The 121,446-nt window shown below is 42.4% G+C and overlaps 7 protein-coding genes and 1 long non-coding RNA gene across 14 annotated transcripts; 1 reads left to right on the top strand and 7 right to left on the bottom strand.

The window, feature by feature from the left end:
* Positions 1-17,712: 17,712 nt before the first annotated feature.
* LOC148214502 (zinc finger protein 202-like) lies at positions 17,713-31,161 on the bottom strand. Of its 3 annotated transcripts, none has more exons than XM_088151425.1 (6): positions 29,846-31,161; positions 27,691-27,802; positions 27,434-27,516; positions 26,805-26,931; positions 26,366-26,552; positions 17,713-19,923 (listed from the first exon to the last, which is right to left on the bottom strand). In XM_088151425.1, the coding sequence occupies exons 1-6, from the start codon at positions 30,263-30,265 to the stop codon at positions 19,413-19,415; spliced, it is 1,440 nt and encodes a 479-aa protein (XP_088007551.1). In that variant the 5' UTR covers positions 30,266-31,161; the 3' UTR covers positions 17,713-19,412. The 3 variants fall into 3 exon arrangements, with proteins under 3 accessions (XP_088007551.1, XP_088007552.1, XP_088007553.1); XM_088151426.1 differs by lacking the exon at positions 17,713-19,923 and adding an exon at positions 20,560-23,043 and having other exon boundaries at positions 29,846-31,156; XM_088151427.1 differs by lacking the exon at positions 17,713-19,923 and adding an exon at positions 20,560-22,584 and having other exon boundaries at positions 29,846-31,154.
* A 2,218-nt stretch (positions 31,162-33,379) lies between these two features.
* On the bottom strand, positions 33,380-40,160 carry LOC103055335 (uncharacterized). 2 transcript variants are annotated; one of them, XM_088151380.1, is made up of 6 exons: positions 39,886-40,160; positions 38,506-39,097; positions 38,142-38,253; positions 37,885-37,967; positions 37,256-37,382; positions 33,380-37,003 (listed from the first exon to the last, which is right to left on the bottom strand). In XM_088151380.1, the coding sequence occupies exons 2-6, from the start codon at positions 39,019-39,021 to the stop codon at positions 35,793-35,795; spliced, it is 2,049 nt and encodes a 682-aa protein (XP_088007506.1). In that variant the 5' UTR covers positions 39,022-39,097; positions 39,886-40,160; the 3' UTR covers positions 33,380-35,792. The 2 variants fall into 2 exon arrangements, with proteins under 2 accessions (XP_088007506.1, XP_088007507.1); XM_088151381.1 differs by lacking the exon at positions 39,886-40,160 and having other exon boundaries at positions 38,506-39,784.
* A 4,718-nt stretch (positions 40,161-44,878) lies between these two features.
* LOC148214501 (uncharacterized) lies at positions 44,879-52,190 on the bottom strand. Its single transcript, XM_088151364.1, is given in 6 exon segments — positions 44,879-45,041; positions 45,044-46,816; positions 48,162-48,288; positions 48,869-48,951; positions 49,133-49,267; positions 51,974-52,190. Coding segments are annotated over 5 exon segments (2,121 nt in total). The 5' UTR covers positions 49,245-49,267; positions 51,974-52,190; the 3' UTR covers positions 44,879-45,015.
* Positions 52,191-62,476: 10,286 nt separating this feature from the next.
* On the bottom strand, positions 62,477-69,162 carry LOC103054846 (uncharacterized). Of its 3 annotated transcripts, none has more exons than XM_088151385.1 (6): positions 68,535-69,162; positions 67,872-68,371; positions 67,511-67,637; positions 67,273-67,352; positions 66,500-66,626; positions 62,477-65,531 (listed from the first exon to the last, which is right to left on the bottom strand). In XM_088151385.1, exons 2-6 carry the CDS (start codon positions 68,268-68,270, stop codon positions 64,279-64,281), a joined length of 1,986 nt encoding a protein of 661 aa, XP_088007511.1. In that variant the 5' UTR covers positions 68,271-68,371; positions 68,535-69,162; the 3' UTR covers positions 62,477-64,278. The 3 variants fall into 3 exon arrangements, with proteins under 3 accessions (XP_088007511.1, XP_088007510.1, XP_025030899.2); XM_088151384.1 differs by having other exon boundaries at positions 68,936-69,162; XM_025175131.2 differs by having other exon boundaries at positions 67,872-69,162.
* A 1,364-nt stretch (positions 69,163-70,526) lies between these two features.
* Positions 70,527-79,755, bottom strand: LOC112542396 (uncharacterized). The gene is made up of 6 exons (XM_025175130.2): positions 79,034-79,755; positions 77,568-78,125; positions 77,202-77,322; positions 76,957-77,045; positions 76,095-76,221; positions 70,527-75,134 (listed from the first exon to the last, which is right to left on the bottom strand). The coding sequence occupies exons 2-6, from the start codon at positions 78,084-78,086 to the stop codon at positions 73,573-73,575; spliced, it is 2,418 nt and encodes an 805-aa protein (XP_025030898.1). The 5' UTR covers positions 78,087-78,125; positions 79,034-79,755; the 3' UTR covers positions 70,527-73,572.
* Positions 79,756-85,506: 5,751 nt separating this feature from the next.
* Positions 85,507-91,833, bottom strand: LOC148214500 (uncharacterized). Of its 2 annotated transcripts, none has more exons than XR_015798059.1 (2): positions 91,618-91,833; positions 85,507-87,258 (listed from the first exon to the last, which is right to left on the bottom strand). It is a non-coding gene; the product is annotated as an uncharacterized LOC148214500 (long non-coding RNA). The 2 variants fall into 2 exon arrangements; XR_015798058.1 differs by having other exon boundaries at positions 91,672-91,833.
* A 1,125-nt stretch (positions 91,834-92,958) lies between these two features.
* On the bottom strand, positions 92,959-100,024 carry LOC103068129 (uncharacterized). Its single transcript, XM_015891150.3, has 6 exons — positions 99,840-100,024; positions 98,726-99,332; positions 98,216-98,348; positions 97,966-98,021; positions 97,415-97,541; positions 92,959-96,483 (listed from the first exon to the last, which is right to left on the bottom strand). Exons 2-6 carry the CDS (start codon positions 99,197-99,199, stop codon positions 95,450-95,452), a joined length of 1,824 nt encoding a protein of 607 aa, XP_015746636.1. The 5' UTR covers positions 99,200-99,332; positions 99,840-100,024; the 3' UTR covers positions 92,959-95,449.
* A 6,922-nt stretch (positions 100,025-106,946) lies between these two features.
* Positions 106,947-115,488, top strand: LOC103067667 (uncharacterized). Its single transcript, XM_088151387.1, has 6 exons — positions 106,947-107,426; positions 108,111-108,240; positions 108,633-108,741; positions 110,960-111,042; positions 111,516-111,642; positions 112,879-115,488. Exons 1-6 carry the CDS (start codon positions 107,173-107,175, stop codon positions 114,123-114,125), a joined length of 1,950 nt encoding a protein of 649 aa, XP_088007513.1. The 5' UTR covers positions 106,947-107,172; the 3' UTR covers positions 114,126-115,488.
* The last annotated feature ends 5,958 nt before the right edge of the window (positions 115,489-121,446 follow it).

Here is a 121,446-nt window from a genome sequence, read left to right as displayed (position 1 = left end):
AGACATACATAGGCCAAAAGGAGCCCAGGATTTCAGCTGAGCTTATCTCTTTGATAAAGGTGAGTCCTTGACAAAGACTATGCATACTTTACTACTAGTAGCTTATTAATGCAAGTTTTTTTTTTTTTAAACATCAATATTCCTATTGGAAATCACAACCTTTCCAGTTCCTCGCTAGAATTTGTTCTTGATCAGGATGCCACTGGATGGTCCAAGTGGCTTAACCAGGTGGAAACAGATAGAAAAGTAAGAGGAAAAAGTATGTATAGTTTTATTCCAGATTCTTGTTTGTTGAATATTGTTTCATTCCAGATTCTCATTTGTTGTCTTACATAAACCAAGATGTGAATTAACAGGTCTTAGCTTTTAGCATTTTTAGGGCACGTGAATTCCACCCTGACCTGTCCCATATCGGTTCTGTGGCCCAATCCTAGGGCACAGAAGATGCCTGCTGAAAGTCCCAACCTCCTGAAGGTGAAACAGGAGAGGACCCAAGGGCAGGCATTCTGTGTACAGCCTCTTCTGGAACAGCCTGAGGTGAGGGTAGGTCCTACTCTCATGTCTTCTGGAAGCTTGATTTCTGGGTCCAATTTAAGGTGCTGGTTTGATGTATAAAGCCCTTTATGGCTTGGCACCCAGATATCTACAGGACCACTTTCTCCAGTCAGTTTCAGCCTGACCAGTTACATCTTATCAGGGATAAACTGCTGCAAATCCCACAGTTTGGGGAGGTTGGGTGGGGTGGGGTTTCAGGTGGGATGCTTTTCTATCATAGCATCGATACTCTGGAACAGCAGGCATTCTTGCAGAGATCAGACTAGCTTCTTCTTTGCTGATCTTTCAAAAGCTCTTGAAAACAGCTCTTTTGGAGAGCCTTCCCCTGATTTGATTTGATTTGCCATTTCTTGTATTAATTTTATTATTACATTGGTTTTGGCTGTTGCTCATGTGTATTGCTGAGAGTTAATGAAGACCTGGTTTCTTATTAGAACATTAACAGAGTCAATTTTATATTTGAATTCAATGAACATTGAATTAACATTTCATTAAAAACTAATTAGATATTTTTAGCAACCTTTGCAAGAAACTAGAGTGAAGAGATTACACAGATTGGATTTATGCAGAATTACTGCATCTGGAAGGGACTTACCAATGAGGTACCTTTGAATTAGCCAATGTAGCTATAGGTTTGATTCAGACTGCATACTAAACAGACATTGAAGAATAGGTTTCAAGAATTAAATTCCCAGAGAAGATTAGTATTTCTCAACAGATTAAGCTGTTACAGTTATCTATGTTAACAGTAAGAGAAATGGAAATAAGAATGCAAAGCAAAAAAAATTTGAGTTTGCAAATAAACCAGGGAAGTGGCCGGCATATAAACTATGAAAAAGAAAAGAAAATGATACTGAAATTACAAGAGGGAGACGCTGTATCAATGGAAAATGTGGCCATACAGAAAGCATTTTATCAATATGATTCTAATTTCTATAAAGGAAGTGATATCTCTTTAATGAAAATAGATGAATACCTAAAGAAAAGAATTTACTGAGGATTACAGAGAAAGAGAGACAAATTATGAATGGACCTATAACCATAAGGGAAGTTTCTGAAGTTATAAAAGAGATTAAGTCAGGAAAAGTGCCTGGACCAGACAGATTATCAGGTGTTTATTATAAATGCTTCAAGGATGAGCTTTTAGAACCTCTACAAAACATGAATTCTATCTTACAGGGAGGAAAGATGCCAGAGACTTAGAAAGAGGCTAATATAGCACTAATACCTAAAGAGGGGCAAGATTTGACTTTAACAAGAAACTATAGACCAATATTAATATTGAATAATAACTATAAGTTGTTCACAACAATCCTAGCTGACAGATTGAAAATAATTTTGCAAGAATTTATACATGAGGATAAATGTGGGTTTTTTTATCTAAAAGACAGTTAAAGGACAATGTTAGAAATGTGTTGGACATTTTGGAATATTTGAAGCAACATAATGAAAAACAAGCCACATTGATTTTCCTAGATGCAGAGAAGGCCTTTGACAATTTGAACTGGGCTTTCCTCTTCAAGGTACTGGAAAATTATGAATTTTGGAGGGAATTTTATGGAATGGGTAAGATTGATTTACACTTCACAGAAAGCACAAATAATTGTTAATGGAAATCTAACTAAACCATGTGAGATACAAAAAGGAACAAGACAAGGCTGCCCATTGTCCCTCTCTTGTTTATTTTGGTTCTTGAAATACTGAATGGAGACATAAGACAAGATGAGAGGATTATGGGAGTAAAGATTAAAAAAGAAACTTGTAAGAGCGTTTGTATATGACTTGGTGTTAGTTTCAGAAGATCCTTTAAAGGGAATCAAAATATTGATGGATAAATTAAAAGAATTTGGTGCATTAGCAGGATTTAAGATTAGTAAACAGAAGATGATGTTAACAAAAATATGAAAATACAAAATTAAACAGAATTGATGAATAAAACAGTTTTTAAAATTGAGAAGAAGGTAAAATACTTTGGTATCACTGACAAATGTTAATTGTATGTTATTTCAAAATTATGTTAAGACATGGAATGAAGTTTAAAAAGATGTGTTAAGATGGGAGAAACTACAATTGTCTTAGCTGGGGAGAATTTCTGTGATTAAGATGAATGTTTTGCTTAGAATGTTGTTTTTGCTTCAGACAATGCCTGTTTTGATGACTGATGCACCATTTAAACAATGGCAAAAAGATATATCTAAATTTGTGTGGCAGGGGGAAAAAACACAAGTTAAATATAAGGTGTTACAAGATGCAAAGGAAAGAGGAAGATTGGGTTTACCTGACTTGAAATTGCATTTTGCATCTTGTTGCTTGGTTTGGATGAAAGAGGAGGTGTTGCTGAGAAATAGAAGACCGTTGGAGTTAGAAGCACACAACCTGAGATCTGAGTGGCATGGATACCTGTGGTACGATAAAGTTAAGGTTAATGTAGATTTTAAAACTCTTTATGTTAGACGTGCCATATTGAGAATATGGAATAAATACAAACTGAGGTATTCTGTTCTATTGGTGTCAGATTACTTCATAGGACAAAGTCCCAGTGTTCTCCATTGGCAATGCCTAGCTAGAGTCTAACTCTGTTCAAATCCAAGAGGTTTTTATTTGTCAAATGTTGCAAGAATTCTTCACAGATGAAGATTGCATCTGATGAAGTGAGCAGTATTTTAGAAAAGTTACCGCCTTTTAACAGCATGTGTTAGTCCGCAAAGGTGCTTTTCTTGGTCCTTCACATCTCTAAAGTTCAGCTCAAGTTTATATTCACCACAGGGAACTTCTTAGAGACTTTTTCATCCTTCCTGCACCTGCTTGCAGAAATGTGGAGAGAGAAAATGCTTCCCAACTTTATAATTATCAAAATAATAGTGATTTGGCCAAAACCCAAGGGTAATCTTTGATCAATACTGAGCTCAGCCTGATGTAACACTTTGCCCTATCTTGCCTGGACAGGCTAATGCCAAAATAAAATCATTATGTACCATGGAGAGTTTAGGCTGAGATTAAAGGCAGATACAGAGACAATGCCAATGTAAAATTTAATATAGTCCCATCTGTTAGTGTTGAAACCATGGCTGGATTCAGTTCCTGATATGACATTGAGTACAGCAAGAAGGGAAGGGACTTTCAAAGGTAGAGCTGGAACATTATGGCTTTTACTCTTGCTTCTGCTGCTTCTGCCCAGTGCAGCCGGGGGGAAGCCAAAGACAAAATGCCCATTGAATTTCATCACAAATCAGGATGGGTTTCAGAGTTATTACCGGTTGGGAGACTTCCACATTGGTGGGATTCTCCCTGCAACTCCTGTCCTGTTTCAGCCATTTGTGTTCCACCAGTCTCCCTTCACCAGACTTGCAAAGTAAGTCATTTGACAGAATTTAATATGATACTGTTAAATGTGATTTAGCTTTCATGGGTTTCATGTTTCATGAAGGACAGCATTCTCTGTCTTACTCATGGGGAGAAATTGCTCTCACCAGTGGCTACTTTTTATTGTCTTTAGGGAGAAGGAAATATGAAAGATATCTCCCAGCTCTGCTGCCACTCATTTGGGAGCTGCTGCTGTTCATTTTAGATATTTCTAGCATTACTGTAATCCAAAAGAACCAACGTAGTGTATGAGAGTTTTGGGGCCTATCAGTGAATCAAATCTTTATTATTGTCACTGAACAATCCAAAATAAGATGATAACAAAGCAAAGACCTTTTTTTTAATGATTCATCTTAACTCTGATTTTCCCTTTGGCGTCTCAAAACTCCTTGCTTCTTCCTATCAGCATTCCCCAATATTATTTGATCACGATGGACATTGAGTATAATGAACTATAGATGAATACTCAGTCTGATGAAGTACATATTGTCCATCTGTACAGATGTATGGAAAAGCAACATGCTAGAATGAAGTCAAACAGTGATGTGCCAAAGACCAGGAGAAAATCAAGCATAACTGATGGATAAAAGCACCAAGAGTCAGCACATGAACTTCTGTGATCAAGAACTGCTCAAGAAAAGCTAGATTGATTATGTGCCAACAAGTCATTGTCAATTCTTAGCAACCACATAGATAGATTTTTCTCCATGACAATCCCTAACCTGGTCTTTCCTTCTCTTTCTTCCATCTTTCCCAGCATTAGAACCATTTCCAGAGAGCTAGGTCTTTGTGTAACATGTCCAAAATAGTATAATTTGAGCCTCGTCATTTGTGCCTCAAGTGAGAACTCTGGGTTGATTTGTTTGATTATCCATTTGTTTGTTTTCTTGGCTGTCCACAGTATTCTCAGGAGTCTTCTAGGACAAGATGAATGAAAACTAGTTGATCAGAATCCAGTACTTTTAGGTTATAAAATAGGAGATGAAAAGGAGCTCTGCAAGAAATATGTGGTGTGAAGTACATAAGGGCGTCCATACACTGTAATATGTAGGAGTTTCTTCATTCTATTGTTTGCTAGTGTACTTGCTGCTTTTTACCTTCTGCTTCTCTCACTGTCATTTTCACATTGGGAAATCTTTTTGGAATCATGGAGTTATGTGACAACTTTTGATAACTATATGATTAATAATTTAGATAATCTTTCTGCTTATACTGGTTGAGAAATTAGTGTTGATCAATGATGTGCACCTCTAATTAGTTGTCCTAGAATTGAGAAATGTATTAAAGGACAACTGTATCCAAGCTGATTCAATAAACCTATACAATAGTTGTACTGTGTACTGTTGTTTCCTGTAGTGATTGTGCCCACTGGGGATAAAGATCCTAAGAAGGGACAAAGTAAGTTATCTATGTTTTCCCTCTCCCAACAGACCTCTACAGTTAGAGATTGAACATGCCAGAATCTGTACGTTTTGTGTCTTTGTTCATTTACTAATGCAGTAAGTGGAAAGTTCCTTGTCAATACAGAAGTATTTATTTACTCCACTTTTTAATAAAATTCCCATCCCTTACTGCAGTGCTTCAGCGTGGTGCTTCTGAGGTGGAACTTGCCTCTGAGATCCAAGAAAAAATCCAAGCACATCAGGAAAGGATTTTGGAGTTCGGTAATGAAAAATGTGATAGGTAGTGTATCACTGAATAGAGAATTAGAAAAAGGCTGATCTGATGCAAATATTTTATTGCAGCAAAGGGCAAACATTGTACTGGAACATCCTGTCCTTCCTTTTTACCATCTATGAGATCAACCACAATCCTAGACTCTTGGCCAACATCACCTTGGGCTACAATGTGTTTGACAATTATTTTGATGCGAGGAGCACTTCTGATGCCATGGCAGACCTGCTCGCAACCGGGCAGACCAATATTCCAAACTACCACTGTGGGAGGCAGAATGGTTTGCTGGCAATCGTTGAAGGGACTCATTCTGACACTTCTAAGCAGATTTCAACCATGTCAGACATCTACAAAATCCCACAGGTATGATAATGTGGGCAAGTCTGGCTGGAAAAAGCAAGTTTACTTCTACTTTGCATCTCTTCACCAAAGTCAAGAAAAGGGCAGTGTGTGCAGCCATTAATTCAGTGAATTTTGAGGGGAAGGCCCATACAGTACCCTGTTTTTGTCCATGCTTCCATGTTTTCCCATGCTCCTATCTTTTCTTATTTCTGCAGAAACCAAACAGAATAGACGGAACCATTCCATTATTACGTCTTTTGATTAGCGGTACTACAACTCCTCTACTTAGTGTAAGCAGGACTGCTTTCAAAGTTGGCAATAGACTAGGAATGGACGATTCACAGGAATTGATGGAACAGATTGGGGAAAGTTCTTGTAAGCGGTCAAGCCACTTCCCAGCCCAGATGCCTTCCTTGTAAGTGCAGTCCATAGCATAGGTCTGAATTGCCCTAACGCAGGCAGCCACTTTGCTGGCATGAAACTCCCTTTGTTGCCACTTGGATTCTTGCAGCCTTATCACAACCAGATGCAAAAATGTTAAAGGGGGGAGCTAGTTCAGGTACCAAACATGAAAGCTGATTGGTTTTCTTTGGAAGGGTCCATCTGTATCTGTCTAAATGTCCAGTTATACCATAATGCGACCCCCAAATTCCCAAGTTAAAGACAATGTATAATTCTCTACATTTGTGGCAAGCATTAGTGGTTAAATCTGACTCAGTGGCCAGGTAAAATATTAAGGTAACATGTACAAAAATATCCATTCAGGTTTAAAATATTCACAAACAAGAAATTTCAGCTCTGTTTTATAAGCTGTTGTTCGGAGTGAAAAGTTTTTTTTTTTGTAACTCATACGGAATGTAAGAGGACTTTTAGCCTGTTTGTGTTGAATATAACTATTAGCCCCCTGGGCTGAAGCCTAGAAAATAATTTACAACCATCTTCCAGTCTCTATATTATAGTCGAGGCTGAGGCAAAATTATCACATTTTGCTTTACCTCAATTCCAGCTTGCAGGTCTCTGCTAAAACAGCTCGGTAGTATAATCCAAATTAACACTGTATGTTTGGGTTTGAAGTAGGTGGGGCTGAAGCTGGTTTGGATTTTGTCTCGAACGTTATCCAGAAGGGAAGGGAATAAAATCGTAACTAAAACTTTAATCCCATCTCATTAAAGACACGATAGACTACTGAGTTCTTGATACTAAAAAGCAACATTTGCAACAGTATAGGTCAGGTTGGATTGTTTTTTTTTTTCATGGTGCCTTACGTTCTGCAATCATGATTAAAATTTGGATATTGCAATCCTGCTTGCAGCTAAGAAGAAAAAGGGGGAAATCAGCCTTGCTAGGAATTGTCAGTCTATAGTTGCTTGTATACAACATACAAACCAGCACCCAAGAATTCTGCAAGATCCCTCCCTCTTTCTGTCATGAGGTCAACAAACCTTTTGTTTAGGACCTGTCTTATCCCTTCCTCTGTAGGTCAGTTACGGTTTTGTTTCTCAGACTCTGAATGAGAAAAATCAGTTCCCGTTCATCTACCGGATGGTCCCCAAAGAAGAAAATTTCTACCAAGGGATTGCCAAGCTGCTCCTGCATTTTGGATGGAATTGGATTGGCCTCATTGCTCCAGACTCTGACAATGGAGAGAGGTTCATCAGGACCTTGGTCCCGGTGCTTGTTCAGAACGCAATTTGTGCGGCTTTCAAGTACCGCACACCGGTTCTAACCACAGAAAGAATGAGCTTTGCATATGAAACATTCCGTCTCTGGAATAAAGTCAGTGTGCTGATTTATTATGGAGAATATCGTTTTTTCTATGGCACAATAAGACTTTTGCAAGCTATAATTGAAACATACATCAGGCCCATTGTGGGGAAAGTCTGGATCACCACAGCTTCATGGGACCTCACCTTGAACTTAGATCATGCCATTCTGTCTTCCCAGCAAACCCATAGCTTCTTTTCCTTCTTAATCCACAGAAACAAACAGGCCAACTATGATGGGTCTCGGGAAATTTTAAGGGATTTGGGTCATTTTTGGAAGAAGGCATTTAATTGCTTATATTCAAAACATGGGCAATCAGGGAGAGGAAGGATACGGTGCCAAGAGAAGGAAAACCTGGAGTCTATGCCTAAAGAGATGGTTGAAAAAAACCTGGCTCTAGACAGCTACAACATTTACAGCATCCTCCAGGCTCTTGCATATGCTTTAAATGCTGCATATTTATCTAAATCTACACAGAAGACAATGGTCCACGATGGCAGGCAAGGTCTATTGAGGATTCAGCCATGGCAGGTATCAGTTTTTCCTTCACATCTGTTGCTGAAGAACATGATCAATATTCTGGTTTATGATATGCTTGGTGGACTCAGAAAGCATTTCTCCCATGATTCATTCCATATTCTCTACTGATGGAAAAGACTGCCCTCCCCAACCCCACACTGTTCTTCTCTACTCTGCACTGGTGAGACCACACATGGAGTTCTGTGTGGAGTTCTGGGCACATATCTCCAAAAGGAGATGGATAGGTGACAACAGATTCAGAGGAGATGACAAAGATGATAGAGGGACTTGAGATGATAGGAGGACAGGGTGAAGGAACCTGGGATCTTCATTCTGGAGAAAAGATAACTGAAGAGAGACATGATCTCAGTGTTCATATACATAAAAAGGTGCCATAAGGAAGATGGTTTGGAACTATTCTCCATGGCCATAGAAACTAGGATTTAAGTTGCAATTACCTAGATGTTGTTAAAGTACAAGGAAAAACCATGTCCATCTCAGGAGGTTTTTGAGAAGAGGCTGGACAGCCACTTCTTGATGATTGATTTAATTGGTTATCCTGCACATTCAGAAGTGTGGACGAGGGTTTCCAACTCCACAGTGTTATGATCCTATACAGGAGAGATCTTACCTAGGTCACGCCTTCCCTGGTTGCAGTTGAAGAAACTGGCTTCCTATCACTCCATTGTAGTAGGGTTCAGTTCCAGTTGGGCAGATAGTGACAAAAAGTTACTGATTCATTGACTGAGCTAGCTGCATGATTTATTAGGAGAGTCCTCAAAGGAATAATTGAGAACAAGAAGGAAGTCTATCCTTCTCTACCATATCCCATTCTACTAATGCTTATCTACCAGAGATTATATTTATTGTAAACCTCATCTGCTTACTAGGCAGAAGTGTAAATGCTCCCAATATTCTGTAGATTCTTTCAACAGGAAATCCAAAATGTGTTAATGTTAACATATTTAAAATGATTAAACTCCTGCCTAAAAATTAAAACTGGGACCATTCTACTAGGTAAGTTATACCTAGCAGAGGGAACCTTAATGCTCACATTCATTTCAGCTTCTCCAAAGAGGTGGAGCAGGAAAAGCTAGCCAGTCATTTGTTTGCCCAGATATGCAAGTCTGCTATCTTTGAAGATTAACAGTCCAAGGGACAGGGCCGAATGGTCTGAATTGATTTCCTGTTTCTGAACACTGACATATTTTTCCTACCATTCCAGCTTCACTCTTTCCTAAGAAATGTTCACTTTTACAATACTTCCATAGATGGAGTGTATTTGGATGAAAAAGGGGAGCTGGTTGCTGCATATGACATCATGAAATGGATAGCATTTTCCAACCAGTCTCTTGGAGCAATGAAGTTTGGGAGAACAGACAGACAGAGGGGATTTGATGAGCTGAAATTCACTCTTTACCAGAATACCACAGTCTGGACCAAGTGGTTTAACCAGGTGGGGACTAACAGAACCATTTTAATGCTTTAATATGCAGACTAAAACTGAAGGCATCAATAAGATCTTTCTTAGGGCCCAGAGATTTTCCATATGATGCTTGCTCTCTGTGGTGGCCACCAAGTCCATTCTTTGAGCTTGTTTTTTCAGCCAGCTATATACTGTATCCATGTACTTTTTATGCCAGCCAGCTCACACATGTCATGTAGTAATGTGTCAAAAGCTTTGTTGAATCCTAGATATACTACATCTATAGCATTCCCACAATCTATTAAGGAAGCTATCCAATCAAAAAATAAAGCTGCCAAGGTTTGGTCTGGGCATATTGATGCTAGTAACTGCCATATTATTTTCAAGGTACTCTTATGATCTCCTGTAGAATCTTGATGCCAGAATTACTGGTCCATTGTCCCCTAGAACTCCTTTTTCCACCTAGATGAAAGGTAGGGACACTCACATTTCTTCAGTTGTTTGACATGTCACCAGTTCTCCAGATTTCTCAGAGATAATATATAAAGTTCCAGGATATCCATCAGCTAGTTCCTTCAGTACCATAGGATGCAATTTATCTGTTACTGGAGATTAAAATTTATTCACACTAAAGAGTTACTTCCTAATTATATTTCTGTCAATCTTAAACTTCACTCCTACCCCTTCATCCTTCTTTTCACAATTTCCTTCATCCTTCTTTTCACATACTTTTCCTTTTGTTGTTAAAGAAGACAAAATAACCAAAATAGGAATTGAGTAGCCTTTTTTGGTTCTTATTTATTTATTTATTTGTGCAATTTCTATAGCCCCCCATCTCAATCCAAGTGCCTATGGATTTGTTACCAATTAACCATTTATTTATTTGTGTGTTTGCAATATTTCTATCCTGCCTTGGTCCAAAGAATTCCAGGTGGCTTTCAGGGTACAAGTAACAATAAAAGTAACATGCAGTAAGATAATACAATAAAATTAATAACAGTACATAGTGATCAAACTAACACAAAGATACCCCCCCACACACTACAGATAGTCCTCGGTTAATGGCCACTCGTTCAGTGACTGTTCGAAGTTGCAACGGGGCTGAACAAGTTCCAGCCATCACACTACCCCTGCAGTCATGTGATTGTGATCTGGACGCTTATCAACTGGCTCACACTTATGACTTGCAGTGTCCCGCAGTCATGTGATCACCATTTGCAACCTTCCCTGCCAGCTTCCCACAAGCAAAGTCAATGAGTAAACCAGCAGGGAAGGTTGCAAGTCACTCCCACCTCTTTTTCTCCCGAGGAGCCCCTTATGGAGTATGAGATTCCAGGGACTCATTCTCCATAGCACACTTGTGCTACAGAACCCCCTCCCCAGCCCCACTCATGCAGCACCACAGCAACCCCTCCTCAGCCCACATGGACTCATTGCAGCACTCCTCTGCCTTGCTCCATAGTACTCAGCTGCCCTTCGGCCTGTTTGCGAGCCTCCTGGGACTTGCAACTTCCAGCCAGCTTCCCCACTGACCTTGCTTGTGGAAAGTCAGCAGGAAGTCACAAGTTGCAGTCACATGAGGTCCTTGCTTAATGACCCACGATTTTCACTTAATGACAGCAATGGGAACTGCCAGGATTGCAGCTGCTGAGCAATGTGGTCAGGTGACATTGTGTTTTATGACCACATTGCTTAGTGATGGAAATTCCAGTCCCAATTACCATTGTTAAGTGAGTACTACCTATAATCAATTTCCAAAGAGTATAGTCAAATTTCTACAAACCTCCAGAAGGCCATAAGAATGAGGGGACATTCTAGAGGACAGCCCCTATAGAAAATGTCCACTTTCTAGCCCCTTCCCATCACTCTGCTTGAAGGACCCCCAACAGGCACATTCTGCTCACTTGGGCAAAGTAATTTTGGGAAAGGCAGTCTCATAGATCCTCAGGTCCCTCGCCATATAGGGATTTGTTGGAGATAACCAGCAGCTTGGACTCAGAAATATATCAGTAAGTGGTCAAGGCAATTTCCATAGCAATAGTGTTACTGTATATGAGAGTACCAAGACTTTGCTTTGCGTTTTTCACCAGCTGACATTTCTGGGTGCCCTTCAGGGGCAGCCTCATGTAAAAAGAATTGCAGTAATCCAGATGAGAAATAACAAGGGCATGAAGGAACATCTTGTAGTAGCAAATCATCCACTACTGCAATTCTTCTCTGTCTCTTCTCACGGGGCACAATCACAACCTCCCCTCTCTTTAGGGGTCCACCATCATGTCTGCCAATCTGCAGCATCTATTTTTGTTCTCCTGGCAGAGTCCGTCTCCATCTGTAAGGACCTCAGAACAGTTTTGGAATTCCAGCAGTGCAGAATATCTTGGTGTCTCTTCCTTCTGGTTGCTTCTCTCATCTCCTGGGCTTCTTTTTAGTTCTTCTTTTTAGAGAGCTATTTCCACTGTCAGTTTCCACTGTAGAAATCCTCTTTTCTGATCAATTCTCATCCTTTCTCATCAGACGAAATATGGACATGCATCTCTCCAGTCTTTGACTCTTCTTTCAAGGACTGCTATGAGTTGTGATTTAATGCCAGGTTGTTTTCAGGCAAGAACATGAACACACCACAAACACTGCAGGTCAAAATTGAAGATTCCCATTCGTTCATCTTCACTTTGCTCCTTAAAGCAACTCCAGGTTTATTTCTTCTTGTTTCCTTCTCAAGCTCTAACACTAGCCAAGAACAGCTCTTAATTTGGAGGGAAAATTTATTGGGACTCTAACTTAAAACTTCCCCAGTGGACTTTTGCTGGTCACTCTCCTCTCTTCTACTCCTGTGGCAAACTCCTGTTGGCTCTCCCTGTGGGCTTGATCATAATGGATGCAGAAGCTCCCTAACCTTGGGTGGACAGCCACTCTGAGTCTTTTCCTTCTCTGAGTAATTTCCATGATCAGCACCTAACACTCTTTGTTTGATGTTCCTTCTTTGTTTTAGATACTTCCTCAGTCCAGATGTACTAAAAGCTGTCTCCCTGGACAGGCCAAGGTGGTTTTGGAGGGGAAGGCCCTTTGCTGCTATGCTTGTTCCTTGTGTGCAGAAGGAACCATCTCTACACTGGAAGGTGGGTAACCCCAGGGGGAATTTCTCCATCCACAGCCATAGATGCTCACTAGTGACTGTGGGCCTGTCATTCATTCTGAAACCTGTTATTGAAAAAGGAAACTCTCTCGCCTTATGGTCCTAGATAAAAGTTGGGATGAATTTATTTATTTATTTGTTTGCTTCATTTATACGCTGCCTAACTCTATTACAGCTCTGGGCATCTCCCAATATAATTTCAAGGCAATATAACTAAACAATATAAAAACAGCATCAAAGCAAAATAAAAAAGCAGACTTCCTGAAAAATAACACAACTTCCAATAAACCAGTCCTCCCCATAGGGACTCCTCTACCCACTTTAGCCCAGATTATGGAAGCAGAACCAGGTTTTAAGGGCTTGCTTAAATAAGGGCAGGTTGGGGTCCATATGAATCTGGGGAGGAGAAGTGGATATCATTCCAGAGGGCAAGCACTACAGCAGAGAAGGTGCACTTCTTGGGTTCTGTCAGGTGGCACTTTTTAATCAATGAGGACTGGAGCATGCCAACTCTGCTAGATCGGATAGGATGGGCAGCAACCATACGAGACAGATGGTCCCTCGGATAACCAGGCCCTACATTGTGAAGGATTTTACATGAAATGATAGGTAGGTAGGTAGGTAGGTAGGTAGGTAGGTAGGTAGATAGATAGATAGATAGATAGATAGATAGATAGATAGATAGATAGATAGATAGATAGATAGATATAAAAAATCCCCTCTCACCCCAGTGGGTGGTCTGTTTCTTCCTCAATCTTGGGTCCTCTACCAGAGGCCGGAGAGTTTGAGGGTTCTGCACAGTATCTTAGCTGTTCCTAGCCCTGCACTCTTCTGGACAGAGAGCTCCGATGTGGTTCCTGGGATCTGTTGGAACCACACTCTCAGTTTAGGAGTCACAGCCCTGAGCGCTCCTACCACCACTGGGACCACTTTGGCCTTTACTTTCCACATCCTCTCTAATTCCTCCTTCAGGCCCTGGTACTTCTCCAGCTTCTCATACTCCTTCTTCTTGATGTTGCTGTCACTTGGCACTGCTACATCTATCACCACCCCTCTCTTCTAGTCCTTGTCAACTACCATGATGTCTGGTTGATTGGCCAGTACCTGCCTGTCCATCTGGGTCTGGAAGTCCCACAGGATCTTAGTCCTGTTATTCTCCATGATCTTCTGTGGAATCTCCCATATGGACTTGGGAGGATCTAGCCCATACACTGTGTACATGTTCCTGTACACAATGCCAGCTACTTGGTTGTGCTGTTCAGTGTATGCTGTTCCTATCTGCATCTTACACCCTGCTACTATGTGCTGAACTGTCTCTGAGGCCTCTCTGCACAATCTGTACCTTGGGTCCTGTCTAGTGTGGTAGACCCCTGCTTCTATGGATCTGGTGCTTAGTGCCTGTTCTTTTGCTGCTATTGTGCTGTCTTTTAGTCCAGCCCTTTCCAGCCACTGATAGGATTTCTCAATGTCAGCCACCACAGCTGTCTGTCGATGGTACATCTAATGCAGGGTCTCCTTTGCCATAGCACTTCCTCTGCTTGGACTTCCTCCCAGGTCTGCTCCTGCCTCAGGCATTCTCTCAGCAGTTCATCTTTGGGTGCCATCTTACTGATGTACTCCTGGATGCTCTGGGTTTTGTCCAGGACAGCGACTTTGACACTCACCAAACCCTGCCTGCCCTCTTTCCAGTTGGTATACAGTCTTTGGGTATTGGACTCGGGGTGGAAACTTCCATACATTGTGAGGAGCTTCCAGGTCTTCACATCAGCAGCCTCCATGTCCTCCTTTGGCCAGCTCACTATACCAGCAGGGTATCTGATGACTGGCAGGACGTACATGTTGATGGTGTGGAACTTGTTTTTCCCACTGAAGTGGCTCTTCAGGATCTGTCTTATCCTTTGGTGGTACTTGGATGTTGCTGTCTTCTTTGCCTCCTCATTGTGGTTCCCAAGTGACTGTGGGATACCAAGGTACTTGTAGCTGGTCTGTATGTCTGCTATGTGGCCTGCTGGTAGCTCCACCTCATCAGTCTTAACTACCTTCCCTCTCTTTACTACCATCAGCTACACTTCTCCAGTCTGAATGACATCCCAGTGTCCTCACTGTAGATCCGTGTCAGGTGGATCAGCGAGTCAATGACTTGTTCACTCTTATCATACAGCTTGATGTCATCCATGTAGAGGAAGTGGATGATGGTAGTTCCACTCTTGAACTTGTATCCCTATCCAGTCCTTGTGATTATCTGGCTGAGGGGGTTTAAGCCTATGCAGAACAGCAGCGGGGACAGTGCATCACCTTGGTATATGCTGCACTTGATGGCCACTTGTGCGAGCTGTCTTGAGTTGACTTCCAGTGTTGTCTTCCACAGTCCCACTGAGTTCTTGAGGAAGGTCCTTAGTGTCCTGTTGACTTTGTATAGCGCCAGGCATTCACAGACCTGTGTGTGGCATTGATTAATAGGCTTTCCTGTAGTCAATTGAGGCTGTGCTCAGATTGGTCTGTCTGGACCTTGAGTCTTGGGTGACTGCTCTATCTATGAGCAACTAGTGTTTTGAGCCTCTGGTATAGGTATATGGTTTGCGGCTATGATGCTTGATAGGACTTTCCATGTGGTGGGGAGGCAGGTTATTGGCTGGTGTTCTGGCGGTCTTTCACGATCAGCACTGTCTTTCCTTGTGTTAGCCAGTCTGAGTGGGAGCCTGCTCCTAGCAGCTGGTTCATCTGTGCTGCTAGGCATTCTTTAGCCAGTAGGTGTGAATCATGCCCAGGCCAGGTGCTTCCTGTTCTTGACCTGCTGTTGGATGTTTACTGTGATGGTGATTGGTTCCTGTTCTGCGAGATTGCTGTGATCTGTTCTCAGGTCCTACAGCCACTTTGCACTTGTGTTATATGTCTTCTCTTTCTCCTGGTTGTTTTTTCAGTACTGCTGAGTTTCTGCTGCTGGTGGCTCTGCTGTTACTGTGTTGTTGCACTGCAGTTGGGAGTACACCTTGGATGGTTCTTTGGAGAACAGGGCATTTATCTTCTTGGCCTCTGCTTCTCTAGTGTATCTCCTTAACCTGTGGCCAGTGCTGTGATCCTTTGTTTAGCAGTCTCTAGGGCTTCAGATAGAATCAGGCCCTTGTATTTTTTCAGTAGCCGAGTCTTATCCTTAATCTCCACAACCTTCTATAGTTCCACCAACTGACTAACTTCTCTCTGAATTGCCTTGATCTTAGCCTCTAACCTCATTTTCCAGGGGGAGTACATACTACTGTTCTTCTTGATCATGTAGCCAAGCATCTTCAGGATTACAGTGGCTATAGCGTATACCAGTTAATTGGTTTGAGTTATGGTGGTAATAGGGATTGTTTTGAGGGCTCTATTGGCATCTTCTAGAGTACTACGATGGTACTTCTCCATTGGGCCTTGGTAATCAGTCTCGAGGGTTGACTGTAGCTAGTTTATCCATGATTTTATGCCTGTCAGCAACTATGCTCTGTGGTCTTCAAGTTGTGAGAGCAGCTTCCTCTTCACTATCTTGAAGCATTGTGTAAGTAGCTGTTTCTCAGTGTGGATGTAGGTCTTCTCTCCATCCATAGTTCCCTCATAAGTTTCATATATCCCCTCTCATTAGTAGTAGCATTCCATCAATTCCAAGTTCTCTTGTCTCGTCCATGTATGGCTTGTTCCAGTAGCCCACTTAACATCAGATTGTCCTGGTTCCCCAACATCTGACGCAGACCTTGTTAATCCGGGTGACGTCTGAACCAGCATGACTCTCTTAATTCATGTCACTCTCGTATTTGAGGTAGACAGGTGAAGCATTAAGGGGTCTTTGCGCAAGGAACCCTACTGGTAAGGTAGGTACCAGCTGGGATTCAAACCCCAGTCTCCTGCGTCAAAGGGCAACAGTCTAACCATTACACTGTCCAGCTGCTATATATATCCACATACACAAAGAAAGAGAGAGAGAGAGAGAGTAGCCAGCATGTAATAATTAGCCAACTGCCTGAAGGAAGAAGTTTTCCCTATGGATGGAAAGTAGTTCCTCATCACCATGGAATGAGTGTGTGTGTGTGTGTGTGTACATATATTCTTCTATATATAATTTTCTATTGCATATTACTTGAGTGTGATATATTTTTAACACAAATTTTAGAATCAAAGGAAGTTTTAAATGGCATCTGTGTGGCACACAGGATGCAAATGTTGAAGCTATTTGATACATGCAGTTTTATATCTGATTTTAAGAAAGATGAACAACTAATTAAAGTATCACTTAGCAAAGTTTTCTAGGAGACAATGGGAAGAAGACCTCTCAAATGAGCCAGTATAGTGAAGTAACTCCTAGAGATTAGACTCTCACATTTTAAACCATAAACCACAATTTACAAATTACAAAGGCTCAATTCCAACAGCACACTAAAAATTGAGACTATAGGGCCTAGCTGAGGACAGATAATCCTGGAGACATTCTGTATATGTGGTTGCCAAGACTCAACACCAACTGGATGATACTTAATCATCAATCACAATCATGCTTACTGTTAACTAGGCCAGGATTCACTTACAGGTAGTCCTCGACTTATGACCATTCGTTCAGTGACCATTCGAACTTACGGTGGTGCTAAACAAAGGGACTTATGACTGGTCCACAAAGTTACAGCCGTTGCAGCGCCCCACCCACACTTATGACCATAGGGGTGCTTCAACTACCCCACCTGCCTATCTCCCCCCAACTTATGCACTTTTGGTCCCCTGCCGCCCTGCACTCTGCCACCCCAGCTGACTTTTGCCATCTTCTTGCTCCCACTGCTGATGAGGCATGCCTGGTCTGGCCCTTCGTGAGGCAGTTGCTGGCCATGTGATGCTTTCTTCCCAAGGTTCCGCACAGTGGTTTCCTTGCAAGACCTGGGGAAGAAGGCCTTATGTGGTCAGCAGTTGCCTTGCGAAGAGCCAGGCCAGGCATGCCTCATCAGCAGAGGGGGGACAAGAAGACAGAGAAGGTCAGCTGGGGTGGAGGAGCATAGGGTGGCAGGGGCCTCAGAGTGCAGAATGGCGAGGGTGACTGTGCCTGGGACTAGGCTGAGGTGGCTGTGGCTTCCCAGGGTGTAGCAGCTTTGTGCCACACTGCTGGGGCTTCCTGGGCGCTGCACCTTGCTGGGGCTTGCTGGGGCTTCCTAGGCACTGCAGCTTGGTGCATCCCTTGCTGGCACATGCTAGGGCATCTAAGCACAAAGCCCAGCCTCAGCCCAGCCCAGGAGCACAGCGCAAAGGGACTTTTTGGTGCAGCACAGCTCTGGGGCTTCAAAAAGCAACCCCAGAGCCACAGTGCAGCACAAAGCCCAGCCCCAACCTGGCCCAGCAGCCAGGCCAGGCACACCTCATCAGGAGCAGGAGCAAGAAGACAATGAAGATCAGCTGAGGCAGTGGAGTGCAGGGTGGCAGGGGTCTTGGAGTGCAGGGTGGTGAGGGCGACTGCAGCTAGGACTGTGCCGGAACTGCTGTGACTTCCCGAGGCACAGCAAACACCACCAGAGCTGCGCAGTTGTGGGGCTGCTTGCTGCCCTGCAAGGCAGGGAGCAGGGCAGCCAAAAGGGCAGAGATGGGGGAGGGAGATACGCAGATGCGGGGAGTTGTAGGCAGTCCCTTACCTAACTGAGGCTTGGGGCTGGGAGGGACCAAGCCCGGAATGGCTTGAATTGGGGTGGGTCCTCAGCTAACAACCGATGGAATTTGCTTAACGACTGCAACAGGGACTTCCAGGATTGCTGTCGCTAAGCAATGTGGTTATGCAATGTCTTGCTCTATGACCACATCACTTAGCAATGGAAATTCCAGTCCCAGTTGTGGTTGTAAGCCGAGGACTACCTGTATTAAGTTTGTATGCTGCTAAATCTTTCCTGACTCATAGTGGCTTATAAACAAAGGATGTTGGGATTGTGTGGGAAGATGAAATTTAATTTCTTGCTTAGTCCTCCATGTCTCATCAGAAGTTTCCTCAAAGGTTTATTCTGAGCCTAGGATGTGAGTTCTACACCATCCTTACCCCAAAGACATCGTAGAGAAGGAATACCATTCAGATGAAATTCAATCAATATTCTCAAACTAAGTAGTTCTTTTGCTTTAACTTATACTTAAAAAAACAGAAGACATTATGCACTGTATTGATCACACCATTTATCCCACAGCATTTTATTCTGAATGACATTAGGGCTTTTTATGGCTTCTATCCTGATTATTTTAATTTAAAGAGATATAGAATTGATGCCAATGATTCTAAAACCATTCATCAACTTCTCCTTAGATGCTAGCCATTGCCACAAATGTCCAGAAGATCAGCATCCGAACAAAGATCAAGATCAATGTGTCCCTAAGATTATAACGTTCCTGTCTTATGAAGAATATTTGGGCATCATCCTGGCTTCCTTGGCCCTATTCTTATCATTAATCACTGGCTTTGTGTTAGGAATCTTCATGAAATTTCTACAAACTCCAATAGTTAAGGCAAATAACCGGGACCTTTCCTACATCCTCCTCATCTCCCTCCTGCTTTCCTTCTTGACTTCCTTCCTGTTCATTGGCCAACCAAAGAAAGTTACCTGTCTTCTTCAACAAACAATGTTCAGCATTGTCTTCTCAGTTGCTGTTTCTTCAGTTTTGGCCAAAACAATAATGGTGGTGCTGGCCTTCCTGGCCACAAAACCAGGAAACAAGGTCAAGAGATGGTTGGGGAAGGGATTGGCCAACTCCATTGTCCTTTCTTGCTCTGGTCTCCAAGCTATCATCTGCATCATCTGGTTGGGAGTTTCTCCTCCATTTCCTGAGTCTGACATGTGCTCTCAGCCTGAAGAGATTGTCCTGAAGTGCAATGAAGGCTCTGTCATCATGTTTTATGGTGCACTCGCTTACATGGGCTTCCTGGCTGCCATCTGCTTCATGGTGGCTTTCCTGGTCAGGAACCTGCCTGGAGCCTTCAATGAAGCTAAACTGATCACCTTCAGCATGCTGGTCTTCTGTAGCGTCTGGGTCTCCTTTGTGCCCACCTACCTGAGCACCAAAAGGAAGTACATGGTAGCCGTGCAGGTCTTCTCCATCTTGGCCTCTAGTGCTGGTCTCTTGGGCTGCATCTTCATCCCCAAGTGCTACATTATTATCCTGAGGCCTGATTTGAATACAAAAGAACAAATTACAAGAAAAAAGTATGTCAACAATTTTTAAAAGCTCCTTAATGTTTTGTTATCTGATTTGTTCCCCTGCTCTAAACTGTACCCCCCGTTTGGCTCACACTTAAATCTACTGTCAAGCTAAGAGTTCCAACATTGTTTGTAGGGAACAGTTCCCTTTTTCAGTCAAACTGATAGCTATACATATTACAAAGAGTCTGGAAGTCATGTCTTGTTGGGGAAAGGACCCCAGTTTGAAGAAAAGTGGGTGGTCTTCAACTGTCCCTTCCATGACCCCCGTGTGCAACAATTCTAGTAGCAACAGGGAATAAAAATGTCTAAAATTTTCAGACAATCCCCCTCAATTGTCACGATTTGTGGAGTCCTTGGTATTCTCTGAGCTTGGTTGTTTTCTTGCATACGTTTCATTACCCGACTAGGTAACATCTTTAATGCTAGAAGGGTTTGCTCTCTGTTTATATACAGTAACTTGCCCTGTCAGTTTTGGAGGCGGTGTTGTTTTCTCCTTAGTAGTTCCTTGATTAGGCTGTTGTTTACTGCATGATTGTTTGCCACCCTGCTTATCTGGGTGTTGGCTGCTGGAGAGGATGTGTTCTGGTCTTTTTCCTTCTTAGCTTTTTTATTTTCTCTTTTGAATGGTGTGTAAATGTGGTTTATCCTTATGTATCTACTGATGGATGAGTGAGAACACTCACAACACATGGACAGACTCAACCATAGTTTCAACTGGGAAACTGTGAGCATCCTCGACCAAACTAAATCCAAAAATGCTTGGGAATTTCTGGAAGCTTGACATTCAGACAAATCAGCTATCAATAGACACACAGAGATATTTACACACCATTCCAAAGAGACAATAAAAAAGCTAAGAAGGAAACAAAAAGACCAGAACACATTCTCTCCAGCAGCCAACACTCAGATAAGTAGTGATTAACACCAGGCAGACAATCAAGCAGAAAACAATACCCTAATCAAGGAACTACCGAGGAGAAAACCACATCCTAACCAACACTGGCAGGGCAAGCTACTGTATATAAACAGGGAGCAAAGCCCACACTTACTAGTGCTGATAATGTTACCTAGTTGGGTAACGAAACGTCTGCAAGCAAACAACCAAGCTCAGAGAACACCAAGGACTCCACAGTTCAACCCTGAGCTATATATATTATCTTCTATTGAAACCTCTTTGAGGCCTTCAAAGCCATACCCCACTGCCCAGGACTAGACCTGAGCCCCACCTATGTAATCTTCAAGAGGCAGGGGCCTGTCAAGATTCTCCAGAGTTGGACTTTCAAGGAGATTGCTGGGCGTTCCAGGAGTTGAACCAAACCCATCCAATAGGTGGCCTTCTTACACTTCCTAAGTCCCTGAAGCAGCCCAGCTGAATATGGTTTATTGCCCAGAAGAGCCAGTTGGCGTCATCTGACCATCTGGATCCAGAATCACACAAAGGAGCATACCAATACTCACCTTTTCAAATGGACTAAGTCTCCAGCTCCAGGAGAACCAGGTTTTGCAGAGGTAGAAAAGGACACTAATCAAACTCATCCAAAGAACCCTGGCAAAGCAGGTATTGATCGGGTTCCCTTGTTTTTCTTCCCTTCCAACTGGGTAAGGATTCATCAAACACTACCTTCAAAAACCAGAACTCTATGCACAACCCCCAAATGACAGATGATCCCCCCACCTCTATTTTATTTTCCAAAAGTGGTGCCTGTGCAAAAGGCAGGATTCAGTGTCTGCAAGTGTGTGGTGGTGGAGGTGGTATGAGGAAAGCAATCTTGCAATGTGGCAATGCAAGCTTCACCCATTTTGTGTGAATATGTAATGGTATGTAGGAAAGACCTTGGGAGACAGGGCAAAGAGATGCTGCCTAGAAAACAGTCAGATAAGAGTGATCATAGCCCACAGCTGGATAGCGGGCAGGGCAAGAGGCTCAGAAGGGACCCTCCCTAGTTTCTTGGGCTGTAAAGTAGATGCAGGAAAGTTGTATTTTCAGACTTACAAGATTCTGTTAATGTAGCTTTACAATAAAGTAGAATTATTGGTCGTGTTTCCTGTCTAATCTACCTGGTAAGGCCATGTTTTGATATTATACATATATACAAAAGAGTCAGAGTTTGTGTCACAAAGCACAACACTGCCTTTGTCATTTTAATAAAAGCATTAGATCCTGGAGACAAAAGATGCTCTGGCAAAAGGTATTCCCCTTTAGCACATCTGTATGTATGTGGATGAATGCTACACCTCTGGGGAGGAGATTCCATAAATTCCTTGCAGAGACTCATGTCACCTTTTTTGGTGGGGCACCTGGGGGAGAGCCTCATTGGACAATGTTAGGTCTGCATAGGTATACAGTATATGGGAGAAAGCACTCCTTCAGGTAACCTGGTCCTAAGTTGTGGTCAAAACCAGCATTTTCAATTCGGTTTGGAAAAGGACTATCAGCCAGTGTAGGTGGTGAAGGTGGCATATTTATTTTGGCTAGTCCCAGCAAGCATCTATTTCTGGACCTTTTCAATTGCATTGGTCAGCTTTCAAATCTATTCATAGGCCAGACAAATGGCTGAGAATTGGACAGTCAGATAGGTACGTATGCATATCATCAGTTTCATAGAAATAACTTAGTTCTGTCAAATCTGCAAAGGAAGTATATAAAAGAAAAGCAGTTCAGACATACTGCATAAATGTTCAAAATGTGATCAACGTTTCAAGAGACAAGCAATTATACTAGATCTCAAAGAATGCACCAAGAAGCAGCAAACTGTATAAAAGCTTCAAATATAGAAAGAGGGGGAGCTGAAAACAAGGCTGTAGATCATGTACAATGTAAGAAACACTACGAATGCTGAAAACGTAGCTAAAGTTTTCACTGGGAATACACACCATGATGCTTTCCTTTATTAAAAACAGGATAAAATTGTTTTGCAACATAAAAATGTCCATATGTAACTTCATAAAGATCAAAGTCTTATAAATATTTCCAGTCCAAGTAATTGCCTATCAACTCTAAAACTTCTATCCATATCTTTCTATTATATCTTCCCATAACAGGAGTACTTTGCCATAGTGTCTTTGGCTGATTAAATGTCGTCCTACTGCAAAAAAAAAAAAAAAAGGATTTATGATTTAGATTATCTTGTTCAAAAGTATAACAAATGGGTTAACAGAAACTGAAAAATAACATGGGAATGGCTTAGGCATGGAAAAAACGTGTGTGACAAGAGTCTTAACGTAGATCAAATTATACAGATGTAAAGCCATATAAACACTCAAAAGGTGGAAAGAGCTTCCGATAGAAAAGCTTGCCTTATCAGACAGCATGATTTTATAGAAGTGTCCTGTTTTATGCCAGTAATGACTACAAATTACTCTTAAGCATTAGCGTAGCTTAAAAGACCCAGACTTTCTTGGTTCATGGCATCCTTAATGTCTCTGTAATTTTTTCACCGCATCCCTAGGCTAGCAGTTTGGTGGTGCCCAATAAATGTCAAGTATCACAAAGCTTCCCTCGGAAATTTAAACTATCTCACGGTGCCCCTGTGAGTTCACTTTGGCATAGCCAATCTAATACAAGAGAAGTGGGCTAGAAAATCTATGGGTAGTAGCCTCTTACAGGTAGCATAGTGCATTGTACATAATTAGGTCTTTCTTAGTTTAGTGGCTGAACCTGAAACTTAGAATGCAAGAGATCACAATCAATCCTAGGGGCCTGATAGAAGGATCTGGATTCATCAGGGAAGAATCTCCGTTGCAACACACACTGGAGGAGGTCTCCAAGCTAAACTCACTGACAATCTCAGGAGCACCCAAACCAAGCCAGCTACTCCAAAACTATTCCCCTCACCCTCCAAACCCCAAAAGCAACCTATCCAACAAATCCCTAAATTCCCCAGCTCAGAGAGCTCTGTTTTTATCAAGCTGCACTCAAGTTGAGTTTGACTTTGGGTAACTACATGGATGCATACATGTAGTTTTCTTGGTAGCAAAACAGAACTGTACCATCCTCTATGCCTTCTAGGCTTTCTTCCACATTGTAATTACTGAATCATGTTCATATTCATTGGCCTCAGTTAGACTTCTCAGCTGCTAAGTTGCCTTGTTTCCAGTAAAGCCCCTGTATATACTGCTATCCAACCAGTAGTATTTCTTATAATAAAAAAAAACTAGGTTCTCAGAGTCTTAGTAACCAGATCTATTGAAAGGAGGGCCAGGGTACAGCAACTTTGGCAACTCGATACTTTTACTTTAGCATCCCATTTATTTCTAGGTTCATTAGGGTGGGGATTCCCCGATTCTCTTGCTGTATTGACGTAATGGGGAGGTATTATCCCCTAATAAAGCAATGTGCAGGTATTCTGATTTTGAAATGTTTTGTAAACTACTTTCTTTCGCAAACTCTTAGTCCATTGCAGTTGCCCTTGAGGCCGTGTCTTGCTTTGATTCCTGACAGCGTCATGGAATGACAGAATGTATGAGTTGGAATGGACCTTAGAGGTCATCTTGTCCAACACCAAACCCAATACCACAACATCCCTGGCAGATGGCCATCTAGCCCATCTACAAATGGAAGATGTGTCTCTTCCATCACTGAACAGCTCTCATCATTAAGAAATGCTTTCTGTCTTCTGGAAAAACTGAACAAGTCACCCCATTTTCTATGACAGCCCTTGTGATACTTGGAAGACAAGAGGTTGCTCTCCTCTTATAGACATCTTCCAGTTTGTCACTGTTCTTCCTAGAACATGTGGATTATTTTATGGGGGAAAAATGGACAGTATTGACTAAAGCTCTCCTCACGCTCCATGTATTGATATTTCTCCTCTGAGCAAATCTTTTTTGAGCAAACTTATGAGAAGTTTGCTACTGAAGCAGTTTCCACATTACATGCTTATTAATTATTCATATTTCTAAGGCACCCCACTTCATCAACAACATTCATATGGCTTTCCCCTTCTGTGGATCTTTTTATGAGAAGTAAGGTTACTGCTCATACTGAAGCTCTTTCCACACTCGATGCATTGATAGGGTTTTTCTCCCGTGTGGGTCCTTCTATGGCAAGTTAGAGAATAGCTAATACTGAAACTTTTTCCACACTCCATGCATTTATAGGGTTTTTCCCCTGTGTGGATCCTTCTATGGCACGTAAGGGAAGAGCTAATAGTGAAGCTCTTTCCACATTCCATGCATTTATAGGGTTTCTCTCCTGAGTGTATCCTTTTATGGGAAGTAAGATCACTGCTAGTACTACAGCTCTTTCCACACTCCATACATTTATATGGTTTCTCTCCTGTGTGGATCCTTTTATGGGAAGTAAGAGAACTGTTCATACTGAAGTTCTTTCCACATTCTGTACATTTATAGGGTTTCTCCCCACTGTGAATTCTTTTGTGGGATGTAAGATTACTATTCTGAGTAAAGCTCTTTCCACATTCTACACATTTATATGGTTTCTCTCCAGTGTGAATTGTTTTATGGGAGGAAAGGGAACTACTCTTACTGAAGCATTTTCCACATTCCATGCACTGATATGTTTTCTGCCCTGTGTGGATCTTTTTATGGGAAAAACTCTTACTGAAGTTTTTTTCACACTCTGCGTGTTTTGATGTTTTTGGTCCACTGTGAATCCTTTTATGGGAAGTAAGGTTACTGCTCATACAGAAGCTTTTCCCACATTCCATGCATTTATATGGTTTTTCCCCTGTGTGGATCCTTTTATGAGAGGTGAGGGAACTGTTCATACTGAAATTCTTCCCACATTCCATGCATTTATAGGGTTTCTCTCCTGTGTGGATTGTTTTATGAAAAGTAAGGGAATAGTTCCTACTGAAGCACTTTCCGCACTCCATACACTTATATGGTTTCTCCCCTGAATGAATCCTTTTATGGGAAGTAAATGAACTCAACCCCCTGAAGCATTTTCCACATTCCATGCATTTATATGGCTTTTCACCCGAATGGAGTCTTTTATGAGTGGTAAAGGAACTCAATCCACTGAAGCTCTTTCCACACTCCATGCACTTATATGGCTTTTCCCCAGTGTGAATCCTTTTATGGGAAGAAAGGTAACTGTTCATACTGAAGCTCTTTCCACACTCCGTGCACTTATATGGCTTCAATCCAGTGTGGATTGTTTTATGAGAAGTAAGATGACTGTTCTTGCGGAAGCTCTTTCCACACTCCATGCATTTATATGGTTTTTCTCCAGAATGGATCCTTTTATGGGAAGTAAGATTATCATTCCTGCGGAAGCTCTTTCCACATTCCATGCATTTATATGGTTTTTCCACCATGTGGATCCTTTTATGAGCATTAAGATTACTGTTCTTGCTGAAGCTTTTCCCACACTCCATGCATTTATATGGTTTATCTCCAATGTCAAAGTCTTGGTGCAAAGTAAGAGGAAGATTCCAATTATACCTTTTTTCATGTTCCCTGCATGCATACGGACAGGTAAGGGATTTTTCCACCTCCCTGTTTAACTGGTTTCCCTTGGGCCCTTGTGGTTCCCACTGATTTCCAAATATCTCTCCTCTCATTTCAGTTTTGACTGTTTTTGAAGGTTCCACAGCTTGCTTTTTATCATTCTCGGTCTCCCGCCCATCACCTGCTTGGAACAAAAAGAAAGAAGAAAAGAAATTTCATGAGATAGTTGAGGTACAAACATACGGTATTTCTATAGAAACAGCATGAAGATTTTAGCCCTTCCTACAAGCAGTACAGATAAGAATACTCTCCTTTTCCATAGTGGGAAAAAAACCAGATCAGAACTTCTTCTAATAAATAGATCAGCTGGTTCCTTTTGACTAGAAAATATTTTCCAGCACTATCTGAGCTCAGAGGAAAGAGAATCTCTTACCTAAGGAGATCACATTCCTTGCATTTTCCAGCATCACCTCCTTGTATAGAGATTTTTGGTCGAAATTCAACAAAGCCCACTCCCCCTCAGAGAAAAGCACAGCTACATCCTCAAAGGTTATGGGATCCTAAAAAAGAAAGACAACATTCCAAATAAATTAATAGTTTCAGGACATTTACAAGCTCTTTATCTGAATGGGAAAAAAAGTGAATGATTCTGCAGAATCTTCCAACTCATTTTGGGGCTGCAATGTTTATGAAACAACTGATGGCAGGGCCTTGCCCGCATCATCGATCAGGCTCCTGCCCATCATGGAAGGTAGCTTCCTCGATGAATTCTTCAGAGAGCCCCGTATGACATGTTAACTAGTCAACAAATTCCTTACTCTGCACCTACACAGTTGCTGGGAGACATCCTCAAGGAATTAGCAAGAGTGCCATAACTCTGCAGATGACTTGCAACCCTAATGGGTTTTCCCATCAGAACACTGGGAAGCTGCGCATGACTGAAAAACTGGCTAGAGGGAGATAATAAAGGGGATGGCACTGGAAAGGAGATTTGGACCATTATGGACAGAATAAGATTCTCTTTGCAGAAACCCCATTTGTATTGGGGAACCTTCCTCTTACCTGAGTTGGAAATACTACCACTGTTTCTGTTCCACCACAAAGAAGAGATGTTTCCACAGGTAGCATTACTGCTGTTTCATTTTCTGAGAATGAGGTAAAAGAGAAGTAATTACATGTTTTGGAAACATCTAGCACAAAGCTAAATACAACGGCCTTCTTACATATAGAGCTAAGTACTTTTGCAAAACAAGCTCGTGAATAGCTCAGGCAGTACACACTCCTCAGGACTCTGTTGCATCAGAAGGACCTTCCTTTACCTGAAGATGGGTCCTGAGATGGTTTCTCCTGGGAGAGCTCCCCAAAGACCAGCTCCTGAGGAGGATATGGATTAGAGTGTTCAATGGCCACCTTCATGAAGGGCTGCTGAGCCTAAAACAATTGTCAAGAAAAAAGGGAGAAGAGTACATCACTGCCCACTGCTTTCAACCCCACAGCCCCCCTTCAGAAAAGGGATTGGACTCTTCACATGTTCTCAGAAATGTTCAGGAACAGGCAACTGAATAATCTATCTGAAGGACTTCCGGGGAAGCAATGGTGGACTGGAGCCAGCTCCATGAGAACAGAGTTGATGGCCGCGGCAAAAAGAGGAGCCGCTGAATGGATTGGCTCCTCAGACCTCCTCTCTGGATCAAGAAGTGGACTAGGATCACCCACATGTCTGCTCTATACAGAGGCTTCCCTGTGAAGAGAGTGCAAAACAGCAATCTCCAGAGGTTTTGAGATCTCTGGGAGCTGGGGGAAAAATCATCATCATCTAAACTGTGGTTTGGCGCCTTCAAACAGACACTGGGTTTGCCCACTTCCTTTCTTAAGTATCTCAGGAAATTGCTCATTATTGATTTTTTAGATGTTAAGAACCTTCTGAAGAGCAACTTTTACTACGCTGGGACAGCTTCCTTCTATCCTGGATGAAAGGGGTTTCATGTAAGTTTAAGGATTAAAAAGATAAATTTTAATTTTGGAAATCAGCAAAAGAGGGACTAGAATGTTGATTTTGGAAAGTTAAGGGGCCAGATGGACTTGAAAAATATTTCCTGTCAGTTGTTTAAAATTTTATAAAAGTATATATCAAGACTTTGAAATTAACTATAAGAAATCTTGCCATGGGAAAGTTTTGCTGATTGGAAAGTACCCATATGATACAAGGGGACTTTGAAGTGGACTAGAGGGAGCCAGAGAGAACTAAGGATTACAATTAAAGGAGAAGAGTCCTATTAATACAATGGAGCAATATTATCTGACTATAGAAGAAATTAAAGCTGTCTATGAATAATGTAGTCAGAAATTATTTTTAAGATTGTCTGCTACTATAAGAATGGATCTAACAGAGGCTACAGAAGAGGAACAGATTCTACTGGACAAAATAGAGACAGGATGACTTGAATGTGGATTTGAAAATGGATGCTAAAAAAATGCCAGACTACAAGAGTGATATGGAAAAAGACAATGTGGATTTGGAAACTGATTTAAAAATGACAGATTATAGGAGCGATATGGAAAAAGTTATCACAATGGATTTACAAATTAAACTGACTGATGTTTTAATAACTAAAGGGGACGTACAAGTAATAAATCAGAAGAATGATTTGGATAGCCTTGTAAATCTTGGATTTACAAAAGGGATGTGTTACACTAATGAAGTGGTTTATGAGAGGAGACAAAATGGTAAGAAATCAACTTGTGGGATATTATTTGATGGGATTAAAGACCAAGTTTTTAAAAAATAAACGGAAGGACTATGAAGTGAATTTATTTGATCAGGGTTAAAATATATATGTTGTGGTTCCTGGTAGCTATTAATGGAATATTTTTTGACCAGGACTGAATGATAAGGCTTTAAAGATTTGTTTATAGATGGGGAGAGATTTCTTTTGCTTTATTCCTCAGAGAAAATGATAAGCTAGAATAAAATAGATTTATTTGATTAAGGTTAAAATATATATGTTATTATTTCTGGTAACTCTTAATGGACTTTTGCTGAATAGGATTGAATGATGAGTTTTTACAATTTGTTTATTGATAAGAGATGAGATATGGGAAGAAGAGATCTTTTTTTAATATTGAAATACTAGAGAAGGTGTTAAGTTACTGAAGTTGTTTATACTTGTCTGGAGGGAGGGGGCAGCCATTTTTTATATTTCTCCTTTTCTTATTGTTTTCCATTTTCCTTTTCTTTTTTCTCTCTTTTTGTACTTTTCCTTTTCTTTCCCTCAATTTTTGTATTTCTCTTAGTTTGTATTAGTCTTTTATCTTTGTAAACTTTAATAAATGTAGTAAAATTATTTTAAAAAAAATCTATCTAAAAAGGAAATTAAATCTCCTCCTAATGATATTAGTTGTAGAAGGGAAGTATTTAAAAATTCAATAACATTGTAACCCATGATTTCATCCTTTTGAATGATATCGTCTCACCTGCATTTCTCCCTGCTCCTTGTGCTCCTCTGCCTGGCTCAGGAGGAAACCTTCCGCCAGGGCCATCGCCTGGGAGCTGGTCTCTGCCCCACACTCCCGGACCCAGCTCTCCATTTCTGGGGGCAGGACAGCCAGGAACTGCTCCAGGACCACGAGGTCCAGCATCTGGGCCTTTGTGTGCTTCTCTGGGTTCAACCACTGATGGCAAAAGTAGTGCAGTTGAGTACAAACCCATCGAGGTCCCTCAGCCTGCTGGTAGTGGAAATCCCTGAAGGATTGTCTTTGTACATTGAAGCTCACTGTCCCTTCAAGATTCAGAATCTTCTGCCTGGCATATTCCCTCACTTTTGAACTGCTCTCCCTATGAAGAGGAAGAAGACAAATGGCTGCTCCCTCACATCCTGGTCTTTCTCCATCCATGTTCACTCTCTGCTCTTCAGCAACTCCCAAAGGATAAAAGATCTCAAAACCAGAACCTCAGGAAGAGGTTATGCTTGAAAAATCTGTAAGGGCCACTGAGTCATCTTTGGAGACATGTTATCTTGGTCTCTCCCCAAGTAGGAACTTTACTGGCAAAAGTAGATACTGTACTTACAGCTCTCAACCTGAAGTGGAAACAAAAGAAAAGAGCATTTGTTTATCAGAGAATTACAGGCTAAGGTGTTGAGAGAACAATATTGTTCAGAAACATTCCCAAAGTTTGAGTTTTCTAAGAAAAATCCTCCAGAGTTAATGTTTGCAGAGAAAACCCACGAAAAGGGCCTTTTCCGGCGACAGCTCCCTCTCTTTCTCCGTAAGGGAATGTTCCCATTCCAAGTGGACGGATGGAACTGGAGGCTCCTGCATTGCTTTGGCATCCAAGTCTGAATAGAGAGGAAGCCAGCCAACTCTGGGAGCCAAGATCCGCTGAGCTGCAGATGCCCCAGATGTTCTTGGCAGGGGCTCTGCACTCCATTCTGGCCCTCTGCAGCAGAGCTTGCCCAGGAGGGATGCTTCGGCCCAGGGACAGCCTTTCCTCTGGGGTCCTTAGGGATACACAACCCCCGAAAACTGGACACTTTGCATGGGAAGAGGAAAGGCTGGACCTGGGTGCGGGGTGGTCTTTCTGCCTACAGGGCAGGCCCTCCAGCACCGAGCCAAGATTAGGCACCAGGCCACGGAGGAGCAGTCCCAGGCTGGCTCAGAGCCAAGAGAACCAGCCTGAAGCTCCTTCCCAAGGAGCGGAGCAGGGAGGCTTTCACGAGCCTCGCCGGGGCTTTGCAGGGAGACAGCTGGGCGGAGCTGGACCAGGCCGGGCTCTGCCGTTGCCCACCTCCCCCGGGCCTCCTCGCCCCCCTCCACCCCCTACCCCCGCCTCTGCTGCTGGGTGGGGTCTTCCAGGACAAAAGCGCCCCCCTCCCCACCCCCTCGCCGCTCCAAGGCTGCAGGCGAACGGCTCCAACCCTTGAAAGCAACGCCAAAGACGGGTCTACAAAGGGGAGGCTTCCGCGCCGGGCACCGAGAGGGAAAAGGGCGTGCAAGCTCCAGGCCTCCCCCGCAACCCAGGACTGGCGCGCAGGGTCAGCTCCCCTCAGTCTCTGGTAAGGATTAAAGGGAGAGAGTGCTCCTTCCTAGAAGGGCCACGCTCGGGGTGGGGCCTGTCACTTCCTGCCCTCCCCTGACGGTCCTGGCGCGGGGTCCCGCCGGCCCGAAGCTCTTTGGTGCGCGCTGTCCTCGATTGGACCTGGGAGCCGCGTTGCAAGACAGCGCCCCCTAGCAGACCCTGCACGCAATGCCGGGAGGAAAACGGGGGCGGGGTGGACGCCTTGGGATGAGGGGAGGCGATGGGGGGCAGGGGGGCGGCAGTGGGGGGGCCTGTTGCTTTTCTTCATCCCCACCTGCACCGAGCGAGGGCATCCTCCCCCTTCTCAGCTCCTGGTTAGGAAAAGCAAGGCTTGAGGGACGGTGTAACAACTGATGGCAGTGGCGGTCTTGCGGAGAAAAGCCATCCTGTGTCAGGAGCAGAAACCGGCCGTTCACATCTCTCTTTGTTGAACTAGCAGGTTAGCGTAGGGCCTGCGCAGCCCTCCTCTCCTTAACCTAGGTTAGCATCTGTTTTATTTAATTACCAGTAGGGTGGATACATGCTCACTGGTAGTGCAGCAGGTTGGTTTAAACCTCCATGGCTGTGGCGTTGGGTTTGCAGGTCGGGCTGTTACGTTGGGAGCTAATATGATTGGGTGGGGTTTTGTCTTTGCAGGAGAGGATGGAAAAGAGCGGAAACCCTGGTTTGGCTTCCGAGAAAAGAGAAGAGACCGATCTTTCCCTCGAGAATAAAACTGAAATGTACTCTCTCAAGTCCCATCTTTCAGAGGGATCTTTTCCAAAGCAAAGAATCTAGTAGCACCTTTTCTGGCTAGCAAATGTTGTTAAAAGGAAGAGGTTTTTGTGAAAAGGCACTACCGACCTCTTTTTGGTAGCGTAACCCAAGATGGCCCTCTTCCTACAAGGAGGGCAGCGTAGACCTTCCCTGCAACAACACTCCCCCCCCCACACACACACACTCCCCCTTCTAGTGTAGACAGAATAAGGCATTACCTGACCTCCAAAAGAGCAAAGAGGCCTTTTGATTCCTGCTGAAGGCGAGGAAATTATGTATTCTCCTTTCAATCACCTGGAAGAGAACCTGCATTGTTGGCTGTTTCAAATGAAGAGTTTCTTCAGAATATTCGTTTCCATCTTGAGAAAAAGAATACTGGAAGACCATCCTGGTGTTCTGGGCACATGTTGCACATCCGTGCCCAGAACTCCTCTTTACGTGCACAGAGGATGGTCAAGGGAGGCAGGTTAGACAACAGCATCACAACTGAGCAAGGGTCAACCTGGTTATCCCCACAGTTGGAAGTCAACATTTGGATTTCTGTTACAAACTGTGTCAGAAGCAACTATGGCAAATTGTTACAACTGCATTCATTACATATGCAGAGTATATTGTATCCAATCTTCCAGCAATCTCCACAATAACCACCCCACAATGTAGGTGTGGCTGAGTGGCCAGAAGTACCCCTAGGAATTTCTGGGGCTGAAGACAGACTTGAAATGGGGTTTGCTCAGTCCCACTCAAGCACTCAAACTGCCTCTCAAATAATTCCAAGTTTCACTGCTAATGAGGACTAGTATCGCTCAAAATAAAAATGCTGCATAATCAAGCATCACTGCCTCACTGTAACAATTTCTGTTTCGTGTCTGTATGTATCTTTGTGTGTTTGTATTGACCTGAGTGATTTTCTTTCTGAGAGCAGAAGTTTAAAAATACATTTTTTACGTACCAAGAGTATTGTTGTGTAAAAGCCAGTTATAGAATAGCTAAATAGCAGAACACCTTGAGTGAAATTTAAGAAAGCAGGGGGAGTCTGACTGAATTCACACAATGCGGTAACCCATGGTTTGCTTTATCATAAGCTGAATTTGAGAGAACACATAATTCATGTTATAAAGAGCTCAGTAATATACAGATATTTGGCTTAGCATGTGTGAACTCAGAAAAAGCCTGGCTCTAATATCAATTTTTATTTCATATCTACTTATAGCTATGCACAATCCAGACAAAGCAATAAAATATAAAAGACACTGAACCAATTTCAGCAGTAAAGCAACTTTATTATCAATATAATACATTTCCTAATACCGGTGCAACCATAATGTAAATCTATACTGAACAGTGACAAAGTTCTTCCACCTTTGTAAAAGTCCTGCAACAAGAAGCATTTTAAGAAACTTTTTAAACTCCAGGTGTAATTACTCCAGGTGTAACCCAAGCCACTTGCTAATGTGCCATGGCACATTGTGTGGACCTTGCCAACGATGGTTTACCCAGGAAACTAGGGCTGAGCAAGCATCCATCATAACGAGTGGGTGACTACGATGTGAGGTCTGCAGGGGTTCCCGGGGAATGAAGAAAGCTCAGCATTAAAGTTGAGAAAAAGATGCCAGGAATCCTGTGCTAGAAGCCAACCTGACTCTCTTCTATAAAGTGGAACCCTGAAGTCACATGACCCTCTTAACATCCAATCAGAAACTCCCCACTTCAGCCACTATTGTGACCTTTTGAACCTTCAGGAAAAGAACACTGGAACGGGTGGAGCTAATATTTACTCCCTGCCTGTGAGGAAACATCCAAAGTACAAAAGAAATGATGTTCTCCTTCTAGTAACATAATAGTAGTGCTGAGGAATTCTGCTCCAAAGTCTCTGTCAATGGGAGGACTTTCTAGCTACTTTACTGAAGAAATGAAGAACAATTTTTTGAGGAACAGACACTGATCTGATGTGATAAAAGATGGTCTCTATGGCACCTGGTGATAAGCTATGGGAGGGCAAAATGGAGAACCTGAAGGAAAGAAAAATCAAGAATATGGAAGGAAAACCGGATTCGAAATGGAAAAAGATGAAGTTCTCGAAAAGTTTACCTCAGAAAATGTAAAATGGTGGAGAAAGGAAGAGTGGATTAAGTAAATCCTCTGTGAGCATAGCGGATCCTTTTAGATTAACACCAAGATTACCACCAGACATACAGTCAAGCAGTAAACAATACCTTAATCAAGGAACTACCAGAGGGGAAAAATTAAAACAAAACAGAACCCACCCACCCACCCCCACTGGCAAGGCATGCCACAGTATATAAACAGAGAGCAAACCCCATTTCATTCTAGGACTGAAGATGTTACCTAGCCAGGAAATGAAATGTTTGCAAGAAAAGAACCAAGCTCAGAGAACCCCAAGGACTCCACAGTTCAACCTTGAGCTACATATATTCGCTTCTATTGGTATGTAGAAATTAACAGCTGTTGCCTTTTCTTCCAGTGGCTTCTAAGTATTATGTGCTTGATAAAAGCAACATCTCTTATATATCCAATTGTAATTATTGTATTTACCAGAAAAGAATATGACTGTACATGAGAAAACCCTACAAAATGGAGGATTTGGAAGGAAGATCCCTCATCCTTTTATTTATAATTACTGTGTTTAATAAAAATGTCAGTGTTCCTGTTGGATCCCACTGCACATGTAAGCATTGGTTATATAGTTAATTACATATGGTACGGCAGCTGGAATCAGTACAGCAAAAAGTGTGTGTGTAGAGAGAAACAATAAAATCAGGAAAGCTGAAGAACTCTGGAGACTGGTGCTTGAGTGGTGCCAATGTCTCCAGCTTAAAACTAACATGTTTTCTCTCTTATGAAGAGCAAGCAAGCAAGAAAATGAACAAGATGGAATCAGGAACTGGAAATAACAGCCCTCAGAATAGCAGTCTAACCACTGGGTGGACAGTCTAAGCACACTAGCTAGATAGGAACATCAAAATTCAGTGTTCTTATGCAAGGAAAGGATGTTAAAAAAAGAGCCTTTTGCTAAATGATGCTTGTACAATTATTCCCCCTTGTGGCCAATCGGTTTACAAGGGCCAAAAACCAATAACTGCAAGAATCAATCTTTCAACTAGGGATAGACTCTGGATCTACTGGCTTCTCACCATCTCTCTACTAATTTTGCAGGTCTTCCAACCCCTTCCCTATCAACTCCTTGATCCTATCCCTCTGCCTTAACTGTCAACTTTCCCTTCTTGTATTTCCTTCAACGTTCCCAGGCATAATTGGTTTTTTTTTCAAAACAATCATCCACTCATATCTCATCCCTGTATGTGATCAACTCAGACCTGGAGTCTCTGAATCTCTTTCACACATATTTGTGTGCTTCTCTCTAAGAAGATCTTTTTATCAGAAGTAAAGTCATTATTGAAAGTAAAGCTCTTTCCATGCGTAATAAAGTTCTATGGGGGCTCCTCCATATGGACCTTTCATGAGAAGGGAAAGTGAGTCAATATACTGTTTCCCATACACTATGCATCTCATCTGTATGATTCTTTTACTGGATGTAAAGGAACTGGAGTCACTGAAGATCTTTCACTACTAAATGTTTGAGTATGCTTTTTCCCCTGTGTGGATCTTCTTATGAGAAGTAAGGTGACCATTCTGACTGAAACTCTTTCCACACTCTAAACATTTGTATGGTTTCTCCCCTGTGTGGGTCCTTCTATGGCAAGTAAGGGAAGAACTCATTATGAAGCATTTACCGCATTCCGGGCACTGATATGGTTTCTCGCCTGTGTGGATCCTTCTATGGCAAGTAAGGGAAGAGCTAATACGGAAGGTTTTTCCACACTCCATGCATTTATATGGTTTCTCCCCTGAATGGATCCTTTTATGGTAAGTAAGATCACTGCTGGTATTGCAACTCTTTCCACATTCCATACATTTATATGGTTTTTCACCCGAATGGAGTCTTTTATGAGTGGTAAAGGATGTCAAGCCATTGAAGCTCTTTCCACACTCCGTGCATTTATACGGCTTTTCCCCAGTGTGGATCCTTTTATGGGAAGAAAGGTAACTGTTCATACTGAAGCTCTTTCCACACTCCATACATTTATATGGCTTCAATCCAGTGTGGATTGTTTTATGAGAAGTAAGATGGCTGTTCTTGCGGAAGCTCTTTCCACATTCCATGCATTTATAGGGTTTTTCTCCAGAATGTATCCTTTTATGGGAAGTAAGATTATTATTCCTGCGGAAGCTCTTTCCACACTCCATGCATTTATATGGTTTTTCCAATGTGTGGGTCTTTTTGTGGGCAGTAAGATTACTGTTCTTGCTGAAGCTTTTCCCACACTCCATGCATTTATATTTTTTATCTCCAGTGTCAAAATCTTGGTGTACAATAGGAGGAAAGTTCCCATTATACCTTTTTTCATGTTCCCTGCATTCATACTGTCTCTCCTTAATGTGCATTCCACAACATTCACATAGGTCTGTTCCATTTCTGAATATATTTCCACACCCTAGACACCCTCCTTTTTCTTGGTGATCTTTCTGGGTTGGGAACACATCTCCAATGTCAAAGTCTTGGTGCAAAGTAAGAGGAAGATTCCAATTATACCTTTTTTCATGTTCCCTGCATGCATAAGGAAAGGTAAGGGATTTTTCCACCTCCCTGTTTAACTGGTTTCCCTTGGGCCCTTGTGGTTCCCACTGATTTCCAAATATCTCTCCTCTCATTTCAGTTTTGACTGTTTTTGAAGGTTCCACAGCTTGCTTTTTATCATTCTCGGTCTCCCGCCCATCACCTGCTTGGAACAAAAAGAAAGAAGAAAAGAAATTTCATGAGATAGTTGAGGTACAAATATACAGTATTTCCATAGAAACAGCATGAAGATTTTAGCCCTTCCTACAAGCAGTACAGATAAGAATACTCTCCTTTTCCATAGTGGGAAAAAAACCAGATCAGAATTTCTTCTAATAAATAGATCAGCTGGTTCCTTTTGACTAGAAAATATTTTCCAGCACTATCTGAGCTCAGAGGAAAGAGAATCTCTTACCTAAGGAGATCACATTCCTTGCATTTTCCAGCATCACCTCCTTGTATAGAGATTTTTGGTCGAAATTCAACAAAGCCCACTCCCCCTCAGAGAAAAGCACAGCTACATCCTCAAAGGTTATGGGATCCTAAAAAAGAAAGATAACATTCCAAATAAATTAATAGTTTCAGGACATTTACAAGCTCTTTATCTGAATGGGAAAAAAAGTGAATGATTCTGCAGAATCTTCCAACTCATTTTGGGGCTGCAATGTTTATGAAACAACTGATGGCAGGGCCTTGCCCGCATCATCGATCAGGCTCCTGCCCATCATGGAAGGTAGCTTCCTCGATGAATTCTTCAGAGAGCCCCGTATGACATGTTAACTAGTCAACAAATTCCTTACTCTGCACCTACACAGTTGCTGGGAGACATCCTCAAGGAATTAGCAAGAGTGCCATAACTCTGCAGATGACTTGCAACCCTAATGGGTTTTCCCATCAGAACACTGGGAAGCTGCGCATGACTGAAAAACTGGCTAGAGGGAGATAATAAAGGGGATGGCACTGGAAAGGAGATTTGGACCATTATGGACAGAATAAGATTCTCTTTGCAGAAACCCCATTTGTATTGGGGAACCTTCCTCTTACCTGAGTTGGAAATACTACCACTGTTTCTGTTCCACCACAAAGAAGAGATGTTTCCACAGGTAGCATTACTGCTGTTTCATTTTCTGAGAATGAGGTAAAAGAGAAGTAATTACATGTTTTGGAAACATCTAGCACAAAGCTAAATACAATGGCCTTCTTACATATAGAGCTAAGTACTTTTGCAAAACAAGCTCGTGAATAGCTCAGGCAGTACACACTCCTCAGGACTCTGTTGCATCAGAAGGACCTTCCTTTACCTGAAGATGGGTCCTGAGATGGTTTCTCCTGGGAGAGCTCCCCAAAGACCAGCTCCTGAGGAGGATATGGATTAGAGTGTTCAATGGCCACCTCCATGAAGGGCTGCTGAGCCTAAAACAATTGTCAAGAAAAAAGGGAGAAGAGTACATCACTGCCCACTGCTTTCAACCCCACAGCCCCCCTTCAGAAAAGGGACTGGACTCTCTACATGTCCTCAGAAATGTTCAGGAACGGACAACAGAATAATCTATCCAAGGAAAAAATAAATCTCCTCCTAATGATATTAGTTGTAGAAGGGAAATATTTAAAAATTCAATAACATTGTTTCCCATCATTTCACCCCTTTGAATGATACTGTCTCACCTGCAGTTTCTTCTCCTCTGCCTGGCTCAGGAGGAAGCCTTCAGCCAGGGCCACCGCCTGGGAACTGGTCTCTGCTCCACACTCCCGGACCCAGCTCTCTATCTCTGGAGGCAGGATAGCCAGGAACTGGTCCAGGACAAGGAGGTCCAGCATCTGAGCTTTTGTGTGCTTTTCTGACTTTAGCCATTGACAGTAAACACGGTGGAGTTGGTTACAAAGTTCTCGGGGGCCATCAGCTTCTTGGTAACAGAATTCTTTGAAAGAGTGAGTTTGTAGAACCCAGTTAGTAGTTTCTCTTTCCAGGATGTTTTGATAGGTTCTTTCCATGATTTTCCCAGTAATCTCATTCAGGGTAACACTGGGGCCTCTTCCTTCTCCTTTCCTTGCTGTGTATTGTGAGTCTGTTTTTCCTCTGTGCTTAAATACTACTTTGATCAAGTCCAAAGGATTTTCTCGATCTGCAAAGCACCTTGCATTGATAGGAGAAGGATGGCAGGAAGAACTCCCCTGAGACATCTTTGGAGATGAGGAATTTTTCTTCCTGGAAACCTGGGAACTTTACATACAACAAGAGGTCTTTTCAGCTCCCAAGCTAAGGGAAAAAGGAAACAAAACTTATTAAAAAAGAAGGCATTAATGGTCTTGCTCTGAAATCTTTCAAAACTTTTCTCTTTAATCCACATAAACTAAGATGGTAATCAGGAGCCTCTTTTATGGGATGCACCCCCCTTCCCCTTTTACACACAGGAATCTTTCTTATGCTGAATGGGGTAAGAGGAGTCATCCCTCTACAGCTCTTTCTTAGCATCTCTGATAGATCTGAGCAGAGGGGAGCCAAGATCCGCTGAGCTGCAGATGCCCCAGATGTTTTCGGCAGGGGCTCTGCACTCCATTCTGGCCCTCTGCAGCAGAGCTTGCCCAGGAGGGATGCTTCGGCCCAGGGACAGCCTTTCCTCTGGGGTCCTTAGGGATACACAACCCCCGAAAACTGGACACTTTGCATGGGAAGAGGAAAGGCTGGACCTGGGTGCGGGGTGGTCTTTCTGCCTACAGGGCAGGCCCTCCAGCACCGAGCCAAGATTAGGCACCAGGCCACGGAGGAGCAGTCCCAGGCTGGCTCAGAGCCAAGAGAACCAGCCTGAAGCTCCTTCCCAAGGAGCGGAGCAGGGAGGCTTTCACGAGCCTCGCCGGGGCTTTGCAGGGAGACAGCTGGGCGGAGCTGGACCAGGCCGGGCTCTGCCGTTGCCCACCTCCCCCGGGCCTCCTCGCCCCCCTCCACCCCCTACCCCCGCCTCTGCTGCTGGATGGGGTCTTCCAGGACAAAAGCGCCCCCCTCCCCACCCCCTCGCCGCTCCAAGGCTGCAGGCGAACGGCTCCAACCCTTGAAAGCAACGCCAAAGACGGGTCTACAAAGGGGAGGCTTCCGCGCCGGGCACCGAGAGGGAAAAGGGCGTGCAAGCTCCAGGCCTCCCCCGCAACCCAGGACTGGCGCGCAGGGTCAGCTCCCCTCAGTCTCTGGTAAGGATTAAAGGGAGAGAGTGCTCCTTCCTAGAAGGGCCACGCTCGGGGTGGGGCCTGTCACTTCCTGCCCTCCCCTGACGGTCCTGGCGCGGGGTCCCGCCGGCCCGAAGCTCTTTGGTGCGCGCTGTCCTCGATTGGACCTGGGAGCCGCGTTGCAAGACAGCGCCCCCTAGCAGACCCTGCACGCAATGCCGGGAGGAAAACGGGGGCGGGGTGGACGCCTTGGGATGAGGGGAGGCGATGGGGGGCAGGGGGGCGGCAGTGGGGGGGCCTGTTGCTTTTCTTCATCCCCACCTGCACCGAGCGAGGGCATCCTCCCCCTTCTCAGCTCCTGGTTAGGAAAAGCAAGGCTTGAGGGACGGTGTAACAACTGGATGGCAGTAGCGGTCTTGCGGAGAAAAGCCATCCTATGTCAGGAGCAGAAACCGGCCTTTCACATCTCTCTTTGTTGAACTAGCAGGTTAGTGTAGGGCCTGCGCAGCCCTCCTCTCCTTAACCTAGGTTGTTGTTGTTTAGTCGTTAAGTCGTGTCCGACTCTTCGTGACCCGATGAACCATATCACGACCAAAGACCTGTTGAAGGACAGCAGAAACAAAATTGTAGACCTGCATCAGGCTGGGAAGACTGAATCTGCAATAGGCAAGCAGCTTGGTGTGAAGAAATCAACTGTGGGAGCAATAATTAGAAAATGGAAGACATACAAGGCCACTGATAATCTCCCTCGATCTGGGGCTCCACGTAAGATCTCACCCTGTGGGGTCAAAATGATCACAAGATCGGTAAGCAAAAATCCCAGAACCACACGGGGGGGCCTAGTGAATGACCTGCAGAGAGCTGGGACCAAAGTAACAAAGGCTACCATCAGTAACACACTACGCTGCCAGGGACTCAAATCCTGCAGTGCCAGATGTGTCCCCCTGCTTAAGCCAGTACATGTCCGGGTCTGTCTGAAGTTTGCTAGAGAGCATTTGGATGATCCAGAAGAGGATTGGGAGAATGTCATATGGTCAGATGAAACCAAAGTAGAACGTTTTGGTCTAAACTCAACTTGTCCTGTTTGGAGGAGAGAGAATGCTGAGTTGCATCCAAAGAACACCGTACCTACTGTGAAGTATGGGGGTGGAAACATCATGCTTTGCGGCTGTTTTTCTGCAAAGGGACCAGGACGACTGATCCGTGTAAAGGAAAGAATGAATGGGGCCATGTATCGTGAGATTTTGAGTGAACACCTCCTTCCATCAGCAAGGGCATTGAAGATAAAACGTGGCTGGGTCTTTCAGCATGACAATGATCCCAAACACACCACCCGGGCAACGAAGGAGTGGCTTCGTAAGAAGCATTTCAAGGTCCTGGAGTGGCCTAGCCAGTCTCCAGATCTCAACCCCATGGAAAACCTTTGGAGGGAGTTGAAAGTCCATGTTGCCCAGCGACAGCCCCAAAACATCACTGCTCTAGAGGAGATCTGCATGGAGGAATGGGCCAAAATACCAGCAACAGTGTGTGAAAACCTTGTGAAGACTTACAGAAAACATTTGACCTCTGTCATTGCCAACAAAGGATATATAACAAAGTATTGAGATGAACTTTTGATATTGACCAAATACTTATTTTCCACCATGATTTGCAAATAAATTCTTTGAAAATCAGACAATGTGATTTTCTGGATTTTTTCCCCCATTTTGTCTCTCATAGTTGAGGTATACCTATGATGAAAATTACAGGACTCTCATCTTTTTAAGTGGGAGAACTTGCACAACTGGTGGCTGACTAAATACTTTTTTGCCCCACTGTATAGCTATGCACAGTCCAGACAAAGCAATAAAATGTAAAACATACTGAACCAATATCAGCAATAAAACAACTTTATTATCAATATGATACACTTCCTAATAGCAGTGCAACCATAATGTAAATCTATACTGAACAGTGACAAAGTTCTTCCAGCTTTGTAAAAGTCCTGCAACAAGAAGCATTTTAAGAAACTTTTTAAACTCCAGGTGTAATTACTCCAGGTGTAACCCAAACCACTTGCTAACGTACCTTGGCACATTGTGTGAACCTTGCCAAGGATGGTTTACCCAGGAAACTAGGGCTGAGCAAGCATCCATCATAACGAGTGGGTGACTACGATGTGAGGTCTGCAGGGGTTCCCAGGGAATGAAGAAAGCTCAGCATTAAAGTTGAGAAAAAGGTGCTAGGAGCCAACCTGACTCTCTTCTATAAAGTGGAACCCTGAAGTCACATGACCCTCTTAACATCCAATCAGAAATTCCCCACTTCAGCCACTATTGTGACCTTTTGAACCTTCAGGAAAAGAAGATTGGAACGGGTGGAGCTAATATTTACTCCCTGCCTGTGAGGAAACATCCAAAGTACAAAAGAAATGATGTTCTCCTTCTAGTAACATAATAGTAGTGCTGAGGGATTCTGCTCCATAGTGTTTGTCAATGGGAAGACTTTCTAGCTAATTTACTGAAGAAATTAAGAACAATTTTTTGAGGAACAGACACTGATCTGATGTGATAAAAGATGGTCTCTATGGCACCTGGTGATAAGCTATGGGAGGGCAAAATGGAGAACCTGAAGGAAAGAAAAATCAAGAATATGGAAGGAAAACTGGATTCTAAATGGAAAAAGATGAAGTTCTCTAAAAATTTACCTCAGAAAATGTAAAATGGTGGAGAAAGGAAGAGTGGATTAAGTAAATCCTGTGAGCATAGCGGATCCTTTGAAAGGAGTGAAGAGTTTAACAGAGATGCAGTTAAGTTAATGTAAACCTATTTTAATAATGGAATATGAGAAAGATATTTTATTATTGTATTTACCTGAAAGGAATATGACTGTGTACACGAAAAAAACATAAGAAACAGTGTAGACATTCAAAAAAGAATTAAGTACAAATGAAAATCCTGTGTAATATCCAGAATGTCCCGAATGCCAAGGCCTGATGCCAATACCAGGTGAGACTAATCCCCCCCCATAAATTTGTGTGACGCACATACACGTGCATGTTTGCCTCTGCCAGTCTTCACTCCTAGAGACTCCATGGACTCATCCACACAATTTTCTTGGCAACATTTTGGGTAGTGGTTTGGCCACATCTATGTACACATCAGAAGCCATACTCCAAAATGGGAGATCCAGGACAAAAATATTAAATCCTTCACTCCCAATAAATGATTGTGACATATAATTGCATACATACATATGCATGTGTTCATGTGCCTATATATTATACACATCAGAAACAACACAGGACAAAAATAATTTAATGTGAATTAATAGATAAAAATGATAAAGCAGATAAAAATGCCAGTCAGTTAAAGTAGCAGATTGATCCCCAGCTGCATATGTGAACCATATGTGCATGGACACACTCCCCTCCATTCTTCTGGCAGAAAAATGAAAAAGGCTAAAACAGAAGGGAGATGAGAAGCTATACTGGAAAGAGAAGGAAGAGACAAAGCTGGTGAGTGGAAGAGAGAACTGGACAGGAGAGGGAAGACAAGAGAGAGAATTCTGGTTAGATAGAGAAATAGAGAGAGAAATAGTTATTCAGCCCATAAAGCAAATATCAGGAATAAGACATAGTACTGCATATCCAGATGTTAGGGCTACAATTCAGGATTGCCAAATATTCAATTCACAGTAATTTGCAGCCATCTGTACCTCCTACACAATTGCTCATATTCAGCTGGGGTTTCTTTTCTCAACAAATGTCAAACACCCGGATGCCAATTCAGAGTTGGAAGAAAGATCCCTCATCCTTTTATTACTGTACGTGTTTAATAAAAATATCAGTGTTCCTGTTGCATCCCACTGCACATGTAAACATTGGTTATATGTAGTTATATATGGTGGGACAGCTGGAATCAGTACAGCAAAAAGTGTGCGTGTAGAGAGAAACAGTAAAATCAGGAGAGCTGAAGAACTCTAGAAACAGGTGCTTGAACAAAAGAAAGCAAAAAGATAATCTTTATCCCGGAAGTGCCATTATGATAAAACGGCCTGTGGTACCGATGTCTCCAGCTTAAGACCAACATGTTTTCTCTCTTATGGAGAGCAAGCGAGCAAGAAAATGAACAAGATGGAATCAGGAACTGGAAATAACAGCCCTCAGAATAGCAGCCTAACCACTGGGTGGACAGTCTAAGCACACTAGCTAGATAGGAACATCAGAATTCAGTGTTCCTATGCAAGGAAAGGATGGTAAACAGAGCCCTTTTGCTAAAGGATGCTTGTACAATTATTCCCCCTCATGGCCAATAGGTTTACAAGAGCCAAAAACCCTTGTAAGAATACAAGAGTCAATCTTTCAACAAGGGATAGACTCTGGATCTATTGGCTTCTCACCGTATCCGTATCTCATCCCTGCATGTAATCATCAACTCAGACCTGGAGTCCCTGAAACTCTTCCCACATGTAATATATTTGTGTGCTTTTCTCTATGAAGATTTTTTATGGGAACTAGTTGAAAGTAAGGCTCTTTCCATGCTTAATGAAGTTGCATGGGGGGTCCCACATATGGACCTTTTACAAGAAGGGAAACTGAGTCAAAATATTGTTTCCCACACACTAGGCATCACATCCATGATACTTTTATTGGATATAAGGGAACTGGAGTCACTGAAGATCTTTCACTACTAAATATTTGAGTATGCTTTTTCCCCTATGTGGATCTTCTTATGAGAAGTAAGGTGACCATTCTGACTGAAACTCTTTCCACACTCTAAACATTTGTATGGTTTCTCCCCTGTGTGGGTCCTTCTATGGCAAGTAAGGGAAGAGCTAATATTGAAGCGCTTACCACATTCTTGGCACTGATATGGTTTCTCCCCTGTATGGATCCTTCTATGGCAAGTAAGGGAAGAGCTAATACGAAAGGTTTTTCCACACTCCATGCATTTATATGGTTTCTCCCCTGAATGGATCCTTTTATGGGAAGTAAGATCACTGCTGGTATTGCAACTCTTTCCACACTCCATACATTTATATGGCTTCTCTCCTGTGTGGATCCTTTTATGGGAAGTAAGTTGATTGCTCTGAGCAAAGCATTTTCCACAATCTATACATTTGTATGGTTTCTCACCTGAATGGATCCTTTTATGTGAAGTGTAATGACTGCTTCTGTTGAAGCTCTTTCCACACTCAGAGCATTGGTATGGTTTTTCCCCTGTATGTATTCGTTTATGGCAAGTTAGAGAACTGCTCATACTGAAGGTTTTTCCACACTCCATGCACTCATATGGCTTCTCCCCTGAGTGGATCCTTTTATGGGATGTAAGATCACTGCTAGTGCAGCAACTCTTTCCACATTCCATGCACTGATAAGGTTTCTCCCCCGTATGGATTCTTTTATGGGAAGTAAGTGAACTCCTAGTACTGAAGCTCTTCCCACACTCCATGCATGTATATGGTTTCACTCCTGAGTGGATGCTTTTATGGGAAGTAAGGGAACTCCTCATGCTGAAGTTCTTTCCACATTCCAAACATTGATATGGTTTCTCCCCTGAGTGGATCCGCTTATGGGAATTAAGGTGACCACTGGTACAGAATCCTTTCCCACACTCCATGCATTTATAGGGTTTCTCCCCTGAATGGATCCTTTTATGGGAAGTAAGGGAACTCCGCATACTGAAACTCTTTCCACATTCCATACATTTATATGGTTTCTCCCCCGAATGGATACTTTTATGAGAAGAAAGGGAACTGCTCATGCTGAAGTTCTTTCCACATTCCATGCACTTATATGGTTTCTCCCCTGTATGAATCCTTTCATGGAAAGTAAGGCGGATTCTCCACCTGAAACTTTTTCCGCACTTTATGCATGTATATGGTTTCTCCCCTGTGTGGATCCTTTTATGGGAAATCAGATTACTGCTCTGACTGAAGGTCTTTCCACAATCCATACATTTGTATGGTTTCTCCCCTGAGTGAATCCTTTTATGGGAAGTAAGAGAACTGCTCATGCTAAAAGCCTTTCCACATTCCATGCATTTATATGGTTTTTCTCCTGAGTGGATTCTTTTATGAGAAGTAAGAGAACTGCTCATACTGAAGCTTTTTCCACACTCTGTACATTGATATGGTTTCTCCCCTGTGTGGACCCGTTTATGGGAAGAAAAAGAACTCAACCCACTGAAACTGTCTCCACACACCATGCATTTATATGGTTTCTCTCCTGTGTGGATTCTTTTATGGGAAGTAAGCTGACCACTCTGTCTGAAACTCTTTCCACACTCCATGCAGATGTATGGTTTCTCTCCAGTGTGAATCCTTTTATGGGAAGTAAGGTGACTACTTACAGTGAAGCTCTTTCCACACTCCATGCATTGGTATGGTTTCTCCCCTGAATGTATCCTTTTATGGGAAGTAAAGGATCTCAAGCCCCTGAAGCTCTTTCCACACTCCATGCATTTATACGACTTTTCTGCCATGTAGATGGTTTGATGCAAAGTAAGAGGGATAGTCCAATTGTATTTTTTCCCATATTCCATGTATTCATATTGCTGTTCTTTAGGGTAGGTTCTGCAAGATTCACATAAGTCCAATTTATCTTTGATTATTTTTCCACATCCCAGGCACATTCCTCTTTCCTTGTGATCCTGGATTAGGAAGACATGGATTTCTGCACAATTTGAAGGCAAGTTCTCTGGCCTACTGGTTAACATATTGTCCTCAGATCCTTTTAATCCCCACCGATTTCCAAAATTCACTTCTCCAGTTTCAGTTTTGACCCTTTCAAGGGGTTCCACAGTTGGCTGTTCGTAATCCCCAGTCTCCCATCCTGCTTGGAACAAAAAGAAAGAAAGGACAAAAGTTTATGAGATGTTTTAGGCACAAATTAAGAGTGCCATCAGGGATCATTCCCAATTAACTGCATCTTTTATTTGGAGCAAACTAAAGATTTTCCCCCACTACCATTCCTTTTGGAAAAATGGTGTGATTGTGTCTGACAGCATATCTTTCTTTTACTGATATCCCAGTTCTTCCTTCCTGTCAATCTATGTTCAGAATGTGGCAGGTGACATGTAATGTCCCCCAGGATTCCATCTTGTCCCCATCCTGTTCAATGTCAACATGAAACTGCTGGAGTTGAATATCTATTCTTCCTCAATATCCAATTCCAAATAGGTGCTCTTGAATATTGATTGTGAGAGAGAGTACAATTTGAAACTAAATCTAGAGAAAATGAAAGTACTGTTGGTACAACAAAACTAGACTTGAGAACTGAGGTTCAACCTTTTCTGAATGATGTTTCACTTCTCATGAAAAAACAGGTCCACTATCTGGGAGTGCGCTTTGATCCTCAGCTGTCACTGCAATTGGGGCAAGTGGGAGGAGAGTCATCCAGCCAAGCAGAGAGCGGATCAAAATTATGAGTGCAGGTAGTCCTTGCTCAGCGACCACAATTGGGACCAGCAACTCCGGTGCTAAGCAATGCAGTTGCTAACTGAAACATCACATGACTGTGAGACTTATGACATCATTTTCTATTTGGTCATTAAGCAAGTCACCATGGGTCATTAAGCGAGATATCACGTGACCATGACTTGCAATTTTACTGCCAGCTTCTCCATTGACTCTGCTTGTTAGAAGCCAGTTGCAAAGCATGCAAATGGTGATCATGTGACCATGGGATGCTGCAATGGTTATAAACATCCGCCAGTTGCAAAGTGCCTGAATATTAACCACGTGACCATGGGAACGCTGCAATGGTTGTAAACGTGAGGACTGTTTGTAAAATTATTTTTTCAGCACTGTCATAACTTTGAACAGTCACAAAACCTAGTAGTCATTATGGACTACCTGTAGCTCCTTCCCTGCTATAAAGAGTGTGGGAATGTCAGAGCTTCCAAATGCCATAATTAGGGACCGAAAGATAGAAAGGTGCTCCTAAGGTTATCAAGACAAGAACTTGGATGGGAGCACACTCTCCTCTCTCTATGGAAACAATGAAGTTTCTAGCCCTGCCTACTAGAGCAAGTGGGGAGAGAAATACAGATGAGGATATTGTCCTTTTCTGTAGTAAAATATAAGACCAGTATTTCTTCTAAGAAATAGAGAAGTTGGTTACTTTGACTAGCAAATGCATTCTCCAACAATTTGAAACTAAAGTAAAAAGGAACCCTTACCCAAGGAAGCTACATTCCTAGCATTTTCTAGCATGACCTCCATGTACAGGGATTTTTGGTCAAAATCCAGCAGGGCCCACTCCTCCTTAGAGAAAAACACAGCTACATCCTCAAAAGCCATGGGATCCTGAAACAGGAAGAAAACAGTCCTATTAATGTAGATTTCCAGGAAGTTCTTAACGAACACATTCTAGCAACAAAGTTTTGAGCACTTTCCCTGGAGAAACTAAGAAAAAACAGTACGGTTCAAGGCCTGTAATTGTCTATACATTTATATACTGAATGGCAACAACCTCAATATTCCTCTGGATTAATTTATGGGATAAGACATGAATGCACCACTGAACACGGGCTTTAGTCCTTCCTGGAAGGTGTTGAGAGTCTAGTTTAATCAGTGGTTTATATTGTCCACTGGAGATGAACTTAATCTTCAGTCAACACCTACATAAATTTCTTAGAAGAGGCCCTTCCAGGGATAGAATACGATGCCATCAACAGATGGTATCCTATGCTCAGTTGGCTTCCTAGCATATTAATGGGAAGCTGCTCACGTTCATAAAAGTTGCCTAGGTGCAAGGTAATAAAGAACTGGTTATGGAAAAAGGATACAAGCCATTTTGGAAGGAATAGAATAATCCTTGAATAAGTCACATTTGTACTTCAGTGGGAGTGGGGGTGGGGGGGATGGGGTGGAATCCTCCTCCTACCTGAGTTGGAACTACAATTGCTGTTTTTGCTTTACCACGAAGAAGAAATGTTTCCACACGTGCCATCAGTGACATTTCATTCTCTAAGAATGAGATAAAAGAGGAATAATTACATGTTTTAAAAACACCAAGAGCAAAGCTAAATACAAAGGCCACTCTTGCGTACAGGGCTAAAATACTATTGAAAAAGAAGCTCATGAATGAAAGTATCTCAGGCAGTGCAAAACCCTAAGGACTCCACTGCATCAGAAGGACCTCCTTTACCTGATGATGTGTTTTGTGATGGATCCTCCTGGAAGGTGCCCCCAGAGACCAGCTTCTGAGAGGCATACGACACATCCTTCAATGCATCAGAATGTTTAGCAGCCACCGCCATGAAGGGCTCCTGAGCTTGTAACACTGGCCAAGATAAAAGGAGAAAGAGTGTATTCCTGCCCATTGTTCCCACTCCATGGTCCCTTCTGAAAGAAGGACTGAGCTTTTCAGATGTCCTAAAAAATTATTAAGGAGGAGGAACTGAATAATTTGCCTAAAGATGAAATGAAATCTCCTCTTGACGTGATTAAGAATTCATAAATAAAGGCTCAATGTGAAGGTACAGTCTATCACTTATGGTGGACTAAGAAATATTGGAATATAATATATACTTTGATTCACAAGATTTTGAATATAGATTTGCAATTGAAACCAGAGACTTTTCTTTTAGGTATGATGGATAAACAAATGGAAAGACAACATGGAAATTTATTTCTTTATATGATAACTGTGGCGAGACTCCTATACGCACAAAAATGGAAGGATTTACAAATACCTACTGCTGAAGAATGGATATTGAAATTAATGGAATTGGCTGAGATGGTGAAGCTCACTGCTTTGCTGAGACAGGCATTGTCTAACTTTGTCTTTAATTGGAAACCACTCTTAGACTTTTTGCTTGATACTCAAAAAAATGCAACTTTTGCATTTTGGAATTTGCTGATGTTATACTTATAGAAATATCTTGTACAAATCATATACATTATTCAAACAGATTAATTTTTAGGAATTTTTCTGAATATTAGATTAAAAACTATTTTTTACTATGTAAATTTTTAGATATTAGAGTAAGAGATGAATATATTTTCTATCTATACCTGTACCAAGGAAAGTCAGACGCTACTCTTTCTTATGTCCCCTCTTTTTCCCTCCCCCATTTCCCCCCCCCTTTTTTTCCCTTCCTTTTTTCTTGATTTTTCTGTATTTTAACTTCTTTGGAAAACATAATAAAATTTATATGAAAAAAAAAAGAATTCATAAATAAAGGCAACATTTTTCATGCTGCCACCCTTTTGTTTAACTATGACATCCTCTCACCTGTGCCTCTTCCTGGTCTTTGTCCTCCACCTGACTCAGGAAGAAGCCTTCTGCTAGAGTTATAGCATGGGAACTGATCTCTGCTCCACACCCAGCTCTTTGTCTCCTGGGGCAGGATGTCCAGGAACTGTCCCAGGACTATAAGGCCTAAAATCTCAGCTTTTGTGTTCCTTTTGGGCTTCAGCCAAAAGGTAGTGCAGTTGGCTGCAAATCTCTCATAGGCCTATGGCTCCCTTGTGGCAAAAGTCAAGTGCAGCCACTGATAATTTAAACCCATAATTTTGACATCTGGGTTCTTCTCTGCAGTTTTTTTCTCCTCTGATCTCAAGTTGAGTAACATAAGGAATTTTTCTGGTTCTTTCCCCAGTGGGTACTTTAGATCCATTTTTTTTTTTTTTTTTTTGCCTTTTCAAATACAATTCAAAATGGGACCAGTGTTTTTTCTGGATATTCAACTTATTTTCTTGACAGGATATAAGTAGCACGGAGAGTTATTTTCTTGATAGGACATAACCAGTACTCTTTGTTTATGAACTGCTTTTGTCTGCATAAAGAAACTCATGAATTCCTCAAGATTCTTCTAGATATAGCTTTGATGTGCAAAGAAAACAGGTAGAAACACCTCAACCATTTGGTTCATTTAAGCAAAATCTTTGTAGAATAAGAGTTTGAAGTTTGCAGGCACTATGCCATTTTCATGCCACCCAAATCCAGAAGTATCTTTTTCTTCTCTGCTTAAAAAGGCATGCAGGCAAGCAGCCTTTAGTGCTGGGAAAGACCTCATGATTAATCCAGCCAAAGATCTGTTCACCAAGGGAAAAACACCCTGACTGACATCAATAAATTCTCTGAGACCTTTCAGTTCATACAATGGAAAAACATTTCAGAGAAGCCCAACTTTGCATTCCCTGCTTCAAAGATCTTTCACTAGAGGTGCTGGGAGCCAGTGTGAGATCTGCTGGCAAAGCACTAAGCCAAAATGAATCTAGCTGGACTATGTGATCCCCTCCCCCCACATACTGAGTTGTCCCATTTTTCTTCTTAGCTGCACTGCAGCACCTCTCCCAAACTCTCCTCCCACCAACATATTCTTCCCAGATTTGCCATCTTCTCTACATATTTAGGATTGCTGGTGAAGGTGGCGATAGGTCAGGGGAAAGGGACCTTCTGCACTGTTTGGCCACAGCTGCCCCATCCATGAACCTTAACCCTAAGGGACAGTAGCAACAAACTCTTGTCCGCTCATGCCATGGACAACTATTTCGGAAACAGAATGCAGGGCCCAAGATGCAAGGAGCCCTCCAAAATTAAGCAATGGAGCCACAGATGGAGCACTCCTAGTCTGGCTCTGGAAGGAAAACCTGAGTCTGCTCTCCTAGTTCAGCCTCTGTTACTGGAGGTGCTGGAGCCAGTGGGACCTGCTGGCAAGACTGAATCTGGTCTGGCTACGCCTTCCCACCACCCCTACTCTGGGATTCCCCTCCCTCCCTTTTCTCTTTTTTGCAGAAGCAAGTCCTCCCCCCCATCCCCCCCCATCAGTTTTGTTTCTTCGGTCCCATGGAAGGCTTTTTATTATTATTATTCTCATAGCCAGTGGGGTGACTATTCGGCGTTTCGGAGAAGGGATTTCTCTCGCCCAGAGGATGCACGGAAAATCAGCAGGGATTGCACGAGACGGGAGGAAGCTTGGACAACGGAGTCGCCCCGGTTCTCCCTCCCGAAGAGACACGCGCTGCAATCTGGAAGGAATACCTTTCTCGGGACGATGCACTATCCCGGGCGGCTCCTTTTGCTTTCCCTGGGAAGAGGCCGCCACTCGCAGCCTCTCCGTTCCTGCAAGAACTTCTTGCAATCCCTTTGCTCTCGGGGGTGCAGGGTGCAAAGTGAGGGAGGGGAGCGAAACCAGGGGAAGGTTTTGACTGATGCACTCACTTCCGGCCTTCCTTTGAAAAAAGAATCTCCGAGCGCATTTTCCTTGCAGAAGCCCGGGAGGACAAAAGCCCTGTGGCGCATGCGCAGCTCTGCCGTGGAATCCCAGCCCGACCTTGCTTGCTTCGAGCTGAGAACCAGGCGAAACCCAGGGATGGTTTGGGAGCATCCTGGCGAGCTCTCAGTGTCTTTTCTGCCCCAAAGGGTAACCCACGGGAGAAAGAGACTCTCTCCACACCCCAAGAAACTCTCAGCTGCATTAACCACCGTGGCCCACCTGGCGAGCCTGTAGAGAAGGACATTTCTAAACAGCCGAGCTAAAAAATGGTCCGTTCCCTCCTGTGCCTCAGGGATATCTGATCTACCGAAGAAATGCTCTCTTCCCTCTCATAAATGAAGAGTAATTCTGAATGATCTCTGCCCTCGTATCCTTCCCAAAGAGAGGACTTTTGAATATATATCTTTATATAATAATTTATATCTGCTTCTTTTATCCTGGAGCAGCCTTGGTCTGAGGTGCTGAAATAGGGATGTTGTGAGACCTGGTGTGAAGCTGTGGGACCAAAATTGAGATCTTGAAGGAAAAAAAAAGAAGAAATAGTGAAGGAAATATGTTCTTAAGTGGAAGAAATGCATAAGGATGTGCTATTCTAGAAAACATACCTCATAAAATGCAGAATAATGGAGAAATTAAGGATGAAATAGGCTGATCTCGGTGAGTGAATGGAATATTTTGAAAAGGAGCAAACAGTACTTCTGAATTATCTCTGCCCACATATCCTTCCCAAAGAGAGGATTATAAAGATATAAATAAGCAGTTTTATTGGGGAGCAGCCTTGATCTGAGATGCTGAAATAGAGTGGCTGTGGGAGCTGGTGTGAATCTGTGCGAGATCAAAATTGAGATAAGGAGGAAAAAAATGGAAAGGAATAAGTTCCTAAAGTGCATAAAGATGTACTATTGTAGAAAAATTTACCTCATAAAATGCAGAAAAATTGAGAAATTACGAAGAAGGCTAATCTCAGTGAGCCAAGTGGAATCTTTGAAAAGGAGCAAACAGTGAAAGAGGGACGGCAGTACATATTCGTACATTAATATAAAATATTTTAAGCTTACAGTATTTAATTAAAAAAAAAGGAATGTGAAGAGGAACATCTATTGTACAAAGGTTTAAATAGGAAATGGTGAAGAATCTTCCTCCTAAAAAAGATTTACTGAGGTGGGATAAATTACGACTGTCACTGTTGGGAAGAATTTCAGCAATCAAGATGAATGTTTTACCTAGGATTTTATTTTTATTTCAGACAATACCAATATTGATGACTGATGTACTATTTAAACAATGGCAAAAAGACATCTCTAAGTTTGTATGGCAAGGCAAAAAAACAAGAATTAAATATAAATTGTTGAAGGCTTTCACAGCTGGAATACGATGGCTGGTATGGGTCTTCCGGGCTGAACACGGCCACACAGCCCGGCAGACCCACACCAGCCATAAATATAAATTGTTGCAAGACGCTAAAGAAAGAGGTGGGTTAGGATTACCTGACTGAAAATTATATTTTGCTGCTGCTTGTTTGGTATGACTGAAAGATTGGGTGACTGAGAAATAGGAGGCTATAGGAAGGACATGGTTTAAGATTTGGGTGGCATGGTTATTTGTGGTATGAAAAAGTTAAGGTTAACATAGATTTCAAAAATCACTGTTAGGCATGCCATTTTGAGGAAGAAAATGTTCCATATGAAGAGACAGGACAGGAAGGCCTTGCAAGTTCTCTCTTAAAACTCATAAATCACAGAAGTAGAGATTTGTAATGGACATTTTACAAATAGGATTCAAACAGTGCAAAAGAAAATGGAAAGATCTCCCAACCCCTGCCTGACCACCTACTTGGGACCAAGTAGGCGACGATGCTGTTCAATGAGAATAGCTACTAGTGGAACACCCCTTCGATAAATCAATGATTAATAGATGTGATGCTTCCTGATGAACATTTCTAGAAGAATCCTGTTTTTGCCTTCGCCCAAGGCCCACGGTGTTTCACAGGGATCAGTGTTGATCTTAGATCATTCTACACCTACAGTACCTGCAAGTGCTAGGAGATCTCATTTGGAAATTGGCATGAAATGTCAAATGCAGTTAAAATGTAGCCCTGGATATGCTTCCAGGAAAACTTCTACTCTAAATCACTGGCTGGATGAGACCTAATAAAATAAACCTGAGTAGGAAATTACCCTGACTGTCAAACAGATGTATCAGCATTCAGTTCCAGGTACAAATTAGATATCTGAGATTATCCTGGAAGCTATAAGTGGCTTGATTACAAGCATTCTGAGATACGGTTTCTTACATAAAACACTTATATCTGGACACTTTCACTAAATCTTTAAAATAATATTTTAATAATCCTTTATGTATCATTTAAACTCTAAGCATTTTTACATAGCAAACCCATATTTTGCATCTATCTATCTATCTATCTATCTATCTATCTATCTATCTATCTATCTATCTATCTATCTATTTATCAATATGGCTGTCCATCTCATGTGACATGACTCTGGGTGGCTTACAAACAGCCATCAAAACCATTTTAAAAACACTCAAAAAGTACAAAAATTATTATTATGAAAAGACTAAGAGAGAGCATCAAATTATGAACAATGGCACCACCTCATCAGATTACTGTTCCCTTGCGACCCCCAGACCTGTTGACACAACCAGAGGGACTGTAAGGGACTTCCAGAAGGTCAGCAGAGATGTGGCCAATCTCACTTTGGAGGGATGATGTTCCACAGGGCGGGTAACGTGGCAGAAAAGGCTTGTCTCCTGGCTCCTGTCAGAAGTAACTCCTTAGCAGATGGGACCTGCAACATACCTCTTCTGCCAGACCTGATGGGATGGGCAGATGTAATTGGGAAGAGGCAGTCCCTCAAATAATCTGGCCCCATTGGGAAGGGCTTTAAAGGTCAGAACCAGCACCTTGAATTAGACCTGGAAGGAAACTGGCAACCAATGCAGGTCGTGGAGCAGAGGTGTAATGTGTGCCCCTGTAGGGGCACACATAACTGCCCATGTCACCGCATTCTATACCAGCTGAAGCTTTTGGATACTCTTCAAGGGCAGCCCCATATAGAATGCATTTCAGTAGTCCACCCGGGAGATGACCAGGCCATGAGTGACTATAAGCAGAGCCTTTATATTTATATCTAAGTTTGCCTTTCTTTACATGACTTCTTTTTAATTAGCTGATATGACTATCTGTCTCGTTGTGAACAGTCCTGCACAATATCATTCAATGCTTTTGAAAGATGAGATACTAATCTTCCAATTTAATATAGAAAATGTAATTCCTTGCTTCTAATTCTTACTATGTGATTGCTAATTTTATCATTGTTTCTTAGAGGATTTTGTCTTCAAATTAGTTGCTGGAGATCACCAGAGGTACAAAGAAGATTCTGAACTCTTTGGGAGGTGGGGGACAGAATCCTCTGTTGTTAAGGAACATAGTGCAGCTAGAGCTCAGTTACAAAAGAGGCGGCTTCCAAAATTTCCTGCATCTTTTATGATGTTCCCCCACTTCCACTGGTCTTGGAAGCACAGGCATTGTTTCCGCTCTATCACAAAGAGGAGATGATTCTATGAATACCAGTGACATTGTTCTGTTCCCTATGAGGGGGACAAAATTGGTGGAAGCAAACCTTTTGAGAGTATTATTAAAATCTGGGCAGGAACTATGCACAGGAAAATAAGAAGTAGCTGGAATTTCTTACGGAAACTTAGCATTGTTTGAAAGGAAGCTTCCTATACCTGTTAAGGTGTCCTGACATTGATCTTTTTGGGAAATCCCTCTGAAGATTTGCTCCTGTGCAGAATGCCCTATAGCCTTGGAGCTTTCAATGAAGGGCTGCTGGGCCTGTAAATCCATCTAAGATCAAATAACAAAAGGAGTTAAGGAAACTGAGAGAAGTAGATTCACACCCCAATATGTTTATCCTCCTGTGTCATTACATTAACATCCCAATGTGTTTGGTAACATAAGGCAGAATTAGAACAACTTGCTTCATATATGACTTCTGAAAATGACAGTGGAATTGACCTACAGTGTTAATTATATATCATTTTCATATTATTAATTCCAAAACAATCTAGCAGTAAGACATTTAGATGTTCAGGTATATTTATTATGTATTCTACCTGTCAGGATGAAATTTTCTCACCTGTAGTTTTTTTTTTCCTTCTGCTTGACTCAGGAGGAAGTCTTCTGCTAGGGCTACTGCCTTTGAACTAGTCTCTGCTCCACATTCCTTGATCCAGTACTTCATCTTTGTGGGCAGGATGGCCAGGAAGTGCTCCAGGATCAGGAAGTCTAGTAACTCAGCTTTAGTGCTCCTCTCTGGTTCTAGCCACTGACTACAAAGGCAGTGGAGTTGGCTGCATATTTGTCATGGTCCTATGTTTTTCTCATAGCAGAAGTCCCTGAAGAGCTGGTGCTAATTGTCCAAACTGGCAGTTTCTTCTTTTAAACTCTTCTGCCCCATTCTTCCTCCTCTGTTCTGAGGTAAAGCCTGAGGACATTTTCTTGTTCTTTCTCCTGGTGGGTATGGTAGATCCATTTTTCTCTGTGTTCTCTAATACAATTCAAAATGGGACAGTGTTTCTCTTGGATCACCAAAGTTACTTTCTTTGATATAACCTAAACTTTCTTTGATATATCCTAAACCCTAACCCTAAACTGCATGAAGAGGCCCTGGACAAGTCTCTGTCTTTGTGGGTTATGAACTTTTGTCGGCAGACAGAAACTAATGAATAAATGAAGATGCTAGGAATATGCCTGGGCTTCTCAAACTGTGGGTCAAACCCCCAGGGGATTGTGAGCAACTTGGGAGGGGTGTGTGTGTATGTCACAGGTTTTTTCCCCCTAAAAACCTGATCACTGTTTTTGCAAAGGAGGAGCACTATCAAAACTCACTCTAAGCTTTGATCTTTGCTTTCCTGCACAGCCTCAAGTGGGGAGCTGTGATTTGGCAACGCATAGCTTAAAACTGGATGACTAAAATTGACATATTTATTTCCTGCCCAGTCCTAACCTCAGTGAAATCATTAGTCTTGTTTATCTGGGAGTCATATAGCTTAATTTACTTTTAATGGGAGGTCATGGTACTGCAAAATTTGAGAAATCCTGAAATATACATTTGAGATAGGGGGGAAAATCACAGAGAAACATACAGGGAGACTGCTTGGGAAATTTTCATTCCGAGACCCCAGTTCTTTGGTTCTTGAACAAGTATCCTTCTGGAAGAAGAGTGTGGAGCCCTTTTTGTTTGTGCATTCTTATCATCTGCATAAAGAAACTCATGAACAATACAAGATACTTCCAGATACATTCTGAGAAGAAACCTAATTGGTAGAACTACAGAGAAACCAGATACTGTTGGGATATTCTCATTCTGCAGCCTTTTAATTGTAGGATGAATCCTTGTAGAATAAGAATCTGAAGATTGCAGACAAAAACTCTTTCCCTCCACCTAAACCTGAAGCATCTTTTGTCTCACTGCTAGAAGAGGCATGCAGAAAGCCTTTCCTGCAAGGAAAGACTTAGCCGGTCAAAGTTCCTTCTGCCCATGGACCGCTCACTCCAACTGGAGACAGGAAAATCCATCCCTGTCCTAGAAAACCATCTTAGAAACGGAACCTGGGACATCCTATATGAAGCCTTCCCAGGATCATGAAGTGGGGGTTGCTGAGGAAGCTGTCCTGGTCTGGATCTGGGGGAATGTTCACCTCTTTTTTCCCAGCTTCAATGCCCTTTTACCGGAAGTGCTGGGAGCCTGCGTGGATGTGCACATGAAATCTCAAGCCAAACTGAATCTGGCCCTCCTGCAGAAATCCTAGGATTGCCCCTTCCCTTTTGTGGTTCACATAAAGAGGTCCTCCCTCTCCCTCCTCCCCACTTCATTGGATGCTTTCTGGATTTGCCTTTGATGTTACACATTTTGCATTCTTTTTCCGCAGGGGCAGGGGGGTTACTCTCCTGGATTTCATTTCTTGCTGCAGGGAATATTTCCCTCACTCAAGAGATGCATGAAAAGAGGCTGCAGAGATTGCATAAGGTGGGGAGAGTTTGGAAGAAGGGACTGCTGCCTCTTTGCAACTTGAGAGGCTTGGGAGTTCAAAGTGAGGGAGGGGAGTGAATCTAAGGGAAGATTTTGACTGATGCATTGACTTCCTGTTAAAAGCAAAACAAAACTCTAGAAGGCGTGGAAACATGTGCTGGCAAAATTATCAGGCTCATGCTCAAGTCTGTGTTGAGGTTCAAGGCTCCCAATAGACCCCTATTTCCAGAATAAGCCCCTTGTTGGTTCTTGCCCTTAATACCAGCGTATATTGCAAGGGATGGGAGAAAGGTGATGTTTCCATAGATACTGGAGATATCTATGGAATCATATTTTCCAAAGATACTGGGGATGGGAGTAAAGGACCTCCCAGGGAAGCAGGATTGCAGCACTTTTAACCACTACATCTCAAGTCCCCCACCCCCAAGGAAAAGAGCAAAGCCATCTGGGGCACTGGGAGACCTTCTGAGAGCTGAAGCACCACTTCCAGGGATCCACGTAAGGATAGATTTGATGTGGTTGGCTCAAAATCCGCATTCCCAGCATTCCTATTTGTTTCAAGTGACTTTAGGGGCAGCATACATATGTGGCTGTATCTATCAGGCTCTGTAGAAATCCAGAGTTTATGAATATATGTGAGGAGATAGAACTGTTAGATACATACAGTACTGCAAATCATTTTAGTGTCTAGTGTCCATTTTAGTATTGTTTTTATGTCCACAGTACCCTTGAAAAAGGAATACATTTTCAAGAAACGATATGGAACTCTGCTCTTGGATATGATCACAGCTGCAAGATTATTATATGCTCAAAGATGGAAAGATCCACAAATACCTACAGTGGAGGAATGGATTATTAAATTAATGGATTGGCTCAAATGGCAAAGTTAACAGCTTTAATAAGAGATAACACTGTTTCTAAATTTGTCTCCTTACGGCAACCTTTTTTAGATTACGTGCTTGTGCTGGAAAAAAAATGAAGTTTTGATTGTGGGTTTTAATGATTAGAGGGATTGTGTTGATAGAAATAATGTGAACTTGGATTAATTAGGGGTAAGAGATTTTTTTTTCCAATTTGTATTTATATCTGTATTGGAGACAGTCAGAAGTCACCTTCTGTCTCAGTTTGCTATCTTGTAATAAGATTTCACTGTTTATTTATTATATTATATTTCAAAGTACAGTTAAAATGCAAAACAAAGAGCACAGCAAAGACAGAAAATAGAACTAAAAGAAAAAAGACAAACTATAATATAACAAATTTCTCATTAAAAAAGAGAAAAAGGAATACATTTTCTGAAATGCATTGGGCCAAATAAAAACGTTTCTGCCAAGGAGAAAACCACTCCCCCACCAACACTGGCAAGCTACTGTATATAAACAGGGAACAAACCCTCACACTTACTAGCATTAGCTCCAGAGGGTTACCACCACTACTCAGAGGATCATTGGTTGCCCTCTCCCCTCTTTGGAAGAACTTTATAGTTCCTGCTGCCTTAAGAAAGCTCAAAACATTCTTAAGGATCCATCCCACCCGGGACATTCTTTTCTTGAACTATGACCATCTGGCAGACGGTACAGGATAATGAAAACAAGGACGAATAGGCTGAAGAATAGCTTCTATCTTAGAGCTGTAACTATACTGAATTCTATCGTATAGTGCAGTATTAATGCAGCATCAGGGGTTGTGCAATATGGAATGTGAAAGTTGTGTTATATGTTTTATGTGTGTTATGTGTTTTATGTGTTCTATGGTTTTTATATTTTTAAAGCTGCACTGGGGTGGCATTTAATTTCGTTGTACAAGTAGTACAATGACAATAAAGATTTCTATTCTATTCTATTCTATTCTATTCTATTCTATTCTATTCTATTCTATTCTATTCTATTCTATTCTATTCTATTCTATTCTATTCTATTCTATTCTATTCATTGATGATGTTACCTAGCCAGGTAATGAAATCTCTGGAAGCAAACAAGCAGCTCAGAGTACCAACGACTGCACAAACCCTTTTCTACTAGCAGATGGCATTCCTCCCTCCCTCTTTTGTTTTTTGGCCTTAAGCTAAGAAGGTGTAAGCCTAGTTAGCAATTGGATGGGAAACCATCAGGAACTCCCAGAATTGTAGACTATTTTGGAAGTAAAAAGCCTCTATTAAGAAAGCGACAGCAAACCATTGTATTACTTCCTGATTTAACAGTGATCTTATTTTTATCCAACATGTGATCAACAAAATGATGGTATCTTCATTTCATCTTAATATATAGCTGCTTTAGATATAGGCCCCATTCAAACCCATCTTTCCAACTTCCACACTGCTACATACCCAACCATCCTTTTATGGATAGGAAGAGAGAAAACATATTTTTATTGTTTAATTGTAGTTTTGCAAGCTGTGACACAATATTTTCCTGCCTAATATGGACATGATTTTCATCTGTGTTTATCCACATATGTATGTGGATGTGGATGTCTTTTTCTTTCTGAATGTGGCATTTTAAAGCTACAGTTTTAACGTTACTTGTTTGGAGAGTACTGTTTCATGTAATAATTCTACAATAGCTAGAGTGCAAGAAATCTTGAGTGAAATGTAAGAGAGGGTGGCAGTGGGAAATATGACTGAATTCACACAGTAAACCAAGCTATGATTCACATAATCATGTTTTATATACTAGGAGCAGCCAGGTTCATACAACATATAAAAAAAAATCATGGTTTAACAAGATCAGGCTTAGCAATATTATGGAAAGTCAACCTTAGAGTCTGCCAGAAGGCTGCTGGGTTCACACAAGGTTAAATCAGAATGTGATTTGCTAGCATGTGGGTTGGTATAGTGTGACAATCCAGCTGTAAGCAGACATACGTATGTGCAAAAAAACCTGAATCTGAAGAGGATTCAAGAGAATTGAGAAGGAACTCCTTTTTAAGTCATAAATTCTCCTCTGAACTGAGGAAAGGAAGATAGAACTTGTCTGACATAAAGTAAAATATGCAATTCAACATAACTCTGTGAAGATTCAGCACAGATAAGCCTGATGTTATCCAGCTACTATATTAAAGGTTTTAAGAAGCAGTTTTATTAGGAAATGGCCACTGATCTCTGGTGGTGAAATATGGTGGCAGTGAGACATGACATGAAACAGTGGGATCCTGAAAGGCGGAAAAAAAAGCCCAGAAATATTGAAGTTAAGTAAGTACTCAAAAACAACACATTCTAGAAAATTTTACCTTAGAAAATATAGAATGGTGAAGAAAATAAGTGTTGGATGAGCTGATGTCAGGAAGTGAAGAGGAATCCCTTGAAAAGGACCAAAAAGTGAGAGGTACCAGAAGCCGAGTAGCCAAACATTCATTAAAAACCATTCTAATGCAGGAATGTGATCTCCATAATATGAAATAGAGAATTGGGTGGCTGTCTGGGAATATAAGGGAAAGTAAACATCTATGTGGTTTCTAAGAATTGACACCGACTTGACAGCACATAATCAAGCATCTTGAGATCATAAAAGAACAGAACAGAATGAATGAAAAATGGAGATTTATCAAGAAACAGAGAAAAGGCACCCATTTGGAGAGATTCATCTGCATTTGAAGATACAAGAGAAAGAAAAAAAGAGCAAACTTCAGTACTTGGAACCAGAAACAACCCAGCAGCAGAAAGACTGCTGAGAAAACATCAAAATTAAAAAGAAATTAAAACCATAGAAAGCTTGCTTTCTATCTTAGTGTGGTTTAGTGCTAAGTAGAAAGGGACAATAATGGGGGCTGTTTTATCTTCAGTAACTTTCCTAATGATTCCTAACATGGCATTTGCCTTTTCAGAGCTACCACACAGTTGGGCTCTGCACTGAACTCTACACTACAGCCCCAAGATTTTCCTCCTGTTTAGACAAAGCTCACACTTTATCAGCATATATGTCAAGTGTGTTTTTTTGCCATAATATGCATCGCTTAGCTCTGATGAAATTAGAACCATATTTGGGTTGACCATCCAGTTGAAAGAGATCCTTCTGGAACTCCTTGCAATCACTCTTGGCTTTCTCTACCCTGAATAATCTCCAAATGGGGCACTGTTTACTGCTCAATCAATAACTTTTATGAATAAATTAGTGGCCACTGCATTTTCTTCTAAAGATTTTTGAGTAAATGGTTGATAAAAATTAGTGTCTCTTACATATCCAATCGCTGTCAATTATTGGATGTATCTGAAAATATTATGACTGTGTTATTTAAGATACCTCCCTAACAGAAAAAGTAGACATTAAAAAAAAAAAACACATCAGAATGTCCAGGATATCTACAATGCTAACCTCAGGATGCCAACTTCAGATAAAACAATCTTGCTAATTACCTCCCAATGACGCTGAAAGTTGCCGGCCAGAAATGGTCGACGCTTCAGTGGTTCGAGTCCAGCCTTCGCGTTAAACAGGGTGAGCTCCTGTTTCCTCCCCAGTTCCTGTCAACCCAACAGGTCGAAAACTCACGTGAGTAGATAAATGGGTACTCTCACTCCGGTGGGAGGAAAAATGCTGGCGGCGCCTTGCAAAAAAGAGTCGGTAAGCGCGGAAAAAAAACCGTGCGCGCCCAAAAAGGGCGCGAAGCAACGGAAACCCCGCCTCCTGCCTCACCAGCTGGGCTCTGCTCTAGGAAGGAGGCTCTGGCAAACCACTTCCAAAAAACAATTGCCTTGAAAACTGCAGGGACTCGTCCAAGCAGTCACTGCAGAGTCAGCAATGACTGAGCGCAGACCAAAAAAAAAAAAAAAAGCGACACACGTACATGTATGGGTACACGTGTCTGTATGTGCATCAGTAAGAAACCACTTTCCAAAGAAGAGGTCCAAGACAAAAAGATTGTCAAATGAATTAATAACAGATGAAAACTGCCAGCAAAATAAAGCAGCAAGCTAACCGATCTCCTCTGCATATACCCACCATTCACACTCTCACACATATGCATATGTATGTGCAAACAGGCTCCTCTCCCTCCTTCCAGCAGAAACAAGAAAAAAGAAGAAAACATGAAGAAGTGACTGCTCTGGAGAAAGAAAGAAAAGCTGGAATAAAACTGGAAATGAAGTGAGGGAAAGAAGTACAGGTGGTCCTTGCTTAACAACCACTCGTTCAGTGACCATTTGAACTTGCAACAGTACTAAATGAGTGGTATTTATGACTGGTCCTCGGAGTTCTGGCCACTGCAGCATCCCACGGTGATGTGATTGCCATTTGCAACCTCTTTGTTGGCTTCCAACAAGCAAAGTCAATGGGGAAGCTGGCAACCATGTGACATCTTTGCTTAATGACAGCAACCAGGAGTGCCAGAATTGCTGTCCCTAAGCAATGTAGTCATGTGTCATCATGCTTTACGACCAAATTGCTGTTGTTAACCGAGGACTACCTGTAAGTGGATAAGGAAGAGGAAAAAAAGACATAATCCCTGTTTAGACCATAGAGGAAGAATAAAACATTGACAAGGACAGCAGCAAATGTCAGCCACAGTCCCCAAAGTCCACTGGTAGAGGTCCAGTTGGAGGAATAGTTGGTTAGTCTACAAATGTATAATGTCTGCAGTCACTTGTACCTCCCCTATAATCCTTCATTTTCAACTGGAGCTTCTCTTCTCAGGAAATTAATGTAAGGCAAAGTGCTAACAACCTGAATTCATTGCAAATTATTTGGGGAAAAGAAAACTCATTTTCCCATTTGGTAATTAGGGTACATGGTAAAAAAAATGGTGTCATTGAAATATCCCACTGCGTACACAGGAATTGTTTTTTTGTGGTTGAATAGATGCCATCTAGTTGAGAGAGAGTCCAGGTACTGCATGAATAAATGCCTGGCATCTCAATTTGTCTCTATTAATAGATCACACCTTTTTCAAGGACTTTTCTGAAAGCACCTTGATTGTCCATCCTGTTGTCTTCCCCTTCTTCCCCATCCTTCAACCTTACCAGGCATAATCATTTCTTTGAGACTGTCATGCATTTGTATCCAACTTCTACATGCTGTTCATCAGCTCTGAACTGGAGTCCATGAAGTTCTTTCCACAGTCAATATGTTTATTTGATTTTCCCCGGTGTGGATCTTTTTATGGGAAGTAAGTTGACAGTTCCAAGTAAAGCTCTTTCCACATTCCATGCATTTATAGGGTTTCTCTCCTGAGTGGATCCTTTTATGGGAAATAAGATTACTCCGCTGATTGAAGCTCTTTCCACACTCCATACATTTATAGGGTTTCTCCCCCGAGTGTATACTTTTATGGGAAATAAGATTACTTCTCTGACTGAAGTCCTTTCCACATTCCATGCATTTATATGGTTTCTCCCCTGAATGGATCCTTTTATGCAAAGTAAGATCACTGTTGGTACTGCAGGTCTTTCCACACTCTGTGCATTTATATGGTTTCTCCCCTGTGTGGATCCTTTTATGGGAAGTAAGGTGACTGCTTATAGTGAAGCTCTTTCCACACTCCATACATTTATATGGTTTCTCTCCAGTGTGAATCCTTTTATGGAAAGTAAGGTGACCACTCTGACTGAAGCTCTTCCCACACTCCATACATTTATATGGTTTCTCTCCAGAGTGGATTCTTTTATGTGAAGTAAGCTGACCATTCTGACTGAAGTTCTTTCCACATTCTGTGCATTTATATGGCTTTTCTCCAGTGTGAATCCTTTTATGGGAAGTAAGCTGTCCACTCTGACTGAAGCTCTTCCCACACTCCAGACATTTATATGGTTTCTCACCTGAGTGGATCCTTTTATGGGAAGTAAGGGAACTATTTTCACTGAAACTCTTTCCACACTCCAGGCATTTATACGGTTTCTCACCTGAGTGGATCCTTTTATGGGAAATAAAATGGCTGCTATTGTTGAAGCTGTTGCCACACTCCATGCATTTATATGGTTTTCCTTTCATATGGATGCTTTGATGCAAAGTAAGAGGGATATTCCACTTGAAAGTTTTTCCATCTTCCCTGCATTCATCTTGGGTCTCTTTCATATGAATTCTGGTATGCTCACATAAATCTGATTCCTCTCTAACTATTTCTCCAAACTGGAAACACATTCCTTTGTGATCTTCTTGGGTCAGGAAAACATGCACATCTGGATATTGAGAGGTAGAGGATTTTTGCAGCTCACAATTTAACTGGTTTTCCTCAGGCCATTGTGGTTCCTGCTGATTTTGAAACATCTCTTCTCCAGTTTCAGTTTTGACTGTTTGGAAAGCTGTCTCTTTATAATTCTCATTCTCCCATCCATCACCTGTTGGGCCAAAAAGAAAGAAAAAAGTTCATGAGAAGTTTAAAGCACAACTTGAGAGTGCTGTCAGGAATCAAGCCTCATTAGCTGCATCTTTTACTAATATTTCCCCATTGATTCTATTCCATTTTTTAAATTATAGTTCCAGTCCTTCCTTACCAAGATCCCCATGCACACATTCCTTCTACATCTTGACACTCAACTATCCTGAGACATTATATTACTTCTTTCTATCAGCCCATCTTCCAGTAAATGGGGCTGGGGACTACTGTTTCATACCGAAGCAGTTGACAAGTGATGGTTCCACCTTGTTCCCCATCCAGTCCAATGTTTATATTTCTTAATATTCAGTTTCAAGCACGTAGGAAGACAAGCTGACAAGCTGAATTTAGATCAAAATAAGAGATAGGTGCTATTGCTATACAGGAAACTCAGCATGAAAACTGAGATTCCATCTGTTTTGGATGAAGTTGCATGCTCTGGATAAAAGTTGTACAGAATTGGGGAGTCTCCTTGATGTTGACACTACATTTCCAGGCAGCAGCTTCAAGATGAAGGTCTTGGGGCAAATGGAAAAGAGAGACACTTGAATGGGTGCTCACACTTCCTGAGAACCCAGCCAAGCAGAGAGCAGAGCCTACTTATCACACGTTCCATCCTACAATAAGCAGTATCAGGGCTACCAAACCCCATCATTATGCCCAGAAAAACAAAAGGCACTCCTAAGGTGATCTGCAAACTAGGGAAAGCAGGACAAGAACCTGGCTAAGGGTACTCTCTCTACAAAGATACCACATAGTCTTTAGCCCTTCCCGCAGTGAGTGGGAAGACCAGTTCAGTTAAGGATATCCTTCTCCATATAAGAAAGGAACAAACCAACATTTCCTCTTAGAAACATATCAAGCTGGTTATTTTGTACTAGAAAATACCTTCCCCAGCTATTTGAATGTAAAACAAAGAGGAACCCTTACCCAAGGAGGCCAGATTCCTAGCATTTTCCAGCATGACCTCCCTATATAGGTTTTTTTGGTGGAAATCCAGTAGAACCCATTCCTCCCCAGAGAAAAATACAGCCACATCATCAAAAGACAGGGGAACCTGTAACAGGAAGAGAACATTCCCCTATAAATGAAGAGTTACTGGGAGTATTTGTATGTACTCTTTTAATGAACAAATCCCAACACCAGAGTTTCCCCCTGTGGTAGGTAAATGAGCACATTCTACAGACAAACTTTGTGATACTAAACGGGCAGAACTCAAGCTACTGATTGGAAAATGCTTTATTGATTCTACTGACTCTGCACCACACATTTGATGGCACTTCAAGCCCATTTGATGGTAGCAACTTCAATATGCCTCTTGATCAACTGATGCAACAGCCATGATGATCCATTAAATAGGGACTCCAGACCACCCTGGAAAGAGGTTTCCTCAATTAAGTGCTGAGTGACATTTTAACTAATGGCTTACATTGTCCCTCAGATATCAACACAGTTGTTATTCAACAGCTCAGTGAAGTTGTTGGGAAATGACTTCCAGGAAGTATTATGAAATGCCTTCAATTAACAGATGACATGCAGCCCTAGGTGGGCTCCCATCTACTTACTGGGAAACTGCTCATGCTCTAAAAATTGAATAGATGGGAGCTAATAAAGTGAAAGAAACTGGCTGTGCCCATTTTTGATGAAATTGGATGCCCCTTGAATAATTCTAATTTGCTTGGGGGAGGGGATAGTCCTCCTACCTGAGCTGGAACTATAACTACTGTTTCTGCTCCACCATAAAGAGGTATTTCCACAGGTGCCATCAGTGACATACCATTTTCTGAGAGTGAGATAAAAGAGGAGCAAGTACGTGTTTTAGAAACATCAAAAGAACCACACACAAAGCTATTCTTGCACTCAGGTCTAAAGTACTTTTCTGAAAGAAGCTCATGAATGACAGTAGCTCAGGCAGTGTGAACAGAAGGAACCCTTCTTTACCTGATGAGGTGTTCTTAGATGGATCTTCCTGGGAGATCCCCCCCAAGTCCAACTCCTGAGAGGGATACAGCACATCCCCCCATGCTTCAGAGTGTTCAACAGCCACCTCTGTGAAGGGCTCCTGAATCTGAAATAGTAGCCAAGAGAAAAGGGAAAAGAGTGCATTTCTGCCCAATATTTCCAATTTCACAGCCCCTTTTGAATCTTTTCACATGTCCTGGCAAATTACCAAAAAGAGACCTGAAGAGAACATCAAATTTCCTACTGGTGTTATTAGGTCCCAGAAGGGAAGCATTTAAGAATTCAGTAACTGTTTTTCATGCTGTGACCCTTTTGATTACACCTAGTGATATCTTCTTACCTGCAGTTCTCCCTGCTCCTTCTCCTCTGCCTGGCTTAGGAGGAAACCTTCTGCGAGGGCTACTGCCTGGGAACTGGTCTCTGCTCTGCATTCCTTGACCCAGCATTTCATCTCCAGGGGCAGGATGGCCAAGAATTGCTCCAGGACCAGGAGATCAAGTATCTGAGCTTTTGTGTTCCTTCCAGGCTTTAGCCACTGACCACAAAGATGGTGGAGTTGGCTGCAAACCTCTCGTGGCCCCTTGCCCTCCTTATAACAGAGGTCTCTCAAGCGTTGGCACTGACCAGCCAAACTGATGTTTCCTTCATCCTGGTTCTTCTGCCCAATTCTCTCTCCTTTCAATTCAGGCTGTGCAGCGTAAGGAAATCTTCCATCCCCTGGTGGGTACTGTAGATCCATTTTGTCTAAGCAATGTTTCTCCTTGATCTCCAGGTTCCTTTCTTAACAGGATGTAAACTACACAAAGTGGCCCTCAGCCTTCTTTGTTCCTGCGTCTGTTCCTGTTTTGCATAAAGAAACTCATGAGCAATACAAGATACTTCCAGAGATACAGAAGAAAACAAATAGAACTACAGAGAATCTTGTTCTCATTCATCAATAAATCCCCCCAGCTCTATGGAAGAATCCCTGTAAACTGGAGACATGAATCCATTTCCCACTCACTGAGAGCCTGGAACATCTCTGGTCTCTGCTGGAAGGGGCATGTAGGGACTGTGATTGAACTTGTAAAGAGAAACCTTGTGCTTCATCCAGCCAGAGCTCCATCCACCCAGTGCCTGATCACCCCAAGTGGCAGCAGCAAACTCCCTTTCCATTCATGCCATGGAAAAGCATATCGGACATGCACGGGCAACCCAGAGAGCAAGAAGCCACCCATGAAATGAGGAGGAGAGGAAAGATGGAGAGCTCCCAGTTTGGGCCTGGACCTGGGGGAAAGTCCAGCTCTCCTGGAGAATCTTGTCCTGGAGATGCTGGGGGCCAGCCTGGGGCCTATCTGCAAAATGCAAAGTGCAAACCGCCCCCCCCCGCTTTCTTTTTCTTTTTGCAGAAGCCTCTCTTCCCACCGCTTTTCCCAGCATCCCCAAGAGTTTGCCTCTCCTTCCTAGGGATTGTGCATGGTTCCTCCTCCTGATCGGGATGGTGGCTCTTCTGCGTGGGGCCTCTTTCACGGGAGAGACTTCCCTCACACGCAAAGAGGCCGCAGGGGTTGCACGAAGCGGGGGAGGGTCTTGGGAGGGCATTGGTTTCAGGGGGAAGACTTTGTCGGGTGCACCCGCTTCCTGCTTTCCTTTGCAAGCCTCCCCGCGGGCGTGCTGGCAAAGCGGGCCTACGCATGCTCAGTTCCGTTGTCAAGTTCGGAGTCTGCCAGTACTCCGCTCCTTCCGGCGCCCGCCCCATCTTATTAGCGCAGGGAGGGGGACAATTTCCGGGGGACGCAGAGATTGAGCTCCTGTGGAGGGCAGCAGAGGGCTACCTGTGGGGCTTTAGGCAGAGCTGAAGCCTCCCTTCCAGGGGGCCCCTTGGAAGGATAGACTTGAAGGTGCCTGGCTCCAAACCCACAGTCCAGGCCCTTCCCGTTTCTTTCAAGGGACCCAAGTCCCAGAGCATGTTTAAGTGCACGTCTGCGTCTCCCAGGCTGTGTTGGAAGCGGCAGCTGGCTTGTTTTGGCCAAGCTGGGAAGCTAAGCAGGGATGGGAGACCACCAGGAAATCCCAGGATGGTAAGCGACCCACATAGAAGCCTGGAAGAGGGGAAAAAACATGAATCCTGAAGGAAAACAAGTTCCTGAGGGGGGAAAGTACTCAAATAGATACCATTCTAGAAAATTTTACCTCATAAAATGCAGAATGGGGGAAAAATTCAGGGTGGAATAGACTAAACCCAGTAAATAAAATGGAATCCTTTGATTAATATAGAGCAGTGTTTCTTAAAGTGTGGTCCTAGGACCCTTGGGGGCCCCCCAGGACTCTCTCAGGGGTCTGCGAAATCAAAATTATTTGCCAGCCTATGTTGAAAAATAATATTAAAATCCCATCAATCATGAGAAGGGGTAGTAGCAGCAGATGCCTCAATTTTAATTTTTTATACAATAAGTATCGATAAATATAACTCATACAAACAAAAGCTCTTTTGGGATCCTCCATAATTTTTAAAAATGGGAAGGTGTTCTGACAGAAAAAAAAGTTTAAGAAACTGATATAGAGCTATTTTAATAGATGAAGAGAAAGAAATACCCTTTTTATGAGGCTACAATTAACAACAAAGGGCCTCTGGAGAACATCTTGAAATCATAAAGGAACTGAACCAGCTAAAGGAAAAACAATTTAAAAATTGAGTTCTGAGGTTCATCTATGTTTGGAGATGCCAAGAAAGGGGAAAATGAAATAAAAGTTTACAGCTGGCACACACACACACACAAACCACAGTAGGGGAAAGCAAGCAACAAAGTAACTTTTGTAACTGAAGTAACTGAAATTACAGAAACCTTCCCTTTTTCATCTTAGGGAAGGTCGGAAGCTAAAGTAGGAAGCTAACGTCAGTCAAGTCCTTTAATTACTGTTCTCCTCTCAACATTGTGCTGAATCATTATCAGGTAACCTACCTAATTTTGTATCATCTGTAAATATGGTTTGCTTTCCTATCCCATTAACATTAGCATCCCAGGGCCAAAAACTCTTACCAAGTTTGACAAGGTTAGACTGAAGAGCAATCTAGGAATAAAGGGGATTTGCTTAATAATTATGCCCCCAGTCTGCAAAACTGAACATCTTCGGGTAGTTTATAAAATGCATTGCTGAAGTCAAAATCTACCACCTTGACACCGTTCTCCCAATCTTCTGACAGACCTTTTTTTTAATCCTTTTATTTTGAACTGAAACACCATTTTTGTTGTTCTTAGCATCCTCCATTGTGCTTTACTCTTCCTAGTCTCTTTTTACAAAGATACTTACCTCAGAATTACCATTCTATAATTCCTGCTTTTTCTACACTGTCTGCATGGAAGTAATTGCTCCTTTGTCTGTGTTCACTTAATACATATTGCTGTTAGGAAACATACACCCTCCCTATCCTCTGGCTCTGGAAACATATCCCAATGCAAACCAGCAAAGGGAGGGAGGGAGGCCCTAGAACATGTACGGTGGATTTCTTCTTTTTGGGAATGATGCTGTGCTACCGTGCAGTTGATTGTATTCAATTCTGAACACTGAAAACACAATTACATTTATAATACTAAGAATTTTATGATTGCTCCTTATTATGCAAGCAAAAACAAATACAAATGAGCAAATAATCAGCCAGATAATATAATGTAAATCATCATTAAAGTCAACAATTCTATTGATTCAAAACTGAATCCTGGCATCTGCATCCATGCAGTTTTCTTAGTAGCATTATGATTACATCAAGAAATGTTTTGTCTGTTTTTACTCTTTCCATTCAACTTCCCTGGATTATTCCTGCAGCCTAGTGTTTTATGAGAGGCCTGTCTGTGTTACAATGCATGATTTTATATAGCTTGTTCATATCTCCGCTCAGTTGCCTTTTTTCCAAGTCCAAATGTTCTAGTCTATTTTCATTATAAGAAAGGTTTTGAGTCTCCTGATTATTTTGATTGCCTTCTCCTGCAGTTTTTTCTAGCTCTATTATATCCTTGATAACATGTGGCAACCAAAATATATACATTCTAAACATGGATATACCATGTCTAGAAAACGTAGAATGGTTTAATAATGTTGGCTGTTTTATTTCCTAATGATCTTGTAATATGGAATTATTTTTCTCAGCTGCTGCACACCTATCAACCACTTCACTGAGCTCTCCACTACAACCCCAAGATCTTTCTCCTGGTGAATTACAAGCAGCTTAGATCTCATCAGTGTATGGGGGCTTTTTTTTGTCCCAATGGGTTGATAATTCCCCAAGTTGATCTCCTCACAATCATCTTTGGTGTTTGCTACCCTAAACAGTTTAGTATCATCTGCATATTGGGCCAGATTATTATTTACTAAGTCAAGATCTTTAAAGAAAAAACTAACAGCTACTGAACTTCTTCCAATGGCTTCTGAGTGTTAAATAGCTGATAAAACTAGTGTTGCTTTTAATGTGTCACTGACTTCAAGTCAGTCTTCAAGTCCAGATTGTTTTGTTGCCAACCTTTTTTGGAAGTGCTTTGTCACTGTCTCTTTCCTAGGGCTGAGAATGTGTGACTGGCCCAAAATCAGCTGGCTTCTGTGCCTATGAGAGGACCAGAACTCTCAGGCTTGCAGTTTCTACCTCAGTGCCTTTAACCACTACACCAAACTGACTCTAGAGTTTCTTACATATCCAGTTATAATTACAATATTTGAAACGAATATAAGAATATAAGAAAATCTCCCCCCAAAAAGGAAGAGTTGACAGAAATAAAAATTTGCAATGCAGACAAAAATCCCATATAATGACCCCAGTTTTTCATTTCCAGCTGAAACCAATCCTGAAGGTAGTATATTTCCCAACATGTGTGTGACAATATTTGTGAGACAAAAATAATATTAAGTGAAGTAATACACAAATTAATTGCCAGTAAAATAAAGAACCAAAGTAATTGATCCCCATATGCATATAACAATCATTCTCTCTACCATGCATAAATGTACAAGCACACACAATTCCATTCTCCCAGCAGAAACAACAAATGGAAAAAATGGAAGATGGAGGAATGAAAAACTGCTGGGAAGAAAAGAGAAGAAAAGGAGGAATGAAAACAACAGATGGGGCAAGAAACAAGGTAATTGGACAGGGAAGGGAAAAAAGAACGAGCCCTATTTAGACCTTATAGGAAGGAGTTTTAAATATTGTCAGACAAATATATCAACACAGATAAGCCAAACTCCTCTAAGTTCATCATAACCCAAAGTTAGGGTTATGATGAAGGGTTGGCTAATGCAGTGCTGGCTGGGGAATTTGGTATTTGAAGTCCACACATCTTAAAGTTGCTCAGAAACATTGGACTAATGTTATAAGCCATTCACAGAGCTATATCTGCTGTCAGCTGTACCTCCTACCAAATTCTGCAATACCCCATTAACTCAGTCCACAAGAAATTACTTGGGACCTTCACTCATTTTCTCATCTGGTAATTAGGGTACACAATAAAAAAAAGTTGGTGTTGTTGATGCATCCCATAGCATACAAAGACATTTGTTTTGTACAGTTGGTTAGGAAACACTCTGCATAAAGTATGGGCAAATGCTTGGTGTCTTCTTGTCTCTACTAATAAAATATACCTTCTCCAAGGACTTTCTGGTAATTTCCTTGATCCTCTCTATCAACATTCTTTCTTATCTTCACTTTTTCCTTCCCTCCTTCATACCAGACAATTTTTTTTCTATCCATCATCCAATCACATCACATTTGTGCCTGCCACTCATTACCTCAGAACTGGAGTCCCTGAAATTATTTCAGAATTCAATCATTTATGTGGCTTATCCCATGTATGGAATCTTCTATAGGAAGTAAGATAGCAGAAATAATTGAATCTGTTTCCATATAACGTACATTTCTAAGATTCATTCTGTGTAGATCAATTTATGAGAAGATCTTTCCACATTTTGAAGCTCTTTCCACACTCCATGCATTTATACAATTTCTCCCCAGTGTAAAACCTATTATCAAAGACAACATGACTGGTGTGGCCGAAGTTCTATCCACCATCCACACATTAACATGGTTTATATCTCATGTGTACCCTTTTATGGGAAGTAAGATTATCACTCTTGCGGAAGGTCTTTCCACACTCCATGCATTTATATGGTTTTTCACCTGTGTGAATTCTTTTATGGGAAGTAAGGCTACTACTCATACTGAAACTCTTTCCACACTCCATGCATTTATATGGTTTCTCCCCTGTATGGATTCTTTTATGAGTAGTGAGAGAACAGCTCTTCCGGAAGTCCTTTCCACACTCCATGCATTTGTATGGTTTCTCCCCTGTGTGGATCCTTTTATGGGATGTAAGGCAACTGCTCCATCTGAAGCTTTTTCCACATTCTGTGCATTTATATGGCTTTTCCCCTGAGTGGACCCTTTTATGTTCAGTAAGATTAGTAGTACTCCTAAAATTCTTCCCACATTCCATACATTTATATGGTTTCTCCCCTGAGTGGATCCTTTTATGGGAAGTAAAGGAACTCAGGTCACTGAAGCTCTTTCCACACTCAATGCATGTATATGGTTTCTCTCCTGAGTGCATCCTCTTATGTGAAGTAAGGTGACAGCTCCACCTGAACTTCCTTCCACAGTCAATACATTTATATGGTTTCTCCCCTGAGTGGATCCGTTTATGTGAAGTAAGATGACTGCTTAAAGTGAAGCTCTTTCCACATTCCATACATTGATATGGTTTCTCCCCCGAGTGGATCCTTTTATGGGAAATAAGGTGACTACTTATAGTGAAGCTCTTTCCACATTCCATACATTTATATGGCTTCTCCCCTGAGTGGATCCGCTTATGGGAAGTAAAGGAACTCAAGCCACTGAAGCACTTTCCACACTCCAGGCATTTATATGGTTTTTCCCCAGAATGCATCCTTTTATGGGAAGTAAAGGAACTGAAGCCACTGAAGCACTTGCCACACTCTGTGCATTTATATGGTTTTTCCCCAGAATGCATCCTTTTATGGGAAGTAAAGGAACTCAAGCCACTGAAGCTCTTTCCACACTCTGTGCATTTATATGGTTTCTCTCCTGAATGGATCCTCTTATGGTAAGTAAGACCACTGCTCCACCTGAACATCTTTCCACACTCCATACATTGATATAGTTTCTCACCTGTGTGGATTCTTTTATGGGCGTTAAGATTACTGCTCTTGCTGAAGCTTTTCCCGCACTCCATGCATGGATATGTTTTTTCTCCAATTTGGGTAGTTTGATGTAAGGTATGAGGGAGGGACCAATTGTAATTTTGTTCATGTTCCCCAAATTCATATTGTTTTGCTTTATTATGAGTTCTGCAGTATTCACATAAATCTGAATTTTCTCTGAATATTTTTCCACAGGTGAGACACTTTCTTTCTTCTTCATGTCCTTGCTGGGCAAGGAAGAAATGGATTTCTGCCCACTGAGAAGTACAGGATTCTTCCCTCCTCTTGTTTAACAGGTTATCTTCAGACTTTTCTGGTCCCTGTGGATTTTCAAACATCTCTTCTCCAATTTCATTTTTGATTGTTTGTGAATGTTCCACAGATGCCTGTTTATAATTTGCATTCTCTGGCCAACCAACCGCTTGGGAGAAAAAGAAAGAGAAAAATTTATTGCATCTTTAAGGCAGAAAGTGAGGGTGCCTTCAGGGATCAAGCCCAATTAGCTGCCTCTTTTATTTAAACATTACCAAGAGTTTTTCTCATTCCTATTCCTTCTGGACCACAAAGTAGGACTAATCGTTGGAGCATGTATTTTTAACTATACTTCCAGTCTTTCTTATCAGGCCCTGTCTAGGACATAGAACTGGGGAGTACCGACTGAACCAGGATGGTTCACATATCATGTCCCACAGGTTTCCATCTTGTTCTTCATGCTGTTCAGTGTCAACATGAAGCCACTATGTAAGGTAATCTGGAGTTTATTAGTGTGATATCATCAGTAGTGGGAAAGGTAAACTGGAGTTAACTAATAGGGTAACATCCAGTTCCAAGGAAGCAATTGGTTAGATTAAATAATAAGCAAGAAAAAGTTGAAGTTAAAGCAAGAGAAGGCTGTGCTGTTGGAAGACAAGAAACTAAAAACTGAACATGAGAACAGAGGTCCAAACTGCTTAAATGAGGTTCCATTCCCTTGAAAAAGCAGGTCTATAGTCCTGGAATGTTATTTGACCTCAGGTCTCATGAAATCTGCAGGCAGCAGGTGTAACAAGGAGACTTTGAGGCAAATGGAAGCGGGTGGCCACACCTCCTGAAAACCAAGCGAAGTGGTCAATAGGGTCCAATTAGTAGTAATTCTCTGTCTGTGATAAACACTGTGAGTCTATTAGGGCTTCCAAATATCACTGAATGGGAGCATGCACTGTCCTCTCTCTAAGGAGAGCAAGATGATTTTAGCCCTGGCTACCACAGTGAATGGAAAGAACAATTTCTTCCCTCTAAAAAATGAACATATCAACATTTCCTCTAATAAACAAACTGGTTATTTTTTACTAGAAAATACCTTCCCCACTGAACTGAAGCAAGAGCAAACATGAACCTTTACCTATGGAGGCCACATTCCTAGCATTTTCCATCATCACTTCATTGTACAGAATTTTTTGGTTGAAATCCAGCAGATTCCACTCCTCCACGGAAAAGAACACAGCTACATCATCAAAGGTCGGGGAATTCTGAAACAGGAAGAAAACATTCCCAGTTAATGAATAGTTCCAGGAAGTATTTTCAAGGTCTCTTTTAATTGATTAATCCTAAAATTTATTGTAGGGTAAATCTGCATTTTTCCTGGAGAGACTTCCTGTGAGAAAATAGGCAGAGCTCAAACTCCCTGAGTAAGAATCTGATGGGACAAACCTTGGATGTACTATCCATTGCAGCTGAAAAAGTGTCGTGAGACTCCTATTTGATATTTTAACCAATAGTTTATGTTGCCCCTCAGGGGCCAACGTATTCCTCATACAGTACTTATATGATATTGATGGAAGAGATCCTCCAGAAGACAGCATGAGATGCCATCAATTCACAGATAATATACAACTCTAAGCAAGTTTGTTTGTTTATTGAATTTATAGATGCTGCCCATCTCACTATACAAGTGACATGTGGCATTACACATAAAAAACTATAGAAGGCCAACAGAGTGGGGGCCAATCTCACCTCAGAGGGCAAGATATTCCAGAAGGTGGAAGCCACAGCAGAAAAGGCTCTCCTCCTGGACCCCACCAGTCGAAACTCTAGACAACAGGGTCCATAGGGATTTCTCCATGGTCAGACAAATTGGCTAGATTGGCACTAATAAAGTGAAGGGAATTTGCTCTGGAAAAGAGATTTAGGCCATTTTGGACAGCATAGGATGCTCTTCAAATAAATCACAAACTTTGGAGAAGGAGAGGAATCTTCCACTTTACCTGAGTTGGAAGCACAACCGCTGTTTCTGGCACACCACAAAAAAGAGATGTTCCCACAGGTGTCATCAATGTTGTTTTATTCTTTGAGACTGAGATAAAAAAGTGGGAAGTACATGTTCAAAGAGCATCACTGAGAGAAACTAGGCACAAAGGCCATTCTTTCACAAGAGCTATGGTACTTTTGCAAAAGAAAGGAAGTACTAACTCCTGAGGACCCCACTGCATCAGAAGGAACCCTCTATTACCTGATAAGTTCTGAGTTGGATCCTCTTGGGAGGTCTCCCCAAAGGTCAGCTCCTGAGAGGGATAAGACTGATTCCCCCATGCTTCAGAGTGTTCAGTGGCCACCATGAAAGGCTCCTGAACCTGAAACAGCACCCAAGAGAAAAGTAGAAAAAGCATGTTATTATTCTCAGCGCCATAACCCTCTCTGGAAGGACTGAGCTTCTCACACATGTCCTGGGAAGTTATTAAGAAGAGCAATAGAATAATTTGGCAAAACAAGAAATAAAATCTCCTCCTGATGTTTTTAGCCCATGAAAGAAGGCATATTCAGTAACACTGTTTGTAATTATGTTACCCACTGAATTACCATGATTAAAATTTCTCACCTGCTGTTGTCCCTGTTCTTTGTCATTTGCCCTGCTCAGGAGGAAGCCTTCTGCAAGGGCTACAGCTTGAGAACAAGTCTCTGCTCCACACTCCCGGACCCAGCTCTCCATCTCTGGGGGCAGGATGGCCAGGAACTGCTCCAGGACTACCAGGTCCAGCATCTGAGCTTTTGTGTTTTTTTCTGGTCTCAGCCATTCACGATGAATTTGATGGAGTTGGCTGCAAAGTTCTCGGGGTCCCTTAGACTCCTGGTAGCAGAATTCCTTGAAGGAGGGACTTTGTACAGTCCAACTGGTGATATTTTTTTCCTGGCCGTCCTGACCGTTTTTTCCCATGCATTTCCCAGCTGTCCCAATCAGGGCAACACTGGGGCCTCTTCCTTCTCCTTCCGTGTTGGATGATGCCGCTTTTTCTCTGTGGAGAGATGCTGTTTCAAAAAAATCCAAAGGTTCCTCTAGATCTCCAAAGCAGTGTTTGTTTTTGGGATCAGAATGGCAAGAACAGCTCCCTTTAGACATCTTGGGGATGTGGAATCCTGGTCCCTGGATATCCAGAATCTGCACACGCAACAGAAGATGCTTTTAGCACACAACCTAGGAGGGGGGGGGGAAACCACTTTAGAGGAATCTGAAATTTCTCCAAGGCATCAAGACAACATTCTTGTTCAAGTCTTTGCCATCTGGAATCTCTTTATAAAACCCACCCAGACTTAGATGAAACCTGCAGATGGGGCCCAGCTTCCCCACAATGGAAACTTTCTTCTGCATGGAGGAATTGTTCCTCTGTAGAGTCTTTCTTTGTCTCGGCCTCCCTAAAAGCTTTGAGCAGAACAACTAATCATCTCAAGGAACCATGGTCCTCTGAGCTAGAGATGTCTCAGGATGCCACAGGCATAGGCAGCCCTTCGCCTTGAGTTTGGAGCCAAGATGGAACCGAGTCTAAGCCTTCAACTTGGGATAGGCTTTCCCGCAGAGTTCCAAGGATGCAAGCCAGCTGTGCACCCCCTAGAAACGGGTCCTCTGACTAGGAAGAACAGAAGATTCAAGCTTCGGGAGTTTTTTGCCTGCAGGACAGGTTCTCCAGCACTGAGCAGGACCCCACCCATGGCTGGGAAAAGGGGCCATGGGACGGAGAGGCCCCAGGGTGGCTCAGAGGCCAAAGAGAGCCAGCCTGATGCTTCCTCCCAGGAAGCTCACTGAGGAAGAACTTTTCAAGAGTCCTAAGTCATCTTTGCTGCTGCTGCTGGGAATTTCAGGAAAAGAACAAAGCTGCCCTGAACCAGGAGGGGCTCTGCCTTGGCCTCCCCCTGCCCCCGCTTCCTTTCTGAGCCTCCTCACCCACTGGCTATAGGGAATAGAAGAATCTCCCCGTCCTTTCGCCGGTGCAAGGCTGCCCGCAATGGCTTCAACCCTTTAAGGAAACTCCCCAGCCAAGAAAGATCCGAAAAAGGAAATGTTTTTCTTGCCTGGAGTGGGGAAGAGCCAGAGCTGGGAATGGGCCGGGAAAAATCCGAGTCTAAGTTTCAGGCTTCCCACCCCGCCCAGCAGGGCTCAGAATCTCGGGAAAAGGTCTGCAGGAGAGTTTGGGCTCCAGCTTCCTTGCAACCTCCGCGAGCGCGACTCCTGCTTGCTAGTGGCACAGCTGCAGCCTGGTGGGTAGGTCTCTCTTCCCGCAAGGACTTTCAGCAGCCTCTTTTCTCCCCGCTGACTAGGGTTAAAGGCAGAGAGCGCCTCTTCCTAGAAAGCTCACACCCGGGTGGGGGACGGTCACTTCCTGCCCTCCCCTTCAAGGTCGTGGCCAGATGCCTTCCCAGAGCAAAATTCTTTGTTCGGCTTCGGCTTAACTGGAAAACGAGGATGTTGTCGTCGGACACAAAGGTTTGCAGGATTGCGCCATCTAGCGAAGCCCGCCTGCAAAGCCTACAGAAATTGGGTGGGCGGAAGAGTGGGATGGCTGCCCAGGGATGCTTGGTGGAAGGCCAGAATTTGAGATTAGGGCTTGTGTAGCTCCGTTTGGGGCTTTTCCCAAAATGTCCGTATCCTCACCTCAATATCCTCTTGGGACATCTCTTAGAAAACCAGGTGTGGTGATGCCATGAAAATTGGATGATGCTCTTTTACAGAGAAAACCCATCAGAACCAAAAATGGAGACCTTTTCCCCAAGAGTTTCCTGAAATCGTCATTTTCCCATAATGGCCAGTTATCTGCAGTTGAAAGCGCTACTTAAAACTATTATCCTGTCTTCACTACTGGGGATACTTGAAAAGCCCATCAGGATGGAGAATTGTTTGGATTCTTAATTTTCTCCATTTGTCCCACCTTTGACCTGTCCAACCTACTCTAGACTTGGAAATAAAGCAAGTCCAGTTCTGGGCATTTCTTCATTTTTTTTGTCCCTTGACATCAACAGAAGAATCAACAAACTTTCTGATGATATCCTTGTTAATAAAAAGGTACAAACTGCCCTAGTGAACATACCTTGGATTCATGTTTCAGCAAATAACTCCAGACCAGAAAAGTTATACTGAGTGAAGAGCCAGAGAGCCTTGTGCTGTTCAGTGTTTCAATGGGGTGGGGGATGGTTGTGGTTTTGGAACTGGTAGTAAATGGGAGTGTGCGGTGAGGTTGGAATGTTCCACATTCTTGTTAATGATGTGGATTAAGGGGTTGAGAGCATGATGATAACATTCACCTGTGTCAAAACTCAGGAGTACTAACTGTTTAGAAGGTTGAGAAAGGTCTAGACAGGTTTGAATGGTGGACCAAAGTGAACAGGGTAAGGTTGAACAGGGAGAAATGTAATCTCTTGCACCTGGGGAGGAAACAATGAAAGGTTCAAGTATGGGATAGGGAGTCCCTAGCTTTGCCATTGTACTTTTGAAAGAGAGTGTTTTATGTGAGTGAATCCTTTTATGGGAAATAAGTAGACCATTCTGAGTAAAACCTTTTCCACACTGCACGCACATATTTTTCCCCAGTGTGGATCCTTTTATGGGAAGTAAGTAGACCATTTTGAGTAAAGCTCTTTCCACACTCCATGCATTGACATGGTTTCTCCCCTGCATGGAGTGTCAGAATCCTCGCAAGATTTAATTGTAGTGTTAGGCACTAGCGTTTGTTTATTCGTTTACCCAAGTTTAGAGAACCAAATTAACTTGAGACGAGGCATTTTATCTAACAAATGTTTTATTGGGCCAAGAAACATCTGGATGGGTCATTCAACACCGTGGCAAAGTGTTGAAAAGAACCACACCTTGCAAAGCAAACAACAAAGATTTTATAGACATCCACAAACGTAATCAAATTGTACATCCCCTCATCCCCATATAAGGAAATGCAGGGATAGTCTAAGAGGGGGAAAAAGGTGGATCCCAGAAGAAGAAAGTAAGCTCAACTTTCTTCTCCTGTTACCAAGGGAATAGCCCATATCGGTCCTTATCTCTTCTTTGTTCCTCTTTGGAATTTCTTCTGGCCTTCTTTGTAACTTCTTTAGAATTTGGTGTCTCTGCCTGCCCAGTACGAATCTAATTTATAGCTTACTTGTTCAGTCAGGCATCTGGCTAATTGCTTCTAAAGGAAATGGGATGGGGGAATGGTGTACTCTCTTGGAAGGCAATCAGGCATTCAACAAAGAGATAAGGTGGGGGAAAGAAACGCTGTGCTCTTTACAAAGCAAGTTGATCTTTTATAAATAAGATAGAGTGCACTGTTACATGCATGTTAAATATATATACAAAATATAAAATCATATATTAAAATAATGCCCTTCATTTCCTCCCTTTGCTTTTGAACATAAGATGCTTCTTATGTATGTGATTTTACTTATACGTTTTCAGAAGAAAGCAAAGGATCATAAGTTTGGCAGATGTTTGTGCTTGATTTCTGGGGGCTGCAATTACAGTTAAACCATCAATCATGGAAACAACATTTCATATAAGGGAAAGTAAACAAAATAAAAACAAAAGTCTAACAAAAGCCAATAAAATTATTAATCATATGCGTTTTCAGTCAAAAAAGCAATCACCAAACCATCCAAGATTTAGCCCTCCTGTCCAGGTCTGAACTGGAACATACACATCTGGCCTGTAATTTTTCATCTATTTGGAAACAACAATAAGATTAAATTTACCACATCTCTCTTCTTTTCCTTTCCTTCTTTCTTTCACTTTCTCCACTCCTTCCTTCCTTCTTACACACACATATTCTCACTGAGGCAGTTAACAGTGCACAGCCATTGCTCATCACACATCCTGTTGCCTGCATCTGCTTGCTCACTCGCTCTCTTTCTCGTTACATCCATAAACCTTTTCCTGTGAGCTTTCACTAAACCTCCCAGTGAAAGTCTCAGTCAAATACATATTACCAATGGTTGTACCCCTTCTTGTGGGTTCACAGGGGCTTCCATTGATTTGTTTACTACCACTCTTGGCAACGAAAGGTTTACAAAATATGAGGAGTCTTCCCATTGTCCCTCTTGGGACCTTTGGGGAATAGGGAAAACAATTTTTTTCTTCTTGCTCTTTAAGAGCCAAGGGAGGAGATCGAACTGGGCGTAGACAGATTTATCCAGACACCAGTTCTCTCTCACTTTTCTTTACACAATAGTTACTCTGGATCCTCTAGTTAAATACACATCTTTGATCTGTTTTATAGGTACATACATAGCTTTCATCATCGTGATTATAAACCATCAAAACCACTATAGAACAAACATTCACATCAATTCTTCTCACTCCCACTCGTTTCTTAGGTTCATGAGGATCATGTTGCTGAACACATGTTGGTGTTTTTATCTAGCATTTTTACTTTAAGAGCAACAGGCCCATTCTCAATATCATCCTCTTAAGTGTATAAAAATAAGCTTAAGCGATTCCACTCTGGGGTCTTTTTCCCAGTGAAAACCAACTTAGTCCTGATTTTGTACCACCATTCTGCTGAGACAGGAAGGGCTTAGTGAACCCCTGGGGCTATAGATAAACATACCCAACAATCCTTTGCTATTTTGGGTTGCCTTCCTGCAGCAGAGTTTGGGACAAAACCACAGTATGTATCACACATATTATACATATAAATTGGTGTAAAAGGGGGTGGTTTCCAAACTCCATACCTTTGGATATAAGCATCAATATTGTCAACCAAAAGAAACACTTCAATTATCAATAGGCTTATGATCAAATTCTTCAAACACACACTCTTTGATCTGTCCCTGGGCATCCAGGGCATTAAGACATCTCTCTCTAATAAATAATAATCAGTCCCATTTTATCTTTTCCCTAAAAGGTGCGGGGAAACCAACAACAAAGGAAAAATATTTCAAAACAAACAATCAACACAATGAAAACAATATCAGTTTCATAACTTGGTTTGTGACCAAGCCAGCACGTCTAGGAGTCGTGTGGCTGGTAAAATCTATGATGCCAAATCTTCTGATTGTTCTTGAATTAGGTCGCTACCGGTAGACCTAATCAATCTTTGAAAAGATCTGTTGGAGAAGCTAGAGAGCGCTGCAATTTTAATTTGAGTCCATTGACCGAGGAAACTTGCCAAATATCTGGGGGTTCCTTCACCTGCCTGATCCTGGATCCGTGCACCCAAGCTTTGATGCCCTCGATTTTTACAGCAGTTGGCATGCTCAGTAGGACTTGCTTCGGCTCGGACCACTTCAGATCAGTGCAGGATGGGAACAGCTCCTTCACTCTGACCCACTGGCCTGGCTGGGCGATGGGTGATACGTCAGGAGCAATTGGCAAGGCATCTCGGACCTGCAGGAAAATCTTTTCCACCAGTCCAGGCAGTTTGCACTTCATGAAATACAAACAGTCTCCCATAAAACATTTGAAGGGGGACAGCAATAGTGGCCCTCTGGGCATAGCTCTGATACATGTTGAAACAAGGGAAAATATTTTTGGGCCACGGCAACAGTCTCTTTGCAAGCTGAGCTTTTAAAGTGTGATCTTCAGCCCCCTTTCATGTCTCCAGCTTCAGCCCTCTTCAGCCTCGGCTAAAGCCTGAGGCTTGTAATTAAAATGTGAATGCCGAGGAATGTCCAGGAATTTACTGACTTGTTGAGTGACTTCAAAGGTGAAGTGCCAGCCGTTATCTGATTTAATCTTTTAGGGACCGAGAATCTTGGAATGATGTGCTCCTCTAGGGCCCTAACCACTACACACTGAAATGAAGCAGGGAAGGCTTCAGGCCATCCGGAGAACAAATCTACAAAGACCAAAAGATGATTTTTGGGTCCTTTTTGTGAAGTTCAATAAAGTCCACTTGCCAGGCTTCTCCTGGATATTGAACAGTACGGAGGTGGCCTGGAGGGGTAAGTTTATCACTCTTTGGGTTATTTCTGTGGCAGATGGTGCATTGAGCCACAGCTGATTGGCAAAGTGCCTCAACTTCTTGTTGCTGTATCTTTGAGAAAGCCACTTAAAAGATTTGGGGCCACAGTGGGCCATGGCTTTTGACAACCATCCACAGGATTTGAAGAGGCAGTTAAACACGGTTGTCCACCACCCATCCTTCCACTTTCCTTGTGAATCAAGATGATCTCTCTAATCATAGAGAGGGGAAGTGGGTGATCAGGCTCTACAGGAATGAGGGGCAAAAGTTGGTGACTTTCTGCAGGCATGACATCACTCCCACGAGCAGCTTGTTTTGCCCAATAATCGGTAGCACGATTGCCTTGGGAGATTTCACCTTGATCAGTCTGGTGGCCTCTATAATGAACTATTGCTAATTGGGTAGATCAAGAAGAGATTTCATTTTCAGGGCTTTTCCATTCCACATATCCTCGGGCCTTCCAAAAAGCAGCATGTGTGTGAGCGGCTGTCAGTAAAAATGTTGGCAAAATAGCAAGCTTCTATGAGGGCTAACAGTTCAGCTGCTTGGGCTGACCAGTGGGAGGGCAATTTACATAGTAAAATAGGTTTATCAGTGGTGACCACAGCCAAACCTGTCTGGCGGACCCCATTTTCAACAAAAGAAGAACCATCAGTCCAAAACTGACATTCTGCCAAGTTAAAGGGCTCAACTTGGAGGTCAGGGCGAATTCCAACAATAGTCTCTAAAACCTGATGGCAGTCATGGGGGCCTTCTGATGGGCCAGCCAACCTCTGATGGTCGAGGCAGGAGGGTGGCTGGGTTGAGCTGTTCACAGCGAAACAATTTAATTGAATCATTTTCCAAAATTAAGCTGGCATATTTAGTCAATCGGGCTGAAGTAGCCCATGCAGGAAGTTTTTGTTCCAGCAATGTTTGAACAGAGTGGGGGGTGCAGACATCTTTTCTGTCTCTTAAATTAAAAGCGCTGTAGCTGCAATTAAACGAAGGCAAGAAGGCCAGCCTTTTACCACAGCATCCATGATTTTGGATAAATAAGCAATAGGAATCCTTTTCAGGTCTTAATTTCTGGGTGAAGACTCCTAGTGTGCATCCTTGTTCTTCAATAACAAACAAATCAAAGCCTTTAAACTGATCAGGAAGGGCAAGGGCCACAGCAATAGCAAGAGAGTCTTAATTTCTTTCAAACAGATTGATTTTTACTTTAGCCCATATCCAAGCCATATCTTTCTGAATGAGTTGGTAAAGAGGCTTGGCAAAGAGGGAATATCCAGGAATATCCTTTAACAGCAAGGTGATTGAGGAAAAATGCAGAGATGGTTTCTATGGCTTCTTTAATCTTTCCAGCCAAAAGGAGATTATCAACATAAAGAAGCAGAGAATTCCCATTGGGGGAAAAGTCCTTTAAATCTGGGGACAAAGCAGCAACAAACAGCAGCCGCTGTAGGGCTGTTTCTGTACCCCTGGGGGAGCCTTATGTCAGGATCTACGCAAACCAGATTCTTCGATTGTTTTAATATGCTGTAATTACTAATTATACTTTTGCTTTAATTGCTAAACATAGATCAATAGTGTAATGCTGGGAATGTTATTCTAACCGTTTGCTTGACCTGCCATAAGGGGGGGAAGGAGGAGGCCAGGTGCCGTTATCTCTATCTTGAGCCAGACATCCAAGGCCAGGACGTGTGAGAACTGGAGGAAGGCGCGAAGAGCTGCAAGTGGGAATAGAAACCTAGAAGGGGGGGAAGTTGGGCTTAAAAAGACAAGGCTTTGCTATGTTCAGGCAGACTCAACAAACTATGATGCTGTGCGTTTCTCCTAAATAAAGAAATCTGTAATGGAACTCTTTGGACTCCAGAGGATTTACTGAACTTTGGGATTGAGTGTGCAGACTCTGACACCTTGTCCAGAAAAGCTGACATTCTTATCTTGTAGTGGGATCCTCCCACTCCAAAACAAAATATTGCTGGCACTCCTTAGCTAAAGGAATGCAGGAAAAAGACATCCTTGAAATCAATAACTGTGTACCATACTTGGTCACTAGACAAGGTGGTCAATTAATATTTTAATTCCCAGGCGTGCTTCCCATCTAATAGGATATTGCTTGATCGAGATGGGTTGTGCCTCAGGAAGCAACTGAGCCATGTGGGGCTTGGCAAACCGAGCAAACCCTGGTTTCCCTTGATACCACACCCGTGGGTCAATCTGGGTGTTATCAAGTGGGCTGGCTTCAGTTGGCTTGGATAAAAACAAAAATAAGCCTGTTCTGGGGGAAGGTGAAAACTCAAGCCTTAATCACTGAATTAAATGATAACTCTTAATTTTCCTAATAGGTCCCAACCAAAAAGATTAATGGGACAATGTGGCATGAGCAAAAAGAATAATCCAATTGAGGTCCCTGGGAACGACGACTGAAAGAGGTTGACTGATTGGTGCCATTTCCATAACTCCTGTTGCACCAATTATGGGAGCAGAGGAAATGGTCAGGCAAGGGATATTTTTGTCATTTAAAACACCATAAGTTGCATCTATATCAATGAAAAAATGATAGGGTTGGCATTTAACTCAACCAGAGGATGGGGGAAAACAAAAGCCCTCTGGAGTCCCTTTAGTATGAACTGTTCTCAGGGTAAAATTCAGAGACTTGAGCACTTAAAAAAGAAAAAGGGGTCCAGACCTCTGCTGAAAGTTTTGAGGTCTGCCTCTCTGTGGCTCTTGGCCTTGCAGTGTTGGTCTTTTTCAGCCTCTGTTGGCCCTTGAAGGTTGGGCATCAGGCTTGGCATTCCACCAACATTTATTTCTCCAGTGGCCAATTTGCTCACATTTTGCACATTGTTCTTTCTGTATGAGTCTCTGAGCGGGAGGATTTTTGCCTCCCTTTGCTTTGTGGGCGAATGGCCAGTGCAAGAAGAGATGCTTGTTTATGCATTCTCTTATCTTTTTTTTTATATGAAAATAAACAGTGAAAGCCATCTGGATAAGAGTTTCAAAATTTTGGGTTGATGGGACAGGTAACTTTTGGAGCTTTTTCCTAATACAGTGGTACCTCGGGATACGAACGGCTCTACTAACGAACTTTTCGGGTTACTACCAGCTCCGGCCGCAAAAATTTACCTCGATGTGTGAACTCCGCCTCGGGATATGGTCATTTCCTTCTTCTTCTGCTATGTCTTGTGAGCCCATTTTTTTATTGGGTGAGATGCTGTTCCAAATAAATCCAAAGGATCTCCTGGTTCTACAAAGCAACTTCCAATCATAGGAGAATGGCAAGAAGAGCTCTCTTGGGGATCAGCAATTTTAATATATAATTAGAAACTTCATACACAATGGAAGATGCTTTCAGTTCCCATGCTAAGGTGAAAAAGAAACACAAAGTCACAAAAACAGGGAAAAACATCAACTGTACTCCAGAACATTGTCTTAACATTGTTGTTCAGAAATCTTTGCTCTCTGGAAACTTATTATTATAAGTACTATAAGTGTTTTCACACTGCACACAGCTTCCCCCCTTTTCCAAAAAGTAACCTTTCTAATTTCAGCAGACTCACCTGCACATTTTCTCTTTTTCTTGGCAATGCTTCAAGCTTTGCCGTGTTAGGAAATTAATCCAGACCAGGGTGTCAAAAGCCTCTGAACTGCAAATGGCTTGGATAGTCTTAGCAGATGTTGTTGTTCAGTTGTTAAGTCGTGTCCGACTCTTTGTGACCCCATGAACCATATTGCGCCAGGCCTTCCTGTCCTTCACTGCCTCCCTGAGTTTGCTCAGTTTCATGCTCATTGCTTCAGCAATGCTATCTAACCATCTCATCCTCTGCCGTCCTCTTCTCCTTTTGCCTTCAATCTTTCCCAGCATCAGGGTCTTTTCCAAAGACTCCTCTCTTCGCATTAGGTGACCAAAGTATCTGAGCTTGAGCTTCATTATCAATCCTTCCAATAAGCAATCAGGGTTGATTTCCTTTAAGATTGACTGGTTTGACCTCCTAGCAGTCCAGGGGACTCTTAAGAGTCTTCTCCAGCACCACAGTTCAAAGGCATCAATTCTTCGGCGCTCAGCCTTCTTTATGGTCCAGCTCTCACAGCCATACATTACTACCAGAAAAATCATAGCTTTGACTATGCAGAACTTTGTCGGCAAGGTGACGTCTCTGCTTTTTAATATGCTATCTAGGTTTGCCATAGCTTTCCTCCCAAGGAGCAAGCGTCTTTTAATTTCATGGCTGCAGTCTCCGTCTGCGGTGATCTTGGAGCCCAAATAAATGAAGTCTGTTACTGCTTCCATTTCTACCCCTTCTATTTGCCAGGAATTGATGGGTCCAGATGCCATGATCTTAGTTTTTTTAATGTTGAGTTTCAAGCCAGCTTTCACACTCTCTTCTTTCACCCTCATCAAGAGGCTCTTTAATTCTTCTTCACTTTCTGCCATTAGGGTGGTATCGTCTGCCTATCTGAGGTTATTGATGATTCTCCCTGCAATCTTAATTCCGGTTTGTGATTCTTCCAGCCTGGCATTTCTCATGATGTAAGCTCCGCGGGACAGGGTGAGCTCCTGTCCCTTGTCCTAGCTCCTTGCTCACCCAGCAATTCGAAAGCTATTCCATCTGCGAGTAGATAAATGGGTAATCCCGTTTAGATGGGAGGAACCGGCGGTGCTGCGCAGGGGAGCAAAATATCGGTGCTGGCCGAACTCTGAATGCAGCCAGCATGAGCGGAGAGTGGCGAGGAAGATCTATGGAGGAGGAAAAGCCCGGATGACCCCCTAGCGACCCCTGCCGGTCACACAGCGTAATTAATTGTATAATTGTATTATATGTACTTTGTGAGCTGCCCAGAGTTCCCCATTGGGGGGAGATGGGCGGACAATAAATCGAATGTAATAAATAAATAATAAATAAATAAATAAATAAATAAGCAGGGTGACAGTATACAGCCTTGTTGTACTCCTTTCCCTATTTTGAACCAATCGATTGTTCCGTGACTGGTTCTAATTGTTGCTTCTTGGCCCGCATACAGATTTCTCAGGAGACAGGTAAGATGGTCTGGTACCCCCATCTCTTTAAGAATTTGCCACAGTTTGTTGTGATCCACACAATCAAAGGCTTTTGCATAGTCAATGAAGCAGAGGTAGATATTTTTCTGGAACTCTTGTGCTTTCTCCATGATCCAGCGAATGTTGGCAATTTGATCTCTAGTTCCTCTGCCTCTTCGAAACCCAGCTTGTACATCCAGTAGTTCTTGGTTCACGTACTGCTGAAGCCTAGCTTGTAGGATTTTGAGCATAACCTTGCTAGCATGTGAAATGAGTGCAATTCTGTGATAGTTTGAGCATTCTTTGGCATTGCCCTTCTTTGGAATTGGAACGTAAACTGACCATTTCCAATCCCGTGGCCACTGTTGTGTTTTCCAAACTTGCTGGCATATTGAGTGCAGCACTAACAGCATCATCTTTTAGTATTTTAAATAACTCAGCTGGAATACTGTCATCTCCACTAGCTTTGTTGTTAGCAATGCTTCCTAAGGCCCACTTGACTTCACTCTCTAGGATGTCTGGCTCAAGGTCAGTGACCACACCAACATGGACATCGGGGACATTAAGATCTCTCTTGTATAGTTCTTCTGTGTATTCTTGCCACCTCTTCTTAATCTCTTCTGCTTCTGTTAGGTCCCTGCCTTTTTTGTCCTTTATCATGCCCATCTTTGTACTAAACGTTCCTTTGATATCTCCAATTTTCTTGAAGAGATCTCTAGTCTTTCCCATTCTATTGTTTTCCTCAATTTCTTTGCATTGTTCATTTAAGAAGGCCTTCTTATCTCTCCTTGCTATTCTCTGGAAATCTGCATTCAGTTGCTTATATCTTTCCCTTTCACCCTTGCTTTTCACATTCCTTCTTTCCACAGCTATTTGTAAAGCCTCATCAGATAGCCATTTTGCTTTCTTGCATTTCTTTTTCCTTGGGATGGTTTTAGTTGCTGCCTCCTGTACAATGTTACAGACCTCCGTCCATAGTTCTTCAGGCACTCTGTCTACCAAATCTAATCCTCTAAATCTATTCATCACCTTCACTGCGTACTCATAAGGAATATGATCTAAGTCATACCTGAGTGGTCTAGTGGTTTTCCCTACATTCTTCAATTTAAGCCTAAATTTTGCAGTAAGAAGCTCATGATCTGAGCCACAGTGAGCTCCTGGTCTTGTTTTTGCTGTCTGTATAGAGCTTCTCCACCTTTGGCTGCAAAGTATGTAATCAATCCGGTTTCGGTATTGACCATCTGGTGATGTCCATGTGTAGAGTCGTCTCTTGTGTTGTTGGAAAAGAGTGTTTGCTATGACTAGCTTGTTCTCTTGACAGAACTCTATTAGCCTTTGCCCTGCTTCATTTTGTACTCCAAGGCCAAACTTGCCTGTTATTCCAATTACTCCTTGACTTCCTACTTTAGCATTCCAATCCCCTATGATGAAAAGGACATCTTTTTTTGGTGCTAGTTCTAGAAGGTGTTGTAGGTCTTCATAGAACCGGTCAACTTCAGCTTCTTGGGCATCAGTGGTTGGGGCATAGACTTAGATTACTGTGATGTTGAATGGTTTGCCTTGGATACACACTGAGATCATTCTGTCGTTTTTGAGGTTGTACCCCATTACTGCCTTTCCCACTCTCTTACTGACTATGAGTGCAACTCCATTTCTTCTAAGGGTTTCTTGCCCACAGTAGTAGATATAATGGTCACCCGAATTAAATTCACCCATTCCCGTCCATTTCAATTAGCTGATTCCCAAGATGTTGATGTTCAATCTTGTCATCTCATGTTTGACCACATCCAGCTTGCCTTGGTTCATAGATCTTACATTCCAGGTACCTATACAATATTGTTCTTTACAGCATCGGACCTTCTTTTCGCTTCCAGATACATCCACAGCTGAACGTCCTTTCGGCTTTGGCCCAGCCGCTTCACTCTTTCTGGAGCTACTTGGAATTGCCCTCCGCTCTTCCCCAGTAGCATATTGGACACCTTCCGACCTGAGGGGCTCATCTTCTGGCGTCATATCTTTTAGCCTTTTAACATTGTCCATGGGGTTTTCTTGGCAAGGATACTGGAGTGGGTTGCCATTTCCTTCTCTTAGCAGTCTTAGCAGATGCTGAACTTTAACAGAACCGTTCCTATAGCTCACAACTGGCCTTTCCTCCAGGCTCCCCAGGAAACAAAAGTTCTGTGCGCCCTCTAAATACAGATCCCTTAACTGGAAAAACAGAGGTTGGACTCTGCGGTTTTTCTGCCTCCGGGACAGACTCCCCGCCGAGCCAGGGCCCCTCCCCAGACTGGGAAAGGGGCCATGGGGGGAGCCGTCCCAGGCTGGCTCAGAGGCTGAATGCTTCCTTCCAGGGAGCCGAGCGAGGGAGGGCTTTGCAAACCTCCAGGGCGTCTGCAGTTGGGGACCGCCTGGGAATTGCCAGGAAAAAGAAAGTGGAGCTGAACCAGGCGGGGCTCTGCCTGGCTCTCCTCCCCCCCCTCCCCGCTTGGCCACCCAGGTTTCTTCCGGGATAAAGCATCCCCACCCGCCCCCTTCGCCAGGCTGAGGCTGCAGGTGATGCCCCAACCCTGAAAAGAGGAAGACCCGAAGAAGGGGCCATTTCCCTCGCCTGGTGTAAGAGGCAGATCCGGGCTCCAGGTTTCTCTCACCCACCCCCTCGGGACTCCGAGCTCCATCCCACCGACCTGGAGGATTGGAGTTGGAGAGTAGCACGCAGCAGGATCACGCGCGAGACTCACTTTTGGCCAGAATTTCAGGGAGCCCTTTGGCTGAAAAATGAGGCGGTTTGCGAAAGGGTGCCAACTAGTGGATCCCGCGCTCAGCGCCTGGGCGAACCCAGCGGGGGAGAAGGAAAGAACGTCAAGGGGATTCCCCAGGAGGGTGGCGGGGAACATTTGGAACCTACAGGAAAGAAAACGTTTGAAGGGGTGGAGCTAATATTTACTCCCTGTCTGTCAGGAGCATCCGAAGTACGAAAGAAAGACTCTCCTCCTCCTAGTAAAATAATAGTAGTGCTGAATGATTCTGCCCCAAAGTCCTTCTCTAGCGACTGTATTGAAGATATTAAGAACAATTTTTTGAGGAACAGAAACTGATCTGAGGTAATAAAAGATGGCGGCTGTGGCACCTGGGGAGAAGCTGTGGGAGAGCAAAATGGAGGTCCTGAAGGAAAGAAAAATCAAGAATATCGAAGGAAACCCAGATCCTAAATGGAAAAAGATGAAGTTCTAGAAAATTTTACTTCAGAAAATGCGAAATGGTGGAAAAACGAGAGGCAGATTTATCTAATCCTCCGTGAATGAAATGGATCCTTTGAAAGGAGTGAAGAGAGGACGAGAGATGGCAACTAAATATTGGAGCACTGATGCAAAGCTCTTTTAATAAAAGCTTGTGAGGAGAAACAGCTATTTTTATGAGGGGTTAGTAGATCAAGTCAATTCATAGCCAGTCCTGCATGCCAGCTTTCCAGGAAAGAGAAGACTAAAGACAGGCTGTCTCTGCAAATTATTCACAATTCCTGTTCAGATGGCTGATAAACTGTTAATGGGCTAAGCCCTACCTTAGGCAGGAAACAGATATGCCCTGATGACATCAAATATGCTGTTCTCTTTCAGTTTCCTATAGACCCAAGACCTTCAGTTAGCATAAAGATCACAGTAGAGCATGGTATAATATTCTATAAAATATTTTTCTCCTCCATAACCTAATTGACCAATGCACTAACTTCTACGTATAACTGCAGTTTTAAAAGTGATTTTCACTTCATTTTTAAATGATCTGCTCAGAAGTTCCAGAGTCTCCTTTTCTTTTGTAGAGAGGGACAGTATTTAATCTACAATTGTCTAGAAATTCACTCATCAGAAATCCTCAGAAAGAGGTTTGGAAAAACCATCAGAAAATCCTCAGAAAGCAGAAACATGGCAAGGAGTATTTGTCAATAATAGGCTTTAATTCTACTCCATTATTGCACTAATTATTGCATTTTTCTTTCTTGTTAGCCTTTTGCCATTAAGCAACTAGTACTGTATACTATTTTCATAAAACCTAGAGTTGTAATGACAGTAGAGCTCATCTAGTCAAACTCCCACTGGGTGCAGGATATGCCACTTTACTTCTATCCCATACATGTGCCCCCCACCAATCTTTTGCTTTTCTTTAGATTACAAGGCAGTATTGGCTCCTGCTTGCTCACCTATGTGTGAGATTTGGGATTTGGGATTTTTAATATCTGTATTTCTTACAAACTCCTATCCAACATAAAAGTGACATGGGCAGCTATATAAATTGAATGACTGAATAATTAAATTTTGGTTTTTTCAAATTAATTTCTTCAGCCATGGAATCCTTCAAGTATTTCTGCCAGCTTGTGGTGAGTGGCTACTCCTTATTTCTGATGGCTTTTTTTCAGCTAAACAGCAATGAACAAACTACAAAGCAACCTTGTATGCTAAAAATATTGACCTTCCAGGAAAACAGATCTTCCCCACCCTCTAGTTCTGCATACGTGTTATTGTATTCAAATTCATATTAGAAAGAGAGAAAAAAGTAGGGAGCCCTAGACCATGTATAGATTTCCTCTTCACATCTTGTTGGGAATGAAACCAAGTTCCTAAGCAGTCTGAATTAGATTTTAAACACCATGAACAGATTTATAATAATCATTTAAGGAGTTTTATAAAAAGAGCAATATTCCATGATACACAAGCAAACACAAATAACTATAAATGAAACAGTGTAAATCATAGTTAAAGTTAAGACTGCTCCCAAGTTGATCTCAGCTCTTATGATTGTACTCATACTGTTTTCTTAGCAATCTGGAAGTCCTTCTGTTGGAATGTTTCCCAACTTCCCAGTGCAACCAACAACACTAGAATTTCTTCAAGGTCCACTATGAAATAATAAACAGGTGGATTCTGCTTAGTTTAAAACCACCCAAAATTTGCTAAGTGCTAATGAAGTAGTAATAAGTAACACCTTTACAAATACAACCAATAATATTGAACATTCTCATCCCACCTACCTTTAATGTTTGCAGCAAAGTTCAACCATCATTCCACAAAACCCACCAAGTTGATTTTTAAAAATTCTTTAGAACCATTTATATATTTGGTTATATAATTAGGTTTATATAGCCTAACGATCAATCACTTTTGTTGGAGAAGCCCATCATTGGGTTGAGCACAAGCAACTTACAAGGCTAATGGACATCATAGAGTTTTAACTTATTTTAAAACCAGTTTCATGAATTACAGCAAATGAGCAAAAATATAGACTGTTCCTGACAGTTTGCTAAATGGGGACAAAAAATAAATGAAACCAGATTCAATCATATCTGAGAACTCAGAATGACTCTTATCCAATTCCATATATTTGTAGGTGCACCATCTGAAGCCAAAGGGTCACATGAGCTCTCCAAAACCTTGAATGTGCCCCCCCGAAGCTCTCTGTAATCATCAAACTGTTTTTCTTAACATGACATGGGGAATACTTAATAACATAACAAGGAAAAATGATATGTGTATTTAATAACTTTCATTTAATTTTGACAAACAAAAGATAAATGAAAGGAAATCAAAATTTGACTGTCTTGAGGACCTACTCAGTTTTTAAAGTTTTAAAAGCTTGCCTCACCATCAAAGGTCAGGTGTGGCCTAAGGTGTCAGAAACTAGCAGATGTCTGTGGTATGCAGTCTCCTCTTGTTTAACCCTGATTGCTCATTGGAAGGATTGATAATGAAGCTCAAGCTCAGATACTTTGGTCACCTAATGCGAAGAGAGGACTCTTTGGAAAAGACCCTGATGCTGGGAAAGATTGAAGGCAAAAGGAGAAGAGGACAGCAGAGGATGAGATGGTTAGATAGCATCACTGAAGCAATGAGCATGAAACTGAGCAAACTCAGGGAGACTGTGAAGAACAGGAAGGCCTGGTGCGATATGGTTCATGGGGTCACGAAGAGTCGGACACAACTTAACGACTGAACAACAACAAAAAAAATTGAAGTTCATCCTGAAGCACTTTGCACACTTTACAGTTTGTTTTCCATGCAGTTCCTTTTATGGGAAATCAGGTTACTACAATGTACAAAGTTCTATCCACTTTCCATACATGTGTGTGATTTCTGCCCTCTTTGCCTTTATTTATATATACTAAGTAATCTAATACTGAAGCTTTTTTCCACATTCCCTGCATTTATATGGATTCTCCCCTCTCTGGATTTTTCTATATGCAATAAAATTACTCTTCTGAATGAAGCTCTTTCCACATTCCATTTAAAAGGTTTCTGTCCTGTGTGGATTCTTTTATGGGAAGTAAGACAAATGTTGTCATCGAATTTTTTTCCACACTCAGTGAATTTATATGGTATTTCCTCTGCATGAATTCTTTGTTGTTGATTAATATCCATACCTGAGGACAGACTGTCATGGAGAAAATCCACCTTTGTGGTTGCTAAGACTTGACACAGACTTCATGGCTCATAATTCGTCAACATAGTCAATGGGAAGCTCTTCCCCACACTACCTGCATTCAGTTGGCTTTTCCCCTCTGGGGGTCCTTTTATGTGAAGTAAGGTACCTGCTGTTATGAAATCTTTTACCACACCCAGTGGATTTGTATGGATCTTGTTTTCTATGCGTTCTATCATGTCGAGTTAGATCAGCAATCCGCTTGAAGCTTTTTCCACATTCCATGCACTTATATGGCCTTTCCCCTGTGTGGATCTTTTTATGAAATTTAAGAGAACTCTTCGTACTAAAGCTCTTTCCACATTCTGTACACTGAAATGGTTTTTCCCCTGTGTGGATCCTTTTATGAGAAGTAAGGTGACTGCTCAGGGTGAAGTTCTTTCCACATTCCATGCATGTGTAAGGTTTCTCCCCAGTGTGGATCCTTTTATGCACAAGAAGGGAACTAGAATCAGCAAAGTCCTTTCCACACTCCATGCATTTATATGGTTTCTCTCCTGAGTGAAGCCTTTTATGGTAAGTAAGGTGACTATTTTGAGTAAAGCTCTTTCCACATTCCAAGCATTTATAGGGCTTCTCCCCTGTGTGGATCCTTTTATGGGAAGTAAGGTGACTACTCTGAGTAAAGCTCTTACCACATTCCATGCATTTAAATGGCTTCTCCCCTGTGTGGATTCTTTCATGTGCAATAATTTTACTGTACTTGCTGAAGCTTTTCCTACATACTTTGCATTTAAACAGTTTCTTTCCCATGCAATCTTGTTGATGCAAAGTAAGAGGGCAAATCCTGCTGTATTTTTTTCCACTGTCTTTCCATTCACATTGTTTACTTAAATCTGATTGATCTTCAAATATTTTCTCATAATCTAAACACTGTCGCCTTCTTTCTGCTTTAATATCTTCTTGGGTCAGGAAGTCATAGATTTCAGGACATGAAGAAGGATTTTTGCTCCTCTGAATATTTAATTGAATTCCCTCTTGATTTTTTGGCAGGCACTGATTTTGAAATGTCTCTTCTCCCACTTCAACCTTGATGACTTGCAATGGCTCTATCTCTGTTTCCTGTTTATTCTTCCGCTCATTACCTATTTGGGAGAAAAAGAATGAACTAAGGCAAAATATTTCAAGTTATCCTTGCGTTGTGTATAGAAGTACTTCTTTTTGACTAAGAAATGAAGTCTTAGAGGCATGTTCAGGGCCTTATATGTTATAACAAAACCTTTGAATTGCACCTAGAAAGAAACTGGGGCCCAGTGCGCCTCCCGTAACATGTTTGAACGTAAGACTTTTGGTTGGTCTTCAAGGGCAGCTGCATGTAGAGTGAGTTGTAGTAATCTGACTAAGAAACGACAATAGCATGAGCAACAATTGTCATCACCCCCATTTCCAGGAAAGGCTGCAACTGGCACACCAGCTAAAGCTGGGAAAATGCCTACCTGGTGCATGGCCACCATTCTTTTAGCAGGAAGCATGAATCCAGCACTACCCTCAAACTGCAGGCCACTCTACTATTTTGAGGGAGCACAACCCCACTTGCAGCCAAACTTTGAATCAATCTGGAACTTGCTGATTTCTAGACTGGCATAATTCTCTCTTGTTTGAATTGCGTGTGCTCCTGTTTTAGTCCATCCAGACTCTGGCAGCTTCCAGGCACTATGTCAAGACCCCTGCAATACCTTCTGTTCAGCCCAGCATGTGACATATATAGTTGGATATTATATGTACTGAAGGAATTTAGAGATTACTTACATGAGATTGAAGCAACTGTGAAAAAGGAATGCAAAACAACCCTGTCTTAACTTTGTTTAGTAAAAGATGGCACAAAGAAAAACTAGGCAGGCTTTCAAGTTTCTGTTACTAGCTATGCAACAATAAAGAAGCATTTGTGAAATTCCCACAGGGTCTGTTCCTTTATCTGGCCTACCCTGAAGGTCTGACAGCTAAAACTAAATGGATTTCTTCCAACTAGAAAACATCTAACCCAACTATTTGAATGGAGAGCAAAGGGACTCTTACTCAGAAAAGCCACATTCCTACAGGTCTCCAACATGACTTCCTCATGGAGAGCTTTCTGATCGGGATCTAGCAGAGCCCACTCCTCCTTGGTGAAATAGATGACCACCTCCTTGAAGGATATGGAATCCTGAAAGAGGAATAAAAAGTTCCTTATTAAGAGACAGACTGAGAAAAGTCTTTCAAGATCTCTCAGAAATCCTCAAAGCAGAGACTTGCAATGAAATAAACAGAAATTTTTCTGGCAAGTTTCAGAATTGAGGAAGTAAATGGACATAGCTCACATGCACTGGCCAAAAACACATTGGAGATAGGTGATTAACTTCACAAAGGCTGATTAATATCTCCACAGGATTCGATGCCACTGAATGCACAAAGAACAACATTGTTCTGGATCTACCTAACCCTGAGCTCTTTCTTGCATCCACCAGATTTGCTCTCGGTCAGGAAAGGGACTGATTCTGGATTATAAATTCAGTTTTGGGGGGTAGAGGAGATGCATCTTGAATAAACCACATATGCAGTTTTGAGGGTGGCAGAAATTTTCTTCCTACCTGAGCTGAAAGAGGAGCTGGTTTTCCCAGTGGGAGCTGGTGTATCATTTTGTTCTCTGTGGGGAAGACAAAGATGGAGGAAACAGACATTTTTCAAAGCATTCTTAATACAATACATTCTGGAGAAAACTAGGTAGAAATCCTATTTGTGCTAAGAGGGTCAAAGTTTGGTTGTAAAAGAGGCTCATGAAGGACAACAGTTTGGAGAACTCTTGATAACTTTTTGCCATTGGAAAGAATCCTTCCTTACCTGGTGGTGTGTCCTGAACTTCATCCTTTTGGGAGATCCTTCCAAAGAGTGAATCCTGGGAAGATTTCAACAGATCCCCTCTTGCTTCAGAGCGCTCAGTGACTAAATTAATACAGGGCATCTTCACTTGCAACTGCAGACATCAGAAAGGAAGGAATTAGCAGAAATGGGAACAATCGCACCTGTACCTTCCATCCCACCTCGCCTTCTATTCCATGTTCATCTGTGCAGAGCAGCTTGGGTTTCTCCCAACTCTTGAGAAATTTTCAGAAAGGGCAACGTATACTGCTTTGAGAAGAAGTTATACTTCTTCCTTATATGAATAATACCAGAAAGGACTGGTTGAGAAGCTTATAAGTCCCTTTCTAGCTCTGGTAATAAGAGCAATATCCCTGTATTTAAGGCTGGCCTGAGTCAAAACTATTACCTGGCCAGCTGCAAAATGGTTTGGAGGGGTTGGGGATGGAAACCTCAAGAATTTCATTACCGCCCCCTCAGAACCAACCAGACCTGCATTTCTTCCTGCCTCTTCTCCTCCACCTGGCTCAGGAGGAAGCTTTCTGCCAGGGCCACAGCCTGAGAACTAGTCTCCACTCCACATTCCTTGACCCAGTTCTTTATCTCTGTGGGCAGGATGGCCAGGAGTTGCTCCAGGATCACCATGTCCAGCATCTGAGACTTTGAGTTTCTTTCTGGCTGCAGCCACTGAGAGCAAAAGTAATGAAGTTGGCTGCATATCTCTCGGGGGCCCTTGGCCTCCTGGTAGCAGAATCCTCTAAATATTTGTCGCTGAACATCAACGCTGATTTTTTCTTCATCTGGGGTCTTCTTCCTGCAACTTTCCCAGACCTTCAGACTGGCCTCCCCCGGAAGAAGGAGAGGGGGTATTGCTGTTCCCTCATAGTCTGGTGTTTTTCCATCCATTTTCCATCTGTGCTCAACCACAACTCCCAATGGGTAACAGGACTCCAAACCTTCTTCCATCTATAGAACCAGAACTTCTGAAAGAGTCCACTGAGGAATCTAAAAAGACCACTGAGCTCTCTTTGATGACAAGTTCTTGTTTCTATGGAAACAGGAAGTTTGCAGATAAAACAAGATACATCCAGCTCCCAATCTGTGATCAAAAAGAAAAAGAGCATTAATGTATGAGAGAATTGCAGTTCAAGAGGTTGATACAATCATCTTTTCCAGAAACCTTTGCCCCTTTCGATTTTTTCTAATAACATTCAGCCAGATTTAATGTTAATCAAAGGGCATTTCAGACTGGAGAAAGCTTCATAACTTTCTCCTGAATGTAATCTCCTGCTGCAAACAAAACTTGCTCTGGGAATCCTTAAAAGATCTGAGCACAAATGAACTTTCTCAGCATGGAAACCAAGTTCCTCCGAGATTGAGGTGCCTAGATTGCCCTGGACACGGCTCTACCCTGAGCTCTGGAGCATGCCTTGTAGAGAGAATGGATGCTTTTGCTCAGGACTGCCCTCTCCTCTGAGATCCCACAAATGCCCGTTTCTCCGCCCGCATCCCTTGAGAGCAGAAGCGGAGGCTGCAATCTTCAGGAACATAAGAGCCCAACCAGCACCCCCTGCAATTCTAGTACGATGGGGAAGGCACGACCCACCCGCTTTCCAGCCCCCGGGATCCAGCCTGGGAATTGTATGCTAACTGCGGAGCCCAGCCGCATCAGGAAAACCGCTTCCTGGGAAGCAACACGGGAACTGCTGCTGCGCGTCCGGAAAGGGCCCCCACCCTCGCCGAGTCTCCGTCCCGCAATGCATCCCTGTGCCGCCTTTGCTTCCCGGAAACGTCAGCGGCGGGCGGCTTCTTCCTAGAGAGGCCAGGCACCTACTTCCTGTCCTCCTGCTACGAACTCCAGTCGTGCCGACGGAGGATTGCGTCGGAGCGCGGAAGCGGCTTTCCAGGGATGGAACCGGAGTGAGTGCGGCTCCCTCCGGGTGTAAAGTGAAAATTGCCTCCACCCCACTGGACGAGAGAGCCCAGGGAAAGTGGGAAGTGAGTACGATGTGGCTGGGCTCCGCAGTTGCCGTGCAAGTCCCAGAATCCGGGGCCCCGGCAGCTGGAAGAGCCCTGCCTGACTCCCTGGAAGGGCACGTGGGCTAGCTGCCTTATGGCCTTCCTTGGTTCCATCGTTGCATTGATCCGGACTTTCTGTTGAAGCCCCGGAAGGATGCAGCCTCCGTTTCTCCAATAAAGGGATCCAGATGAAGAAGTGATGCTGTTGTGCCCTTTGGCTGAATATTTTTATTTATTTATCGTATTTGTATAGCTGCCCATCTCACAAAAGAGTGTTTCTGGGCGGCATACAACAATTAGAAAGAATAAATACATAAAAACAATTGTAAGTAAAAATAACTATAAATGCGCACAAAAAAGGAGGGGATAATGTTAATAAGGGAGCCATCGCAAAATCTCCCTGGGGCCCCCCAGGCCTGATCACATAGCCAGGTCTTGAGGGACTTGTGGAATGTTGAGGGAGATGAAGCTAATCTCAGTTCTGGGGAGAGAAGACTCCACAAGGCAGAGAAGGAACCTCTCCTGGGACCCACCAGATGTAATTCCCTGGCAGACAGGACCCGCAGCACGCCTGCCTTCTCTGCCAGACCTGATGGGACAGGCAGATGTAACTGGGGAGGTGTGTTCCCTCAGATAAGCTGGCCTCATGCCATGAGGGGTTTTAAAGGTCAACACCAGCATGAATTGGACCTGGAAGGAAACTGGCAACCAATCGCATAACTGCCTGCGTTGCTGCATTTTGCACCAACTGAAGCTTCAAGAGTAGCCCCTTGTAGGGTACGTTAGAGATCTAAAGAAGAGGTGACTAGGGCATAAGTGACAGTGCGTAGATATCAGCAGGAGGTAGCATTTAGCGGATCTTTGCTGGTTTGGGGATAGAATCAGGGTTGGCTGTGGTTAGCATTGGGATGGGAGATTGATGCAGAACCCGCATCAATCAAATGTCAATTTAAAAAAGCTATAGCAGTCAATGGGTGTTTGCTTGATTTGATTCTGCCATTTGTACCTAGGGGAGATGGTAGCTTATAGTTGTGCTTGGGTTATTGCTATGAGATGGAGAGGCACTCACACTGATATGGGAATTTACAGCAAGACCTGAATGCAGACAAAACCGGTGGTAGTCTGAAGGCTGGGAAGAACTGTGTTATCAGTGGGAAGAATGCACAAGGCCACCATTCTGTGAGAAAGGAGTTTGGCACCAGTGTAGCAAGGGGGTGGGGGAGAGATAAGTAGAGAGAAATTTACACAGGCTTTAGTTTTAGCAATGCTTTGCTTCAAGCTGCATGTGCCAACCAATAAAGGAGCATTTACCTGAGCCAGGCCTGGTTTCACGAGAATTCTTTTAAATTGGGGTTTGGACTTTGTGGACCTGACAGGGAGACCATCAGGAAATGTCAGAATAGTAAGTAGACTGGGAAGTTTAAAAAAAAAAAAATCCCAGAAGTCAAATAGAAAAGTATGCAGCATAGCAAGGAGTGTATCAGGAATCAACCTTGACTCAAAGGAGATTTAATGATTAACTATGATAAGGAGTTATTATAAGAGTAGTTTTTACAGCTTGTGGTGGGGTTGAACCAAATCATTTTGGCATTCCCTAGAAGAGTGACTGCCTCATGGGGATAAAAGCATGCCTGCATATTTCAAAACTAGCCAGAGTCAAGAATCACATGGACAGATTCATAATTATTTGGAAGGATTGCGAGAAAATGGGATGTTGTAAAGGAAGAGGGAATGGCCTTGAAGGACAGGAGGAAGAGGCAAGACAATGGTCAGATAAGCAGGGATTGAGCCCAGGCCAAGAAACTAACTTGACAAAGCATTTGAGACAAGCCCTAGTTTACACAAAGAAAGCATATTCAGACTTGCAAGATTCTGTTACAATAAAAATCCTAACCTATATGGTATTGGTTTCTTAGTCTGGTCTACCTTGTTGGGCTGACACATGTGGAGATGCCCCAAAATTCACAAGTATGAATTACCACTCTCTTGGCACCATCAAAATCTGCACTTCTGGCTGAGCCCAGCAAAGCACACAGAAGCCCAGGTGCTAGACCTGATAGTCCTGGAGCAGTTTCTGGCTGTCCTGCCCCTAGAATTGGAGAGCTAGTCAGTGGGTGTGGATCAGAGACCATTTCCCAGGTGGTAGACAGCCATTTCCAGGTCTCTCCAGAGATGTTCAATAGGGTTCAAGTCAGGGCTCTGGCTGGGCCATTCTAGGACATTCACAGAGTTGTCCCTAAGCCATTCCTGTGTTGTCTTGGCTGTGTGCTTAGGATCGTTGTCATGTTGGAAGGTGAACCTTTGGCCAAGTCTGAGGTCCTGAGCACTGTAGAACAGGTTTTCATTGAGGATATCTCTGTACTTTGCTCCATTCACCTTTCCCTCAACCCTGACCAGTCTCCCAGTCCCTGCTGCTGAAAAACACCCCCACAGCATGTTGCTGCCACCACCATGCTTCACTGTTGGGATGGTATTGGGCAGGTGATGAGCGGTGCCTGGTTTCCTCCAGACATAACATTTAGAATTAAGGCCAAACAGTTCAATCTTGGTTTCATCAGACCAGAGAATCTTGTTTCTCAGAGTCCTTCAGGTGCTTTTTTGCAAACTCCAAGCGGGCTTTTGTGTGTTTTGCACTGAGGAGAAGCTTCTGTCTAGCCACTCTGCCATAAAGCCCAGATTGGTGGAGGGCTGCAGTGATGGTTATCCTTCTGGAGCTTTGTCCCATCTCCACACAGGATCTCTGGAGCTCAGTCAGAGTGACCATCAGGTTCTTGGTCACCTCTTACTAAGGCTCTTCTCCCCCAATTGCTCAGTTTGGCTGGGCGACCAGCTCTTGGAAGAGTCCTGGTTGTGCCAAACTTCTTCCATTTGAGAATTATGGAGGCCACTGTGCTCTTGGGAACCTTCAGTGCAACAGAAATTTTTTTGTAGCCTTCCCCAGATCTGTGCCTTGCAATAACCCTGTCTCTGAGCTCTGCAGGTAATTCCTTCAACCTCATGGCTTTTGCTCTGATACAGTATGCATTGTCAGCTGTGAGGCCTTTTATAGAGAGGTGTGCACCTTTCCAAATCATGTCCAATCCATTAAATTTACCACAGGTGGACTCCAGTCAAGGTGTAGAAGCAGCTGAGCAACAGTCAAGAGAAATGGGAAGCACCTGAGCTACATTTCAAGTGTTGTTTGAATACTTAGGCCAATGTGATATTTCAGTTTTTCCTTTTTCATACATTTGCAAACATTTCTAAAATTCTGTTTTCACTTTGTCATTATGGGGTACTGAGTGTAGATTAATGAGAAAAAAAATGAATTTGAATGATTGTCGTATCAGGCTGCAACATAACAAAATTGAAAAAAGTGAAGAGGGTGTGAATACTTTCAGAATGCACTGTCTGGGTTTTCCTGCTCTTAAACCACCTTGATAACTGATCCATCGTCTGGAACTCAGAATTCAAAAATTTTCCACAATATTGGCACCAATGCTGAACAACTACATCTTAGAGGGACAGGGAAATTTCAGCATCTGAACTTGAGGCAGAAAAGCAAGAAATAAATCCAAACAATAAAAGTTACCCAAGGAGCTTAAAGGGAGGATTCCCAAGAATGAGCTGAACAAGAAGGTAATAAAAACACACTTGTGAGTTGTAATATTTTAGAATTGTTTTAATACAGATAACTTTTAGCTAAGAGGCTTTTCAATCTTCAATTGATAGTGGCAGTTTTGCACCACCGTAAGACAGGCAGACATATCATGTAACAGGTATCAACTGGATTCTAGAAGAAAAGTTGTTTTTTAAATTAATTTTTATTAAAAGACAAATACAGAAGTATATAAAGAAAAGAAAGAGAAAAGAAAAAGTGCAGAAAAGAAAGAAAAAGATAAAGAAGCGACTTCTGCTTTTCTTTACAGTTACAAACTCATTATCCCTCCTCCCTCCTTAACATTATAATAATCCCTTTAGCCCCTTATTCAATTTTTTTTCAGTCATCAAATCAGAAATCATCTTTTCACTTTTTTCCATTTTCACCAAAAAGTCCATAAAAGTTTTCCAGTCTTTTATAAAAGTACTTATTGTTTTGTCCCTGACCAAACAGGTCAGTTTTGCCATCTCTGCTAGTTCTGTCATCTTCACAATCCATTCCTCAGTTGTGGATATTTCAGTATTTCTCCATCTTTGTGCATATAGTAATCTTGCTGCAGTTACCATATATAAAATCAGTCTTCCATAAGAAATTTCTAATTGACTATCCATAAATCCCAATCAAAAGATTTCTGTTTTCCTCTCAATATTAATCTTCAACATTCTTTGCATTTTCATGTGTGTTTCCTTTTTTTTTTTTTGCTTTTTCACAAGTCCACTGTGCATAGTAAAATGTCCCTTCATGTTTTTCACATTTCCAACATTGACTAGAAGTATCTTCATACATCTTAGATAATTTCTCTGGTGTCATATACCAACGGTACATCATTTTGTCAAAGTTTTCTCTTAAATTATAACACAATGTGAATTTCAGTCCCTTTATCCACATTCTCTCCCATTGATCCATCTGTATCTTGTAACCAAAATTCTTAGCCCATTTATCATGCAGTCTTTAACTTGTTCCTGTTCTGTTTCAAATTTCAACAAAGGTTTATACATTTTTGCAATCACATGTTCATCATTTGTACATAATTCATTTTCAAATTCTGTCTTACATTGTTCAATCCCCATTACCTTTTTCTCTATATTAAATCTTTCTCTTCTGTGCACATGAAAACCATTGAAAACTAAATCCCTCTGCAGTTAATTGTTCTCTTGACTTCATCTTAAGCTGTCCATCTTCCTGTATTAGTAAGTCTTGGTATGAAGAAAAACAAGCTGTTTTGGAGATGCTGTGCTCTCACATTCCTGTCTTATCAGCTACAAAAATATTTTCTTTGTGCTATTTCACTAAAAATGTTTCTGCTGTAAAAGAACTCTAAAACAGGGATTTCATTTTTGCAGCATAGCCCAATGTTCATGGTTTGAAAAAAAACAATTGTTTGGACCCTCTCCAATTGTTTGGTATTTCTTGGTGAAATTTCCTCTGCCAGCCCTGAAACTTACTTTGCTCATAGTTTCCAGTATTTCCTGTTAAAATGTCTCCTTTTTAACTCCTAGATTTGCCTCAAAGATTATTTGACCTTCATTCAAAAACTTCCTTTTTAGAGCTTGGTGGGCATTTATGAGCTGAAAGACCCAGAAAGTGTCTCGGCAAAAGACAACCTAGGAGTCTCCGTGACTTTATCTGTATTTAAATCTGGGTTTTCCTGGTCTGGGCCAATCCCATAACTACTCTGTCATTCTGGTCTCAAATATCTGAAATTATCCTGCTGATCTGCACCATAACTAAGCAACTATATTTCTGAGAAGGCAAAACAATCCATTGTTTGAACAGAAACCCTGTATATAAATCTAAGCAATAGAATGTAACTCCACTGCAGTGATGCAGGAGAACTTTGAATATTTGAGACCTGTATCCAGGGCCAGCTCTAGACATTTTGGCGCCCTGGGCAAAGTTATATTCTGGTGCCCCTATGGTTTGGCTTTTCCAATTTTGTTAGGAATTTCAGAAAGGTGCCCACTTGTTTATTTCTTTGAGTTTGAACTTTACACTAACAATTTTCAGCCCCAGACAATTTTTTTTTCTTGGACATTTTCTCCTAATTTACACAGTAAGTAATTTTAACTACATCAGCACCCATTGTTGTCACATGGCAACAATTCTATGAAATTATATTTAACTCTTGAGTGGGCATGCTGGCTCATGGAATGTGCCATTACTATTTTTCACTTTTTAAAATTTATTTTCAGCAGTCTTTTCAATTTTGGTGCCCCCTAAAATTTGGTGTCCCTAGGCTGGTGCCTACTCGGTCTTAGCCTAGACCTGGCCCTGCCGGGATCCCATAGTCTGGGACCAGGAGGAACCAGATTTATATGCAAACTCAGCCACAGAAAGGCCTGGTTCTCCTTGGCCAAGAACCTTTCTTAATGTTCTGGCTCCTAAAAAATTCTACTCTAGTCAACACTCTTGATGCTTCCTGGTGGTGTCCTATCCCTGTAGTATCATGCCTAATCCCGCTTAGCTTTTGTACTTAGGGGACCTCAGCCAGGGTCTGTCTCCTGCTGATATTATCCCCACTAGTCAGTGCAAACTCCAAAAGTCTACAGACTGATCACGGGAGGAGACCCATTATTTGATCTTCTCCTTAGCTGAGACCCTTCCTGAGCCTTGCGGCTCCTAAAGAATTCCTAGTCTATCCAACAGTCTACCAATCTAATCAACAGAGTGCAATTCCTCAGCAGTGGTGCAGGGATTTTCCTTCCCAATCTGGCATATGCTCTGGGGATTTCCCGGTGGTCTCCCATCCAGCACTAACTAGGTCTGACGTGGCTTGCGTTTGCAGCACAAAAGCGCAGTCGATCGGATTGGAGCTGCCCTCTCCTAAACCAAGTCTACCAGATCCTCTCCTCCTCTGGGTGTTGGAATCCACATTCTCCCCTTCCCGCCTGCCATCCCCGCGTCTTCCCTCTTGGTTACTCGCAAAGCAGAACCCAGCGGGCGCTTTCCCTCCCGGTCAAGCGCCGCGGAGCTTGCCTAGTAACGTAGGCGCGCGTGATTTGTATTGGGCGAATATTTCCCTGTCGGCCAATCCAGATCCTGTCGACGGAAGGTCGAGTTCTTGCTCCCGGAAGGCTGCGCTGGGATTTTGCGGACAGGCGCTGCACTCCTGGCCTCTCTAGGAAGAAGCCATTCCTCGTGTTAACCCTTTGGGGCGCCTTCCTGGAAACGAAGCGGTTGCAGGTGGGTTCCCAGGCCCCCCATGCCGCGGGGATAGCCCTCGCGCGGAGGGGCCGGGCTCTCCCCTTCCTCTCCAGGCATGAAACCGGGGTGAGCCCGCATGAAAAGTGAGGCTGGGGAGCGGGATGGTGGAGGAAGGAGCCCAGGAAAGGAGAAGCGGGTGCAAGGACGGAGCTTGCCTGGTGCAACTGAGTTGGCTTGCAAACCATGGTGCCCCGGATCCCGGGGGCTGGGGAAGCCCTGGAAAAGCGGGAGGGACGGCTGCCTTCCCGCCCTCTCTCGTTGCATGGTCCTGGTAGAGTTCCTGTGGCGATACCGAAGTGCCCAAAGGTTGCAGCCTCGGCTTACTCGAAGGTGAGGGTGCAGAGGATGGGAAGCCTCTTATTCGGTGGAAACCCCAAGGAAAGGCCAGTTCTGGGCCCAAGGCAAGTCAATTCAGTGCAAGCCGTAGTCCAGAGGATCTGGGCTAAGTGCCTCTGCGGCTCAGTGGACCTTGGCCCCCAGCGCTGGGCGGGGCTTCCCCTCTGCTCAGAGCTGGATGCAGAAACAGCACAGGGGCCTCCGAATCCATCCCTCCACTTGGGATGAGACCGTTCCCTTCCGGAGAGAGGGAGCTGTCGCTGGTCGGAAAAGGCCCTTTTTGTGAACCTTCTCTGCAAACATGAACTCTGGGGAAAACTCGAGTTTTAGAAAACTCAAACTTTGGGAATGTTTCTGAACAATATTGTTCTCTCAACACCTTAGCCTGTAATTCTCTGATAAACGAATGCTCTTTTCTTTTGTTTCCACTTCAGGTTGAGAGCTATAAGTACAGTATCTACTTTTGCCAGTAAAGTTCCTGCTTGGGGAGAGACCAAGATAACATGTCTCCAAAGATGACTCAGTGGCCCTTACAGATTTTTCAAGCGTAACCTCTTCCTGAGGTTCTGGTTTTGAGATCTTTTATCCTTTGGGAGTTGCTAAAGAGCACAGAGTGAACATGGATGGAGAAAGACCAGGATGTGAGGGAGCAGCCATTTGTCTTCTTCCTCTTCACAGGGAGAGCAGTTCGAAAGTGACGGAATATGCCAGGCAGAAGATTCTGGATCTTGAAGGGACAGTGAGCTTCAATGTACAAAGACAATCCTTCAGGGATTTCCACTACCAGCAGGCTGAGGGACCTCGATGGGTTTGTACTCAACTGCACTACTTTTGTCATCAGTGGTTGAACCCAGAGAAGCACACAAAAGCTCAGATGCTGGACCTGCTGGTCCTGGAGCAGTTCCCGGCCATCCTGCCCCCAGAAATGGAAAGCTGGGTCCGGGAGTGTGGGGTGGAAACCAGTTCCCAGGCGATGGCCCTGGTGGAAGGCTTCCTCTTGAGCCAGGCAGAGAAGAAGGATCTGGTAGAGTTTCAGGTCTTATTGGTTCCGAGGGGGTAATAATGAATATTTGGGGAATTTCACTTGGTGCCATTTCTACCCCCAATTCCTGTGAACCATTTTAATCCTGGTTTTCTCTGTCTTTAGTTCTGATGTCTAGTTTTTCTAATTCCCTTTTCTCCTCCTATCCATGGTTTCAGGATTTTGTCACAGAATGTTCTGAGATGAGAGGGGATTTGTCAGATTCTTCCCAGGATCCACTTTTTGGTGGGAGCTCCCAAAAGGATCCAATGCAGGGCACATTGCCAGGTAAGGTTTGAAACAGTAATGTCAAGACTTATATATGCACCTATATACCTCACTGTACAAGAACTAATAAACTGATTACCTACAAATATTCTTCCCAGAAATCTGGAATGGGCTCTTTCTACTTTAGAATTTTCTACTTAAGCTCTGCTTTAGGCCAACCAAGGCCGAGATTAATCTGAATGTCTTGTGAGAATCCATAATTATTCAGCTTTTGCATAATGGGCCCTTCCCCTTAGTTGTAAAATTAGCTACTAAAATTAACAGAACTAATCTGGAAGAGAAGAAGAATAAATTTAGCTAGTAATTTAAAATATTAATCTATAAAGCAACTCAAATTACCCAAGCTTCTTATCAAAGGATCACAATTGAAAGGCACCCAGGTACTTGGAAAAGATTTCTCAAAATTTTTGATCGTACAATGGCTCCAGAGATGCGATATTATTGTAAAGACCTAACTGAAGTAATTTATATTTCGGCTTTCCTCTTTGCAAAAGTGAAACCTGTTTAAAACCAACTAGAGTTAGACACAATAAAATTACATTGTCATCATGAAACCAGAGGTTTATCTATCACTTTGGGAGGATGGTGAGCCAAACCATCCAAGGCAGTAACTTAGATTCACATCTTAAAAGTTAACAGTAAGGGTGCCAGCATGCAGTCTTGTCTAACTCTCTTAGATGGCGTGTTCTACAATGACCCAGAGCCATGCACCAAACATTTAAGAATTCTCAAGTTTATATGCTACTAGGAACTGAAACCTATCAGCAGAGAATGCCTTACACCACAGCTTTGCTCTTGAGATGGAATCACATATGGACTTACTCCCCCCAAAATTGTACAGAAAGCTGCTCCAGGATTAAATGTATTTTTCAGCCAGATCTTGAGAAGTTAAAGCTTGTTCTACGTGACAATGTCTAGCCCTAAAGCCAGCCTCCTCTTCTCCCAGAATGTGCTCTGAGTTAAGATAATCCCTGAGTTTATCATGCAGGTGTTTTACATACAGCTTGCTCATTATACTCCCCTTAATAGAACAATAATTAGCAGGAGGATCCCTTTTGTCTTTTTATCTAAATAGGGATTATTAAGGCTAGACCACATGTCCTACAAAGTCTTAGCGTTTGATCAATGTACATAAAAAGAGATGTTAATTTTGCAGTCCACCAATCCAAATTACTACAAACAACCTGCACAGTCACAAAGTTGTCGTCTGGAGCTTTCAGTTCTTTAATTTAAGAGGCAGTCTCAGTACCCGATACTGGATACTGCTCCAGAATAGAATTCACTTAAGCCACATAATCCATCAGCGTCATAGATTCTTGCCCATATAAAGCCTGAAAAGACTCCTTATGTTCGTTCTAAATGTGGCATGTCACCCAAGTAGATGGGATCACTAAAATATTGATGAATTCTTTGAATGGGTTGAAGATATTTACTCTTACCAGCCCCTTTCTTGCCAAATGGCCATCTAAATCAAGCCACAGTGTTGAAGTAGGTTCCTTATTTTTCGTTTTTGAAGGAGCAGTTATATATAACATATTTAGAAATTTAATTGGAAAGACACAATCTACTGTCTTTAGTTGCAGCCCTGCAGCTTGCAGGATTCCATGAAACAACAGACAATGAGTGAGGAAAACTAGAGAGTCAGTCTGAACATAGAAGGGAAGGCTAAGCTAACTAAGGGTCCTCCTCACCTGCATTCAGAGGGAATTGGTGTCTGACCGTCCAACCCTAACCCTCCTGATCCATACTTAAAATGGAGTTTGAACTGTCAGTGTGTTGGGACCTCGAAGCCAAACTGGCAAGGTTCTTCTTCCAATGCTAAATCTAAGCTCAAAAGTAGTTTAGAATTATCAGGAGGGATAACTCTGGCCTTACTTTGTCAGATATAGTTGGCGGATATAACCCCTGTGACAAAATAAAACCAGCTGGTTTGTGTATATTTCTTTCTGTTAATCCCATAGCTTCTTATTATGTTTCTTGTGAGGTTTCATAGCCTGACTCGCTCCCTTCTCCTAACAACCCATTTGGGGCTCTTATCACCCCACTATTTCTCCATCATTGCAGCCTGTTTTTAATGGTTAAAAGCCAGATGAGATATTTTTCTCCCAGGATCTTCAGTAAACATTTTACTGTCATCTATAAAACTTGGGACTGCTCCTCCTTAGCTGGAGCAACCATTATCAACAATCTATTTCCTTTATTTTTGTCTTGACCACAGAGAATAGACCAATGTACCAGTTCCTACACTGCGAAACATCTCTTTTTGATAGACCAGAAATCGAAACTATGTTTCCAGCTCAGGTAAGAGAATTTCTCCCACCTCCCAAACTTGTGGATGGGTTTATTCAAGATGCATTTCCTTTATTTTCCTCCATTCCCCAACAATTTTATTGCACCAGTGCCTTTCCTGACCAGCAGCTCGATTGGGACAAGCTTAACGTGATCAGCCGCTTTCCAACCAAAGGTTAAAGCTGGAACAGCCGTAGAGGGTGAAAGAGAGAGCTCACGTTGATGGGTCCAAAACAATATTGTGATTCAGGCCCTCCATGGCACTGAATCCTCGGAAGAAACAGTCTTCTGAAGACTTAATCAAGTTAAAAGGCTATGCCTCCACTGTGTAGTAAATCACAGGCCATGGACTCTGTCATTAAGTTCTGAAAATTGCCAGAAGATTGTCTGTGTACTTCACTGCAAAGCTTTGGGAGTTTCTGAGAGACCTTAAAAGACTTTTCTCAGCCTGTCTTATAATAAGAAACGTTTCCTTCCTCTTTCAGGGTCCCATATCCTTCAAGGAAGTGGCTGTCTGTTTCACCAAGGAAGAGTGGGATCTGCTAGATCCTGATCAGAAAGCTCTCCATCAGGAAATCATGCTGGAGATGTCTAGAAATGTAGCTTTGTTGGGTAAAAGTCTCTCTTTGTTCAGTGTTCAGACTGTTGGGAAGGTATTTTCTAGTTGGAAAAAACCTGGACGCTGGCTTGGCCATTGGAATCTGTGAACTGGTGTCCAGACACTGAGTTTCAAAACAGCAATTGCATTTCAGCGTAAATAGTGCTACCTTCTCCCCAAAAGCCAAATATCATATCTGTTATAATGGAATCCGAGCTGCAGTGGCTGATTAGATTAGAAAAGGGATCTTGGAAACATGGGAGATTGCTCAGACGAAATGCCAACCCTGTGTGTGGCTGCCATAAGGAAAATCAATTTCATATTTCCAATAATTTAGATTTTTTCCCCTAAAGAAAAGTCCAGTAGAAAAAGTTCTATTTATATATGTGTTATGAGAGCATACTTACAATGCTGCCAATATTGCAGTTTTAACCCTCAAAAAGAGGGTTGGAGAGCTGGAAAAAATCCAGAAACAAATGAAATTATTAGGGAGCTAGAGAAGCCCGTTTCACAACATATTGTAATGATTTGGGTTCTTCAACTAGGACTGAATCTGGGTAAGGAGAAATATGATGGAGAGATATGGTATCATGCACTGCATAGAAAATATGGATAAAGAGAAGTTTTCTTTCCTCACTCACAGTATTGAGAGTCCTGTATTAAAACTAAAAGTAAGAATAGAAGAGCCAACCTTAACCTTTCAGAAAGCAGTTAAGACCTGGCTATTATCCCGGGCATGGGGGTAGTTGAGCTCAAGAAAATTGGTGGCTGGCTTCCTTGTAGACATAGTATTTTAATTAATTAATTAATTTCATCAAATTTACATGGCTGCCCATCTCACACAAAGCGACTCTGAGTGGCATAAAATAAAACCAACAAAACATTCTACAAGACCACATTAAAAACAGTTAAACATAAATAAAAACAAGTTCACGAGAGGGATTGCATCGGAGGGATTTCCGGAAAGTCACAAGGGTTGGGGCTAACCACACCTCAGGGGCCGTGATATTCCAAAGGGTGGGTACCACAGCAGAAAAGGCTCGTCTCCTAGAACCCGTCAGATGGAACTCCTTAGCAGACGGGATCCGCAACATGCTGCTTCTGCTGGACCGGATGGGACGGGTAGATGTAACTGGGGAGAGGCACTCCCTTAGATAACCTGGCCCCATTCTGTGTAGGGCTTTATGAGAGGGAATGCATCGGAGGGAAGCTGGAATGTTCTTCTTTTCATTTCTTTTTCTCCCATGTAGGCAACACACAGAAGAATGAGAATTACCAGGAAACAAGGGTGGTCCTGTTGCAAGTCATAAAGGATGAAATAGGAGAAGAGACACTGGAAAGTCAATCACAACAGAAATGTCAAGAGGGAATCCATTTAAATAATTATAGAGGAACAAATCCTCCTTTATATTCTGAAAATTATGATTTCTTGATCCAAGAAGATCAGAAACAAAACACAAGTAGACAGTCTTTAGGCTGTATAGAAATACTTGAAGATCAATTAGTTTTAGGTAAACATTGTGGCTGTAGAGAAGATGGGAATATGTATAATCAAGGAGGTAACATGGGAGAGAAAGTATTTCAACATAATCAGTGTAAAAAAAGCTTTACTCAGAGCAGTCACCTTAGATCCTATATAAAAATCAATGGAGAGAAACCATATACATGCATTGAGTGTGGGAAAAGCTTTGGTAGCTCCAGTAACCTGACTTCCCATAAAAGCATACATACAGGAGAGAAACCATATAAATGCATGGACTGTGGCAAGTGTTTTAGGAGTATTTATAAACTTATTTCCCACAAAAGGATCCACACAGGAGAGAAACCATATAAATGCATGGAATGTGGAAAGAGTTTCAATAATTCAAGTAACCTTATTTCCCATAAAATCATCCACACAGGACAGAAACCATATAAATGCACAGAATGTGGAAAGAGCTTCAGTCTGAATGGTCACCTTACTTCCCATAAAAGATCCCACACAGGGGAGAAACCATTTAAATGCATGGAGTGTGGAAAGAGCTTCACTCATAGTGGCAATCTTACTTCCCATAAAAGGATCCACACAGGGGAGAAACCATATCAATGCATGGAGTGTGGAAAGTGTTTTAGGAGGAATGATAAACTAACTTCCCACAAAAGGATCCACACAGGGGAGAAACCATATCAATGCACGGAATGTGGAAAGAGTTTTACCCAAAGGAGTGCACTTGCTTACCATGAAAGGATCCACACAGGGGAAAAACCATATAAATGCTTGGAGTGTGGAAAAAGCTTTACTCAGAGCAGCCGACTTACTTCCCATAAAAAGATCCACACAGGGGAAAAACAGTATAAATGCTTGGAGTGTGGAAAAAGCTTTACTCAAAGTGGCCGACTTACTTCCCATCAAAGGATCCACACAGGGGAGAAACCATATAAATGCATAGAGTGTGGAAAGAGCTTCACTATGAGAAGTCAACTTACTTCCCATAACCGGATCCACAAAGGGAAGTAACCATCTAAATGTACCTTATGTGGAAACAGCTGTACTCAAAGCAGCTGACTTCCTATTCAAGGGGAGAAATGAACTGCATAGAGTACGCAAAGAACGTTATTGAGAAGCATATCTTTTTTTCCCACTCATGCAGAAGAAACCATGTAAGTGCATGGAATGTGGAAAGTCATTCCAGTAGACTTATTTCCCATATAACTATGCACAGAGGGGAGAAGCCATATAAATGCATGCAGTGTGAGATGTTTATTTAAAACAGTCATCTTATTTCCCACAAAAGGATCCATACAGGGGAGAAACCATATGAATACAGAGTACAGAAAACTCTCTCTTCAAAACACCTGACTTCCCATAAAAGGATCTATATGAGAAAAATCATAGGAAATTGTGGAAAGTTAATGAACTTTCATTTTATCCTAGTGAACTAATTTTCCATAAAATAAACTACATGGAAAAGAAACGAGTGCGAAAGGGCTTCCATGTGAATGGTTAACTCACTTGATTTCAGAAAAAAGGAACCATATAAATTAGAAATACGTTAACTTCTATTGCTTGGGGTCAGCCTTGGCCTTGATGGAGAGCAAGATGTGCCTGCCAGGTGAGCTGGCAGTGTTACGCTTTCCTAAATTAAGTCTAGAAGACCTGTGCTGTACAATCCAGATGGTAACTAGCAAAGAGATAGTCTGCTGCCATCTTGTGCTATCCATATTTCTACCTCCAGATCTAAAGATATTATCTAACTGCTGCGTTTGTAGTTAGCTTCGAGAGTTGCCTCCTATTTTTCCTTTGCTAGCTCCCTTTTCTGTTGTCTGGGAAGTAATGCTGGACTTAGTTCACAGCAAATTTGTGTTTTCTCCTCTCTCCTCCATGATGCAAATGTGACTTCCCCTTTATTTCCTCTTGAATTGGAAGGACTGGGAAAAGGGGAATTTCTCAGGAAGAAAGTTAATTACTGGCACTCCATGCTGCTATGCCCAGCAACAAAACTAGTCATCAGATTGCATTGTTCCTACTGATTGAATATTTTCTTCTTAGTCAGTCCTGGCCCTACCATTGGACAGAGGGGACAAATTCAACCCAGGGCATTAGAGACTTTATGTGATGAAAAGGGCTGGCATCGCAAAGTGTATTGACGTTCCTGTTTAAATACAAATACCTCCTTTTTATATAGGTATTATATATATAAAAGGATTTGATGAATGTTTAGTTTTTTCCCCTATTTGACCCATTATTTTTCATAGAAGTTTGGATTGATGTTACGGTTGTTTTTCTAATTCCTTTTGATCCCTTTGTGGCAAATTAAGACAGAGAAATAAAAAGATCATTTTAAATCTACACAAATACTGGAAATTGAGAACTCTTCTGGCATTTCAGCTTTGGTACTAGAATCATAAAATCCTAGGGTGGGAGGCGACTCTAGGGGGCAAAATTTTGCCTACCAGGGCAAAAATCCTCATACCATTCCAGGCAAGTGACTGTCCAGCCCTGGCTTGAGAATCTCCAATCACAGATTACCCACAACTCCAGGAGGGAGGCTGTTCCGCTGGTCAACAGCTCTCATGGTCAAATAGTTCTGTCACCATTGGTCAAAGATAAACTTTTTCTGAACCAGCTCTCTATTCTAAATATTTCAAGTGTCAAAAAAGTAGTGCATTCATCCTGGCTCTTCTTGACCTCTTGGCAGCTTTCAATACCATCGACCATGGTATCCTTTGGGATCGCTGCAGGAGTTGGGAGCGGGGGGCACAGTTTTGTGCTGGTTCATCTCCTTCCTCCAAGGCTGATCCCAAACAGTGTTGATAAAGAGCGAGAGGTCCAGCCCGTGGCCCCTGCTTTGTGTGGGATGCCGCAGGGCTCAGTGCTCTCTCCACTCCTTTTTAACTCTATGTGAAGCTGCTGGGTGAGATCATCCATCACCACAGGGTGAGGTATCATCAGTATGTGGATGATGTATACATCTCCGCTCCGTTATACATCTCCGCCCTAGGTGAATCAAGTGTTGCTGTGGATGTTCTTTCGCAGTACTTGAAGGCTGTGGAGGTCTGGATGGGGAACAACGCGCTTCAGCTAGGTAACGGGACCCTTAACACTTTTGGGACCCCAGGCTTGGGCACATAGCCAGGTTTTTAAAGCCTTATGGAAGGCTAGCAGGATCGGAGCCATCCTGAGCTCCAAAGGAAGAATGTTCCAAAGAGCAGGGGCTGCTGCTGAGAAGGCGCACCTTCTGGTCCCCACCAGCCGACATTGCTTGGCTGACAGGATCTGCAGCACCCCCAATCCTCTCGACCGAATTGGACAGGTAGAAACTATTGGGAGAAGAGAGTCCCTTAGGTAACCCAATTCCAAGCCACGCACGGCTTTAAAGGTGACAACCAGCACCTTGAATTGCACCCAGAAACACACCGGTAACCAATGCAGCTCCCGAAGTAGTGGTGTTACATGCGATGCATATCCAGCACTATTCACTACTCGTGCAGCCACATTTTGCACTAGTTGAAGCTTCTGAATGCTCTTCAAGGGCAGCCCCATGTAGAGCGCATTGCAGTAATCCAAACGAGGTAACAAGGGCACGAGTGACTTTGAGGAGAGCCTCCCAGTCCAGAAATGGGCGCAATTGGAGCGCAACCTGAAGGTGTGCAAAGGCCCTCTTAGCCACGGTTGCCACCTGCTCTTCAAGCAGGAGCTGTGAGTCCATTCATTGTATTCTGAAGAGGTTGTAAAATTTCATCCTCAAAAATAAGACCCTGGTGATCCATCTGGCCCAAGTTCTTTTCCTGGCTTAATCTTTTTCATGGCTTCCAAAACTTCCATTATTGTTACGGCTCCATTCATAGTCTGTCTTTGTATATCTGTAAGCCATGGTAAATGTTGAACTTTTAGATAAAATATCCTGTCCTTCATACAAATTAGATTAATACCGGTGAAAAGCTTTTTGTATAGCCACATTGCCTGTTAAAACTGTATCTCCTACTTGAAGCCTCAAAATCATCCTCTTTTCTTTCTCCTTCCTTAATTTATAAGCTAGCCATTTCCCTGGTTTATTTGCAAATTCAACATTCTTTTGTTTAGCATAGTTCATTTTAGTTTCCATTTCTCTTACTGCTAACAAGGATAGCTGTTGCTGTAGAAGTTTAATTTGATATAAAATGCTTGTCTTTGTGGCGATCTCTTTAATTCTTCCTCTTTTCTCTTAATCTCCTGTAAAATTTCCACTGGAAAACTGTCAGCGTCTTAGACCAAGCTAAATCCAAAAAATGCAAGGGAATTCCTGGAAGCTTGGTATTCAGACAAGTCAGCCATCAAAAGGCACATAGAGATAAACAACATTTACAAACTATTCAAGAGAGACAATAAAAAGGAAACAAAAAGACCTCCTCACCACCAATCAGCACCCAGATAAGCAGGGGTTAACACCAGGATTAACACCAGACAAACAATCAAACAGTAAACAACAGCCTAATCTAGGAATTACCAAGGAAAAAACAACTCCCCCACTTAACACTGACAGGGCAAGCTACCGTATATAAACAGATACCAAACCCCACTCCCTTCTAGCACTGAAGATGTTATCTAGATGGGTAACGAAACATCTGCGAGAAAACAACCAAGCTCAGAGAACCCCAAGGACTCCTCAAATAGTTCTGACGCCACTGGTCAGAGGTAAATGTTTCTGAATCAGCTCTCTATTCTAAATATTCCATGTTTTCATCGCATGGTACACGTGGAAAGATGTAATTAAATAACCTGTGAATGAGGGGGTTTGGGGAGCCATATTCTCATCCAAAATGGCATTCCTAGCTCTTCTTTTCTGCAATGGGATTTCTCACAGAACTCTTTGCAAGCTCACCTTCTGCCCAAACTAGGGGGAAAACTGAGTTGTGTAAAGGGAAAATTAAACAGCAAACCCTTTTTTTCTCTCCCAGGAATTTCTCCAAAAAAGGAGATCAGGAGACAAGGCTGGGTTTTGTTTGGGGGAGCTGTCTGGATCTTCCCACCCAGCAAAGAAGGGATGGATGGAAAATAGTCAGGAAGGTCATGAGGAGGAACACTGACTTTTCCAGTGGAGATGTACTCAAGCTGTCGAGATCTCTCTACTTATGAGTAAAATGTTTGAATTTTGAAATGAGCTCCTGTGCGAGTTGTTCCCACACATAAAGAGGAGTGTCCACTGGGTGCCATAATATTGTTGGTTTTATGTCCTTTTCTGTCCATTACACTCCTGTCCTGGAATCTCCTGGTCTCTCCATAGGAAAGCATGAGAAAGACGCAGTTCCTAGCTCTCACCAATACCTGCCAGCATTGCTTCTCTGGATTCCACATGAGACAAACAAGCCAAAGAATTAATGGACATAAATTTGACATCAGAACCCAGAACAAGGACAAAGCATTAGCAGAGGGTTTTAGCCTTCCATTCTACTGCATTCTACCGCAGATCTCAAAGGTTTGGATCAAAGAATCTTCACCAGCAGAATTGAACAGCTGAACTGTTCATACTTCAAGAGGTTTCAGGTTACCTCAGAAACTCTCAACAAACCCTATGGGTTTGTTACAAGATATATTTTTGTAAAAGTAAGAAGTTGTTTAAAACCCCGCTTTCAATTGTTTTATAAAAGTCAATTTGGTCCCTTCATTCCTGCGTTTACCAAGTTTCTACGTTACTGTATATTCTCCTATACTGTATCGTCTTTGTGGTCCACTCAATTGTGTTGCCTTAAATAATTTTTAAACCGTCAAAAGAGTATTGTGATGGTAGCAGAACAAAAGGTAAATAAAGGAAAAGGCCCTCATGCCAAGGAAAGTGTACTTATCTGGCAGGGGAGATACCTCGATCATGGAGCAGTGCCGTAATTTTTACTTACAGTAGAACTGTGTTTCTCAGCCTTGGCAATTTTAAGATGTGTGGACTTCAAGTCCCAGAATTCCCCAGCCAGTACTGAAAACATTGCATTAGAAGTTGGTGAGCCGAAAGAACGACACATCAGTGGAGAGACATCGATATCAAATTATTGTGATGTAAAGATTGTCAGAAGATGAATCCTTTCCTAAGTGGAAGAGAGACATAGAAGTAGTTTTTGACATAAAAATGAACAAATAGACCATCATGGCTGCTAAATTATGGCTTTAGTAAAAGAATGTCCCCAAAGAAGTTTCCAGGGTGAAGTTGTTGAGGGTAGAAGAGATGAAGAAGGGGCTGTTTTGCAAGGAAGTGACATCAGCAAAAGTGGAGCTAATTAATAACAATTGAAATTAAACTGAGGTCATAAATTGTTAGACCTACACTCCTCACTTTGACATGCAGATTTGCATTCCACAAGAGTGGTCCTCATTTGACATGGAATCAACTGTTAGACTGGCATTCCACAACAAAATGGGTCATTAATCTCGGTTTTAAGTCTGCTAATTGACCAGAAGGGGAAGATGTTCATTAGATAGGTAAATAGCCGTAAACAGCTGTCAAGCCCAGGGGGAATTCGGAGGAAAGACGGAAGAGAGAAAGCAGATGTGAAAGATTCATGGACGTGGGCACCTATAGCTTGGAAAGATGTAATGGTATTTTGGGATAAGTGCACATGCTCAACTGTGTGACCAATCATGTACTTTCTGGTGGTGATGCTGTCTTTGAAAAGTATAAAAGATACATGTTTCCTTTGTTTGGGGCTCTCTTCTTGGGAAGGAGTCCTCAATTACTAAGGTGCCTTAATGAATGAGTAAATGAGTTTCTCGAGTCGAGTCTTTCATTGGGTTAAAGGACTGGGCTGAAACCACCGTTTTGTGGACAACAGAAGTGTAGAGAAAGAGAGGGAGAAACAGATCTGCAGGAGAATTTCAAATATTTGAGACCAGAATGACAGAGCAGTTATGGGGTTGGCCCAGATTAGGAAAACCCAGATTTAAATACAGATTAAGCCACAGCGCCTCCTAGTTTGTCTTTTGCCAAGACCCTTTCTGGGTCTTTCAGCTCCTAAAGGCCCACCAAGCTCTAAAAATGAGGTTTTGAATGAAGCCCATATAACTCTTTGAGGCAAATCAAGAGGGGCTTAAAAAGGAGACATTTGCATTAACAGGAAATACTGGAAATTGAAACTATGAGCAGAGTCAGTTTCAGGGCTGACAGAGGAAACCTCACCAAGAAATACCAAACAATTGGAGACGGTTCAAACAATTGTTTTTATCAAACCATGAACGTTGGACTGTGCTGCAAAAATGAACTCTCTATGTTTTAGAGTTCTTTTACAGCAAACACATTTTTCGTGAAACAGCATAGACAAGGAAAATATTTTTGTAGCTGATAAGAAAGGAATGTGAGAGCACAGCATTTCCCAAACAGCTTGTTTTTCTTCTTGAATCCAGTCGATACTTGTTCTACAGTATGCCTGCCTATTCAACCTTGGTGCACAACCGCTGCTATTAATTGGAGGCTGATTTATTCCTCGCTTTTCTGTCTCACGTTCAGATTCTGCCACTTGCCTTTTTGAGGAGCTGAGGGGCTAAAGAGAAAAACTCCTTAGTCTAGCCTGTAATCCCTTAATTCTGGGTCAGTCAGTTTGTGATTAGAGTTCATAGGCTTGCACTACAGAATCGTGGCAGCACCAGCCAGCTTCTGTTTCCCAAGCCCTGAATGCTGGCCACAGTGCAAAGCCTTTCCTTTTCTTTTTATTCATGAGGAGTGCTCACAAGTAAGTTGTTTCATCCATATCCTATGTTCCATTTCCTGGGAACTGCAATCCTGGATTACAGGGGTCCCAAGAAACACGATTCGGTTTTCTGGAGTTTTTTTACATATTTGCAAACAGACAACCCAAAATAGGTGCAGATGAAGTGAGTAGGGGCTACTTTCTCTGGGGTGTTTGTTTCCCCTTTTAAAATCTTAGCACATGCAAACATGTAGAAAGTTGGGGAGTTTGAGATGACTAAGGGGCACCCTTGCATTCTAAGGGACCTCAGGAAAAAAATGGGGGGTACCTCCAGGTGGCTGCATCTCAAGGTTCAGACACAGAGGCAAAATCAGTGGGATTTTGCTTGGGCCAGTAAGCCCCCTTCCCCTCTGTGTAGCAGGCAAATCTCACTAGAAGCATTATGGAAATTTGCCAACAGGGCAAAAGGCAGTGATACTTGATTTTAAATTCCAAAACTGAGAGAGGTATAGCACGGGCATCTCTCTTTTCACCTTGGTACGTCCTCTCCATCTCTACAGCATACTGATAACCGGTTTTTATACCCTCCTTGTACTTAAGTAAACTTTTAAACCAATAGGACCATCCAAACAAAGGAGAGGGAATCATAGAAAGAAGGGCAGAGGGAACATCTGGATGAGATTTAGGGG

Source organism: Python bivittatus, unplaced genomic scaffold (assembly GCF_059951505.1).
Source record: "Python bivittatus isolate LINGU-HERP-01145 unplaced genomic scaffold, Pbiv_v1 ctg000650_np1212, whole genome shotgun sequence".
In the NCBI taxonomy this organism is placed as follows: Eukaryota; Metazoa; Chordata; class Lepidosauria; order Squamata; family Pythonidae; genus Python; species Python bivittatus.
The sequence above is the reverse complement of the archived record's forward strand: the minus strand, read 5'-3'. Positions and strand labels throughout refer to the sequence as shown.

Bases quoted from the DNA above. Each gene is read 5' to 3' on its own strand.
- LOC148214502 (XM_088151425.1), bottom strand. From the start codon at position 30,265: ATGGATGGAGAAAGACCAGGATGTGAGGGAGCAGCCATTTGTCTTCTT. The intron at 27,803-29,845 runs GTGAGACGATAT...CAATTGTTTTAG, and splicing joins AGGAGCAGGGAGAAATGCAG to GCTCAGCAGCCCTTCATGAA. The intron at 26,553-26,804 runs GTAAGAGATTCT...TGTTCCAAGCAG, and splicing joins AAGGAATGTGATCTCCTTAG to GTGATGGGCGGGAGACCGAG.
- LOC103055335 (XM_088151380.1), bottom strand. From the start codon at position 39,021: ATGTCTCAGGGGAGTTCTTCCTGCCATCCTTCTCCTATCAATGCAAGG. The intron at 37,968-38,141 runs GTAAAGGAAGGT...CCTCATTCTCAG, and splicing joins ATCTCAGGACCCATCTTCAG to AAAATGAAACAGCAGTAATG. The intron at 37,383-37,884 runs GTAAGAGGAAGG...TTTCTTTTTTAG, and splicing joins TGGTAGTATTTCCAACTCAG to GATCCCATAACCTTTGAGGA.
- LOC103054846 (XM_025175131.2), bottom strand. From the start codon at position 68,270: ATGGATCTACAGTACCCACCAGGGGATGGAAGATTTCCTTACGCTGCA. The intron at 67,638-67,871 runs GTAAGAAGATAT...CTACTATTTCAG, and splicing joins AGGAGCAGGGAGAACTGCAG to ATTCAGGAGCCCTTCACAGA. The intron at 65,532-66,499 runs GTAAGGGTTCCT...TTGGCCCAACAG, and splicing joins TAGGAATCTGGCCTCCTTGG to GTGATGGATGGGAGAATGAG.
- LOC112542396 (XM_025175130.2), bottom strand. From the start codon at position 78,086: ATGTCTAAAGGGAGCTGTTCTTGCCATTCTGATCCCAAAAACAAACAC. The intron at 77,323-77,567 runs GTGAGAAATTTT...GTGCTGTTTCAG, and splicing joins AAGAACAGGGACAACAGCAG to GTTCAGGAGCCTTTCATGGT. The intron at 76,222-76,956 runs GTAAAGTGGAAG...TTCCTGTTTCAG, and splicing joins CGGTTGTGCTTCCAACTCAG to AATTCCCCGACCTTTGATGA.
- LOC103068129 (XM_015891150.3), bottom strand. From the start codon at position 99,199: ATGGAAGAAGGTTTGGAGTCCTGTTACCCATTGGGAGTTGTGGTTGAG. The intron at 98,022-98,215 runs GTAAGGAAGGAT...TCTTCCCCACAG, and splicing joins AGTTCAGGACACACCACCAG to AGAACAAAATGATACACCAG. The intron at 97,542-97,965 runs GTAGGAAGAAAA...TTCCTCTTTCAG, and splicing joins CAGCTCCTCTTTCAGCTCAG to GATTCCATATCCTTCAAGGA.
- LOC103067667 (XM_088151387.1), top strand. From the start codon at position 107,173: ATGAAAAGTGAGGCTGGGGAGCGGGATGGTGGAGGAAGGAGCCCAGGA. The intron at 108,241-108,632 runs GTTTGTACTCAA...CCATGGTTTCAG, and splicing joins AGGCTGAGGGACCTCGATGG to GATTTTGTCACAGAATGTTC. The intron at 111,043-111,515 runs GTAAGAGAATTT...TTCCTCTTTCAG, and splicing joins AAACTATGTTTCCAGCTCAG to GGTCCCATATCCTTCAAGGA.